The sequence below is a fragment of the Macaca mulatta genome, chromosome 12, assembly GCF_049350105.2.
Source record: "Macaca mulatta isolate MMU2019108-1 chromosome 12, T2T-MMU8v2.0, whole genome shotgun sequence".
NCBI classification, from domain to species: Eukaryota; Metazoa; Chordata; class Mammalia; order Primates; family Cercopithecidae; genus Macaca; species Macaca mulatta.
The window spans coordinates 122,834,533-122,978,711 of NC_133417.1; the positions used below are offsets into that span (position 1 = coordinate 122,834,533).

The window sequence follows — 144,179 nt, forward strand, 5'->3', positions numbered from 1 at the left end:
TCATTATCCTAAGTGAACTAACACAGGAACAGAAAACCAAATACCACATGTTATCACTTATAAGTGGAGACTGAAGATTGAGTACATTTGCACACAAAGAAGGAAACAACAAACACCAGGGCCTACTTGAGGGTGCGGGGAGGAAGGAGAGAGAATCAAAAAACTGCCCATTGGATACTATGATTACTATCTAGGTTACGAACTCACCTGTATACCAAATCCCTGTGACATGCAACTTACCCATATACTAAACCTGTACATTCACCCCACACCTAAAATAAAAGTTAAAAATACATAAATGAATAAACAAATGGGCAAATGACTTGAATAGGCATTTCTCCAAAGAAGATATACATATATAAATGGCCAATAAGCACATGAAATTATGCTTAACATCATTAATTATTAGGGAAATACAAATCAAATAACAATGAAATACCACCTATACCCATTCAGATGGCTACTATCAAAAAAAGAAAGAGAGAAAGAAGAAAAGAAGGGAGGGAGGGGGGAGGGGAGAAAGGAGGGGGGGGGAAGGAAGGAAGGAAATAAGGGAGAGAGAGAGGAAAGGAGAAGGAAGGGAAGGAAGAAGGAAAGGAGGAAGGAAGGAAGGAAGGAAGGAAGGAAGGAAGGAAGGAAGGAAGGAAGGAAGGAAGGAAAAAGGAAGAAAAAAGCAAAAGAGAAAATAAAAGAACAAGTATTGGCAATGATGTGGAGAAATTGGAACCCTTGTGCACTGTTGGGAATGCAGAATGGTGCAGCTGCTATAAAAAAACAGTAAAGTGATTTCTCAAAAAATTAAATACAGAATCACCATATGATCCAGCCATTCCATTTCTGGGTATATACCCCCCAAAATTAAAAGCAGGGTCTCGAACAGTTATTTGTACACCTATGTTCATAGCATCATTATTCACCATAGCCAGAAAGTGGAAGTAACCCAAGTGACCATCAATGGAGGAATGCATAAGCAGATTGTGGTACATACATTCAATGGAATATTAGCATTAAAAATGAAGGGAATTCTGACACATGCTACAACATGAATAAACCTTAAGAACAGTATGCTAAATGAAATAAGCAAAGAGACAAATCCTGTATGATTCCACTTACATATTCTGTCCAGGGTAGTCAAATTCATAGAGGCCTAAAGTAAAATGATGGTTACCAGGGGCTGGTGGGGAGGGGAATGGAAAGTTGTTTAATGAGTATAGAGTTTTCAGTTGGACAAGATGAAAAGAGTTCTGGAGATTGTACTGAATGCCACTAAATTGTATGCAAAAATAGTTAAGATGGTAAGTCTTATGTGTACTTTACAGTTAAAAATTCTTTAAAAAGAAAAAACTTGAAATGCCTTAAATCTTACAATTCAGATAAGAGAGAAAAGTGATCGAGATGTTCCCAAATGTAGGATTTGACAATCAAAAGTTCATGACACTGTCAATAACAAGTTACAAAACTGACAGGAAATATACTAAGCTATCAGTCATTTTTTTTTTAAAAAAAGCAAATTTCAATCAGCATAAAGGAAAGACTGAATTATCTTTGTTCTCACTATAGAAAATCTTAACAAATTATTAATATATGAAAAAGCGATAAAAAAGTATGCACCCAAAAATGTAGAGAAAAAGCATTATAGAAGTAGTCCATTAATTAATTAAAGCATAAATGTTACTTTCTGGATTCTGTGATGCTTATGGTATTTTGTCATTTTTGTTGTGATTTCTTTTTCCCTTCTAGTTTAAATGCTCCTTTTTGTATAAAATTCCATATTCTTTTTCTTAACAAAGGCTCCTAATTGTATGAGCATAAGGCCCCTAGAACCTGGGTGTGTACCTTCTTATGCCCAACTTTCCACACAGCAATGCTCTTGGGGACACTTGAGCTTTAATCTGAATCTATTCCCAACAGAAACTGAGGCCAAAGGAACCACATGGCTGTGTCACTGCTTGTATGGTCTTGAGCTTTTGCAGTCACAAGCTGGGCCTCAGTTTCTCGATCTTAAAATGGGGAACATTTTCTTGAAAATCCCTGCTTCCCATAGGTGACAATGGGATACACAGGAACACCATGCAACCTAAAGCAACCTAGAAATTCAAAGTCAGAAAAGAAAGAATAAACCAATTTTTTTTTTTTTCTTGAGACAGTCTCACTGTGTTGCCCAGGCTGGAGCGCAGTGACACAATCTTGGCTCACTGCAACCATGGTTTCCCGGATTCAAGCAATTCTCATGCCTCAGCCTCCTGAGTAGCTGGGATTACAGGTACCCCTCACCACGCCCAGCTAGTTTTTGTATTTTTAGTAGAGATGGGTTTCGCCATGTTGGCCAGACTGGTGGCAAACTCCTGAGCTCCAGCAATCTGCCTGCCTCGCCTCCCAAAGTGCTGGGATTACAGGCATGAGCAACCATGCCTGGTCTGAATAAACCAATTCTTATTGAAGAATTTACCTCACACATCCGAATTTTTTCAAGGTGCCGTATCCCACTGAACTACCCATGTATGCTTGGTAGTCGGAGCTGTCATGGCAAAGACCACAGGACAACAACTAAATATCAGGAAAACGTGAAGGGAGCCCAGGTTAACCTGGATCCATTGAACAAGAGACACCCATTTGGGATCTGTCAGACAGGGAGAACATGAGGGGGTTCTTGGGGGCTTATTGGTCTGGAGAATGGTCAGAAGAAATTTGAATCAGGAGTCATTAAGCTGATATCCCTCTCCTAGATCTTTCTCCTTGATAGAGCAAAGCAGTAGATTATAAACCCAACAGACTGTTGCAGAGCTTGAGTATAATATAAGACAATGACTCTCAGGAGATAAAAGGAAAGAGTAGAGAGAATTTCACTCATTTAAGACTGAAAGACTGGGTATGGAGATAAGTACAAAAGTTGAATCAAGAATTATTCCTAGATTTCGGGCTCAGGCAACTGGATGAAAGGAAATGCTATTTACTGAGATAAGGAGGGCTGAGGGAGAAACAGGGCAGAAGGCACAGGGAACATCAAGTTCCTTTTCAGACAAGTTCACAAGTCGAGAAACTTGTGAGACATCCAGATACAGATGTCAAGTAGACTGTTGGTTATATAAGCCTGGAGCTCAAACAAGAGGTCCGGTTTCAAGTTATAAAAGTGAGAGTCATCAGAAAAAAAATGGTGAAGTTAAGCCCATGAGAATAAATCAAATCACTCAGAGAGAAGGAAAAGAAGGGAAGGGGAAGAAAGGAGATTCGGGGACGTAGAGGGTAGAGGAAACTAGCTCTAGAGAACCCAAGCATTTAGTGAGTAAGTGAAAATGTTTGCAAAGCAGAAGTGGCCAAAGCAGGAGGAGGAGAACCAGGAGAGTGTTACCTTGGAATCTAGGGGAAGAAAATGACTTTAAAAAGGAAGAAAATGGTCCTCTACGCCAAGTGCTGCTGAGATATAAATCCAAGTTTTTGCCTCTATGTTATATCAGATGACTTATGTGGACAAAGATTCACTGGTCAGGGTCAAAGGGAGTTGCCCAAGAATCAGCAGGGAAATTGGTCAGAAAGGTTGTTCCAACCCCCACTGAAAAGGAGGCCACTGAGCTGTCCAGAGAGTGGACACGCACTCATGCATCTATCCTCAGGTAGACAAGAGGCCAGTAAAGCTGTAGCAAAGTCAAGGCAGATCTGCCCTAAAGCAGCTCTTATTATCAGTTCAGAGGGCTGGGAAACTTTGTCAGAGAATCCAACATCCATCATAAGCTGGCCTCAGGAAAAGTCCACTTGAATCACTGATTAGAGAAGTGAACAAGGATTCCCCAAACCAGGAATTTCCTATCATATTCCATTCTTGTTTCACTGTGGAGTTCAACACCAGTCATATCCATTGGCTTTTTTTCACTTCCTCATTGTCAGTAGAAAGAGGGTTATCGCATCAAAGAGCAGCATTCTCTCAATGGCGTTTCACAGTAGGGTGCTGAACCACCTCCAGCCAGCTAGCACCAGCTTCCCTCAGCTCACATCAGCTCAGAGATCTGACCATGTGCCTGTCTTCCCAACTTCATGCTCAGTGACTTCATGTTAATAGCTTAAAATTGACCATGGTGGGAGTATTTACACCATGGAAATCAGCAAACACTATGAATCAGGGCTCCCTACCTCCCAGAGAACCAGTTGTTAAATATTTCCAGCACACTACTGGATAGTGACCTGCAGAACATAGCATGTTAGGGCAAAAGAAGAAAAAAAAAAAGTTAAGATCAAATACTTTGGGGAAACATAACTTACCTCTCTTGGAAATTCCCTGTGCACATTAGTATATTAAAAACTCAGAGAAGTCTTTCTATCAAGAAATCTATTTATCTTTTGTTTATAATAAAGAGTTTCCCAAACTTACCTGGCCACAGAACCCTCTTTTGTGCAATATCTATCTATCATCTGAAGTTCATGTTGCTTTGGATTTTTCTTTTTTAAATAAAACTAAGCTGTTAGCATTGAAATAGAGATAGAAATTGGCCATAATAGTTCTGCTGTTCATTCCCATGGCTATTTCAAGAGGTGTATAGATGATGAATGTTTGCAGCCATTCTTGTGACTGCTAAAAGACCCTTATTATTTATGACTTGAGTTCTGGGTGGTGATTGCTGTCATTAATAATGACGGCTCAGCCCCAAGGCTGGGGAGATGGCGGATCTGGAGTCTCTCTCACTTAGCCTGACATTCCTGTGATACAGGAGTTGGGACCGTAAAGCTCAGAGCACTTAGTACCAGCACAGGGAGTGCTTGATTTCAAATTCTTTCCTCATTCAAGAGCAGGCGCTTGGGGGCCCAGGGCAGGGGTCTCACTCATGCTAACTGTGGAAACCACTGCTGGCTAATAGAGTGAATGGAGGAGTCCTGGGGACCTGGTGGAACAGAACAACTGTGTTCATTAAGAGAGCCAGGAAGCAGCAATGGAGGTCTTGTCCATCGACAACTTGGCAGGACACAAAGTATTTTACCAAAAGGAATCTCACAGCTGGAAGGAGCAGGTGCGGGCAGAGCAGAGGCTGTGCAAAACTGGAGAGAGATTAAGGCAGGAAGGAAATTGGATTTTCCCAAGTTCCAAAGGGGAGGGGTGCACTAGGAGGAGAAAGGGGGAAGAGAGAGAGAGAGGCTGAAATTGATTTAGGACTTGAAATAAATATCCTTACCCAGCAAAGGGGCTGTCGTTCTGCATTTTAACAATTTAACAGGCAAAAAGCCCCAGCATTAACTGAACCCATGCCTTCAACAGAGGGAGAGATTATCAGTTGCTGAACAGGAAAAACTAAACAGTTTTAACATCCTTCATTCCCCCAGAAGCAAGACTTGATGTCGGGAAAAAGGCTTCCTGCTGCTAACCCTCTACCTGCCCCTCTTCTCCCTGTTCTCTGGACAACAGGACAGGCTCCCAGCCCTGGCCCTGGTGGTGACCCCATCCTGCAGCTCTGGGATGATTCTCAGCAAATGGCAGGTTCCCTGAGGAGAAACAAGAAGGGCTGTACCAGAAACTCACAAACAGCAAGGCTTTCCTTCCAGAGCAGGGTAAAGTGAGAGGTGGCCATCACATCTCCAGAAAGCTATGGAATCTGCCCCTAATCTCAGCAGGTTCAACCTGGGCCCATGTTTCCTCACCCTCTATGTCTAATTTCAACCATTTGGAATTAGTGTTTTACTTTTCTAAGTGTGATTTTAAAAGAAAAAAATATGAGACGTTCGACTAGATATGCTAGTGCAGTACGTTACATTTTAAAAAACCAATACAGAGTCATGAAATCTGAAAACAGAACATACATACATCCCCAGAAAGGCAGGGTGCTTCATCCATATGCTCACGGATTTACGGGCTGAGAACACACCCCTCACTTGTAATTACTGGGAAGCTCAGGTCAACCTTTCTCTCCCAGGCATGAGTCCCTCCAGATGGAACACCACAGTGGATTTTGGAAAAGGGTTAATGTACTGGCATTCTAAGACAATGGAAATTACATTGGAAAAATTCTTGTTATTATTCATATTCAATCTTGAAACAGTGATTGACATTCTACAAAGTAATTCTCACATGCATTATTGTATTTAGTCCTTAAAATAATCCCATGAGTCAGGTGACATTATTATCCTCATTTTCCAGTTGAAGAAACTGAGGCTCAGAGAGCTTCAGGAGTGCAGGACCCGGGTCACACAGCTGGTAAGCAGATCTGTGTGACTCTAAATCTCTTGCTCCTTCCCCTACCCCTTGCCATAATCCTCTGGAAGGAGGGACCCTAGCAATGTACTCTGCAGGGCCCCAACACAGAGAACAAATGGGCAACTGTGTAATTAAAGATGGAGGAGGAGGGTCTCTTTTCCCACTGTCCCTAATGGAGACTCTTGGTGCTTACGCTCCAACAGATCACCACCATCTGCTCTATATTCTTGTCTCTCCATACACAATGTACCTTCCTCAACCCTAATGCCCAATCCCCAGGGAAGATTGCTGAATTTGCTGGGGTGGCTAGAAATGTGCAAATTGGGTAGTCCCAGTAGCCATCCCCAGCCCCTTCCTTTTCCTTTCTAACAGTCCTAGCAGAAAGCACAGGGCCCCTCTGGGTTGGAAGGTAGAAGAAAAATGATAGTGAAAATTAAGGAGCATGTACCCAGCAAATAGTCGTTGAACTGATTATTCTCCAGACAAGTCCACTGAACACATCACATCAAATATCTTGTTCTCTCAGGCTTTCAGGCAATCCTTAACTCCTTCTCATTTTTGTCTAATCCCTTTTCAGGTAAGGCCAGAAGCTGGTTCAGTACAACAAACGAAAAAAAGATACATTCAAATTCCTATGAAAAGACCATATCGAGCCTTTGCCCCTCAGATCTATCTGTAAGCTGCCTCACTCTCCCAGAATCACTTCCTGCATTTTGTTACCCCCTCAACCAAGAACCTTCAATGTTTCCTCACTAACTCTTGGATTAACTCCAAATTTTTCATCATGGTGTGTCACAATTCCATACCATTCAGGCACTAGGCATGCAGTGCATGCATGCATGGATGGATGAAAGGAAGGAAGGAAGGAAGGAAGGAAGGAAGGAAGGAAGGAAGGAAGGAAGGAAGGAAGGAAGGCAGGCAGGCAGGCAGGCAGGCAGGCAGGCAGGCAGGCAGGCAGGCAGGCTGGATGCATGCCTGGATGGATAGATGGATGGATGGATGGATGGATGGATGGATGGATGGATGGATGGATGGATGGATGGATGGATGGATGGATGGAGAGATAGATGGACAAATGAATAAATGAATAAAAGGCAAAATAGATCCAACAGGCAATTTCCCATTCGAATATTTTCTCTGTGTGCATGGAGGTGTGGCAGTCCTTTATTTGCCTCAGAAAAATGAAGGACCTCACCCCCTTTTCCTGCACATCCCCTTCCCCATCCCATACACACCCTTTATCATGATTGCCATATAGGTCTCTATTGTTTCTATGGCTCATAATAAAATACATCTGCCTAGAAGGGCCAGGGGAAGGGTTGTACCCTACAATGTGAATGATCCTGGAGCCCCAGCACTAAGACTTCTAGGATTAATGAACAATGTTGCTCAAGTGAGGGTACCTCCTTCTCAGGGCTCCATTTCCTGGTTTGTGAAATTAAGGCCTTCAGATATGGAACAGAGATGGGAGCCCAAAAACCCCTTCTTGTTTGGAAATAAGTAATAATCCCCAATTTCCTAGATACTCACCATCTAGAAAGTGCAGCTGCTGAAAGAGATTTGGAAAATCCTCCGAAGCATTTGTGAATGCAGCGTCTTTGCAGGTAGGCAAAGGATAATGACTCCCACCCAAATCTGCATGAAAGGCTGGGGGAGTCAAAACTGGGCAGCTAATGAGGGGGTCCCCATGTTGTCCAGGTAGACAGTCAAGGGCAACTCATGCCTGCGATTTCCTGCTGCTCCTACAACCGGGGCCGTGTAAAGGAATGATTTGAGCAACCCGAGAGACCTCTTTCCTTCCTCTCTCTGCATCCCTTAACCCTTTATGTCTCTGGGCCATAGACATATTCTCTTCCACGGTCAAATTAGCCTATTGTCTCTCTTGTATCATTCTGAATCTTTTTAGTCATCCTAATGCAGAGCCTTGGGGACTCTTTTCTGCTCCTCAGTGAGTAGGAGTTAGATTTTATCTATTGTGAATTGTGAACAAGAGTGCTATTTGTTATTTTTTATGAGTGTACCCTTCTTTCCTGATGATAGTTGTTTAATCATCCAGGATTAAGAAATAAATGATTCTACAGATGCTCCCTCGCTTGCTTCCCAAAATTACCCCTTACCTACCCTCTACCTTATGATACCTCCATCAGTGAAATAAGAGTGGCCCCTGTGTGACCTCTCAACCATCCCAAGGCCTGATCCAGTACTGCTCTAGTGGACACATGAGTGTTGAGCTGAAACAGAACATCACATTGTGGACCTAACGGAATCTGGCCAAGAATCTCCACGTGGCCAAGGGTAGAGCACAGGGGTTAGAAATCACAGCCCTGTATTCCGCTTAGAGCCTGCTCCATGATTCTGTGTGGTCTCAAAGAAGTCTCTCTCCCTCTCTGGGCCTCTACTTTCCCGTTGTAAAGAGGAAGAATTATCCTGTTTGCAACATCAACGAAACTTAGAAAGTGCCTGGGAAAAAAACTTACCAGGAAATAAAAAAGAACGTTATGAACAAGGGTATACAGAAATGCTAGCTGACTAAATGGGAAAGTATGTGTTCATGTAAAGGTAAATCCCAGATCAATGTATAAACGTATTGCAATCACAATTTTTAGGAAACTTGACAAGATGATTCTAAAATTGATATGGAAGAATAAATGCATAGAAAAAATCAAGAAAATATTAGGTGAATGAAAACAACAAGCAAAAGAGGAAGTTCACCCCACCAAACAAAATAACACCCTAGTAATTGTAGAAACATGGTATTGGCTCAAGGATAAATGAGTAGATCAAAGCAACAGAATAGAAATCCTACAAATCAACTGATGTGTCACAGGCAGAACAATAGCTTCCCAAAGATGGCGTTCCTGGAACCTGCGATTATGTTATGCTACAAGGTATATTAGCTTGCCAGGGCTGCCATAGCAAAATACCACAGACCAGGTAGCTTAAACAACAGCAATTTTGTCTCACAGTACTGGGGCTGAAAGTCCAAGGTCAAGGAACAAACAGGGCTGCTTTTTCTCTGAGGCCTCTCTTACTAGCTTGCAGATGGATGCCCTATTGCTGCTTTTTCACATGGTCTTTTCCTCTGTACATGCACATCCCTGGTGTCTCTTCATGTGTCCAAATTTCCTCTTCTTATACGGACATCAGTCAGATTGGATTAAGGCGCATCCATACGACCTCATTTTACCTTAATTACCTCTTTAAAAGCTCTATCCTTCCATACAGTCACATTCTGAGATATCAGAGATTAGGGCTTCAACATATGAACTGGAGGGGACAAGGGAATACAGTTCAGTCCATAACACATGGCAAGGAGGAATCAAGGTCAGCAGATTCAATCAATCTGCTGACCTTGATTAAGACAGGAAGATTGCTGTGGTTTGAATGCTTGTCCCCTCCAAATCGCATATTGGAATTTAAACTCCAATGTGGCAGTCAATTGAGAAGCAGAGTCTTTAAGAAGTGTTTGGGCCAGGCACGGTGGCTCATAACTGTAATCCCAGCACTTTCGGAGGCCGAGGCGGGTGGATCATGAGGTCAGGAGATTGAGACCATCCTGGCTAACACGGTGAAACTCCGTCTCTACTAAAAAATACAAAAAATTTGCCAGGCGTGGTGGTGGGCGCCTGTAACCCCAGCTACTCAGGAGGCTGAGGCGGAAGAATTGCTTGAACCCGGGAGGTGGAGCTTGCAGCGAGCCGAGATCGCGCCACTGCATTCCAGCCTGGGCGACAGAGTGAGACTCCATCTCAAAAAGGGAGAGGAGAGGAGGGGAGGAGAGGAGAGGAGAGGAGGGGAGGGGAGGGGAGGGGAGGGGAGGGGAGGGGAGGGGAGGGGAGGGGAGGGGAGGGGAGGGGAGGGGAGGGGAGGGGAGGGAAGGAGAAAGGAAAGGAAAGGAAAGGAAAGGAAAGGAAAGGAAAGGAAAGGAAAGGAAAGGAAAGGAAAGGAAGAGGGAAGGAAGGAAGGAAGGAAGGAAGGAAGGAAGGAAGGAAGGAAGGAAGGAAGGAAGGAAGGAAGGAAGGAAGGAAGGAAGGAAGGAAGGAAAGAGAGAGAGAAAGAAAGAAAGAAAGAAAGAAAGAAAGAAAGAAAGAAAGAAAGAAAGAAAGAGAAAGAAAGAAAGAAAGAAAGAAAGAAAGAAAGAAAGAAAGAAAGAAAGAAAGAAAGAAAGAAAGAAAGAAAGGAAGGAAGGAAGGAAGGAAGGAAGAAGGAAAGAGAGAGAGAGAGAAAGAAAGGAAGGAAGGAAGGAAGTGTTTGGGTAATTCCTTCACGGAATAATGAGGTATGGGTTACTAAGGAATCACAGGAGTGGGACGGGTGACGTTATAAGGACAGGAAGAGAGACCTGAGCTACCATGCTTAGCTCCCTCAACATGTGATGTCCTGTGCTGTCTCAGGACTCTGCAGAGAGTCCCCATCAGCAAGAAGGTCCTCACCAGATGTGGCTGCCCAACCTTGGACTTCATAGCCTCCATAACTGTAAGACATAAAGTTTCTTTCTTTATAAATTATCCAGTTTTAGGTATTCTCTCATAAGCCACAGAAAACAGACAGAGATTATCATGGATCATCCACATGGGCCCAGTGTAATCACAAAGGTTCATAATTGGAAGAGGTCATCATGAGAGTCAGCTTCAGAGTGATACAGCCTAAGACAGACAACCAACCACTGATGTATTGAAGGTGGAGGGGGCCCTAATCAAAGGAATGTGGCCAGCTGGAGACAGCAAAGACATGGATTCTCCCCTGGAGCCCCGACGGCTGCTTCCACACAGCCCTGCCAACACCTTGATTTTAGCCCGGTGAGACCATTTTAGACTCTGACCTCCATAACTGTAAATAATAAATTTGTGTTGTTTGAAGCTGCTAAGTTTGTGTAACTGTTTACAACAGCAATAGAAACTAATACATCATGCACATAAAGGAATTAAGATATGATAAAAGTAGCATTTCAAATAACTGGAAAAGGGTATAGTATTTGGTAACAGATAGACAATCAACTAGTTATCCGGCTAAAACACTAAACAAAATCAAATTTCTATGCCATGCCATTCACAAAAATAAAGTCCAGATGGATTAAAAATCTAAACAATATACATGCAAAAATACTGGAAGAAAATATGGGAGAATGTGTTTATGACCTTGGAATAGGGAAGGGGAAAGACATAACCAAAAAATGAATAAATTTTACAACAGTACAATATAAAACACTTCTATACAAAGACACCATAAGCAAAATCAAAAGGCAAGCAAAAATGGCAGAAATATGTTTTAATCATATGTATATTATTTGAATTTTGTTGTTTTATTTTTCTCGACAGTGAATGTGAATTAGTTCATTAATTAAAAACAAAAAAGGCAAAAAGAGTTGGAAAGAGTCTCCTCTACCACCCTCTTTTCTTCCCAGGAATGAACTGGAATGAAAGGAAAAACTTTTTAAAACCAAAATCACTATGAGAACACAAGCCCGTGTTTTATTGAAGCAAAGAACAAATTATGATTTTGGAGGGCATTTCCTCATGCAATCTTTCCCACATCCTCAAGCTCCTCTTTCTTGAAGACACCTGTGGAATGAGCTAAGGTCAGCCTGTGTTCATAGGAAAGTACTGCTGAAAAGCTAACCTATGTAGGGTCAGCTGAACATGTGGCAGAAGTGGCCAATTATCTCTCCCTTTCCCTCATCTTTCTGGGCACACAGCTAGACTACATTTCCCAGCATCCCTTTGCAGTTAGCTATGTGCACATGCCTGAGGTCTGGCCAATGGAATGTGGGCAAAGGTGCCACCTCTAGGCCTGACACATGAAAACCTCATGTACTTCATGGTCTGTTTTGCTGTCTTAATACAGATGAATATGCAAACTTGGAAGCTTTGAAGTTACAAAGCCATAAAATCGAAAGAACTTGGATCCTTGAATCACTGCCTCGAGAGTCACCCACTGATCAGAAACACCCCTATTGGGCTTTATAAAAGCTAGAAAAAATGTTGTATTCGAGCTCATATACATTTTTGAGCTTGCATCTGTTTTAGTAGCTAGTATTCCCTTAACTAACTCAGAAGCCAACCTGGCTTCTTTTGACAAATTCCTTGGTCTGACACCTCCCCCAGCAGCTCAACTGAGGTAATCATTAAGCTAATGACTTCAACTGCAAATCCATCCTTCTCTTCTTGACTTTATGAGTCCCCGAGCTGGGACCCAGCAAACCACATTTCTGCTGTGCCTACTTGTTTCCTGCTAAGGTCTGCCAATAGAGGGCAGTAGAGAGAAACTGCAAGGCTGGAAGAAGGAAGAAGGTGCCTGCTCCCTTCTGTCTGCTTCATGTTCCAGTTCCTTGCCTCTCATTTCTGGAGGTGTCACCGGGCCACGTCCACCCTGGCAGCTGCATTTCATTCCAGTAGCAGCCATTTTTTTTTCCATCACCCAAAGTACCACACTCATTATCTTCCTCTGGGAGACCAGCATCAACTGGTAATAATTCCAACCCATTTCTTTCTTTCCCTGGCCCTAAGGATGGGACTACTTCCTTGCAGTTGCTACTCTGTGATGTCTTTTTTTTCTTTTCTTTTCTTTTCTTTTCTCTTTTTGAGATGGAGTATCGGTCTTATCACCCAGGCTGAAGTGCAGTGACACTATCTTGGGTCACTGCAACCTCCACCTCCTGGGTTCAAGCGATTCTCCCACCTGAGCCTCCTAAGTAGCTGGGATTACAGGCATGCGCCACCATGCCTGGCTAGTTTTTTGCATTTTTGTAGAGGCAGGGTTTCACCATGTTGGCCAGGCTGGTCTCGAACTCCTGACCTCAAGTGATTCGCCCACCTCGGCCTCCCAAAGTGCTGGGATTACAGGCATGAGCCACCACACCTGGCCAACTCTGATGTCTTAGGGTTCCCTTTGCACATTCAATCCCTAGTTAACAAATCTTTCAGTTAAATTACCTCTGTTAGAAACCACACCAGATATTTTATCTCATAACTGGGTGCTGATTTATACACCAAAACCTCTGGAGCTAACTGGGGTTTCTCCATCATCCCAATGGTACTGATACCACAGTATGATTTCTGTCTTCCTCCGTCCAGCACCTGAGGCTTGCCTACCTTTTGCCACACTCAGACAAGAAGCAAATCACAAAACATGTCTTCCTGCCTCCTGCTGGCATTCAACAGACCTCACCTAGGGCTGCAAACGGGAGCTATGAAGATCCAGCAAAGTATGTTTTGTCCCCCATGCCCACAGTAGCATCACTGGGACAACCACACGTTGGAGTACCGCCTCCACTCCAAGGAAGAGCAGAGGAGCCACAGAAACAAATTATCCACTGCTGCCCTTTGAAACCCTGCTTCGAAATGGACACCCAATTTACCCCCTTTCTGATCTAAATTCTACACCAGAGTAGGGAACACACTAGAAGCCCTAGAAGGAAGGGCTGCTGCGAGATTGGAAGCTCCTTAAAGACCAGGTTATGTGTCCCCCAACCCAAGGCACAAATATGAACTTGCATCTGAAGCTGAATACCTCTTTAGACAACGCATGCTTGCATTTATTCTCTTTGCCTTTTGCATAGTAGATATTCAGTGAGCCTATCAGGACTGGTGTGGGATGGAATTAGATTGGGAGGAAGCTGCCAGTTGAAAAGTCGCTTTTTCTAAAAAGCCTTCCCCTATTCCCCTGGAGAGAGAGACAGATGCTTTTTATTACCTTCTCTGTGTTTCCACAGCCCTTGGTGCTTCTATTTCATCCCCTGCCATGCCGAGCTGCAATTTATTTGTTTCCTTTCTGCCTTCCCAATATACCAAGAACCTGCCATATACAAAGTCACCATGTCTTTTTCATTGTTGTATCTCCAGGCCTGGTATCTGTAGGTATTCAAAGGACAAGTAAATTAATAAACAAATCCCAGCCTAATGGAGCAACCTTTCAACCAGAATGAATTATAGCTCTAAGTACATTAACCTTTAGAGACAAATACATGAATAAGAAGTGTGGTATCTTAGCACTGTAAAGGGCATCAACTTCATCCTTCCAATGTAGGAAAAAACCTTCCAAAGGATTCCAGATTTGAATCCTTGATTTAAATACTCGCTGAATTCAGAAGTTTATTGCCTTAGTAAAACAGTCCATTTCACTGTTAGACAGCTTTAATTACTCAAATGTTTTTCCCTCTAGCCAGCTTAAACCTTCCTTCTAATAATCTCTTTGTGGGCTCTAGTTGCAGCCTCCAGAGAAGACATTGCTAAAATACTTCTAATCCATAGCAGAGATTCTAGAAGATGCCATGGTCCTCCACCCCGAACTATTTCTGATCTGTTGCTTATGGCAAGTATCTTGTACATCACACATCCAGGGCATTTTGCTGCCTTTAGCTAGGATTATCAAATATCTATTCTAGTCCATTCTGAAGAATATCCACAAAAAAGAAATCCAACCTATTTCTCTATTTTTGGTCCTAGTGCTGAAACATCTTAGATCTCAGTTCTAACTTAAAGTCTTTCCTTTATTTTTTTTTTTAAGTCTCTCTCTTCTTTCAGTGAAGAAAGAGAACTTTTTGGCTCCTATCCACTCTGTAAAGAATAACTAATTCCTCTCTTTTTCTCCTCCCCCAAAACATGCCCTTGGCAACCCAGCCTTCTCTTTTATGAGCTGACTCATAGGTTCTGAGTGAAAAAAGCCCTTCCTTAAACACCCTGTACTGCCACGTGTGGATGAGGCTGCAGTATCCCAGTGATCAATAAAGCCAGGAAGCTGTGGCTCTGTGCACTATGCCAGCATGACCCAGGACACTTCATAAGTCCCTTGTGCCCAAAACATCACCACTTGGACAACCACGTGTGGAAGCACCACCTCCACTAGGGGCTGGAAGGACGTGAGAACCAGCAGGTCTCTCCTGGCAGACTTATTGTGGGCTCCAACCCTCCCACGCTGGCCAGCCCTGAAGAGCACCAGCCCCCATGCCATGAACTTAATTACTTTGCAAGAGGACAGTTTGTAGCTGGACTTCCTCTTTGTTCTCACAGAAAGCTGAGAGTGGGCACCAGAACAAAGGCGGGTTTTTGCAAAACACAGGCAGGAGAGAACCCATGCTGCAAATCTGGGTCTGGGTCCGTGTGTGGAAGGGATTGGGGAAGCACAAGGATGGGGCTCAGAAGGAACTGAATCCCTACCTGAGTGCTCCTGCAGCACCCTACCTGAGCTCCCATTAGACTCAGGCATAGCTGAACTGATTTATGCAAGCTTAGAGAAAAAAGTTTCCTGAGGGCTTCTGTCTTCCATCCCCCTGATTTTAGAAGGTCATTTAAAAAATAAAAAATAAAAGTATCTTCTTTTCTATTTTTTGAAAATGTAGTAAGTTGAAAGGGGTGTGAAATTTGCATTGCTCACCCGATCAAGGGCTTTAACCCTCATTATTAGAATGTTCTTCATATCTAGCCTAAATTCCGCAAGCTACTTCATAAGTCTATGGAGACTCACAAATGGTTATTGGGACATCCTTTAATGTGACAGATCAGGATTGATGGTCTTCTCACTCCTTTGGCTCCGCCTCCTTACCTATCTGAGAAGAAATTCCTTTGGCATATGAACTCTATGAGGTAATGTTGAAAGGTCACCAGTATCAGCAAGGGAAAGGCTTACATGTGGAATCTGTGCGCCACACTGAGAAACCTGAACTAGCACTGCCTGCTTCTACAGAGGACTGGAGGGCTCCTCTGACTCACAGTGGCCAGGACAGGTGGGGAGAGGGTCAGAGAGAGGGCCCCAGAGTATGGAAGAGAAGAGAAAAGGAGACAAGTGCAAGGAGGGACTGCTCGGTGCCTATCCAAGCCTGGCAATCTCCGGACTGAAAGATAATTCTGCAGGTAATATAATCTTTGTCACTACCCTCCCACACCTTGGCTCTGTGTGTTTGCAGTTACATACAATTCTTTACTTCCTGTAATGGCCCCAGCTGCTCTCTCTTCTTCAGGGCATGATGTGCATACGTGTGGGTCATGTGTAGAACAATGACCTTTCCTGTATGTCAAGGTCACATCCAAATCATCCTTTGGTTTTCTTTCTCCAGAATGGTTCTCTATTCTTTGCCTTTCCTCCCAAAAGTTTTAAAGAAGGAGGAGAGGAAACTCATGAATTGAATGTCTAGCTTGAACTAGGAAATGAGAGAAAGCCTTACGTAAATGTTTTTGTTTTGTCCTCTTAGCTGCTCTCAAAAGTAGATGAAATTTTATCACCAGAGAGTTAACAACTTTTCTCAAATGAGGAAAGTGAGGAAAGTGAGGCTGGGAAAATAAAACGAATGGCCCAGGGCCACAGAGCTGGCAAGTGGTCATTGTCAGATTAATCCCCGGATCTGTCAGACTCCAAAGACACGGCCTTCCTGGTGCCTCCACTAGCTTTGAGTCTCCTCTACCAATCCTGACCTGCTCCTATGTCCCTCATAGTGCTTTAGCTCCACCATGGATCTCAGTACCTCACTTGGATCAGAGCATACAGAGAAAACAGCTTCATGTAGCCAACGTGGCTCAAGATAACCCCTAGCTCTGGGACCAGACTTATGCACGAGACTGAAGGAAGATGCCAGGAGAAGATAAGGCATCTCAATAGGAACTTTAGCCATAGCCCCTGAGGCTCAAGGATGAGGAAGGGGCAGCACCTCCTGTGATAGTTGATCTTCTCTGGAAATCACTGTGTGTGGTGCCCATGGCCCAACCTCCATGATTACCGTAGTGCATCAGGAAGATACATTTCCCAAATGTAGTGCATTCCCAAATCTCTGTTTTCCTCTTTAAAGCATAACTGTGACTCCTAGAGAAATCTCTGGCTATATGTAATGCTATGAAGACAATAACCAGGCCATAGAATCACAGACTATCAAAGCTGGACAGGATCTCAGAGTTCATCCGGCCAAACCTCCTTATTTCAGCCCTGAGAATTAATAACTCAGAGAGAAAAAGTCTCCCACAACTTAGACCGTGGCAGAAAGTGAGCTCAATCCCAAGCGTCCCAGATCAAGCGACCTAGTTAGGTTTCCTTCCAGCTCTTGGGTGCCTTGGTGGCAGTAGACACAGCGGTCACAGGAAAGCAGGACCAAACTCAAGCGCTTTCTACTATCTGGGAAAGAAGTCCTGGCTTTCTCCAAACATTGCCAGGCTTCCTCCCATGCCAGTGTCATCTCTCCCCTGGGACCCAGCCAGAGAAGATTTCTGCTCCCTTCCTGATCTCCAATGTCACAAAAACACAGCCTCAGCTTGTATTCTTCCCCACTGTTACTACACTGTGTGGGTCAAAAAAAAGCAGAAAGAAGACTGCACTGGGGTAAGGTACTCAAAATGGTAGGGTGGTGAGCTCAAGGACAGAGTTAGAGCTCACAGAGTGAGATGCAGGAGGCCAAGGTCTCTATGCAGAGCTTTGGGAAGTTTAATAACCATGGAGGGAACTCCACCAAACTACAGGGAGTCTATTCCTCTATTATCACAGAGTTCTTTGACCCCAATTCATGGGGCCCCTTTTTCAAGACACAGGACTCCCTTGACAGACTCTGACTTCAGATTGGTGTTTGTCTGTTGTTAGTATTAAGAAGAAAAGAACTGGAAGCTGAGCTGAAAAGACGGTTTTGTTTTTATTAAAAAAACCAAAAAAACAAAAAAACTCACCTGGGGAGGGCCCAGGCCACTTTATCAGGCCACAGTTTGCCTAGGAGACCCTCCTGGGATCCTGACACACAAGAGTCCCCTCCTAGCCCACAGAGCAGGCTGGTCCTCCGTGTCCTGGGGTGTGTGAGCTTCCTCCAAGTTTGCCTGCCGCCCACTGATTTCCATGTCAGGTTACAAAACAGCAGCCAGCTCACGGTTTCCCTAAACATGCTCAAATATTATCTTACCATGGAGGGGGTTATCTGACACAAAGATCTTGCCACATAGCTCAGAAAAATAGCCTGACAGCCACAAAAAGGTAAATAGAGACATCAAACTCACGCCAGCAGGGCCAGCAGCAACACAGCCCTTGGCCTGGAAGTTCTAGGATAGTTCTCAACAGTTCTCAAATGTAAACACTTCTCTTCCTCCTGTTTCCCCCTCTTCTCCCTCTCTGTTTTCTTTCCTAAGGATTGAGAGATTTCATTTTCATTGTTCCATAGATGCAAAGGGAGGTCTTTCTGAGCCAATGCCAAGTACTGCGTGTTCCTTACGGTTTGGAAATCACAAGAAACACTGTGTCCCCTCCCTGCCAACCATCCCACGCTGTACCCCAACCTTTGGAGTCCTCCTATCAGAGTCCCCTGAAGGCTGCTGCAGAAGCAGAGTCTTTTTCCAGCCCGCCGACCATCTGGAAGCCAGAGCAGGCCAGTGGATATGTTCCCTTTCTATTTGAGATAAGGGATGAGCGCTTATGAGTTGGGTGATAGAGGGAATGAACAGACAGGGTTTCCTCTAAGACCTCTTTCAAAGCCCCCATGTCTCCACATGCCCTTGAGGCAGGGTTGGGATCTTGACTACCTGAGTGGGGGCTAAGGGTGACCCCAGGCATTATGCAGCCTCTCTTCTCTCTTGGGCTGGCTGGCCCCTACTAAGGAAGCTTCTGGAGGAAGCAAAGGTAGATGTCAAGAGCTCGGGCATAGCCAGGAAGAGAGAGCAGGGTCTTACGGAGGTCTGGTTATTCTCCATTTGCCCCAGAGTTCGTTCCAGATACATTTTCTCCTCTGTTCTATGCCCTGGGAGGATGATCCCTGGAAACTACTTCTCCCATTGCCTTCTGGCTCCAGCTGGATTCAACCAATGGGACTCTCCAGGAGGTGACTGGAGAGCAGCAGAAGAGAGAAGCCCCTTCTTGTTGTGCTGCATTTTTGGCAGCAGCCATGTGTATCCACAGCACCGACTCCCCCAGACAGCCCATCCTCCACAAGCCCAGCTCTCGCCAAGCCCACAGAACACTGATTCCTCCACTTGCCTCTGCAGCCGTAGAGGCGATCACTGCTTCTTGCTGCTGCTAGTCTCTGGTGCCTCAACTTCCCCTGTGTGCTCTTTTAACATCCTGCCCACACATCTGTAGCAGCTCTTCATTTAAGTCTTTTTGTTTGAACCATCTTGGTGCACCCAGTATGTTCAATGCAAGTGTGGAGGTTAAAACAAGGGGCTGGGGGAGAGAATGTTAACCCCACAGAGGTCATACTGTCATCAGGACAGAGCAGAAAGTTTAGCCAGGTGGATACTTTCATCCCAGATGACTACTGGAGATGGTTCCTAGAACAGTGGTTCTCAAAGTGTGATAACCAAATTAGCAGCATCAGCATCACCTGGAAACTTGTTGGAACTGTAAACCATGGGGCAATACCCCAGACCTGCTGAATCAGTAAGTCTGGGAGTGGGGTCCAACAATCTTAGTTTTAACAAGATTTAGTTTTACACCTGTAATCCCAGCATTTTGGGGGGCCAAGGCGGAGGGATCACTTAAGCCCAGGAGTTCAAGATCAGCCTGGGAAACAGGCAGAAACCTCATCTCTACAAGAAATACAGAAAAAAAATAACTGGGCATAATGGAAAACACCTGTAGACCCAGCTACTCAGGAGGCTGAGGTGGGAGGATGGCTTGAGCCTAGGAGGCCGAGGTTGCAGTAAGCCGAGATTACACTGCTACACTCCAGCCTGGGTGACAGAGCAAGACCCTGTCAAAAAAAAATTAGTTTTAACAATCTATTTTAACAATTTAATTTTAACCATCACCTTCTGGTGATTCTGATACACAATAAAGTTTGAGAAACACTACTCTGGAACCTGAAGAGTGGTGGGCACTATTGGGAAGCACCTCTCTATCTCTGCTTTCCCTGCCTATTTTCTTTCCCATCCTGAAGGGAGGCAGATAAGAAAACAGAATAACCAGATTTTCCCCCAAAGAATCACAGAAATTGGGGTCCTGCCTTTGGTCATCCAAAGATGACCCTGCAGATGGCATTTACCACCTGGGTGGTAGCTTAGGCTGAAGAGGCCACTGTGAGTGGACAGCCCTTTGCCATACTGTAGAAAGGGAACAGATGCTTCCGACGTAGTCAGTAGCTAGTGCTCCCCATGTCTGCTGTTCTCTCAGATTTATGGCATATAAACACTTTAGATCAGTCCAGACTCTTTGTTCTCAAATGCATGAGTCAATAGCACCTTGGCTGCAGATTCTGCCTAACTACTGTCTTCCAGCTGTGCCCAGCTGTGTCCCACAGACTGAAATGCTGTGCTTTGTAATGGTTAGGAAAGTTTTGCACCCTCTCTCTGCTCACATGTGGCCTATTCTCACCATCCCTATACCAGCTGCTTGGGAGCCAGTTCACATTTGTAATGGAAACATTGGACTCTGAGGAAAAGACAGGCTGCAGTTTAAATCCATTGTACCAAATGTGTCCATAACCAGCAACTTTACTTTGCACCTGTTTCCTTCATTCATAAAATGGGGTAATATCTATCTTTCAGGGTAGGCTAAGAGTTAATTGAGGTGATATACATACAATGCCTTAGCACAGGAAGTGGCACATCCTAGGTGTCAATAAAAACTTTCCCTTTCTTTCCACTCCTGCTCCTTGCAGACCAGGACCTTGCATTTTCTATGACGAAGTGTGGAGTGTAGTAAATAGGGCAGAACCTGGAGTTAGAATGCTTGTGCTTGTCCCAGCACTGCCACTTACTATCTGTGACTCTGTGGGCAATTTATTTAACTTTTATCTGCCTCAATTTTCTCATCTATAAAATGGGGATGATAACAGTCCCGACCTTGTTGGAGGACTGTCATGTTTAAATCCTAACATATGTAGACCTAGTGTATCTAGTTAACACTCTGTAGCTGTCAGCTATTATTATTCATTATTAATAATTATTTATTATTAAGATGAATGTAATTATTCATCATCAATAATATTATTACTATATATTCCAAGTGAAAAACTGAGACACACCACCTACCAGTATGAGCCAACAAACAGTGACAGTGGGACAGAATATTTGAAACTGGGACTGCATGAATGTGCCTCTTTGTATCTTGCTCATCCCTGTGTTTGAAAAAAAAATTAATATGTATCCTGAGTGAGAGTTTAGGAAGATGGAGGGAAGAAGACCAGCAAAGGAGGCATGAAGAACGTGGATGGACCTGAAGGACATTATGCTAAGTAAAATAAGCCAGGCACAGAAAGACAAATACAGTATGATCTCACTCATGTGTGGTATCTAACAAATTCCATCTCATAGAAACAGAGACTAGGAAGGTGGTTATCAGAGGCTGAGGGGGAGGAGGAGGAATAGGAAAGAAGATGTTGGTCAATGGGTACAAAGTTTCACTTACACAGGAAAAATAAGATCTTCTAGTGATCCATTGCACTGCGTGATGACCACAGTTCCTAATGTATTGTATAGTTCAAAAATGCTAAAGGAATAGATGTTTAATGTCCTCACCATGAAAAACATTGCTAAGTTGCCAAGGTGATAGATATGTTAATTAGATTAACCCTTTTTATAATATATACATAGATCAAAACATCACATTGTACTCTCTTAAATAAACACAATTATTATTTGTTAATTAAAATAATTTTTAAATTTTAATTTTAAAAAAGAATCTGGAAATGAGGAAAAGAGCGCCCAGATTTGGCTGGTGGTTAGAGAAATGGTGAAGCCGAGTCAGATCCAAGAATGGGGACTTTGAAAAGTTTTTGCCAACAAGTATTTCTCAGCAGAGAGTTTTTTCACTGTCTGAAGAAGAACCGGTCTGTTTTCCATCCCTCAGTCTCTGCAGAGACATTGTCACCACCACCCACTTTGCTCATGTCCTTCTTTACCCTTAAAAGCCTTTCCTTCTTTCTTCTCCTTCCAAATCCTTCAGAATCCAGCTCTATTCCCACTTCCTCTGGGACACTCCCTGGTGGGCCTGTCCCTCTCCTGTACCCTCCTACATAGACCCTCTTGTGGCTTGTGGTCAACTCCACGCCACTTAGCACAAATTTGTCTTCATTCCTAGACAGTTTGTTGTGGTTTCACACATGCAAATCTTCTTCCCCAAACCAATCAGCTTCTTTCCAAGGGCAAAGACCATATCTTCTATTAGCTTCTGGGCCCAGTGGTCTGAAAGAAACCAGATTAAGCCCCAAAGGAAACAAAAAGAGTACATACAAAAGCTTTGAATGCCAGTTGGATCCTTTGCAGTAGGTCTTTCCATCAAGATCTGTGTCCTTAGCTACTGGATTCACTCTTCTTCTCAGATCTTGGATGCAAGGGAAAACAGAAAAGGAAAATGCAGCATCGTCTTCTTTTTCCATTTTAGGAACTCGCTTCTTGCATATTGGCCTGGATCCTAATCCTACCCCTTAAAAGCCTGGGATTCTCCACTCCCCAATATAGGACCAGTATTCTGCAGTTCTCCTTCCTCCTGCAGAAGAACACCATCAGACAAAGGTGTGGAGGAGAGGTCTTTCTCTTCAATGTTCCTCCCTATTTTCCCTTAGCCACAAATCAGTAGAGAGACATTAGATGACAGAGTCAAATTGTAATATGAGTTATAACTAACAAACAAAAGAATTAATATTCAATTCTGAATAAATAGGAATTGATTAAACTAAATTCTGAACTTCCAATTAAAAAAAAATCAAGTGCAGAAGCATAGCAGGGTGAAACATAATTTAAGTCAACTGTAGGTGTAAGACAAGACAATAATAAATAATTTCTCTTAAGAAAGTTAATGCAGCTGGGTTGCATCAACAAATACCTAATGTTCAAGAGTTTAGAGGTGATATTTCTACTTTATTAGTGCATTGGTCAGACTGGAAGTAGAACATTTGGGATTTTAAAAGGAGGGCATAGACCATAGCCAGGAGAAGACAAGGCCAAAAATGGGTCTATAAACCACATCACAAAAAGAATGCCAGAAGAAACTGAAAGTATTTTGCTTAGAAAAGAAAAATCTCATGGGGGAAATGATCCCAGTTTTCAAATATTTCAAAGGTTTTCCTGTAAGAAAGAGATAATTTATTCTGTTACTCTAGAATAAGAGGAAGCAGATCTCAATAGGAAAGGAACGTTACTTTAGTGCTGTAAAAATAAAATGGGTTACTTTGTGAGGTTCCCACCACTGCAAATATTAAGCAAACACAGTCCTTTCAGAAGCCTGCTACTTCCTTCAAGAGCTCAGTGTCTTTTTGCTGTTCTTGGGCTATTCAGGTTACTCCAGTGGCGGCGAAGGAGACCAGGCCACAGACAGATCAAGCCTGCTCCTGCTAAGCTTATGTATCAAGCTCTCCATCCCTTGGCCCAGTGAGGATGCAGTGTCCCTAGATAAATCAGACAGGCTGAGGCTTGCTGATTAAGCCTAATAGCTAGCTGACAGAAGACACACACAACCCGTCTGCCCTCAGAAAACAAAAGACCATAGGGCAAAATGTTTAATGGTGCCCCCCAAATACTTTGCTTCCTGGGGTAACTTGAGGCATCTAGGAAGGTATGGTAGAGACATTCAGAGATCTAAGATATCCACTTTGGTTTGCTAGAGCAACTTAGGAGTGATTTAGTGATTTGCATTAACTTTCTTAAGAGCAGTGATTTGGCTGGGCACGGTGGCTCATGCCTGTAATCCCAGCACTTTGGGAGGCCGAGGTTGTTGGATCACCTGAGATCAGGTGTTCGAGACCAGCCTGACCAACATGGTGAAACCCCGTCTCTACTATACACAAATCATTAGCCAGGAGGGGTGGCATGCACCTGTAATCCCGGCTACTTGGGAGGCTGAGGCAGGAGAATCGCTTGAACCCAGGAGGCGGAGGTTGCAGTGAGCCAAGATTGCACCATTGCACTCTAGCCTGGGCAACAAGAGTGAAACTCCGCCCCCAAAAAATAAATAAATAAAAAGGAGCAATGATTTATGATTGCCTTGCTTTGCAACTGCAGTTGACTCTCACCATGCTGTGCTTCTGCACTTGATTTTGTTTGAAGTTCATAGTTTAATATTAATCCTATTTATTCAGAATCACAGCAAGAGTGATTTACTATCTTCTTCCCTTTCCATGAGGCAGATAGTTATTAAAGGCCAAAGCTTAGGAAGGTCAGGCAGTGGCTCCATAAGCTGAAACCCCAGCTCTGCTGCCTACTAGCCATGTCACCTTGGGCACTTTACTCCACCTATCTGTGCCTCCCTTCCTCCTCTACAAAACAAGAAAGTTGTTCTTCAGAGTACCTATGATGATTGATTTCATGTGTCAACTTGACTGGGCCACACATTTGGGCAAACATTATTCTGAGTGTTTCTGTGACGGTGTTTGCATGAAGTCAACATTTAAATTAGTAGACTAAGTAAAGCAAGTTGCCTTCCGTAATGTGGGTGGGCCTTATCCAGTTGAAGGCCTGAATAGAACAGGAGCCTGACTCTCCCATGAGTAGGAAAAAATTCTCCCACCCAATAGTCTTCATAGAGCATTGGCTTTGCAGATCTTGCCAGTCTCCATCATCACTGGGGCCAAATCTGTCTTTATTTGTTCTGTTTCTCTGGAAAATTGACTCATATAGTAACTATCACAAGAATTTATGTTAAGATCCATTAAGACAATGCAACTGAAGCCCTTTTTCTATATATCAGGTCTAGAGTAAGTGCTCAATAAACACAAGCTTTTTTTTTTTTTTTTTTTTTTTTTTTTTTAGTAAGGTTATTGTTTAAGGAGGAAAATCATCTCATTGGTTTTATTTGGAGGGGAAGAGAAACACTTATAAACAGGGCTGGAATGATTGTGGCCAGATACGTTCACACCCCTAGGTGGGGAAGGACTGCAGCCTGGACATCAGCTGTGTCCTCAGAGGCTCTTAAAGTTTCCCATCCAAGTACTTTCCTCGATGACAGATGTACCTGCCAGATCTCTGAGTAGTTGCAACCACACACCCTGGACTCGAACAGGCCCCTCTTTGAGAAAGATAATGGCACAGCCCTGAGATAAGGAGGGGAAGAGAGGTCCCCTGCAATACAATTCCACTGAATTTCCCAAAAGGTTCCTTGCTATGCCCATCCTTCCTGAATCCAAGACCAAAGCCTTTGTCCAAATCCTGGATATCGCACAACTGCACCCCATGACCTCCTCCTCATTTGTCTCCCTGACTTTACAGACCTGAAGCCTTTCCCTGAATCTACCCTACCCAGTGACATCATACCCATTGTTCCAGGAAGGGCTCACATCCACCTCACCCCTTCCCTGAGGTTCTCTGTCCACCCTAGTCACTTCAATCACCAATCTGACACTTGCCAGGCCCTCTTGTATTGTTTGCACAGTCAATTCTCCTTGGATTTGCACCTGCTGCCTTTTCTGAACCACTTTATATGCTCTTTAAAAATTGTCACTCCATGTCTTGCACCTTTCCCATTACCTAACACGGTCCCACATCTGTTCGATTGTTTGACTGATGATCCATGCCCTTGCAACCCCTTAGCCATCAGCAACTCCTCAGTTAGTTTTCTCTATCTGAAGCACTGACAACCAAACCTGAATGAGTGTCAAAAATCACCTGGAGAACTTTTATAAATTAAAGATTCCTGGGCCTCACCCCAAACCCACACAATCAGACCCTCCAAGGATGGGACTTTGGAATCCAAATATTTTAAAAGGTGCTCAGGTGATTTTAATGAGCTGCTGGTTTGGGGGATCACTACTCTTAGAGATATAGAAGCACTTTCTTGTGCTTTTGAACTACACCCACCTCCAATGAAACTGAGTCAACTCATCCAAGACCATGTTTAAAACCCATCCTCCGGCCAGGCGCAGTGGCTCAAGCCTGTAATCCCAGCACTTTGGGAGGCCGAGGCGGGCAGATCACGAGGTCAGGAGATCAAGACCATCCTGGCTAACATGATGAAACCCCAGCTCTACTAAAAAATACAAAAAAAAAAAAAAAATTAGCCAGGCGTGGTGGTGGGTGCCTGTAATCCCAGCTACTCGTTGGGGGGCGGGGGGGTGGGGGAGGCTGAGGCAGGAGAATGGCGTGAACTCAGGAGGTGGAGCTTGCAGGGAACCATGATTGCGCCACTGCACTCCAAGCTGGGCGACAGAGCAAGACTCCGTCTAAAAAAAAAAAAAATACCATCTCCCACTCTTATCAGGCCAGCCTTCTTGTGGAACCCCACTCGGTCCTCCTGTCCCATGCCTTTCTCTAGACTTCACTGTCCGCCACACAACCTCTTTGTATTCCTCCTTCCTACTACCTCCTCCTCCCATGAATGTAAACAACCCTCCCCTCCTTAGCATCCCAGCTCCAGCCCCCTCCTGAGTGGACCCACATGTTGGCACTGTCTCTGCCTGAGTCTTTCCAACCAGCACACTTTGCCAACGATGACTTGGGTTGAACTAAAGAAAATTTCTTAGCATTTATGCTGACTATTTAAGGAGAATTTGTTGATGTACTCTTTCCAAGATAAACACTTAAGAATATGGTTGATTACTAGAATATGCCCAAAATTCTACTAGTGGTCTGCATTTTATCTTGCAACAAGTTCTCAAAGGGGGAAAAAATTCTTCATTTAAAGAACTTTAGTACCTTTGAGAGCATGGGAAGTTTCCAAAAAATGAGATCTTCCTGAATGAGGTCTCCAGTTCAAAGAGCCAGCAGCCTTTATCTTTGCCTGCTCATGACAGGTTCAGTGTGCACTGAATTCTAGAATACCAAGGTTGGAAGGAACCTTCAATATCATTTTCTCCAGGAGCTGACAGATTCACAAAAAGTTCTTAGGACACAAACCAAGTGTCTGGAACATTCTTAAAATTTCTTTTGTTGTTTTGTACCACTGTACTCAAAGGCCATACTCCCTGGCTTATCCACCAGGATATGAAAACAATGCCTTTCTAAGACTATGTTAACCCTTGACGTACTTGTGCCAGCAATTTGAGAAATTCAATCAAGAATTATTGATTCTCTACAGTAAACTGATGTCTTGGACCTGACAATTACTTGTTGTGGGCAGGGGGGTGGGTGGGTGTGTCCCATGCATTATAGACGGTTTAGTAGTATCTCTGAACTCTGCCTCCCAAATGTCATTAACAACACCACCACTCCTAGGGGGACAAACTAATCCCCAATGAGAATCACTGCCCTATAGTGTGCTATACAGCCCCCATCCTCCAGGAGTTCTCAGTACAGATAGGACATCGACATCTGTGCCAATCCTCACCGAACCTTGTGATAAACTCTGTATCAGGCACATGCAGAGGAAGAAGGGAGCCCCCAATTCTGCCTTGGAGAGTCAGAAAAGGCTTCACAGAAAGGGCAGCTTTTGGAACAAGTCTTAGAAAGAAGAAGGCATTCCCGGGAAAGAGTATTCCAGGCAAAGGGAGGAGCTTGTACCAAAAGTGTAGAATAATGTGGTGCCTTCAACAAATGGAAAACTGATGAGAGTAACTGGAATTTAGAGCCCATAGTGAGAAGTGACAAAGCCAGAAAGAATTAACCAAATCATTCCTCTTGACCCTTATGCCCACTCCTCACTTGACTGAATCTGAATTCATTTCGGAGCATGAGTTATAGGTATAGGAAGTGCAGGTAGATGGGTGCTGCATCATATACTATCAACCTCAGTCTTAAAGTTTTCATTAATTGGACCCCTAAACTGAAGACATTTGAGCCAGTACATTGCAGATTAGAATGCTGACCATAAACAAGATCACCATGAGCACCTGTCTCATGAAAGCCAGCACCACTCAAACACCTTTCTAGGATTGTCAGTTCCCAGAAGAGGGTAGTGGAAGTCTGGTACAGGCAGCCATTGCTGTTGCCTCATATAAACAAGGAGACCTAAGGAGGCAGCATGGCCTAGGAGGAAAGACGGTAATGTACAAAAGAAGCCCCTGAACTGAGGGCCAGGACAACAGCTTTAGCCTGGCTTTTCTGCTAACTTTCTGAGTCACCGAAATTCCCCAGACCAGTTTCATCATTTGTAAATGGAAAGCATTACAATAATCCTCTACAAGGCCTTAGTGCAGCCACATCACCTTGCTGGTCCTCAGTTTCCCCAGATATTCAATGTGGGGACTGAACTATTCCAGGGGTTTGAAGTCTTTTTTAATCCCAGTGTCCTCCAGGAATAGCCTACAGGAAAGCTATGCCTTCCCTTCATGCCCTTGGATGATGGGTACCTACGCAATTTCGTTGTTCATTTCAGGGCATTCTTAGAATTCTCTGGAGCTCCAGGTTAAAACTCTTGGACTAGGCGGTTTCTAAGGTCTCTGCCAACTCTGGAATTCTATGAACATGATAGCTATGGCTCTTACCCAAAGAGCTTGCATCCAGGTGTGCCTGGTGGGGAGATTTAGAGAAGGAAGTTACTTGACAACAAAAGAATGAATCTACCCTGTCAGAAGGGATACAGTTCTTGCCAAAAAAGAGAAGCTCTCTGACATTAGCCATTGCTTCTGGCCTTCCCAAACATTCCAGCACTCCCATCAAGCAAATTGCCTCTGCCTCCTTCATAGCTTCTTCTATCCAGCTTGCCAGCTGGTCTCTGTATCTCCTCACTCATCACCCATTCACTCCTGTGTCCCCCTGTACATGAACAGAATTACACTGAAATAACTACATCTCGGTATCTGTGCATGTTTTCATGTCTGACTTCTCCCCTTTTCTTTGCATCATCCCTAACAGTTCACTCAGACCCTGCCCAATTCAGACCCCTTGTCAATGTGGGGCTAGAGAGGATGACCTCTGGAAAACCCCAGCCAACTGACATTCATCTGATTCTATGTCACTGAGGAATCCAAAGGAAAGAAAATGTTTATTAAAGTCAGTGAAGTCTAACAAGAAGGTGGGGACAAAGGGAGCATCTAAATTCCAGCACTCTCCCTTGGAGAGAGGGTGGAAAACCCAGGCCTTCCTGCTGGACATCATCAGATCCCAGCCTCTCCAGTGCCAGAAATCAGTGGAAATGTATATATTTTTTAATATACTCACATTGCAAATAAAAACAGTTTTACATCAATACAGGGGTTGGTTGAAATGTGTTCCAACTCTGCTAAGCAAGGAATGAATTGAAACGCCTATAATAATATCAAGCAAGGCAGTCCCTCTGCCAAACTTGGACAGAGGGGAATTTGCACTGCCAGAGAAAATCTGTTCTTCATCAGTGTTTCAATATTCGAGGAAGCCGGGGACATTTTTCTGTGACGGAAGCAATATGCCAGCAGCCAATACTATGATTTAATTCCCTCTATTTTTCCCCTCTCATTGGAAATAATTGTCACAAGAATTTGGTGGGCCATAAAGGCCTTGTATATAAGAAAGATTATACTGAAATGGAGGGAAGAGAAATGTGGAGAGGGATAAGGAAGAGAAAGAAATGTAAAGTGGGAAAAAAGGAAGGTGGGAGTTAAAAAGAGGCGGACGAAGAGAGGAATGGGGTGAGAGGAGCAATAGTGGAGAAACAGAAGGAGAAAGTTCAAGAAAAGCAGAAAAATAACAGTGGAAAGGAGAGAGAAAAATGAGAAGAATGTGAGAATGAGAAGGGTGAGTAGAATAAAAATCACAAACAGAGGAGGGAAAATGCAAAAGTCAGAGATGAAAGAAATCTTAAAGAGTGGCGGGTCAGTCTTCCTCTTAAGTGTCAGGTAGGAGGCCAAAGGGTGAAGTTATTTGCCTGAGACCAGAAAGCATGCCCAAGGTCACTGAGCTCAGAACAGAGGACCAGGACCTCCTCACTGCTGTCTAACGCTCTTCACTCTTGAGCAGGTGGCAAGCAAAGCAAAGAGACAGGGGAATTAAGAAGAAAAAGATGAGAACTTGCATGTGTGTACACATGGATACATCACTTGGCTTCTTCAATCACCTGTATTGTGTAATCTAATCCAATCTAAAATCTAGCATAATCTAATAGTCAAAGTTGCTTGATTCTTAGACCCCATGAGTTTTTCATGAAACGTATCTAAGACCTGGAGAACACTATTTTCTCTGTCATCAAATTATAAATGGTGGAATCAGGGAGCTGAAGAGAATATCAGGATGTCACTGGGCTAATGTCAGGCCACTAAGTGGACATCTAAGGCCCCTTCTGGGTGGGGAGGGGCTTCTGGCTTCCCAGGATCATAGGTTTACAGACAAGAGTCACTTCTGTGTGCCTAGAAATCCCAAACTCCAGGACCCCAGTTCTAGCTGTGGAAGTCATCTCCTTCAAGATGAGGGCCTTTCTGGCTTAGGCGTTAGTTACTAATTTTCAATCTATCATTTATTTAATAGTATCATACTAGTGTTCATTTATTTCTATAATGGTACCATGACTGTATAAGATGTCAAAATTAGGGAAATCTGGGTAAAGGATACGCAAGACCTTTCTGTACTATTTTAGCATCTCCTCAAAAAAACAAAAAAAAACTTCACAGTGATCTCAAAGGCTAGATTTGAATTGAGAAATGTCTATCATTGCCCACATCCCCAGTCCCTGCCCCCTGGCCAATGATTTACCTCTCTTTTTCCCCCTTCCTTAGTTCCTTACACACATACACGTGATTACCATGGGCTGTTCACCCAAGCTCTGTCCACAACCCCCAGACCCCACAAATAGCCTCTTCTTGGCCATCTCTGGGGTCTAGGGATCTGTACACTGGCAGTGTAGTCCACCCTGAGAGGACAGACCCAGGGAAGGCTCAGGGCCATTTGAGCAAGGATTTCAAGAAGTTGGATACCAGAAACATGGTCTAGAAGCTGGTGCAAATCATAGGCTCCAGGGAGGCAAATCCCTTGATGTTGCCCCCTGAGAAGGATGTGAGAAGAAAACAGCCAGTGTAGGGCCTTCTTAAGTGTGAGACCTAGGGCAGGGGTGGCGTTCGCCCAGGTCTAAGGCTAGGACTGTCTCTACCTTACTACCCACCTGCTGGCTAGCCCAGGCTCAGTGGCAGTGTAGGCAAGAAGAAAGGGAAAATCCATTCTGGTCATACAGTTACTCTTATGTAATTTGGACAGAATCTTAATGATGGTGTTTGCCATATCTTGCTGAAGGGTGTCTTAGTTCATTCTGTACTGCTATAACAGAATACCTAAAACTGGGTTTTTAAAAAGAACAGAAATTTATTGGTTCATGGTTCTGAAAGCCAGGAAGTCCAAATGCATGGCACCAGCATCTGGTGGTGGCCTTCTTACTGTGTCATCTCAAGTGGAAGTCACAAGAGCAAGAGAGAGTAAGAGTAACGAGGTGGCTGAACTAATTTTTTTATGAGCTGCCTGCTTCCATAATAATGGCATTAATTTATTCATGAGGGCAGAGCCCTCATGACCTAATCAACCTCTTGATGGTACCACCCCTCAACACTGTAGCACTGGGGATCAAGTTTCCAACGCATCAACTTTAGAAGGAAATGTTCAAACCACAGCAAGGAGGAATCAATATTTTCTGTTCTACACTCTTAAAAGCCTCTTGGGTCATGATTCATTGACTTGGAATCACTGAAGCTAGCAAAGTGCTTGGCATGTAATTTATAGTGAATAAGTGAAGGAACACTGAACAGCTATTTTCACTGTAATGATATAAGTATCTTCATCAAGATAAACAGTAGATATGATTCTATAGAAGTACAAAGAATAGTAGGCACATAGCCTGGACTGGAGGGGTAAGGATGGTATTCTGAATCATCTTAAAGAATGGATTGGGATTAGTCATGAAGTGAAGAAGGGTATTCCAAGCAGAGGGAAGAATTGTCATGGTATATTGGAATAATTGTGGTAGAACAGAATGTAAGTGTCATGAAGGAAGCCAGTCACTGCACGTATCCCCAGAACCTTGCACAAGCAGGCATCGAGTAGATTGAATATATGTAGTAGGTAAATGATGAATATATGTATTAGGTAAATGATGAATATATGTATTCTGTAAATGATGAATATATGTATTAGGTAAATGATGAACATATGTATTAGGTAAATGAGAGAATGTGGGTCATCTCTTTTCAAAACCATAGAAAGCTTAACAATATCCTAGTCTAGGTATTGGCAAACATTTTCTGCAAAGCACTAGATAGTAAATATTTCAGCCTTTAAAGGCTATATAGTGTCTGTCACAACTACTCAACTCTGTTGTGTCCCCTGAAAGCCACCATGGATGACAGGTAAATGGCATGAGTGAGTTCTAATAAAACTATATTTCTAAAAATGGGCAATGGGCCAGGAACCATAGCTTGCTGACCACGGCTCTAGTCCAACACCTAGAGCACAGCTGGATGGTGGCAGCACTTAAACTAAATATTAATGTCCCAATATAAGTGTTTGGACAGACAGTAGCATAGATGTTTCAAGACAAGAGAGATAACTGTAGGCCTCAGAAACCAGGAACATATTCACAGAGGAAACAGGATTCCAATTAGACCTAGAACCTCAGTGCAGTCCAAAAAATGAGAAGACAAGATGTTGAAAAAAGAACACTCACCTGGTAAGTTGCCTGTCTTCTCACCAATGTATTTAGGTTCTAGCTGTGCTTCCCTGAACCTAAGGTAGAGGGGGAGAGGGAACAAGGATAAAAGCAAAACCACATTCTAGGACAGCATGTCAGGCCACAGAACAGACATGACATTGTGTCTCCTAAACGGGGATTTGGGGAGTTGAAAGGCCTTAGTCTCCGGGCGAACAACACAGCTACACAGAAGCAGCCAGTCTGGCAGATGGAAGAGCACAGCCTGATGTACTGCCCAAGAGGGGAACCAGTCCCTGGTCAGAATCTCCCTCTGCATTTCAACTCAGAGAGAATGCACAGTCTCTTAGGATCCCAGATGTGAAAAGCCATTGTAAGTTCATTCTGGCACAGTCATTTTACAAATTGAGAAACTAAGTTCTAGACAGAAGAAACATCTTTCCCAAGGTCACAAAACCAGTGAGTGGCCAGGGTGGTTTTGACTCTTAAACCTGGCCTCCCAATTCTCTGTAGATCCTTCTCCGATATCCTGCTGAAGCTCCCCACCCCCACCCCCACCCCCACCCCAGTGCAGGCATTCTAATTATCTTTTATGTATAGACATACAGGTGTCTAGGCTTTGGAGGTAAAAATCTGTAAGACATTTCATCAGCATTGACTCTATCTCCTATTTGATCACAGTCCCTTGAGGTGATGGGTGGCTTACCTGCTTTCTCTGGCTCTGTGAAGACAGGGTCTCTGCACTTACTGTAAGGAGGTAAGTCCTGCAGTTCTCAGACCTGCTCAGAGAACCCTGCTCTTCAGGAACCATCCCCAGGTTCACTCCATCCCTAAACATAGGAGACTAAGCCCTTCTCAATTCCACATCAACTACCTGAGCTCCTATTAATGCTCTGATTAGAATTATTTGTGTTCAAGAGTATCTGTCTTGCCCACTAGATTGAGAACTCCTCAAAGGCAAGAATTGTGTCTCAGTTATCTCTGTACTTCTGGCCATGAGTCTGACACATAGATAGGTGGTATTAACTGAGGGTTAAGTGGTTATAGCCTCCAGAGGGCCAGGAGAGCATAACCAAGAGATTAAGAGATTGTGTCAACTGGAAAAAAGGCAATCCTGAGTTCAAATTCTGACTCACATGCTATTTAATCTCTCTGAGACTTAGCTTTCTCATCGGAGTCATTGTCAGAGTTAAATGAGACAATGCTGCTGGTATTGGTGGCAATGAGGGCTGGTTCCCTTCTTGGACAGCAAATCAGGCTGTGCTCTTCCATCTGCCAGAATGGCTGCTACTGTGCCCTTGTGTTGTTCACCCAGAGACTAAGGTGGTATTAACAGATGGTTAAATGGTTATAGTCTCCAGAGAGCCAGAAGAGCATAGCCAAGAGATTAGGAGATTGTGTCGACTGAAAAAAAAAAAGGCAATCCTGAGTTCAAATTCTGACTCACATGCAGAAGGTACTTAATCTCTCAGAGACTTAGCTTCCTCACTAGAGTCATTGTCAGAATTAAATGAGACAATGCTGCTGAAGCCTTTGGCAGAACACCTGGCATTCAGTAAACACTCGATCAATGTGCTGGAAGACCAAGGTCAGGCTGCCAGTATCATGGGTTGGGCTGTGGATGAGCTGGTTAATTCACACTGGGCTGTCTCACAGTTATCTTTATTTAGGTACAGGGAGAGCCTGAGCAGAAGATGGATGAGGTAAATCTACCCATGTGACCAGAAAAACTAGAAAATCAGGCCCCACCCAACTCCTGAAGGAAATAACCCAGGGTCGCCCAGTCCCAACAACCAGGCCAGCGGCCTCGCTAAACCAGGCCAGCGCAATGCTGCAGGCCCTCCAAGCCTCCTGCTGATTGACAGAGCCCCACACACTTTCCAGAGAGCCGGCCCTCTATATTCTCCAGCTAAGGCCTTTATATCTCGGGTTGGCTGGTGACAATGGTGAGATACTTTGGGTAACTGACAAAGCAAAATAGACTTTTTCTTTAAGAAATCAACACATCAACACCTGTTAGTCAAAGCTAACTGAATTCCAGCAGCCTGTGAATGCCAAAAAAGGGGATAAAAAGGCATGAAGGATGGATTGTGGTAGGCAATGACAGAGACTGAGGTCTTGGAGCAGATGGCCATGTGTGGTCATGGAGTGAGTGGGAGGTAAAGGTAGCAGTTCACCTGGGGAGTCCAGTAACAAGGTCAAAGCAGAAGGTTGCGGCAGTTAAAAGTTGGACCAAATCTCTCCCAACTGCATTAAGATTACAAAAAGCAGAAGGAATAGGTAACTAAAGGATAAACTAAAATCAGATTCAAGCTCTCAAACAAAACAAGTGCAACAACAACAAAAAACCTTTTAAGAGAATAAAATCTAAGGAAATTAAATTTACATGCAAGAATTTAACTGGATAAAGCACACCTCTGAAATACAAAGTCAAAAGGCTAAATGTAACTAAGCATAGACCTTCAGGGTCTAGCTCTGTGGAAGTAAAGCAGTGGTGTGCTGGAAAAGTTGGTCTCACCCATCCTCTCCCCACCCAAAATGTCCTCCTGATTTGCAGTATTTGCTAATCTCCATGGTGTGAACATTCCCACCATAGCCAGTTTTAAGCCACAAACATGAATATCATTGAGCTCAGAGTTAGGAAGAAATTTAACATTCGGCTCTTGCAAAACCAGTACAAACTGCCCCCAGTATGCCAGTGGAAGTAAGCTGAATTTGGGAAGCATAAAGAGAAGCAAGAGCATAGTAGGTATGCAGCCCCCAAGGACTCAACAAGAAGCAAAGGAAGGAGTAATGAGATCAAAGACCTTTCAAGCTCTCCCCCAAAATAAACAGTCAAATCTAAGATCAGATCCAGACTCTGCTACCCACTGGCAACAAGACCTTGGAAAATTCCTTAATCTCCCTTAGCTTCAGTTTCCTCAAGCGCAAAATGAGGCAAATAACACTGAGGAAGGGATGTTGTCAGGATTGAGAGAGATCGTGACTATAAAGGACAGTGCTAGGCACTTGGGAGACGCTGAGCAATGATCACACATTCTATTCCAGCAATGCATCCCATCCTCCTTCTTCTGGAGCCCACTAGAGCTTTGTAAATGTGCTAGTCTACTGTGACAATATGTTTCCTGGAACAAGTTCTCATTTCAAATATTCTGTCCCTTTGTGCCCATTCATTTCATAGAGTCTTGATTTGAGAGTTCATAAAATATGTTCAATTCAACATAATATAAAATATATTCAACAAGAAGATGACACATTTATATATGAATCTGTCTTTTTCTACAGGCTGTGAGCCTCTTGTAGGCAAGTATATGTGTTACTTTTTTGTCTTTATCCTCAGTTATTAGCCCATCATCCAACATACAGCAGGTTCTTAGTAGATAACAATTGAGGGAGAAAGGAGGGAGGGAGGGAGGCAGGGAAGGAAGGAAGGAAGGAAGGAAGGAAGGAAGGAAGAAAGGAAGGAACGAACGAACGAACTAGTTTGTCTCTGTCACATGATACTAGTGCAAAGAGAAGACATTTTGCCATCAGCTAAACCTGGGTTTGAACCCTTGTTTTGTCTGATAATGGCCAAGTTAATAATACCTTGAATAAAATATCTATAAAATAAGATAATTTCTGACTCATAGCATTGCTGTGAAAATGACAGTTAAGAATGTTATGCATTCTACAGATTTTTTAAATTGCAATATAATTTACATAAAGTACACAAATCTTAAGTATGACTCTCAATAATTTTATATACAATTTATGTAGCCAAATCAAAATACGGAATATTTCCATCAGCCCCACAAAGTTCCTAGGGAAGTTTTAAAACATGGCTGCAAAGTCTTTGACACTCCTTTCATTGAGAGGTGGGTACTATGTCCCCTCTCTCTGAATCCGAGCAGGATCGTGACTACCTTGACCAATAGAATACAGCAGGAGTGACACTGTGTGACTGCCAAGGCTAAACCAGTAAAGGCCATGCAGGTTCTACCTTATTCTCTGGGACACTCCCTCTTGGTATCCTGAATACCAAGTAAGAAACCTGATCATCCAAGGTTGCCATGTTGAAGAGGCCTCATGTAGGCACTCCAGTCAAGAGTCCCAGTTGAACCCAGCCTTCCAACCAGTCTACCAAGATGTCAGCCATAAGGGAAGCCATAGTGGACCCTCAAGACCAGTCTATCTATCAGTGACACATTAAAAAAAAAAAAGAAGAAGACTTACTTAATCAAGCCGTGCCTCAACTCCTGACTCACAAAATTGAGGGTAGAATGTGCTGGTTGTTGTTTTAGCCACTAAATTTTAGGCTAGTTTGTCATATAACAATAGATAAATGGAACAGTTCATACTTTTCCTTTCTCAGTCAACAGTATCCCAACCCCTCCCCTGAAATTATCGTATTTCTAATGTTTACCACCATAGACTAATTTTGCCTGCTCTCAAACTTCATATAACAGAATCACCCAATATGAATTGTTGTGACTGCTGTCTTTCACACAAAATAGAGTGTTTTTGAGAGTCACTATGTTGTATCAGTAACTTTTTATTGCTGGATAGGATAGTATTCCATGTTATTAATATACTATAACTTATTTATCTGATCTCCTGTTGAGGGACATTTGGGATGTTTCCAGTTTGGAGCTTTTACTAATAAACCTGCTTTCCTGGAAGTCTTTTTTCTACATATATTTTCATGTCTCTTGGGTATATGTCTGGGAGTAAAATTGTTGCATCATAGACTAAGTATATTTGATATTAATTTGAAAATGTCAAACAGTTTTCCAAACTGGCTACAGTATTTTAGGCTCTGACAAGCAGCATATGAGAGTTCCAGACGCTCCACACCCCATCAACACTTCTTATTGTTAGTCATTTTAATTTTAGCCATTCTATTGTGTGTGCAATAATATCTCTATTAGTTTAATTTTCATTTCCCTGAGAGTTAATAATATTGAGCATCTTATTGGCCACTTAGATATCTTTGTGAATTTCCTATTCAGTCTTAGACAGATTTTTTTAAACTGAGTTTTAAAACCCAGTTGTTTGACTTGTTATAATTGAGTCATAAGAGTTATTTGTATATTCTTGATGCTAGTCCTTTGGCAAATATTTTCTCCCATACTGAAGCTTAGTTTTACTTTTCACTTTCTTAATTGTGTCTCACGATGAACAGAAACTAATTTGTGTTTAGTTTTTTATGAAATCCAACTTATCAATTTTTTGTAGTTAGTAACTTTGTGTTCTACCTAAGAATCCTTTGCCTACTCTGAGGTTTCAAGAGATTCTCCTATGTTTTCTATGAGTTTTCTTGTTTTAGCATCCACATTTAAGCTTAAAATTTATTTCAAATTAATTTATATGTATAATGCGGAGTAGAAACCAAGAGTTTATTTTTTTATCCCCCTTACAGATATTCAGTTGCTCCAGTACCATTCATTGAAAAGAGCCTTCTTTTTCCATTGAACTGCATTGGTGTCTTTGTTGAAAATCAAGTGACCATGTGTAGGTGGGTCTACATTCTACATCTTTCCAAAAGTGGCCTAGCTGTCCGGGTGCCTGAAATTTCATCATTAGAGACAACTGTCTTTATTATTTGTATGATTTTGGTCTTTAAAATCCCAAATATCTATCTACAATATAACAAATTAAGCCCTGTTCTCTATTTATACCTTTGGGTCTTAGAATTCATTGAGTCCCAGATAACAGAAATGACCTGTGCTGGAAGTCAGAGGACCTGAGTTACGGATCATTCTAATTCAACACACCATTCACTGAGGACCTTCTGTTTGCCAGGCATGATGCATGGGGTGGGTCAGCGGGAGGTGAGAGGCCAAGGAATGAGACACATTCCCTGCCCTTAAGGACTTCACAGTTGGGTTGCAGGTCTAATGACCTGAGAACACTTTTGCTGATCCTAGTCCCCACAAAGAAGCCTGGAATTCAGAGTGTAGAATTTGGAGAATGTTTTCTCCTCTAGTAGTTACAAGAATTTTAAGACATTCTAGTCAATTATCTAACAGGTGACCTACATCAATATGTGCCTTAAATTTCTCCATTGTTAAAGAATGGCCTCAATCCTTGGATAATTCATATAAAATACTTAACTCTGAACTTAATATCTAGTGAATGCTTAATATGTTACCTGTTATTATAACGATGATGATGATTCCTCCCAGGGCGGCGGTGAGGATAAAATCAAATCACAGGATCACAGAATCTCATGACTGGAAGTAAACTTCCAACTGGAGTTCAGCAGCTATCAGAATTGCCTGGAGACCTTGCTGAAAAATACGAATTCCCCAGTCGAGGATTCTGTTCCTTTTTTTCCAAGGTGAGGCCTGAGATTTTACAATTGGAACAAAAATCTCCAGGTATTCTATGATCAGCCAAGGTTAGAGACCACTAAATTCTGGCACAAACTGAAGAGGGGAGGGGTAGGAAGATGCCTAAAATTGTCCTAGAAATGCTATTACTATACAAATACAATTGGTTAATTAGATACAAGTATTGTCATTGACAAATACTTCCTAGGAGAAACAGCTAGCACAGGGCAAACCCAGAGAAGAAAGTGCATGAGATAGGAGGGAGCTGAAGAGGAAGGTCATTGGGTGCCAGAGACTCATTTCAACAATCCCACAGTTTCACCTGGCGCCAGACCCTGCTTAAGACCCAGAACCAGTTTCTATCAGGTTGATGATAGGTTAAACTAACACATCTGTTAGCCAATTCAAACTAATTTTTAAAAAATCAGCACCAAAAACTAATTGAGCTCAAGATAAGGCATGCAGATATGGCAAACTCCCAGAGAAATGAGTTTAAGGAACAGTAGCAAATTTCAAAATCTAACTGAGGCATGGTGACCCAGCAGGACTACAGAGGATCAGGGTACCTCCAAAGTTGTGAAAATCCTGCAGACAACAGGCTAAAGAAAGCTGATTTCAAGATTGCTAATGGAACCAAGCAGGGAGGGGTTGAGACTGCTTTTGTCTGCAATAAAATTTTCCACTGATCACACAGATTTCTTTTTTCTTTTCTGAGTTTCAGGGTGGGTGAGCAGATGGCTGGAGCATTGGCAAAGACTGAGTTCAGGAATCTCACTAAGAAGAGTAAAGTAAGATGAAAGCTTTCTGGGTCAGGATTGAGACCAGGAGCCAGAGTGACCCCAACCCCAAATCTCCAGAAAGGATACCTCAGAACGGCACAGCCTTGTAGTACAGGAGGAGAAGCCCTCAGCTGGGAAGCAGGAGGTCTTTCCTCAGCCACTAACAACCCGAGTGGCCTGGGTAAGCCACTTCCATCTTCAAGCCTCAGTGTACACATCACTGCTGTTCACTAGTTACCAGATCCTACCGTCATGACCTCTAAGGTCCCTCGCACACTGAGTGGCATTTTCTGGTCTTATGAAGAGATTAAGAAGCCCACTGGAGTCACTAAAAAAAATGCTTTGCCCACAAAGCTTCACCCACTTTTACTCATATCCAAATGTGCCTCTCAGAATGGAGGCTGGGGCAGGATTCTAAAGTGGGCTCAGTGGCACGGAACTGGCAAGAAGGGGGAAGAGGATGGAGCCCCCAACGTTCTCCCCACCAGCAGCAGACCCTTTCTATACCTGAGCAGCACAGACCTTTAGAAGAACCAGTGGGGTCCCTGCTAACCCCTCCTCTGCCCCAACCCTATCTCCACTTCCCATTGTCACCTCCTTATTTGGGCTGGGGAAATGGAAACTTGTTCACCAAGAGTCCCTCTGCTCTCAAAAGAGAGGAAGTCAAGAAAAGCCAAGGAAAGCACTGCCCAGCATGTCCAATAAGCCAGTAGTATAAAGTGAATTTCATCTTACAATCTGAAAATGCTCAGGTAGATTCTGGAATGGCCAGTCCACAGTTCAGGAAACCAGAATATTTGGAAGAGAGCCCCCAATCCCATTCTTCTGGGATTCACAATAAGAAGGATAGTTATCTTTAAGAGACAGACATGATATTAATGTTCTCTCTCTTGCTCTCTCATCTAAGTGCATTTATCCCTTTCTTAAAGATAAAGTCAGATTTTTCCTTGTTTCTAATTTAAATCTTCTGGCCATCATATAAGCCCAATTCCTCCTTTTGAGGGAGAGGGGAGGACTCCCTAGTAAACAAAACAGCCCACCAAACTTCCTGACATGAAAGCAATTCATAGCCTGTCTACAAAATTTCTCAGATTATATTGCCTACAACCTGAAAAATGTCTGTAGGCCCAATTTTCTAAGACTGCTTCTTTCTTTTCTCATATTTTGAGAGATGAGGCCCCTAATCCCTTTTAATGGTCACAGCTGTGTCCAATGTGTTTCTGAGGCCTCAACATCTCAAATCCACTATTGGTAATGATCCCAGAAGCTTGTTTTACCTCTACCATGAGAGGGGACAGAAAAATCAGTTCCACAAAATAGGCATTCTTGTTCAGGAAGGTTAGGATGCAATGCACACCAAGTGTGAGCACTGCGTGTTTAAAACCTTTACCCTTTTTCAGACAAGATTCAACCGGCTAATTTCATTCCGCAGCCAATTCTCTTTGTGCAATAACAGCCAAATGGCTATCTGGGAATCTAAATTGCTAGAGCTTGGTGCCAGATTCACCACCCATGTGGAACACATGTTAAATGACTTTTGAATTTGTGTGTGTGTGTGTGTGTGTGTGTGTGCATTCATGGTTGTGGGGGTGAGTGGGAAAATTCTGCCATCCATGACTTTCTGGAAATGCCAAGATCTGTTTTGTCCTCATCTTAAGTAAAAGATTTACAAGCTGTAAATATGTCAGTTCCTTAAAAAAGGAGGCATAAAAGGTACATTCCATCCCCAGATCAAATTAAACAATTTACTCCGAAGGTATCTACTGTCACTCAGACCAAGGCTCCTGTGAGCTTCTCTGCATTAACCAAGGACTTTGCTCCACGGCAACAGCCACCTTTTCCAAAGGCCCAGCCTCTGTTCTTACTCATGTTCGTGTTCCCAGATGATTTTGCTCATCTTTCCGATTGAGGGGTTCTTAAACTGACGTGTTCCTATATTTCTCTGTTTGCTTTAATTTTTCTTCCCCGCCACCTATTTTCTGAGCTGAAAGAAACAATGTTATTCCCAGAGGCCAAAGAAACTAGGCAGTCTGAGGAAAGTTCTTTGGATTTGGAAGGTATGTCAAGCCCAATGAGAGTTACAGAGAATTTTCACCAGGATAAGACTGACACATGGCTAGAACTAAGTGGCCAGATTTGCTTCACTTACCTTTTCTCCGAGTTTCCCACATCTGAGCCACTGAGCCACCACAGGAGAACAGGAGACCTCTCCCAGCCTCTTTGGAAACCAGTCCTCCTGAGAGCTGAGTGCCTTGTAGGAATGTTTTAGGGAGCTGAATGGGACATGCTGATTCCCTTGCCACGTTTGATTGGCTCCATCATTTTTGTTCCTTTGGTGGTTTTAAAATCTGCTTTCAAACATCTTTCCAATTTACTTGTTTCTAAAGTCATAAATTTCAAAACTGGAGATTTAATGACATTCAACAAATTGTGTATATATAATTTGATTGCCTAGAGAACCTGAGATCTTCTTCTCTGCTGGACTATGAACAGCCTAAAGACTGAGGGCCTAGCTTTTATGTCTGTATCTCCAGAGCTTAGCCTGGTGACTAGCACAGGCTAAGTGCTTAATAAAGATAGTTTGGTGAATGAAACGATGAATAAAAGCTCAACACAGACCCAGCACTAGCTGGGAAGACCTTGGGTGGATGCAAGAAAGGAAGGAAGAAAGAGGAAAAGAAGGAAGGATGGAAGAAAGGAAGACAGGGAGATGGGGGAAGTGGAAGGAAGGAAGGGAAAGAGGAAGAAAAGAAGAAAGGAAAAAGGAAGACAGAAAGGAAGGAAAGGAGGGAAGAAGAAAGGAAAAAAATGAAGAAAGAAAGCTGCAGCATAATATACAGTGCTGATCCCTCAGAAAGATAAGATATTCCTACATGAAACACATGGAGAACAATGAAAATCAATGTATACAGCTCCCTGAGCTGGAAGACAAATAAACGAGATGAGAAAGTAGAGTATTCACAGGCAGAAAGAGAATATGTGTGTGTATGCATGTGTATGTGTACACGTATGTGTGTTTGTGTGTGTGTGTTGCGTGTATGCGTGTGGGGGCTGGAGGGTAGAAGAGGGGTGGGCTGGGAAAGGAAGGTAAAGACCACATAGCATCCTGTTAAGTAAAAGGGTTGCAGGCCAGATTTTTCCAGGTCAGCTATCTCTATTCATCAGACTGAGTTAATTTCTATAGTTCCAACTCCCTTTGGCCTGAGTAAACGAAACCTAAGAGATGCTTAGCGTTTATGCCCTTGTTTTCTTAGCCCTTCTGAGTGTGCCGTCACCCAAGGCATTGACTACACCCCTCTCTTTCGACTCCTCCAGGGATTTGCTCTGTTTATCCAGCAAACTTGCATCAGACTGTCTCCAGCCTGGGGAGGCTGCTCCGTTGACTCACTAACCTGTTTGAGAAGCTGACAAAATCAACTTTCTCTGTAGGAATACACAAAAGCAAAAGAGTCTCCTCAAGACTCCCCACTCCTTGCCTTTTTGAATGAATCAATCCATCCCCACCCCGACACATCTAAGGAGAGACCCCTTTTTCCATTTATTTTGTTGGGTTCGGTGCCATTGCCTATATTGTCAATTTAATTCCATCACAAGATCCTGCATGTTTTGTCTACATGTTGACGGCAGCCCCATCCATTTGATTTGTATTTCTTACACTACATGCTGGGCATAAGGGCAATGCACTTAAACTTACAGAAACTCATCCTATGTCACATAAGTGTGCATGAACACACTAACACGCACATGAACACAACCTGCAAAATCCTATTCAGAGAGAATTCTAAAGTCCTACTTCCCCCAAGAAGCCCTTATATGCTGCACAGAGCTTATGTTTCTGTGCCAGAGAAACTGTCCAGAGAAGCTTCTTGGTTTGCTCAACTGAAGGGAGTTGAGACTATAGGAATTAACTCAGTCTGATCAACAGAGATAGCTGACCTGGAAAAATCTGGCCTGCAACCCTTTTACTTAACATTATGCTATGTGGTCTTTACCTTCTTTCCCAAACCCACCACTCCTCTACCGTCCAGCCACCCCCCCACCACACACACACACACACACACACACACACGCACACACACACTTATTCTTTGAAAATTGAGCAAACAAAGAAGATGACGGTGGGGAAAGGTGATGCTGAAAGAAAAGCCTTGTTTCAATTAAATATCTACATATTTAGTCACTGTCTAGAATGATGGTGACATTTCACTACACAAGTATATTTTTCTTCGAGTTCTACTCCATGTCTATATAAATCTTACAGATTTGTTCAACATTTACTGCCATAATTTATAACTGTCTGGGAATACTACAGGTATTATGTTGATGCTACCTGTTTTCCACCAAAAATATCTAGATGATAAGGACTTTACCACTGAGCAATGACCCCAGTCACAAAGGTTTTCCAACTCCAAATGCACATCAGATTCATCAGGAAATGTTGACTTCGGTCTCCACTCACAGATTTCCAAATCAAGATCTCAGGGGTTGGGGAGTTCTTGAAATCTTTGCTTTTAACCCCTTCCCAGGTGACCATCAGCAGCTAGCTCAGCCCTGGTGCAGGTGTTAGAGTTAGGACTCACAATCTAGCTTATGCAGCTGGGTTGTTAGCAAGGTCCCCTGGATGGAACAACATCTACCAACCTCCAGATCTTTGTGAAAGCAATATTTCCCATAATACATTTGAGAGCTAGAGGAAGGAAACCCCACATGTCTAGGGAGAGGAAAACATCTCAAAGAAGTCATTTCTTGAGTCAAGACTCCAAAAGATATTCATGCTGGAGATAAGCCCACCCTGTTCCTTTCAATAGTATCAACCTCTTCTCCCACCCACCCTTCCCAAACTGTCCACTGTGGGCTTCCTTAGGACACAAGGGGAAAAAAACGGAATCATGAAAGATCACTCAGGATTTCTCCAGTGACCCACACATGCATGTTCCAAAATTATACCTTCTAACATTTACACCAATTTGGCATTTACCTATACTCTGGTTTTCACCTATGCTCCATCCCTAAAGGAGATGTTTGTTAAGCTAGTGCCATAGCAATGAGGACAATCTCGAACTTAATATGAAACTCCTCTATATTTAATTCTCTGTCATAAAACCCAGGAAATGTGTGAAGGTCAAAATCACTCATCTTCACTCCTATTTCACTCTACTTGCGAACACTGAAAGGGTAGACAAGAGGGTCTCTGAGATGCCTTCTAATTCTCTCTTCTTTATCCTCTACTCCAGCAACTTAGTCTTTTCTTCTCCACCTTGTTTTTTTCCCTTAGTTTGCCCATTTTATGGTGAGCAGACCACCAGCATGTTCTAAATGATTATCGATTAAGATGCAGAAAGAGCTCAGCAGTGATGCTCAGTTGGTCTCAAGCTAGTCTTCAAACCCCCTTCTCTTTGAACCTTCTCCAGAATTTGTCACGCCAGGGACACAAACTCCTAAGTTTCTAATTTCTTTATAGCAATAATCTCATCAGTGTCTACAAGAAGGTCACTGACTGCCCTTCCCCATGACCTGCAGCTGTATTTGTTTGCAGTCCTAATATCACTGGCTGCTTCTTCTAAACAATCGCCTCCCTGCCCCATCTCCCTCCCACCCCTTATCCCATCAGCCAGCGGTAAGTTACAGGGCAAGTACAGAACAAATTTGCAACTCTCTCTTCTACCCCAGGTCTCTCTAAGTGCTAATTTTTTCCAGCTTTCACCCTACCGCTCAGATATTTGTACTTGGGATTCCTGTCTTACAGATGTATTTGTTTGTGTGATTCCAGGCTGGAATTAAGTTCCTGTCTCTTCCCACCACGAAGGGATCTCTAAATCTGGAACGTTCTGTCCCGGACATTTTGTTGCTGTCCACTAGCACATTCTATTCCGAATCCACAAATGGCTTGGAGAGGAGGTTGGGCAGGGTTGAAGCTTTACTTTTCAGTGGTCCAGGCTGCAAATATGCATCCAACTTACCCCCTAATACACACCAATTTTGGTGACCAACACTGGTCGTGCGTAAGTGCCTAAGACCACCAAATGGATAAATATATTTGGCACAAAGCCCCTGCATGGTGGTGAGCATGGAAACCTGGAGGTGCCATTAACTTTCAAGAATGTGGTAAAGATTTGGATCTCTAATCCAAACATGATCCTTTCTACTATAAGGGCCAGAGCACCCATGGAAAATAAAACTGGGATCACAAAGGGGAAAGTGCAAAGGCCTGGTGGGGGAGAAAGGCAGACCCAGCCAATAGACCAGTACTGCAGACAAACCAAAAAGAAAACCACATTGAAACTTAAATGGGGGAACAGAGGATGGGTTGGTATTCTTTTCCACTGTTCTTTTTCCATCCACAGAATTACTTAATATTGGGTGAAGGAGTTCCTTAGATGTTATGGATTTGGAATTTTAAGAAAAAATACGATAGGACTGCTTGTAAATTTCAACCAGAGACGTGCACAGATTATTTTGGAAAGCACCGCAGCCAAGTTCCCTGCTAGAGAACTGGCAGGAGGTCAGAGGGAGGGATGGTGGCAGCCTCCCATGTCAGAGAGTATTATGGGGTGCACTGGCAGGATATTTGCAGCCTGGACCCCTGAAGAGTAGAGCTCCCAGGCCCAAAGCTGCCTGAATTCAGTGACCTGGAACAGGCTGTTTTTGCTGAAGACCCAGGCCACTTGGTAACTTCCTGTAGGCCAGATCAAACTGCTGTTTTCAGAAACCTGCCGACAAAGAATACGCAATTGGGGGAAAAGATCTCCTTTCTTTGTTGTATAATCCCCAAGTTAAAAACTAGAAGCCATAGTTTTAATTATCTGGCCTCTTAACTGAGAAACACCACACACACACACACACACACACACACACTCAAGTTTTCCATTGTGAAATGTAGTGGGAAAAACAAAAACCTGGGAGTCTAGAAACCTGAGTGTCACTCTGGGCTCTGACACAGCCTTGCTGGGTGATCTTGGGAAAATTACTATGATTTTCACAGCACCACTCTGTCCCTGTGATTGCTAATTTTTTGTGTCAATTTAGAATGTGTTTGGGGATTAGATTAATACTGAAATATGTAGAGGTTGAGTAGAGCACATTTCCTTCCATATTGTGGGTGGGCCTCATACTATCAGTTGAAGGGCTGCATAGAACAAGAAGACTGGTCTCCCTGAGCAACGGGAGATTCTCTAGCAGCCTGCCTTCAGACTTCATCTGCACCATTGGCTCTCCTGGGTCTCTAGTCTGCTGGATCACATTGCTGATTTTGGACTCACCAGCCTCCATAACCACATGAGCCAATTCCTCATAATAAATCTCTTTCTATATACAGATGCTCCTCAACTTATGATGGGGTTACATCCTGATGAACTCATCATAAATTGAAAATATCATAAGTGGAAACTGCATTTTCAACTTATATCATTTTTAACTTATGATGGGTTTATCCAGATGTAACCCCTGTGTAAATCCAGGAGCATGCTGAAGGTGTATTACTTTCAAGCCATTGTAAACTTAAAAATTCATAAGTCAAACCATAAGTTGAGGACCATCTTATATATACATCCTATTGGTTCTTTTTTCTCTGGAGAACCCTGACTAATACGGCCCCCAAGAACTGAGTACCTGCCACATACTCAGCCCTGCAGGCGTCACTGGGACAAATGATTCTGCAAGCATGGAGCACAAAACCTAGTTGGAAAGACAAGGCTAACTTGGATGAAACACTGCAGAGCAACGTACACTAGTGACAAAGGGTGTGGGCCAGTGGCTGGTGCTACAGGAGTTCACAGGAGGGTTCAGAGGTGAATTTGAAGAGGATGTGGCACTTGTCCTGAGTCTTTATGGCAGCTAGAATTTCCCTAGGGGAAGAGAACAGGAGGGATGGCCCAAAGAAAGGTTGTACTTGGTGCCTTTACTCTCCCCAGCTTACCTGTCTCTGTGGATGGCATCATCCTTCACACAGGTGCCCAAGACAAAGGGGCTTCATCCCTATGCCCACCCACCATCACTAAGCATTCCCTGACCTTGACTCTTTTCTTATACTATCAATTACGTCTTCAGACTCCCATCCCCTAACTCTGAGGGTACCATTTCCCTGCTCTCCACCCCCACACCCACCTCCCCAGTCCAGGCCACCATGGTTGCTCTCCTGGACCACCACGGTAACCTCTTACATGGTTACCCTGCCTTTAGCCTTGCTCCTCTAAGTCCTTCCTCTCCACAAAGCAGAATGATCCTTTCAAAAATGAGCATCAGATCATGCCTCTCTCTACTTAAAACTCTTCAGCATCTCTGCATTTTCTACAGAATAAAATCCAAACCTAGTCTGGTTTTAGCATGCTGTGCTCTGGCCCCTGCTGTCTCTCTGTCTTCATCTATTGCTACTTGTCATCTTGTAGTCGACTAAACAGCTTTCAGAGATGCTCTCGTCTCTCCCACCTCCAGGCCTTTGCACATGCTATCCCCTCTGCCTAGAACTAGTTCTCTTTTTCTTTAGCTAATTTCTACTTGATTCAGATCACAGTTCTTAGATCTTCCAGGAGAAAACCTCCTCTGGCTTCTGCAGACCTGTTTAGAGTTCCCCTAACAGCACCCTGTTCTTCCTCTCTCAAAGCACTTATTATAAGTGCTAGTGAAAATTTTGCTGTTTTCCCAGCTAGATGTTAAGCTTTAAAAGGCTAGGTCTAACTCACATGCCCAGAAATTCCTAAAGTACTGAAGTACACGTGATAGGAACTCAAATATTTTAAGTTTGCTAGGTCTGTCCTATACTCTGAAAATACACCAAGTACACCAAGTACAAGGCAGGCCAGCCCTCACAGGGTTCACACTCTAAAGATAACAAACCAGTGAATCACTGTAGTTAAGAGTTATGAAGAGGGCCACAGAGGAAAGAAACAGAGGGCTGTCATAGAGCATTGATATTGTTTGGATGTTTTTCCCCTCCAAATCTCATGTTGAAATGTGATTCCTAACGTTGGAAGTAGGGCCTGGTGAGAGGTGACTGGATCATGGGGACGGATCCCTCATTAATGGCTTAGCACCATCCCCTTGGTGATAAGTGAGTTCTCACTCTGGTAGTTCATATGAAAGCTGGTTGTTTAAAAGGGTGTGGCACCTCACCCATCTCTTGCTTCCTCACTCACCATGTGACATGACTGCTGCTGCTTCGTCTTCCACCTTGAGTAAAAGCTTCCTGAGGCCTCAACAGAAGCCAAGCAGATTCTGGCACCAAGCTTCCTGTACAGCCTGCAGGACCAATAAAACCAATACAATCTTCTTTCTTTATAAATTATCCAGTCTCAGTATTGCTTTATAGCAATGCATTGGACTAACACAAGTATATTGGGGAGGTAGAGAGAGAACGCCTACTTTAGACATCCAGTGGTCAGGGAAGGCTTCTCTGAGAAGCTGACATTGAACAGGAATCTGAAGAATGAAAACCGGCCAGTCACGCATAGGCCAGGGAAGTGAAGGTTCTAGGTAGGAAAAAGCCTACTATATTCTAGGGATGTCAGGAGGTTAATGTGGCTGAGAAAAGAAGAGAAATAACATATTCTTCATTCTATCAAGCCCACATTGCCAGAAGCTTATACCACAATATCTTTATCAGCTGTGGGCTGAGTCACTCTAGTGCAGTGGTTTGTTCCCTCCAGTGGGAAGGGCACATGGTAACAGAGAAGCCCCCACACGGCATTGCCTTTTCTACAAAACATTTCAAAGCCCTAAGGCCCTGCCTTCCAAACCCAAATTCCAACGTAGTGAGGTGAGCCTATTCGTATTAAATATGTTTCATGTGCTAAAACTCATTAACAACCAGAAGAAGAATGAGAATGAGATTATTATCAGTCCCTTTTTGCCTGGATGGAAAAAGGATACGATGAGAAAACAGGACTTCTACTGTCTTTCCACCCATCAAACCAAGATGTATCTCTTTGAGAACACGGGCTCTGCAGATGTCCCTGGGATGAGTCGTGCCCTTTCCAAAGATTAAGCACTGAGGCCATCCTTGAAGTCATGGCATCCCGGCCCCAACCACTTTATCCCTAGGCCAAGTTTGCACCTCTGTACACTAGATCTGCAATGTGTCTTGTAATCTGCTCCTGGTTGGACTCCACCTTTTCCCTGCCCTAGAACAATACCCAAGATACATTGATTGGGAGTAACTATGGATAACAGCAGGAACGCTTGAGCCAAGGACTGTTTACATGTCCTTTGAACAACCAGTTCTCCTGCTCCACCATCAGAGCCAAAACTCCCTCCCTCCATTCCCCTCTTTCTCCAGCCCTCAGAGGCGGTCCACATTCCTAGTTTAGGCAATGCATTCTTGCTGCCCTGACACATACCACCAGAGTGGGCCAGGCAGGCTCTTGAGACAGCCAAGCTACCCACCCAACACTTGGCTTTGGCTGAGGGCATCAAGCCAGGCCATAGCGTCATAGCAGCTAAGGTCCCTTGATAAGCCACATCAGCTCAACTCTTTAAAATTGATCATGGCATTGCTGATGGAGCTGATGAGAGTTACATCAGACTATCCCTCCAAAGCCCAGATTGAATGACTATTAATTATGATAGGCCTGGCAGTTAACACGCCCCTCACTGTGGAGGCCGCTGCTAGATCCACATCTGGAATGGGTTTCAGGGAGGGAAGGGTTGCTGATTACAGGATGAGCCATAACATAATCAGAACTTCTGGGCATGAAAAGATCTCTAAGGCAGCGTTTGGGTTCAGTTTCATCACTACTAAGTCACCACTGATCCTAGACGATTTTTGAACCAATATCTAATGTCAATGCCTTCTATGAATAGGATTCATTTATTTATTCATCTATTTCTTTAAAAGGTATATTTAGCACCTTGTATGTCATATACTGTGCTAGACATGCAGGATAATGAGATGAATATGACATGTTTCTTGCCTTCAAAGAGCTCTGTAAAGGGTGATGCATAGGATTTTTTCTTGAGAAGACAGGGCTGAAAGACCACTATATGAACCTTCTAAAGTCAGTAACTACCAAAAATGTCATGACTAGCTAAGATAAGCATCCATCTGCAGGGACTGTGATGAGGATGTTGGTGGGTATATTGCTTTTATATTCTGGTTACTTATTATAATCTTAATAACCAAATTTGTGTACTCATGATATACCAGAAATAGTTCTAAATGCTCCACATGCATTATCTAATACTAACAAACCTGAGTGACATATGCTGTCATTCTCCTATTTTCACCCTGACTTTACAAATGCAGAAACTGAGGCTTAGATTGATTTATGTACCTTTTTCCTCAGAAAGACTTCCAGGGGCCCCAGGTGAAAATTGCAGAGCTAGTTTGAGCCTCTTGCTTTATGAAGTTTGTTCATTCATCTCTGTATCTCTTCCATCAGTGGCTACATTTCTCTGCCAAATGGTGAACACAAAACCACAGAACCTAAATTGTGAGGTCATTTATTCATTCAACAAATATCTATTTTTGAATTCCCATGTGGTAAGAATATAATGATGAAACAAACATAGGTTCTGCCCCCAGAATACTTTCAACCTGGTAGGGTAGATAAGAAATGAAAGGAAATAAGACAGAAAACAGATCACAGGTGCTGAACTTAATGGGCTGCAGGATGCCAGCCTGATTTCCAGGCTGACATTGGCCCTTTGGTGTCCCTGTCTGAAGCTCCTGAAGCTAGACCCCTGGGCTGCAGGCCCTTAGTATGACCCACACCTTGGAGGTGCACCCTCATGCAGCCCAACCTCATCCTCCAGTACCCATATCATCCACTTCATGGACAAGACAACACCAAAAATTTACTTGGTGTAGCTCAGTGGAACTAAAACTGTCGAGAAAAAACAGTCAAAGGGAGAGGCAAGGAAAAGTACAGGCACCTGAAGAACAACTGCTTGGAACTCAAAAACAATCACCGAGAAGAGAAACACAGGAAAGAACTTAACCTGGATGGCCACAAATTCAGCAATAAGGAATTGAAAAATAAATATGGTGCAAACATACAGGTCTCTCCAACATGAGAGCTTCAGAGCTCCTGGCTTGGGATCACCCTAATTTAGGTATCTCAAAGAAACATTAAAGATTGTCAAGTTTTGGTGCCAGTGTTCTTCATCCCTCTGTGGCATTCCTCTGCTGGGTTGCATTTAGCACTCAGTACTCTTGTGATAAGTCTGTGTCCCTAGACAATGTGTATGTGAGTTCTGTGCTTACTCTGGTTGCAGGGATCTTTGCTTATTACCAAGAGGTGAAAAACACCAATATCATGGCCACCTATAGTAAAATTATTCTTCAGCAAGCTCTTGTTGTCTGAGATGCAGAGAAGGATGCAACTTCTGCATAATAGTTGGTAATCAGGACATAGTGGAGATTAAAGGATAGGACTAAATTCCTACAGATATCAGGTTGCTGGCTTTTCAGGGAGGTAGGGTAGATAACTCATCTATCAATGGGATGTCCAAGCCCTAGTCCTGCTCGTGTGACTTGTCTCATGACAATCCCCTGGAAAAAAAAAAATACTGTCTTCTATTCCACAACCTGTTTAGAAGGCACAGCAACTGGCACAGTTGCCAACACAGGCAATGGCACCATCATTGGACAAATGGCCTCACTGATTTCAGAAGCTGGAAATGAGAAGACACCCATTGCCAGTGAGATCGAGCACCTTGCTTGCATTGTGGCAGGAATTCATAGGCATCCTTTTCTTTATCATCAGTGTCCACGAAGTATCATGCATTAAACCCCTCCATCTTCCTCACTGGCATCACGTGGCCAATGTACCTAAGGGCCTCCTTATCACTGTCACTGTCACTCTGTTACTGACAGAAAATGGATGGCCAAGTAGAAATGCTCGTGAAGAACCTGGAAGTGCTGAAGACCCTCAGTTTCACCTCATCATTTGCACTGACAAGACTGGCACCCTGACCCACAACAGGATCCATCCACGGTGTAACAGATTAATGTGGCTGACACACGTGAAGAACAGTCAACCCAAGTCTTTGTCCAAGGCCCTGGAATCTGGGACTCCTTATTCATGATAATAATATTGCATAACCATGTTGAGTTCAAACCAGGATAGGAAAGTCTTCTCAACATGGAGAAAGTTGTGGTTGAAGATGCCCCAGAAACTGCCTTTGGAAATTCTCAGCAGTCATTTTGGGTGATGTCATGGAAATTAGAAAATGAAACTGCAAAGTAGCCAGGCTGAAATCCCTTTTGACTCTACCAACAAATTTCAGCTCCTCATACACGAGCTGATGATCCCAATAATAAATGCTTTATCATGGTGATGAAGGTTCCCTGGAGACCTCAGAGAAGTGCAGCCGAAGGACTATGTCAGGAATAGCTGAGTGAGCTCTTAACGATCCTCTCAGAAGCCATCTTTGCTCAGACCTCTGCCCAACAGAAATTGGGTGAGCTGTCAGAGACAGGATGCTTTAACAGAGAATGGAGTCAATGCTTTAAAAAAGTAGATATCAGGATTGCCACGAGAAAAGTAGGTCTTGATGTAGCTAAAAATTCAGGATACACAGCCTTAATGAACAACAGTGTGACAACTCTGCATCTACAAGATGGAGGAAGGTTACCTAATCTTTGACAACATACAGATTACTGCTTACACTTCAAGAACCCATTGCTGGGTTTTCAAATCTACTTATTGTTGGCCTCACCCTGCCCAGTGACACCATTACCATCTTGGTTCATAACCTGGGCACGGACATAATTCCCTCATTGCCTCAGCTTATAAGAAAGCTGAAAGTGACCTTATGAACCAGTGTGCCACAAGAAGGACAGACTGGTGAACAAGCCACTTGCCACGTACTCCCCTTTCACATTGGCTTCACATGAGGCCTGGGAGCTTTTGTTGTATATCTTGCCATTTATGCCCAGGAAGAGTTTAGACCCAGTGCTCTCGTTAACCTCTGGGTCAAATGGGAAGAGAACAGCATGAATGACTAGGAAGACAGTATGGACAAGAATGGGCAAGATGCCAGAGGAGATACCAAAAAAGGACAGACTATCCAGCCACCCTCAGTGGCATTCTGATGCAGCAAATTGTCTAATTGGGCATCAGAAAAACTCAAGCAATCTTATCTTCCAGCAAGGTCTTTTCAGAAATAAAGCCATCGAGGTAGAGACTGACTTACAGGTTATCATAGCATTAATGCTCTCCCACTGGGAATGTGAAAGCCCTGAATTTCACTATGCTCACAATTGGTTTGTAGAAATGCCACACGACACTCTTATTTGGGTGTATAATGACATGAAAACTTTCCATCAGGCTTTACGGTGGAAGCTGTTGTGATAATGTATCACTAAGACCATCTTTTTTCCCAAGTCCCCCAAATTCACATTGGTAAAGATTTTCATCTTTTGGTTGCTAGCTACAAGATCTCTTGTGCAAAAAGGACATCATCAAAATTCATTCCAGGGGAAGACAAAAACTGTATGAAAGGTACTCAACTGATGTTTTGTACTTTACAGCTGAGGTTTGACTATTTACAACTTTTATGTCTATCTCCATCTCCTGTTTTAAAATATATGAATTTCAAGTGATGATGTCCATGCATTCATAAGAGTCCATGACACTAAATAGCCTAGCGTAACCCAGTTATCTTCTGGGGTCCTCCTACACCTGAAGGTCTAGATAGGATTACTTAAACCTCCATTCTACATGCTATTGAAGGTACAGTTCCCTCCCCAAGGTTTCTATGAATTCCTGGGGAAATTGTTCACTTTGCTAAAAAATTCAGCTCAAAGTTTGTAGGAAATTAAAGTGGGGGCAGAGTCACATCATAAGAACATGGACAACCGCCACTTTGACTCTCAGATATTGCCATGGCACAATTTCCCTGGCCACATCACCCCTCACCCTAACCTACTGCCATCTCACCAGTCTTTTCTTGCATTTCCTCCTTCCATCTTCTCTTTTCTTCTCCCTCCCATATTGCCCTTCACACCTACCAGTAGAACTCCAACTTGGCTTTCTCCAACTCTTGTTCCAAGACTGAGCTCCAAGTCTACTTTGAGTATCCTAACTAAAGGTGCTCTACTAAACAAAAGGATCTTTGATTTACCACGAAGTCACTGTGGTTTGAAATAGTAACATTTATTTCTTGTAAAATATTTGCAAAGCATTTTTCAGCACAGATTTTATACTGATCATGTTTCATGCTCTTAACTTAGGTTTATTCCTTTGTGGAACACACATCTATGTTGACAGACCCAGGAAAGCCTCATTTTAAAGTAAAAGACATTTTATAAAACAAACAAACAAACCCTAAAGACACAAAATGTTAAATGACATTTAAGGTCCCTTAAATGTCAGAGTTATGGTTAATGCTAAGGTTCAGGGATCAGAATATCTCTAAATGACTTCTAATGCATCTTCTCAATTCTAATTTCCCATCATTCTAGATCATGTACCATGATGCCCAATTAGGAGCACAGAAGAGACATGGAGCAGGTGCACCTAGACCAATCCATCTGAACTAGACTTGCAAAGATAAGGCAGACAAGATTTAAAGAAAAGTTTAATTGATTTCATTTTCCTTTGAATGAATCTGTAGATTACAAGAAATCAATGTTGGGACTTCGCTGTTTCTGAGGCATTCTCAATTACCTTTTATCCTTTATTACTTGCAAAATTAAAAGATTCTACTGCAAAGGTCTATCCTTCTGTCTTTCTTTCCTTTGAACAGTGTTGATTGAGGGCCTTCTCTGTTTTAGGCAGTATATTGCCACTGAAAATACATAAGACAAGTAAGATAGAGCCCCCCAAGGAAGGAGTTCAAGTTCAACAGGAGAAATAAACAAGGAAACAAGCATAACTCATGCTCAGACCTTCTCTTGCAGTTCCTGCAGCCCAGCCACAGGCTCTGGCCTCTCCTATTCTGATGCAGGTACAACACACAGCCCCTTCTCTGGCACGTCCACCCCAAGGCCATGCCCACAAACCATTCGGTTATTTTAATAACATATTAAGCCTTTCAGGAGTCAGGATCACCCCCCTCCCCAACCCTGCCAGTCTCTTCTACCTCTTGGCTGCCCCTCACTTCTTTTTTTCCTCTCCTTACTCCTCTTTCTCAGAAGCAACACAAATTTCCCTACTTATCCTACACATAGCAGTTCTGGGGGCATCTTTTATCACAGCCTTCAGCTGAGCATACCCTTGGGTGTCACCCTCCCCAACAGTGACTCAAAATCTTTTTTCAAAATAAATACAGGACCCTCCCTGAAAAGTTCTGGAGAGGAAGGGAAGTGGGCCTCCATCTGTGCTCAGACCACCGAGCTGCACTCAGAATGGGATGGGTCCTGTCCATTACAAGATAGAAGAGGCAGCCTGGGTGGGAAATAATAAAGAGAATTCTGGTGGCTGAAATGGATTTCTTGTTCTCAGCAAAACCATTCCAGAAATGTAGGGAGTTGGCCTGTGGGCTCGCCAATGTTTGGGTTATGTTTCAACCTTGCTTGAGCACCAGAACTGTGCACGGTTTGGTGCACAGTCCCATGTGCTTTGAGGAGGGCTGGGTACATTATGCTTCTCTGCTTTTGTTTTTGGGTTTTCCCCCCATGTGCCTGGGATGTTTCTTCCATTAAAACCAGGACTTTTCCTCCCTCTGGGCCTCCACACAGAATCCAGCCCAAGCCAATCAATACTCCTAGGACATGCTAAATCTATTTTAGTGCCAAAAATATAAATAATTTATTTGAAAAAATGCTGATAACTCCACAGAGAACTTTTTCATGGGCTGTGTCATTTCACTCCAAATTCCTTAATGAGAAGGGGGTCTCTTGCTCAGTGGTGACACGGCAATGCCAGGCTGTTTCTTTAGATACCTCTACCTAGAAAGAGAAGGCAGACCCCGAACATGAGGCAGGTTCTTCCTACAACGTGGTGTGGGAGTCTCCACTTCTCCCCCTCTGACATCCAGCTCTTCCTATGTCCTTCTTATACACAGGATCTGCATCTCAATTCAGAACTCCAGATGTGCTCTCGCCAACAGACAAGCATTCTTGCTAAGGTAACCTAAATAGAACATTCCAGAAAAACAGGATTATTTTCTTCAAAGAGGCCTATCATGTAAAAGACATATGAGATTTACCCAGTACTATGTCAGAAGAGAAGAATGAAAATAATAGAGGCTGCTAGAAGGCAAAAACATCGTCACTCTGTAAAAAAGGTTTTTAAACCAAAATTAGAATTGAGCTATTCTGAACACCTGAAGTTAGGTATTATCTCAGCTTTGGTCTCCTCAATATTGATTCATAGCATTGATTTGCATGGGGTGTTAGAATGTCCTGGAGAAATAACTTGATCCATGGCCAAACTTGGGGTTCAGACACAGAAACAAGCATGATTAATTTGAAGTGTGTAGGTAGAACATGCTAAAAGAAGCTCTATTTCAAGGGCAGCAGAAAAGGAGAATCTGCAGGAAAATACTGGAGTGCAGGACACAGCCCCAGACCTGGGCATCAAGGCTGAGAGCTGAAGTTCTGGGAGAAGCAAGGTGGTGGACTTGCTTTAATCTGCTCCAGTCCCAGGGACCCTAATGGCATGAGCATCCCATTGGAAGGAACAGACCTTGTGTATACATTAAAATAGCCATGATACCTACTCAAGCAATTCCTCAGAGAGGACCACAGAAGAGTAGCCTACCAGGAAAAGGAAACCATTTCTATCCTGGCTGGAAAAAATTGTCATCAAGTAGCTTGGAGCAGCAGGGAGTATGTCAGTTGTCTAGGGTGGAAAGGCCCTGGTACGAGATACAGAACAAGTGCAAGTTAATAGACAGAGCCTGGGACCCAGCCACTGGGACATCAGAACTACTGGCCCAGAAGACAACAGTGGCCCCAGCTCCAGCAGTGGCTTGGCAGATTCAGACATCCATGTGAGGTGGCCCTTACAGATTTTCACAGAGGAAGTGGGGATAGTCCTCTCATAACCATCATGACCATGAGGACCAAAATCCTGAAGCCACACAGAGGAAGGTCACTGATATGGTTTCACTATGTCCCCACTCAGATCTCACCTTGAATTGTAATTCCCATAATCCCCATATGTCAAGGGCAGGACCAGGTGGAGGCAACTGAATCACGAGGGTGGTTTCCCCCATGCTATTCTTGCGATAATGAGTGAGTATCACGAGATCTGATGGTTTTATAAGCTTCTAATATTTCCTCTGCTTACTCTCATTCTCTCTTCTGCCACCTGTGAAGAGGTGCCTTCCACCATGATTGTAACTTTCCTGAGGCCTCCCCAGCCATGCAGAACTGTGAGCCAATTTAACCTCTTTTCTTTATAAATTACCAAGTCTTGGGTGTTTCTTCATAGCAGGGTGAAAATGGACTAATACAGTCACCAAACTATCAAGTTTTGTGTCTGCCTATTTTTAATATTTTCTAAGGTCGTAATTACCACAGAATAATTTCATACAGTAAAATGTACCCTTTTAGATATACAATTTGCTAATTCTCACAAGCTTGTACAGTTGTAAAATAACTCCTACAATCAAGATATAGAACATTTCCATCACCCCAAAAACATCCATTCATACCTCCTTGTATTCAAAAGCTCCCTTCATTCCCAGCCCGTGGCTACCACTAAGCTTCTTTGTAAGTATATGTATATATTTACAAAAATGTATGTGTGTATACACACACACACACACATATATGCATACACATACACACACACACACACATTTTGTCACTTCTTCCAGAATGTCATATAAATTAAATCAAAACCTATGTAGCCTTTTGACCTGAGTCTGGTTTCTTTCACTTTGATAAGGCATGTGAGATTTATCCACACTACTGCACATGTCAGTAGCATGTTCTTTTTCTTGCTGTACTAGTAGTACACAGTATAGACATACCACCATTTGTCCATTCACCAGTTGATGGACGTTTGGATTGTTTCCAATTTTTAATGATTATAAAGGTATTTGTATACAGGTTTTAATATGGACATATGTTGTCACTGGGCAAATATCTAGGAGTGGGACTGCTGGACCATATGGTAAGTATATTTTTAACTTTATAAGAAACAGCCAAACTGTTTTCCAAAGTGGCTAAACCATTTGGCATTCCCACTGTGTCTATTACAGTGGCCTCACTGGCACTCACAGGATCTCCATCTGAGAGTGCTGAAGTTCTATTTCTGTTGCTCCAGCACCCAGGAAGTCAGAAATGTCCAGAGATGGAATTTGAAGCCACTGGGAATAGTGATTTTCCTGTCCCTGTGGTTGTCCTAGGAGGGGCTGGGCAACTGCTAGTCAGGGATGTGATCAAGGACCAGACAGTTTGGCCTTCCAGATCTCTTTCAGATCTGTTTTCTCTGATGCTGTGAACACGAACGTCACCTTAGCTGGCAGTGTAGACCCCACCCTCCCACATTTCTCACCACTTGGCTCACTAGACAAATGTGCATCTCCGTGTTTGACGTCTTTATCAGTTTGACTGAAGTGTTTCAGTAAGTTGATATTTTTCATGCAGTCCATTGGACCTCTTAACAGTTTTTGCAAAGAGGTAGTAAATTAATGACCCGCCCACATTCTGTTGACCTCTACAGGGCTATAAATATTTTGCTCTAATGCTCTCTGCTTTAGCTTCTCCATCTTGGGATAAGAGCACCCAGCCTCTAGAACACTGCAGAGTACCCCAAGAATAGAAATAACTGAGTAGTGAAGCAGGTGATCATGACCAGGAAGATGGCTTAGACTCTGTCCTCTTTGTGCTGAGTTCTGGAGGCCGACAGGTCTGAATTTGGATTCTAACTGTGTTACTAGCTGTGTGACTCTAAACAAGTCATTTAACCTCTTTGAATCTTGGTAAAGTGGGCATTCTCTGCAAAGGATTAGAATTCATAGAGGTAAAGTACCTTCTATACAGTGTACACCCTCTGGGAAGCATTATTTTTGCTTTTACTGTCCTCACTACTACTAGTACTACTACTACTGCTGCTGCTGCTGCTGCTCCTACTACTACAAGAGACTTTTATCATCTCTGAATAGTGCTGGGAAGTAGCACTAGACATAGAGCTGAGACCAGGACCCAGAGTCCAGGTTAGGGTAAGAAAAGTGACAGGCAGAGCCAGGTAGGGGAAGGTCTGCCATGGTGACCCAGAGGAAGTGACTCAGCAGCCAGTATGGAGAAGATTGGTACTTCATGGTGAAGCGAGTCTGAGATTCCAGACCTGGAACCGTTCCTGATGTTGTCTCTGAGCTCTGGGCCTAGAACACATTTCTAGCTAAAGGATTCACATGTCTGTCTCCCAGGGCATCTCAACTCCTCTCTGCTATTTTGGGACTCTGGGAAAAGACTTACCCTAAAGTCTTTAAGGACACTAGTACCAACAGCACTGAGTAGAAAGGTAACTGAGCAGTTCTGAGATGATTTACTCTTAAAACCCAGAGACAGTGGGCAGATAGGACTGATCCCTGTTAACCAGTCTTTGCCAGATAAATCAGTAACCGTTAATACCCATAGATTTTGTTTTTAAAGAGATTTCTCTAGACCAGGCCTTCATCATCTCTGAAAAAATGGAAAAAACAAACTGAGTATGCTCTCACCTTGAGAAGTGTCTATAAACAGTTCTCTAAACAAGCACAGCTAATTTCCCACCTCCCATTTTTGCCCCTGGGTCCTCCCATCTCATCTCTCTGTCCAGTCACTCTCACCTTTCCTAGGTTTGGGAGACAAAGCAATTCACTCACTCTCCCAACCATGTAGTAGACCAGGATCACGGCTTCCAGCCCAGAACCATGCCATGAAGGAGCCAAGAGCTGAGTGAGCAATGGATGTCTCTTCTCCCCAGCCCTGACCTGTTCAGGATCTGGGAATGGATGGGAGAGTGAGCATCTGCTCAGAGCGCCTGGAGGACAGCACACCTGACTTGGATCTCAGCCACATTGTGTCCTGGTCATGGAAACTTGGGCAAGTGGTAACTTCTCCTATACTCAGTGTACAGACCATTCATCTATGAAATGAAGGCAGTAACACTCCCTCAAAAGATTATTTTGGGAATTAGAGATTAGACATAAAAAGCACCTGGCACATACTAGGCACTTAATAAACCATAGCCACTTTTATTATTCTTGTCTTCCTTCTTTTCATAAGGACTAGATAAGAAAATCCACTTGAAATTCTAGCACCCATTTCACCAGATTCTCAGGTGTGTACAACTGGGAAGGAGGAGAAGGGTTGGGCTCATGAGCATGGACTCTCCTCTGTTCCTGTGGTCTGGATAGGGGAATAGACAGGTTCTTTGCTTTTCAACTCTATTCTCGGAGGGCAGCCTCGGAGTGATGGACAAGTTAGAATTGAAATCGTTCAAATGTCACTTTTCAGCAACTTAACTTTAAAAACGTCTTTTAAGGGGGAAGTTAAAGCAGGTGGCTGATTTTCCATAATCATTATTAACATTTGGTTATAGACATCATTTCTCTGGCACTCCCAATGTTCCCTCACCCTCCCACACCCACCCCACGCCATGGAGAACCAGGAGTTGGGCTTGAACACCATGTTCTGCCTCCACCTGCAGTTCACAGGTGATACCTGTTTGTGGGACAAACAGAGGAGTCCAGTTTCCAAGGCTGTCAATCTGGAAACCAATCCATTTTCTAAAAAGATTGGAAACGGCGTCTCAACAACTTGCAGTTAGGCATGAAGGCCTTGGCCTCCAGAGAGGCTCTCACATTACAAAACTTGATAGAAACCACTTGCGTGGGGGCTTAGAGAGACAAGGCCCAGGTCACTTTGTTCCTGCTACGGGAATCTGGATGGGAGGCAGAGCTGTCTCCAGATGCAACCTCAGATACCACCCCAGTCAGCAAGCTGGCCAAGCAGCATGGGCTGTTTCTCCCAAACCAGCCACCTCCCTCTGCCCTAACTCTCCACCCCATCTCTGTTTTCAATCACCACATTAAAAATCAAGCTCAGCTCTTTTGCTGGGTTATTTGGAGTTGATCCAGGTGGAATAGCACACTTTGCATGCAAAAGAAGAGAAGATGGTAGAAAGGAGTTAGGCAGAACTCAGGGGATACCATCTCTCTGTGTCTCAGGGTTCTGGGATCAGGTTCATTGAGACCCAGGTCCTCTGAGATCCTCTGATAGCCTCAAAATGGAAGAAAGGTGACAGCAGAAAGGAAAGTGTAGGAGAACACTTGAAAGAGGTCTCAGTCATGGGAGTCACATAAGTGGACAAGCTCTCAGACCATGCAGGAAGACCTTTTAGACCAAACCACCCAACCAAACAAAACTGAAAGAAGCAGGCTAATGGGAGAATTGAGCCCCTCAAATCAGGAATACCCAACGCATGCTCTGCGTCATTCCCGGACACGTGATCTGACAAATTCCTTTTGGTGCTAAGTTGCTTTGAGTTGGGATTCTGCCACTTAGAAACACAAAAGCTCCAGCTATACACTAAGTTATCTGCCCAAAGTTACACCGAGTAAGAAGCACATCAGGCCTGTTAACCAAGGCCTGTCTGATTCAAAGGCATGCTTTTCCCCTTCTCCATGTGGCCCTCCATGTGCCTCTTTCCAGTGCCAAGTTCATTGGCAACTTCATCAAAGCAGGAGGTAAAATAAAGAATTTTGTTCAATAATGAAATGTGCCAAGAGTTGTTCTATAGGCATTGGGATTAGTGATGAGAAAGACAGCAAAAGACGTGGCTGAGTGGGGAGCAGGTTTGTGAACAGACTGGACTGAAGGAGGAGAGGAAGAAGGTAGAAGAAAGCAGGGACTAAAGCCATGCTCTGTGGCATCAGTTATGGATGTCTCTCCTCCCTAGCACCAGGAGACTTGAGGGTACTACCCCCTGAGAGAGTGCGTCTATTTAATTTTTGCCAGGATAAATTTCCTCAGATTTCTAGCTTGGCAGATATAGTGTATGTATGCCCTTGGACTGACCATGTTGAAGTTCTGTAAGACAAAGGACAGAGCTTAAATTCAAGACTTGGCCTCTCACACTTAGTCCCACTATATAGATGAGGCCATTGGGGCTCAGAGAGGTTAATAGTAATGACTATTTCATGCCTACTTGCCCCTACATATTGAATGAGAGAGCAGACTACACAGAGGTCTATAAAGGTAAGAGCACGGCACAAATGTAAGATGGTATGATTCAAAAAGGCGGAAGCTAAGGTATCTCTTTGGTTGAATCACCTGTTTGCTACACTCTGGGCAGAACTCTGATTGACATACAGCAAATTTCTGTAAATTCCTGTTTGGTGAGGGGTCAGTAATAGTGACAAGTCAAGATGAGCTCATTTCCATTATATAAAGACTCTTTCTACCTCAAGGAAAAAAAAATGCAGGATTCTAAAATACTCATAACACTTAGCCTGTCTGAAGCCTACCTTAAAATTAGGAAAACAGGATATAATCAGAGCCTCCAATAACAGGTTCGCCCCAGAAGGATATCTAGAAGGATGGAGGCAAGCGGTTAAGATATAGTCTCATTTAGCAAGTCAAGTTTATGAACTTGAAAATATTAAGACCTTTGGGGGTGTATTAGTAAGGGTTTGGGGTGGCAAACAATGGAAATGAACTGAAGGTCATTCTGCTCATTTCTTGATCAAAAAAGGAATTTAGTGGAACAACATTGGGTAGCCTACAGAACCAACAGGAAGGATGAAGAATCCCACTCTTCAGGGAGAAGAGCCACAGTCATGCCCTAGAAACCTACTTAGGGTGCCATTCTTGCCACCACTTGACCTGAGACACTGCCTCTTCCAGCACTGCATCACTACCATTAGACCCTGGATTCTGGTTGTTGCCACTGGCAGAACTAGTCCTACAACATCCCTGATTCTTTTTGTCAAACCTCTTGAGACTGAAAGCCCTGTAGTGAAGGCATCTAGTACACTTGTTTTAAGTCACATGACTATGACTTTGCCTCCAAGATTATCAGAGAATAGGAGTCTGACCCTTGGAGCTTACTCTGTAGGGTGGAGTGACCTGCTTCCCACCTGGACTCACACAATGGTGAATTCTCCTAGCATAGAAGAGGTTAAGATAACAGGCAGACAACATGGCAACTAGTGTCCCTGCAATGTATCTGGAGGGGAGGGTAGAGGAGGGGAGGGGAGAGGAGAAGAGAGGAGGGGAGGAGAGGGGAGGGGAAGGGAGGGGAAAGGAGAGGAGGGGAGAGGAGAGGAAGGAAGGGAAAGGAAGGGAAGGGAAGGGAAGGGAAGAGAAGGGAAATATCTGGTTGAGAAAATTCCACTGGACACTGATTGCATAGTCTCATGACTTTTAGAGAAAGAGAGATTTCTTCTTGGCATCTTACTCTGTTCTCTTCAGCAGATGGATGCTGAAGGTTAGAAACCTCCCCACCACCAGCACCCTTTCACCAGGTCCTATTCAACCTTTGGCAGCTTGGAGAGACTCAGTCTGGTCCGCCCCGCCCCACCTCCAGTTTCATCTTATGCTATCCTGCTCACCTGCCCTAATCCCTTAAGTTCCTTGCCCCAATCTCTCAGGTTGCTGCCCCATCCTGTTTCTCCCCTCCAGCACACATCCAAAACCCAAATGAAATCTAGAATTTTAACAAGTGTCCAATAATGGAGTCACACAATATGAAGAGCAGGGTAGCGGGAGAGCAGGCTCCACTCTCCTTCCAGCATGGAAACTCCACACCAATACACCTTCCTGTTTTTAACTAGATATCTCTGCCTACTCTGGTTAACATGCCTAGTAGCCAGAAATCAAATGCCAAAATGCCCCATCCTGAGCCTTGTGCCTGGACCCACCAAAACAAGTCTTTCTGGGCTGACCAGAAGATTCCGGATCTTGGAACAAAAGAGCCTCACAGCTCCAGACTCTGCGTGGTGACTCATTCCTCATGGACAAGTTAAACCTCCCTTTGGGAGAAAGAGCTAAGCTACAGGTATCCCAAGCCCAATTCCAAAAGCCCTCCAGGAACAGAGCTCAGAGGGAGCCAAGGAAAGTGGAGACAGGGTGGCAGGGCTGGGAGGGTGCCAGAGGACAGGAAATGAGCTTCTGCCCTTCAGTTAGTTTCCAGGAGCGATTCCTTCCAGCCAGGCTGAATGGGATGCACACAGCTGCCTCCCTGATGGAGTTTCAATGTTTGTGTCCTCTCCAAAGCTGCAGCTGGAGAGGACAGTCATGCAAAAACGAAAACAGAAGAATCTTTCTTCAACTTTCTTTCAGCCCAGTTGAAATAGAAAATGCAGTCACAAGATAGAAAATAACATATTGGCAATATTTGTAATTCAGCACAGAATTAATCAATAATATTGCTTAAGAAATGTTTGTTTGGTTTTTTACATGTCTAGAATCCTGGGAAGAAAATCTAGTTTAAAGAGAGAGAAAGATAGAGACTTTGAGATTCTGATGGAAATGTCTTCCGGGTACTTTTAAAGTTTAAGTTAATGGTCTTGGTTCTATTTAAAATATGTGTGATTTCCTTATTAAAGAAGAAGTATCTGTTTATTGCAGGAAAAAATCAAAATTCAATTAATGGAAAATCTTTTTAAAAATTCCTCCTCCCATTAGATGTGCATACATTCCAGATTGTTTTCTATACATTAATGCTTTGTTTTCATAAAAATGGAATTCTACATATTTTGTAATCATTTTCCTTTTGATTACATCAATAACATCTAATTCAGGTTGTTATTCTAAATGGATATATAGTGTATCATTATATTGGCATTCCATCATCTAGTCAACAAATCTCTATTACTGAATATTTACTGTGTTTCCGATTTTTGGTATTATAAACAACATTCTAATAGGTGCTCTATCTTGCATATGAATTGCCTGGTCATTTCTTTAGGATATATTCCTCAATGTGAAATTACCATATAATATTTATTAAATATTGATATATATACCAAACTGCCTTCCAGTAGGGTCAGATCAAATTGCACTTCCCTAAACTAAGAATGCCTTTTCTCTGCTTCACTCACTATTATGGGTGTTGTCATTCTTTTCTGTATTTCCTAACTGTATCCAAGTTTACTTGATAACTGTTTGTATTTGCTTTAATAAAAATATCATGAGAATTCTTTTTCTTTTGATTGCATATGTGAGACAAGGTCAAACTTAATCATCATAAGTTAATGGAAAAAAGAGTAGAAAGAGTGGGAAGGAGATAAGGTAGAGTCCACTGAGGCAAGTAAACAAGAATTAGAAGTAACTGTCTAAAAATATCAACATGCCCCAACTCCAGGGAGAAAGGAGGCATTAGAAACTGACTTTGGGTCAATTTCCCATGCTATTGGACCAAGAACTCTTTCAGTGCTACTCCAAATAGTGCAAGGACCTGGGCCGCTGGCTTACACACCTATTTTTAAGTTGGAGGCTTCCAATTCAGGTGCTGTCAGATGACATGTGTATATAACATACAGATGGTATACATTTGAGCAGAATTGGATTTGGTTTGGTCTGCAGAAAACCACCCAAGAAAAATTTTGGAGATTCTCAGAGGGATGAGACTGAGCTTAGCCCTCACCTGGTGTGGGACCCCAAGCCTTTCCACTGATGAGCGACTGTTAACATAACTAGAACTCCCAACCCCAAATATTAGAGACTGGTTGGGGCCGAGGTGAAATAAATGATTACTCTTTTGAAGTGTTCTTCACATGCTGTTGGTTTCCTTTCTTTTATATTTACATGTGTAATCTCTTTTAATTATCACAGCAAACGTTTGAGGTAGATTTTATTATTTTTCCCACTCTACAGATGGATGAGCTAGAGCTGAGACCACTACTGCAAAGCCAGAACGTGAATCCATGTCCTCTAACTCATGCCCTTTACACTATTACCACCTGGCAGAGTTTGCAGTAACTCAAACTCACTTCTAGTACAGTTGGAGCAGAGGCTCCAACAAGAGCCCAGCGGTGGCCAGATTTCTTCCTGCTTTACCAGATAAGAAAGAAAACAGTAATAGGGTGATGACAATATCCAAATTCACTCTGGGGTTCTGGGCATAAGAGAAGAGTTACATGTGCCTTCCTTCATAGGGTAACAGACTCCAATGCTTACAGGACTTCTGAGAGATGTTAAGAAATCAATCCCCATTAGACAAATTAAATCTAAATAAGTAACACCCACTCTGCATCTTCCTGGAAAATCCCATCCCAGGCCCATATGGCTTCAGGCGAGTTGCTTAGAAATCATGAAGATCATGCAGGGACACAGGATGCAAATGCAAGACACCGATCATTTGGTCTCCTCCTTTCCATGGCAGCTTTCCACCAGGAGGCTATGGGAAGGTCATGGCCACCAGATGTGGCTGAGGACAAGAAAGCTGGTTCCTGGCTGGGCTTTGCCAGAAGCCTCCCTCCACCCTGCTGTACCCATGGTGTTCTGACAGCCCTGTGATGCTCACATCCACAGCGGCCTCTCCAGTGCTTCCAGTGGCCCATCTGCCTGGGCAGCAGGAATCAGAGGGGCGTGACATGGAGACACAGACCATCTAGTGCTAAATGTTTGTTAAGGCTGAGTAGAGTCTGGAATGTTGGTTTGAGGGCTGCTGTCTGAAACATCAAAGCAATGAAAAACTTAAACGAATATGCCATTTGAGATGTTCTCCAAGGTGGGTGAGCTCTTACAAGCAAAAACTGGAAGAACTACTCTGGTAGAGAAAATCCCTTTGGACACTGATTCAAGTTCTGGCTGTGCCACAGTGGTGTCATCTCACATACCTCCCCACTAACCCGCTCCCCCCATACTATGTTGAATTTTCTGTCTTTAGCCAAAGCCTCTTCAGCCTAAATGAGACCTTCTACTGGTGGAACTTCAAAGCACTCCATCTCCCAGCATCCCCCACTTTCTTGAATTTCATTTAAAAGACAGTAAAACACCACCTCTACTCCCACAAAGACAAATGCCATGCAATCCATTCTCCAGCCTAGCAGGCCCTTCTCAGGCCATCTCACACCACACACCCACCCTCCAGCTTCCTGCTGCCTAAGGTGCTTGAATCACTCCGGATCCCTGATTCCGGGGAAGCTTGTCAGATAGCTCCTTTTATCCCACACATTTACACCAACTGCCATCATCATCATGCATTCAAACTCACATTCCAGGACAGGCATGGACCACAGATGTCCCAAAGCCACATCTGCTAATCCACAGATTCACACATCACATTACAGGAACTCAATTACTTGGTGACTAAAGTCGAGCTCAGAAACCTCCTCTTCATCTTCAGTAGATTCACTCTTCCTCACTCAACTTCCTCATTCCAACAAATTCGGAGACCCTCTACTTTTCTAAGAACTTGTAGGTCCCCCTTAGACCTCCATAACACCTAGGAGAGTTAGATGTCCTTACTCCCATTTTATAGAACAATAAATCAAGGTTCAGAAAGATTGAATGATTTGGCCAAGTTCACACATTAGGCTGGAGACTGCCTGCTGGGATTCAAACTCAGATCTGTTGACAATCTATGCTCCATCTAGCAACTATAAGACAAAGGATTTACACAAGATTACACAATTGTTCAATAGGATTAGGAAAATAGAAACAAGAGGAAGGACAGGGCCAGAGGAAGAGAGTAGCAGAGATGAGCTAAGAAGGTAACCTTATTGTCAAGGTAAAGAGTTGAAGTTTTACCTTACAGGCATTTAACCACGCCAGTTTTGTAAGCAGAAAAGCAAAACTAGGGGGAGGAAGAAATAACCTAAGTAGAAAAAATTCTCTAAAAATCATGTGTCAAGGTCCCTGCCTCCAGCAAAGGCTTCCCTTAAGCCATCCAGACAGGGTGGAATGGTTTCTCAGAAATCTAAGCCACTCCATGCCTGTGTGATATGAAACCCCATGCAAATGCCAATAAGCCTTCGCCAGAGGCTCCCTGACATGGGCTGTCCCTGTATCCAGCTGCCCCAGGACAGCAGGGCTGCAGCAATGGCTTGGTGAGCAGCTCTGGTTTGCAGCACAAAGCTTTGCACTCCCCCTGGACTGTTAGCCCTGACAGTGCATAGCTGTGGTTTCTATGGGAAAGCCCCTGGCTACCCACGCCAGGCCTTAAATGTAGGATGGATCCCACAAAATCTCCCATCTGAACCTGCATTAGGACTCAAATCCTGGGCTGATCCTGGCAGGGCTGGGCCTCCGGGCACAGATTAGCACAGAAACCCCAAGAACTCAAAGCACCCACAGGCCAGGATCACTATGGCTGGGAAGCCAGCATTCCCAGGTCTCCCTGACCAAGTCAGATCTCTCTTCCCAGAAGCCTTTTTATGGTGAATAGGACACTATGACCAGGAGTCAGGAAACCTGGGTTCTTGTTCTAGGCCAGTCACCAACCAGCTCTGAGGCCTTGAGCAAATCACTAGCCTTTGCCAGGTCTCTATTTTCTCATCTCAGGAATACAGCACCAGCCCTTGCTACTCTGCAGAACTTCTTAGAAGAACATGTAAGAGCATGGATGTGGAAGTCATAGCCAACTTCCTTCTTGGTGGGATACCTGGAGAAGACACAGAGATGGCAGGTCGATAGATAGATAGATAGATAGATAGATAGATAGATAGATAGATAGATAGACAGACAGATAGATAGAGATAGATAAAACAGATCATCTCCCAGATTTCTGGGAACAGTTCAGAGAGCAGATGTTCTTCCTCAGTTTACTCATAAGCATAGTCATTCTTTTAAGGTGGTGTGTCCTAATTTCTTGTGAGATAATAGAGACGATAATACAACCCCAGGGAGATGGATAGAGCCTAGAGGAGGGACTGAGGGTGTGCACTTAGCCATCACTACTCTACCTCTGCTGAGCTGTTCCATCTTGGACTAGTTACACATTTTCTCTGGGCCTCAATGTCATCATCTGTAAAATGAGATTATTAAGAGTTGTACCCACTTGTGGGTACATAGTACCAAGCACATGCTCAGCCCTCTATGAATGGTGGTTGATGATGTCAGAAAGAATTCTGACTTTCAGGCTTTATCTATGTTGCTCTGTCCTTCCACTCCTCCCCATCCCACACATCCAAAGTATATCTTGTAAGTGTGACCCTGGGTGTGCCTTGAAGGGTTTGGTTCTTTCTTTTTCCTATGCCCTCCTCCTGGAAAGAGCAGATCTGCTGAGGCAACCAGCACTGAAACAGAGCTCGTGCTGACTCCCAACTGCTGGGGATACAAAGGGCTGCTAGGGAGACGGAACAGGAAGCACAGCCCTGAAGGAGTGCACTGTCTCCCCAGCATCTGACAATGAGCTTCTCAGTGTGGAGCTCTGTGGGGCACAGTTGCCAACTGTCACTCACATCCACTGACACCACTGTCTATGCCGTTTGTCAGCATGCAGGATGCCCTCATGTGGTTTGACCTGACTCTCTCAAGTCCTGGGGAACAAGGTTGCAGCCTTTACATGAAAACAACCAGCTGAATGCACAGTCTGGTCAGATTCACAGCTGGAGTTTGCATCAGTCACCTACCACCCTGCAAGGTTCTATTCTTCAATTTGACCAACTAACTTGTAACTGGGGACACAGCCCAAACATGGAACCAGGAAAGGTCAAGGTTACAAGCTACCTTCAAGATCATCTGATCCAATAACTTCATTGTCCTGGTGGGAAAAGCAAATCCCAGCAAGGGGACTTACCAGAGATCATGCAGTTGGCCAGGGAGTGGCTCAAGGATCTAGGAGTAGCAAAGGCATCTCCTCGCCTGGGAGAAAATAGAACCACAAAGAGCAGGAGGTGGGCTGGTGGCAGGGAGTGACACCGGTTGCATTTCAGGGGCTCCACAAGGGGTGGAATGAGCACTGGACTGAGGGTTAGAAGACCAGGGTCCCCCAGGTGTCTCTGCCTTGAATCAGCTGGGCCCCCGTGAGCGGTCACTTCCCCTCTCTTTGGGTCTCAATTCTCTCTTATAAAATGGAGCATCCCATCCACCTCTCAGAATGGGTTCAAGGAGCAGATGAAAATGTGTTTTGAAAATCCTAAGGCTCTACATATGTACAATCAAATTCTGCCCATCTACATAGCCACTTTTAGCGGTTGTCCCTGAGGCCTGGAAGCAGGCAAAGGGGAGAGTTAGGTAAGGTCTCTGAGCACATCCAAGGCTGGAGGGCTTCCCTCAGCAAAGGGGGCCCAAAGCACCAGGCTAAATCCATGTCATTCAAGCAGCGCTCAGGTTGTGTCTAAGCAGCTTTGATTTTAAAAGATTAGGAGGGCGGCAGGGTGGAAAGAAAAGTTGATGAGGCAGCAAAGTCCTGCCTGCAGTACCACACTGCCCTCTGCAGGGTGTCTGTGAGAAGGCACTTCAGCTGACCTAGGTCAGGTTAATTCCGACTGCCCAGGGTCACAGATCCATTCCTGTGCCTCCACGCACTGCAAGCCCTCTCCAGGTAGAAACAGTGATTTGCGGGGCGGGGCTGCAACCACCCTTGGCAATCTGCTCTGTCTTCAAACAGCGCAGGTCTTTCTCGGTGCCTGGCCCGAATCTTCCTCTTGTCCTGACACCCACAACCTTCCAACCTGCCCTCCGAGGAGCCTGCCTTAGCGTCTCTTGCTTCTGACTCCAAAGCCAAGATTTAGAAGGTTCTAGAAAACAGAACAGCCCTGGCTTCTGCTCACCTCATTGTACCCTCTCTTCTCCCGAATAAGGTGGTGTCTCCATACCCTGGACATATTTTGGTCCTTGGAGAAAGCCCCCACACTGAAGGAGACATGTCCTGCCTGAATCAATGGACAAGCCAGCGTCCTGCAGGTCTGAGTGATGAACTGAAAAGTCCGTGACTTTCACAAACATAAGACTCAGTCTCCACAAACGATCTGGGACTGGGGGGACATCCAGGGCCCAGAGCCTGCCCCCATAGCAACAAGGAATGTCCTCCAAGGCCCTCGTGGCACCAGACCTTCCCCCTTCTCCATCCTCTCCCTGGCTGTGCAGTTCAGAGTGGGGCACTCTGCAGCTGGCTGACCAGCCTCCAGGCGTGGGCTCAGGCTGTGCCCCCTATGTGCCCTGTGCAGACCCGAGGAGCTGCTGCAGCCGGCCTGGCCATGTGACACGGGTGATTCACACACGCAGACGTCCAGACCAGCTTCTCTTTTCTTCCTCTCCCAGGCCATTACAAAAGGCACAGTCTCAGCACAGTGCTGCATTGTTCTCAGGGTCAGCAGAGGCTGGAAGCTGAGGGGAATTAGGAAGACAGGGAGCCGAGCATAGGGTGGTTTTCCATGCAGCGTATGTGCCTCGTGCAGGCCAAGCCCACTTCCTGTCTTGGCTCCAGCTCTGGAGCTCAAGTTTACATCTCCCTCCTTTAGAACCAACTTTGGTTTGGGTTGTTGGCTTCTTTAATTTTCCACTCTCTGCACGTGTGCATTTCTTTGAAAAATATACACGTGCTGTTTCTTTTTTCTTCTCCAACACACATCATTCTTTAGAGACTATAATATAAATTCGGAGTCCAGCAGCCTTTGTCTTTCAGAGCTTGCTTTATCCTTTGTCTTCTGCTCTCTACCCTCAACAAGACACTAAGCACAGACAGGCAGGTGGATGTGATCAGAGGTACACGTGGGCAAGGCCAGGACTGGGGGGTGCAACATGGGTGAATGGAAGAGAGAGGAGGCTGGTCAGCAATGGTGGCAGGGGGTGGGGGATGAGGAAATTTGGCCAGGACTGGGGCAGTCAAGGATTTGGGAAATTATTCCAATTTTCCTATTCTCTAATTATGAAAATCTTCAACTCTGGGTAGGTGAAAATAATTTCCTGATAAATAAACACTTGGAATCAGAAGAGCTTTCGGCAGGCTGGTGGTCCCATTCTGATCACTTGAGAGGTAGCCCTTCCTCTACAGCAGACCCATGGCCAGCAAGACAATCTGTCCCATGGCTGAGCAGCTCAACTCATTAGAAAGAGCTTTAAGGCCGGGCGCAGTGGCTCACACCTGTAATCCCAGCACTTTGGGAGGCTGAGACAGGCGGATCATGAGGTCAGGAGATTGAGACCATCCTGGCTAACACAGTGAAACCCTGTCTCTACTAAAAGTACAAAAAAAAATTAGCCGGGCGTGGTGGTGGTCGCCTGTAGTCCCAGCTACACGGGAGGCTGAGGCAGGAGAAAGGCGTGAACCCATGGGGCGGAGCTTGCAGTGAGCCGAGATCGCACCACTGCACTCTAGCCTGGGCGACAGAGTGAGACTCCATCTCGAAAAAAAAAAAGAAAGAGCTTTGAATATCGGGTCAAAATCTGTCCCCCAAGTGGTAGGTTGTAAAAATGGCCACCCTTTTTTCACTCCATGCCCTTAACACGTGACTTTGCAGGACCGATCTATGACTTGCTTTGATCAAATGTAATTTCATGCCATTACTGAACTTAGACTTCAAGGGACCTCACATACTTCCGCTCTCTCACTCTGAACCCTGTCGCTGGCATGAGAACAAGATCAGTATAATGTGCTAGAGGATGAACTAACACATGGAGGAGAACTGTCATCCCAGCTTAGGCCTTCCTAAGCTTAGACCAGACAGCCCACAGCCAACGTGATAGCTGACTGCAGATGCATGTATGAACCCCAGCTGAGATCAACCAAGCCTGGCCCGGGTCAGCAGAACCACCCAGCTGAGCCCAGCCCAAATTGCTGGCTCTCAGAATTATAAGCTAAATAAATGTTGTTTTAAGTCAATAAGTTTTGTAGAGTTTTGTTATGCAGAAAACTAAACCAGTGCAGCCCATAATAGCCTTCTACAGCTATACAGAATAATCCCATGATTCCTTGTCCCTGAGGACAGCCCTTTAAATAGTGAAATACTTATCATTGCCTCTAAACACCAGAATGACTCTTGGGGAGGTCATGCTACTAGCTCCTGTTTTAGACGAAAATTACCCACCAAGACATCCTTTGCCATTTCTTTTTCACTTGCTGCCAAACTAGGAGCTGCAAACATCTTGCAGTTGCTGTCAGCATCCTTCTACAACATCTTACCCACTCATCAGGGCACTCTGACAGCCCCATACCCCAATAATCTGATCTTTCCAGCACATTTTATTGAAAATTAAGAGAAATTGTAAGATTGAGATGAGGAGGGCATTAAAGTACAATGAAAGTAGTTAAGTCAATTAGACTTCTTGAAGCCACTTCTGAGCCAAATCTGCCAAAACTGCCAAAAAGCCTCCAAAATAAATGTCCATGGAAGGCTTCACATGGAGCCCCAGCTCCATGGGTCACAGCAGTTGAGGGTGGTCAGGGGCTGCTGCTTCCAGCATTGGCCATGTGAAGCCAGAGGCAAATGCGTTGAACTTGGTCTTGGGGCTGATGGGGAAGGTCATCAACCCCACCACAGGAGACAGATCAGACCTATGGCAGCCTCCATTCAGAACCAGATGTGGAGGGAAGTGGTGTGGGAAATGGCTGCCATCTGTGGATTTTCTGGCTGAAGACGACTGCAAAGTTTGCCAGTTTCAAACAAGCCCTTGCAGCTTGGCTTCCTGTTTTTCGTTTGCGCTCCCCGTGTGTCACGGCACAATTATTCTGGGAGACGTGCTCAAAATGGACACGGTCTCCAATTTTCTTTCCCTAATAACAGTGCGGGAAATAGGGGTGAGGGAGGCAGTGAGAGAGGAAAAACCCCAAACCTCAGAAAAGGATGAAAACACTTCTAAACTCAATTTCAAAAATGAGAAAATCAAAATCACCAAATCGCAATACACAGCGCTTTACTCATTCAATCCAGTCCCCTTATGGCTGGGCGGGCTAGCGAAGAGAAGACACTTCATGGACATGAGGAGTGTGAGTTCTACTTTCATGGGATCAAGAATATTTTGAAATTTTCTTTCCCGAGAGCCTAAAAATCATCCACTTGGGATGACAACAAGGTCAAATGGCCGGTGGTAGGGTCCTGAAAAGATACCCTCCACCAGCAATTATTTTTCAACCACATACATGGCCTTGGCCATGGCTCAAAGCAGAACAAAGAAAGGGCAACTCTCTTCCAGCTCTTTTTTTGTCTTCTACTGGACAAATTAATCAGCCCCAGTGCCCAAATCCATTCTTATTCATGGCCATGAAAGAAGTTGGAAGTCTAGAGTATGCATGTTTTAAAGGTCTTTGGAACTGTCTTGCTTTTGAATTTTAGACAAAAAGATTAGGATGTGTGTGTGTGTGTGTGCCTATGTATATGAGCCTGGATTTATCCAGGCTTTTATCTATGTGCCTGGGTACACACATTTGTGTTTCTGAGAGTGCCAGCTAGTGTGCAAGCATGAGTTTACATAAATATGTCTATAACATGTACACTTGGTACAAATGCCTGTGTGAGCTCATGAATGTGCACACTTGCTGGCCAGCATGTGCATAAAGTTGTGTCTGTGTGTGCATGCACATGAGTGTGTGAATGCCCCACATGTGTTGCACTAACCTGTCTGCAGTCTGTGTTCAACGTGGGGTGGCATGAGTGTGCATGCAAGTGCACACCTGCCTGTGAGAAGGTGTGTCTGTGTGTGCATGTGTCTGTCCGTGCAAGCAGGGCTCCTGGTCTGTCCCCATCTCCATCTTCACCTCCCCCTCCATGAGCCCACAGCAGCCTTTGTTTGCCTCCCTTTGGGATCTGCCAGCTAATGGCAGGAGTTCTTCTCCCAGGGAAACAACACTCCTCCCTGCTCATTTGTGTCTCATCAGAGGGCTAACTGGCCTGGAGGGGCTCCAGGCTCCAACCCGTAAATGGCAGCCCACGATGGCAATGGACGACTTTCTTAATTGCCCGTGATGCTTGCGGGTGCAGTGCAAACACAACGGTAGCTATTAGGCTGCGAGGCCTGAAGCAGGGTTACATTTTGCGCCTGTGTGAATTTAGTGTTCCTGGGAGTTGAGAGGCCAGAGTGGGTTGGAGCCACCAAGAGGCTGTTATTATGGCCTGGCATGAGTCTGCTGTTAGCTTCTTGAGACCCTGAGGCCATTTCGCCACACTCCAGAATTGCAGCACCCCTTGAATTTCCAAACCAGGGACCCTGGGCAGCAATCCTCCACCCCACCACCACACACACACACACACACACACACACACACACAGAGTCATGCTTCTTTCTCTATTCTCTCTGTCTCTGATTTATTTTTCTGTCTCTTTCTCCCCACTCTGGTTTTTCTCTCTCTTCCACTCTTCCCCTCTATCCCTTTCTTGCTTCCTCCCTTCTCCTCTCTCTGCCGCTCTCCTAGTTTAAACTCACAGCAGCAGACCTAAAGCTGGACAGTGACCAGCATCACCTTCACCTGCCCAACCACCAGCAGCAGTCTTTCTTCTTCTGCAGCCCAACCCCAGCCCAGTCTTTCCCTTTGGTCTCCATCCAGCCCAGTCCTTCACAGTTCTGGGTCCTAACAGGAACATTTGTTATGTATACGTAACTCTAAGGCTCTAAGGAGGCTGGAGGGGTTTAGCAATGGGCTTTTTGTTTCTTTTTCCCCCTCTGTTTGCCCCTCATAAGTGCCCATGATAACCAGTGCTCAGTCTCTTGTTTTCTGCATTGGTGGCTTCAGCTTACATGGGGGAAACTGAAGATCCAAAGACAGAGGGAGTACTCTACATCAATACATCAAAGGAAAGGTGCCCAAACGCAGGACTCCTCTATAGCTTAAGGCACAAAACTTCTCCTCCGTAGGCCCAGATTGGAAGAACATGGGTTTGAAGGCTCCAGCTGTGGCACTTGAAGGAATTTGGAGCAATGACAGAAGACTGTGTGATTTCCTCTTGAGAGGAGAAGTGGGCCAGGAAACAGTGGTAAGACACTGCTTTATAAATGGCTTAAAATATCCTCATTCAAATAGTTCTTCATAACATGTTGCTTGGCTCAATGTTTATGGGTGAATAAATGATGAGTGAGTAAACAAATGAGTGAATAAATGAATGACTAGAAGGCAATTACGTTCCCCTCCCTAGAGATTCCTAGGAATGAAAATCATACTATATCTGGATGATCTCTCCTTAAAGTAAGGGAATGCATGAGGTGACATCAGCAGGGCTCTCCAACAGGAGGAAGTAGCAATCCTCCAGTAGGTCCCCTGCCCTGGCAGCACCCAAGTTCCTTTGTGTATTAAATGGTCTCCACTAATGATCTCAATTGATCTTCCCAACAATAAAGCATTGGAGATGAGGAAGCTGTGACATGATGAGGATGAAGGCATTTCCAACTCTTTCACAGTTTTCATCCAATGGCACAGCATCCTCTCTGGTCCTTCATCTCAGCCAGGACCATGAGAGGCTCCCAGGTGACCCCGCACAGCCTACTCAGGTATAGTTGGAAGAGCATGGAACAGTAATGCAGATACTTAATGCTTTTGTCCTTCTTATTTTGTCTACCTTGCCAGGTGTAGAGGCACTTTCTGACTGACTGGGGAGGAAATACGAAAGTTCAGCTCCTTTCCATCTAGTTGGGACAAACTCTGAGGCATAACTTGCATTCTATCACGCCTCTGCAGGATCAAGGTAAAGTTTATCCTCTATGAGTTTATAACAGAAATTTCATGCTTGCTTGCCTTCTTCCCCTTCTCTTTCCTGCATGCCCCACTCCCTTTCAAGTTCTCCTAGGATCACTTTGTTTAAAAAATTACTTGTACACTAATACTCATCTCAAGATCTACTTCTGGAAAACTGATTTTAAATAACAGAGTACTCAAACTAAAATGCCTAGTAGAGTCTGTTGTGAGGAGGTATAGAAACCTCACACTCTATCCGTCTTAGTTTGTTTCATGCTTCTATAGCAATACCATACACTGGGTAATTTTATAATGAACGGAAATGTATTTAGCTTGTGGCTAAGTCCAAGGTCAAAGAGCCACATCTGATGAGGGCCTCCTTGCTGCATGATAACATGATGCAAGGCATCACATGTGTGCGAGAGACAGAGAGAAGGGAGCCAAACTCATCCTTTTTTAAGAAACCCATTCCCAAGATAACAATCCATTCATGAGAGCCCTGCCTCTAATCACCTCTTAAAAGTCCCACCTATCAACACTGCTGCATTGGGGATTAGGTTTCCAGCACATGAACCCTGGTGAACACATTCAACTCACAGTGGCATCCAAAGACAGCAGCCGCTCCCAGTGGGAATGGCAGTCATACTGAAAGATAGCGTGATTTTTTAAAAATGTTTAACAGAATCCATGGTTTCACATATCTGTCCATTTTTAAGTGTGAAAAACATCTGAGATCTTTTTTAAAAAACTGTTCAAGCTGAGCAGAACACATCCACAGATGGGATTCATATTCTGACTACTAGATTTCAACCTCTGCATTGGTGGTTCAGATTCTAGTGAAGAAATGATTGGAGGTGACTTCAAACACCACCCAATCAAAAACTACCAAGCACTGAAAAGGGCAGAAACATGACCCATGGTGTCATGACAAATCAATTAACCAAAACCAACTTGAAACCTACACGGATATTAGAATTATCAGACAAAGAAATAGAAACAGTTATTATAATTGTATGCATGTATGTATATTCAAAAAGTTAAGTAGAAGATATTTTAAAAGATCCAAGTCAGACTTCTAAAGATGAAAACTAAAATGTCTGAGATGAAAAGTACACTGACTAGACCAAATGGGAGATCTGACACTGCAGGAGAAACTTGAAGACACAGCAATATGAACTAGCCATGAGGATACGTAAAGATACAAAGATATTATAGAAAAACTAACAGAGTATCACTGAGCTATAGGACAACTTCAAGCAACCAAATATATGTGTAATTGCAGTCATCAAATTTGAGATGCAAGGGAGAACAGAAAAATTATTTGAAGAAATACTGGCTAAATTTTTTTCCTAGTTCAGTGAAAACTATACACCCACAAATCCAGAAAACACAATGAATGCCAAGCAAAAGAATATGAGGAATATCACACCTCATAATCAAATTGCTCAAAACCAGTGATTAAGAGAAAATCTTAAAAACAGCAAAAGAAAGATTCATTATGAACAAAAGAGCCAAGGTAAAGACAGCAGATGTCTCATCTTAAAACAGTACGTGAGGGAAGGCTGTAGGGCAATATCTTTAATGTATTGAAAGAAAAAATATCAACTGGAATTCTATACCTAGTGAAAATATCTTCCCCCAAAAAAAAGTGAAATAAAGAAGTTTTCAGGCATAAAAAACTGTAAGAATCTATCACCAGCAGACTCACATTAGAAGAAATGTTAAATAAAGTCCTTTGGGGAAAAAAAATTAAACAAGATGGAAATATGAATGAATGTGCACTAGGAATGAAGAACACCAGAAATAGTAGCTTACATTATATAAAAAACTTACCTCAAAATGAATTGCAGATGTAAACGTAAAATATAAAACTATATACATAGAAAATATAGGAAAAAACCTTTGTGGTTTCTTAAGATTTCATACATACAATACCCAAAGTACAAGTGATAGTAGAACAAATTGATAAATTGGACTTCATCAAATGTAAAAATATCTACTCTTCAAAATCAGAATGAAAAGACAAGGCACAGACTAAGAGAAAATACTTATAAATCATATATCTGATAAAGGATTTGTATCCAGATTTATAAAGGGAACTCTCAAAATTCAATAAAGAAAATAAGCAACCCAACAAAGAAAACAGGAAAAATATTTAAACAGACACTTTCCCAAAGAAGACACATGGATAGCAAATAAGCACATGAAAAGATATTCAACCTCATCAGTCATTAGGGAAATGCAAATTAAAACCACAATGACATAGCACTAAATAATTATTAGCATAGCTAAAATGGAAAGGACTGACCACATCAAGTGGTGGTGAGGATGTGGAGGAACTGGAACACTGTTGGTGGGATTGTAAAATAGGACAAGCATTTTGGAAAGCAGTTTGGTAGTTATTTTAAAAGTCAAATATACACCTACCATATGATTCAGCCATTCCATTCCTGGATGTTTACCCAAAAGAAAGAAAAGCATATGTTCCATACAATGACTTGACATGAATTTTTATAACAGCTTTATCTGTAATAGCCAAACACTTGAAATAACTCAAATGTCCTTTAACAGGTGAATGGGTAAGCAAATTATACTCACATGATGGAATACTACTCAGCAATCGAAAGGAATAAACTACTAATACATACTACAATCTGGATGAATTCCATAATAAGTATGCTGAGTGAAAGAAGCCAGACTAAAGAACATACATCATATATTATTCCATTTGTATAAAATTCTAGGAAATTCAAACTAACCCATAGAGCGGTAAAGCAGTTCCATGGTTGCATGGGTGAAAGAAGCAAGAAAGAAAGGTTACAAAGTGCCACAGAGAAACTTTTTGGGATAATAAATATGTTCAACGTCTTGACTCCAGTGATGATTTCATGGGTATACACCTGTGTCAAAATTTATAAAACTGTACACTTTATATGTGTGCAGTTTGTTGTATACCAATTATGCCTCAATAAAGCCGTTTTAAAAACAGCCTTATTATACTTATTTATTGGTCTGGCAGTCAATAATGATGTATTTTAAAAAAAAAAAAAGAAAGAAAGAAAAAGAAATTGTCAAAAAAGGTGAAGTATTCTTAACCTGGACGTGGAAGCAGGGGAACCATAACCCACAGGTCAGCCCTACTGTGGCCCAGGGTTCATTCATTCCCTTTCCACATGCCTTCATAGGCCCTCCAGGTGACTGAACATTTACTGCAAGGTCATTTAATTAATATCCATGAGAAAATGAGAAGGTATGTGGATTTTCAGCAGCTTCATCAACTCTTTACTTTGTGTACTCTATATAAAAGTATGCCTTTTATCAAGGCATAATGCCTTACTTAAGCTTTTAAAAAAGTACCTATCCTTTACAATAGAAGCATAAGTGTACAATACATCAAATATGAGCCATAAGTAAGCCATTTGTTCTCACCTGCTGTGCATCATGATCTTACCAGTGTTTACTAATAACCCAACTATGAACGTGCAATATGCTTCTATTACACTGTCTTGGTCTCTGGGTAGAAACCCTCAAATGATGACTTCAGTGTCTAAATCATGACTCTGTATCCAATGGCTACCTCATTTATCTTCATTTATATTTTAAGCATTTTCCACTCATCGACATGTGTTTCTTATCTCCCAAGTATGTTCACAGCAGCCCTGTGGGAGTAAGTAGAGCAGACACATTGTCCCCTCCTTACAGACAAGAAAACCCAGGCAAAAAGCAGCGAATGGATCTGCCCGATATGACACAGCTAGTCCCCCAGATAAAATCACAGGCCTGATATGATACAGCTAGTCCCTCAGATGAAAATGCAGGCCCAATATAACAGAGCTAGCAGGCCCGATATGCCACAGATTGTCCCCCAGATGAAAACCCAGGCCCAGTATGACACAGCTAGCCCCCCAGATGAAAACCCGGGCCCAGTACTACACAGCTAGCCCCCCAGATGAAAACTCAGGCCCAATATTACATAGCTAGCCCCTCAGATGAAAACTCAGGCCCTATATTACATAGCTAGTCCCCCAGATGAAAACTCAGGCCCAATATAACAGAGCTAGCAGGCCCAATATGACACAGATTGTCCCCCAGATAAAAACCCAGGCCCAGTACGACACAGCTAGCCCCCCAGATGAAAACTCAGGCCCACTATGACACAGCTAGTCCCCCAGTGAAATCACAGGCCCAATATGACACAGTTTGTCCCCCAGATGAAATCATGGGCCCGATATGACACAACTTGTCCCACAGATGAAAACTCAGGCCCGATATGACATAGCTTGTCCCCCAGATGAAATCGCAAGTCCACAGACATCTGTTGGAGGTGCAAGCTGACGGCCCTGCTGCGACATGTCCGACCACACAGCCCCCAGCAAGGGGAATGGAAGGAATCATGGTCTCCAACCAGTGCCTCACAGAGGCCATGACCTTCTGCAAGGTCAGCCATGAAAGCCCTAAGGTCAGAGCATCTCCAGTTCTATCAGCCACAGGGAAGCCAACCCCCTGCCTATACTCACTCAGTTGGAAGGCACCCTGAACCTAATGGCCAAAGAGGCCAGAAGATTCCATGGATCTGGAAGCCAAGGTGAATGCCTTTGGTCCAACTGAGCTCTGTCCCTATGGTCAACAGGCAGTTTAAACAGGTCTCAGCCAGTGTCTGTGCCGGGAGCCCAAGGTCAGGAAACACTGCGTGCATTCTACGTGCCATCAACACAAGACCCACTGCATGGGAATGGGGCTCAGAGACGGAGGCAAAGAGGGAGAATGGTGAGGGGCTGATCTCAAGCATGAGCCCTAGAACCTCACCCCCAGCTTTGCATTCCAGCATCTTGTTCCTACTGCAGGAAGGCCACAAGCCCAAGGGGTCAGTTAAAATGCCAAAGACCATCACATTAAGTGCCAGACTCTTATCTCCAAACAGCTTGAAAATAAACCAGCCAGACACCAGCAGGGATCTACAGCTCCAGAACTTAACATGCAGAAGTCACTCAGGAAGCTGGTGGAGTGCGGTGGCTAGCATCACAAACTGTGGTGTCAAACAAACCTGCTTTCACAGCCAGCTCTTCAGCTTCCCAACTATGCGACCTCAGGCAAATTACTTTCCCTCTCTCAGCCTCAGTTTCCTCATTCAGTGCATGGAGATGATGCATACCTCATTGGGTTGCCATGAAGATTAAATGAGTTTGTGTATGTCAAGGGCTTAGTAAAATGCAGGGTACACAGTAAGTGCTCATTAAATACAAGTTGTTATTGTTGTAGTTCTGATTGGAGAGAAAGGAAAGGGGAGAGTCTGGCCTGAGGGGGGTTTCCCTGTGCAGGAAGGGGATGCAATGAGTCCCCAGATGCCCTGAGGCAAAGAGAGTCAAGAAAGAGCAGGTAGATGCCAAAAGCAGACATAGGAGGCCACCAAGCCCTCTACATCCTTCTTCTATTTTCCAATTATTGCTCTCATTTGACAGATGACAAAATTGGGACTCAGCTGGTCACGTGGCAGGACCCCACAGCAGCTCTGGTTTCATCACAGCCCCTGTTGCTATGGTCTCCACTCCACCCTTTGTCGGGATTGGATCCCTTCCCATCTGGAGATTCACTGGGGACAGGATGTGCCTTTCGACAACCCTCTTCCAGCTCAGCAAACAGCTGACCTGCTTGAGACCATTCCTGACCTCCGCTGCATGGCATCTGTGGTCATGTACTGGTGCCTGCACCACAAGACCCTGCGAAATGAAGCCCTGTCATACAGAGAGCCCTACAAAGCCCATCAGCCCGCCCTGCTGCCTGAGGCAGAAGCTCAGGGCACAGACCTTCGAGCCTTCATTCCACAACTGTGTGTTGCAATACCTGCCCAGACAGCTCTATGCTAAATAAGCACAAGGGGTGTGAGTGGAGAAAGGTGAGTGGAGATAAATCACCAGGCCCTACTTACCAGCAGAAAACAAGCCATCCAAGTCACAAGGTTGGCTGCAACAAATGTCTTAGAGGCAGAAGCACACATAAAAGGTTCTAGGAGTTCCAAGAAGGGAACGGAGCCTTCCAGCTGGAGAGCAGGGAGCAGGCATTTGACCCAGGTGACATTTCTGTGCCCCAGACAGCCAAATCCACATGGATTTAGTTCCTGACTTTCCCCGGTGAGATGCACGAACAGGTGATGGAGCAGCTAGGAGCTCCCTCCCTGAAGGCCTGGGAGGGGAGTCAGCTGAAAAGTGTGCCATCCTCCTTAAACCTCCTGCATCGTCAGGCTCTGAGACTCCCCACTCCACCCTCCCCCACACCTGAGAGCTCCCAACATAGTCTGGCTGGATTTCCCTGCAGAAAGGAGTCTCACTGAAGACCCACTGGTGACTTTGGAGCCAGTCTGACTAGGAGAGGGCTTTGACCCCATGCAAGGTGCATGGAGGATCTGAGATCTCACCTCCTCTGCCCTCAAGTCTCCATGAGTCCTTGGACTCTGGGGGGCCTCTCTTATACCTCAGTCATTAAACAAGCATGAACTTGGCCCTCTACTCCCCAGCCCTGGCATAGGTGCTGCATATAGAGCATAGACCTGAATAGGAAGCTAAAATTACACCACTTCTTAAAACCTCTCCCTGAAGACCTCAGGCTTCTCGAGTCTTCTTTCTTTCTTTCACTCCATTTATTGAACAGTTATTGAGACCTACTCTCTGCTAGGCCTGTGGTCTCTCCCTCCTTTCAAAATTCACTTTCTTTGTAGTAGGGCTTCTCAAACCGAGGTGGGTTGACCCTCTGCTGCAGAAACATGAGGGGTTACAGAAGGGTTTCCGAGGCTACCTCACTCTCACTCCAAAGTGAATCAGAGCCCCACCAGTAAATATGGATTCTTAGCCAATGCTTCAGGAACCTGATGAACATTTAAATCTGAGGACCACTGACTTAGAGCTGTTTTCTCTAGTTTTGTCCTGTGTTGTTGCTTCTCATTTCTGAACAACATACTTTTGACAATGCAACAGAATTTGATGTTTCTGCATGGCAGGGCTAGGTCACATTCATCTTCTCTCCTAGGACACCCTTCTTAGTCTGTTCAAGCTGCTATAATAAATATCATAGACTGGGCAGCCCATAAGCAACAGAAATTTATTATTCACAGTGCTGCAGGCTGCGAAGTCCAAGATCAAGGAATCAGCAGTCTTAATACCATCACCTTGGGGGATTAGGATTTCCATATATGAATGGGGGATGCTCGGGAGAGCACTGTCAATGACTAATCAGAATGGATCCCATACATAAACAGTGGTATTCCCAAATCCAGCTTCCTGGGTGTGGCCTCTGCAGTCACTTGGGGCCCTGAATTTACGAGTGTCTATATTTGGTTTGATACTATGCTATGACCATCCTGAAATTTGTACTAATTTTATCTCTGTGTTTGGAACTGGAATATAATGGGACATGGGAATGCACGTGATCAGAGTAGATAAGGGACCCCGTGTGCCTACCATTTCTTGCCAACCCATTGACATATAGCATTTGCAGTGCCCCATGAGTACAGAAATCTGGCGGACTCAGGATCCCGGGCAGTTCAGAAACATTCAAAGCAAGTATAAGGTAAGTGTATAATGTCTATGGCTGAGTAATATTGGAGTCGTAGCTCTAAAAGTCTACATTTCCCATTCAAACCAACCCGCTTTGAAATGACTTTTAGAAACATAAACAATCAAGAGTCCCTATCATACCCTTTTCTTTCCTGTCTTGATTCCCTATATGAGCCAACCATTTATTTATGCTGAAAATGATAACATCGATGGAAAAACAAGATGGGACAATCCATAAATCTTTTTCCTTTCAGTCCTTTCTTACTCATCAGTAAACTGAAGGGAGAGAGAGTTGATAGGATGTGTGCATATCAAGAAGTGAAGGCCAGGCACAGTGGCTCACTCCTGCAATCCAGGCACTTTGGGAATCTGAGGCAGGTGGATCACTTGAGGTCACGAGTTCAAGACCAGCCTGGCCAATGTGGTGAAACCCTGTCTACAAAAAATACAAAAATTAACTGGGGATGGTGGTGCACGCCTGTAATCCCAGCTACTCCAGAGGCTGAGGCAGAAGAACCGCTTGAACTCGGGAGGCGGAGGCTGCAGTAAGCCGAGATTGTGCCCCTGTACTCCAGCCTGGGCAAGACAGTGAGACTCTGTCTCAAAAGAAAAAAAAAGAAATGGAATGACTAATCAGAATGGACTCCATACATAAACAGTGGTACTCCCAAATCCAGCTTCCCGGGTGAGACCTCCACAGTCACTTGGGGCCCTGAACTTACAAGGGTCTTATATTTGGTTTGATACTCTGCTCTGACCATCCTGAAATTTGTACTAATTTTAACTCTGTGTTTGGAACTGGAATCTAATGGGATATGGGAATGTACATGAGCAGGGGAGTAAGGGACCACGCGTGCCTATCATTATGGTGAACAGTAGAGTTAGTTTTGTGAGTTTCCAGTCATGTAGTCATGAATGAGCTATGAAATATAATTGTGTCATTTCAGTGATTCCACCAATTAAATACTATATTTGCAACAAAAACTGGCATTTTACAATATAAAGAATAGTAAAATTGAGGGTAATAATTTCATTTTTAAGTGTTTATTCACTTAGAACTACATTAAATAGCAACTTTAAAACACCATGAGGAACCATGAAAGAAAGGAAAGAACTTTATATTTTAAAACCTTTAATGGCATTTTTTTTCCTGCTGTTTGAAGAAGGGGGCTACATTTTTATTTTGTACTAGGGCCAGCAAATAATATAGCCAGCTCTGGTTATACCCATATAGGTACAGATAAATATCTATCTATGTAATATAGATGCTGTATTGCATCTGTAATATAGCAGATGAATACTGGATGACATTTATCTGGATAATAGTGGAAGAAATTTGCAGATGTCAGAGTTAGAAGCAGTAATATGCTGGAGCTGGCTCCTCCCATTCATACCAGCTCTCAGCAGCCAAGGTGGTGCATCTCACCCAAGTCTGCATTTAATGACATCACATTGTAGCTTGAAAATGGCCATAATGAAAGCATTCACATTGCAGAAATCAGTAGACGCCACTTTTTTTTTTTTTTTAAGATGGAGTCTCACTCTTGTCACTCAGGATGGAGTGCAGTGGCGTGATCTTGGCTCACTGCAACCTCCACCTGCCAGGTTCAAGCAATTCTCCTGCCTCAGCCTCCCAGGTAGCTGGGATTACAGGCACCTGCCACCACACCCAGTTAATTTTTTTTTATTTTTTTATTTTTAGTAGAGATGGGGTTTCACCTTATTAGCCAGGCTGGTCTCGATCTCCTGATTTCAGGTTATCTGTCTGCCTCGGCCTCCCAAAGTGCTGGGATTATAGGTGTGAGCCACTGCACCCAGTCAGAGCTTTTTTATTCCAAAGAGCTGGTGTTAAACCTTTACCAGCATACAATTAATTGGTCAGAGGTTATCTAGTTCAACTTCCTCACGATGACAGAAACAGAGAGGAGAAACAATTATCCAAGGTCCCACCACTTCAAACAAGGAGCTCATCATATTGTTTCTGAGGTCCTAGCATGGAAAAGAGTGATCCCAGGGAGTCCACTGTAAACCAAAACCCAAAATAACTGGCATCCAGAATCCTGGCAGATATCCCAGTGCCAGTCTGGCCTGCTCCTCCCGGCATGATGCATGCCCCCTAGGATACTATTGGGGGTTAACTGGGACTGATTATGTCCTCCTTGGGCTGTCCTGTCACCAGGCAGGAAGGTCAACCTTTGCTTAGATATGCTGGGTCTCACTCCAGAACATGCTTCCTGGCCCATAATTACTTTCAGAGCATGCTGTTTCCACTTAGGGAAACCTGAGCTTCCTTCCAAATGGCACCGGACATGACCCGAAATTATATGTTTGCCTGCCGAAATGGACACACTAGTCAAGCCTGCTGCCTTCAAGTCACAACGGATTAAGTTGTAGGAGGGGGCCATGCTGCTGGGTGAAGCTGAGCTGGAAATAGGGAGCCTCTCATGGGTCTAGAAGTCTGAGTTGTGTTTTCTCCACCCATGCCTGGACCAGCTCCAGGCACAGCTCTGCAGCCTGGGCCGCAGATCAGGGCCATTCTCTGCCTAAAGTCTTTGTTAGTTAATGTGAAACACATTTTCTAATCACCCGTGATGTGGCAGGCATTAGAGATTCAACCCTGAGTGAAACGTTTATCCTGTCTTTATGAGGCTCACAGTCTGACAGCAAATAATTACAATTTAAAGGAGACTGTGATGTAATCCTTGAGAGAAGGAAACATAATGTGTTTAATTCTGGCTCAACGGAGTGGTGTGACAAGAGATGATATTCAACCTTGATACTGAAGGACAGGTAAGACTGAACGCTTTACTGTTTCTTTCTTTCTGGTTTTTTTTTTTTGTTTGTTTGTTTGTTTTTCTGAGACGGACTCTCATGTCTCACTCTGTCACCCAGGCTAGAGTGCACTGGCGTGATCTCAGCTCACTGTAACCTCTGCCTCCTGGAGTCAAGCGATTCTCCTGCCTCAGACTCCCAAGGTGGGACTACAGGGACGCACCACCAAGCTGATGGCTAATTTTTGTATTTTTGGTAGAGACAGGGTTTTACTATGTTGGCAAGGCTGGTCTCAAACTCCTGACCTCAGGTGATCCACACGCCTTGGCCTCCCAAAGTGATGGGATTATAGGTGTGAGCCACCGCGCCCAGCCTCTTTACGGTTTCTAAGCGCTTGCATGAATATCAGTGAATTTGATGCTAATAAGCATGCTATCAAATGAAATAAGAAAGATAGTACTGGAAATAAGGTTCAAGGTGATTTTTCCCATGAATGTGATTTGTAACTGTGTCCCCACCCAAATCTCATGTTGAATTATAATCCCCAGTGTTGGAGGTGGGGCCTGGTGGGAGTTGATTGGATCATGGGGATGGATTTCTTATGAATGGTTTACACCATCCCCTTAGTGCTGTCCTCAAAAATAGTGAGTGACCTCTCGAAAGCTGGTTGTTTAAAAGTGTGTGGCACCTCCCCCTCGCTCTCCTGCTGCTGCTTTCACCATGTGATGTACCTGCCCCCCTTCCCCTTCCGCCATGATCGTAAACTTCCTGAGGCCCTCCAGAAGCTAAGCAACATCAGCACAACACCACCTATAAAGCTTATAGAACCGTGAGCCAATGAAACCTCTTTTCTTTATAAATGACCCACTCTCAGGTATTTCTTTATAGTAATAAAAGAACAGCCTAATACACCCATGGTCATATATGTAGGCAAGGAAGAAAGGGGCTGAAAACACAATAGCTGGGAGAAGACAGCAGATGTTAGTTGCCGTCTAACTAGAAAAGGAGTTTGTCTTGGAAATGAAAGTGAGGAAGGGGTGATTCTTAAGTCCCAGGATCCTGGTACAAGGGCATCCCCCACGCTCTTCTCACTGGAAGTTATTGCCTCAGCCCTCTCTCCCACTCTGGCTTCTTTCTGCAGCCCCTGGTTCCCTCAATGCTGGAGACTCAAAGTCTATAATCAATGGTTGGCAGGATTGGTTCCTTCTGAGGGACATGGGAGAAGAATCTGCTCCAGGCCTCTCTCCTTGGCTTGTGGACGACCATCTTCATGTCATCTTCATTCTACATGTGTCACTGGGCACAGATTTCTCCTTTTTTTTTTTTTTTTTTTTTTTTTTTTCGAGACGGAGTCTCGCTCTGTCACCCAGGCTGGAGTGCGGTGGCCGGATCTCAGCTCACTGCAAGCTCCGCCTCCCGGGTTCACGCCATTCTCCTGCCTCAGCCTCCCGAGTAGCTGGGACTATAGGCGCCCGCCACCTCGCCCGGCTAGTTTTTTGTATTTCTTAGTAGAGACGGGGTTTCACCGTGTTAGCCAGGATGGTCTCGATCTCCTGACGTCGTGATCCGCCCGTCTCGGCCTCCCAAAGTGCTGGGATTACAGGCGTGAGCCACCGCGCCCGGCCAGATTTCTCCTTTTTATAAGGACACTAATCATATTGGACTAGGGCCCACTCCTAATGACCTCACTTTAACTTGATTACCTCTGTAAGAACCCTATTTCCAAATAAGTCCCATTCTGGGGTGCTGGGGGTTAGGACTTCAACGTATGAATTCGAGGGGACTATTCAACCTGTAACACAAAGCAAAAATTTCTTCTATTCTCACAATATCCAGTGACTCCAGTCTTCCACCTGTTTCACAGAAAGGTAGAACTAAGCCCAGGCATAACAAGCTGCCTGTCCACTGGCGCTACAGTGAATCCTCAGCAGGAGCCAGAAGCTGACCCAGCACATGGACTCCCAGCCCAGAGTGGTCACCACAGGCTCCTGTAAAGCCAGAAAGCAGAGGCTTCGGAACAGGAGTCTAAGCCCATCCAATACCATGTGGTTTGCTCAGGGAACCATTTATTTACTTTAAAATACAGACATATAGAGAGCTGCATGCTCTCCAACATATGTGAAACAACCTCGGTTCAGATGATCTGCAAAACCCCAAATTGTCCCCATTAGGTTCCCAGGAACTTCTTTGCTGAGCACTACTGGACCTCAAACCCCACGGCCTGGATGGTCTCCAGTGAGTCATTCCGGTCACTCCACAGTCTGAAAATCCATCACATGACCCCCATTCCTGCCCCTCCTTGGCCACATCAGCAGAGCTTTCTAAGTCCATGCTCAGTTCAAATTCAAAAATAATGCTCTTTCCTTTTTTCAAAAGCCTGCATGATCTTCTGGATAATCCTATCCTAGGTCTCCCAAGGGTGACCTGACAATACAGGGGAAGGAATTTAGATTGGAGGCTAGGGAGAACTCCGAATGCACCAGCATAGCTTAGCAAGCTTAGTACCTCTGTGGTGGCCACTGAGCAGCTCTGATCAGCCGCTGGGTTGAAATTCAGGAGATTTCCTGCAGCCATGCTGGCAGGAGACTACTGGCTATGGAAATTCTGAAGCTACACCTGGTTCTCTCTGTGGCTCAACTCAATCTCTAAGCAATGAACTCAACTTCCTGTGTATACCCTATGGAGGAGTAAAGGCTTTAAAATATGCACTGGGGAATCCATTCATACCTCCAAAGGAGCAGGACTTCTTAGGGACCATCACCATAATAACTATCATCACCAGAACTTTGTGATGAACTTGTGAGCTATGACACAGGGTCGAGCTGCAGACAGAGCTTCAGACTGAGTCTTGGCTCTCTGGTTCGCAGTTAAAAGCAGGCACTGTGGAATAAACTGACTCTTAGACTACCAGTGTGTTGGTCATTTGCCTGTTTGGTCTGCTTGCTAGTTCACTTCTGCCCTGTTCCGCATTGCAGAATACTATATTTCTTAGACTTTCCTGCCTGCTGACTTCAGGATAGCTTTGACCAATGGGAGGCATGACAGAAGGCTGGAGGAAGAGGGAGGCCACACTGTTTCTGCCACCCTCTTTCTGCTCTGGGCAGCATCTCAGGGAGTGTCAGCCTCACTCTATGGCCCTAGCTCCCACCACACGGGCCAGCCATGGTCTTCGCTTCTGCAGGTGGCCCCATCGTGGCTGACAGTAAAACCACCTCCCCCTTATTCCTCAGCCCTAGGGAGGAGTGTTGGAAGCTTCCATGTCGTTAATTCCCATTTGGTTTCTCAGCTCTCCCATCTCTGCATAATCAATTCCTTGCGTTCAACTCTCGCTATGTAACACACTCAGAGTGGTTTCTGTTTCCTGCCTGGACCCTGACTAATACAGCAAATGACAGAAATTCAATCAAACTAGCCAGGAAGGAGAAAGAATTTGTTCTTCACAGAAGGAAACCGTGGGAAGGGCAGGGCGCAGCTGGGTCTCAGAGCAATTGGATCCAGAACTATCTGTGTTGCTCATCTCTGCTCCTCTCTACAAGCCAGCTTCCTTCCCCCAGATAGGCTTCCTCCACATTCCTTGGGAAATGGCCCTGAGCAGCTCTTAGACTCGTATCTTCAGGCTCAGTGCCAGAAGCGAAAAACTGTTTTTCCTTCTAATCCAATTTAAAAGATACAAGGTAAGGGCTTCTATCGGTCTAGCTTGGGTCAGTGTCCGCCTCCATGGCCAAGGGACCAGGGAACTGGCTGACAGAACCTACTAGAGTCACAAGGCTGGGGAGTGTCCAAGAAAATGGTGCCAGAGTCCCTTAATAGAGATAAGGCTAGGAGGCACAATCTCAAGGCAAAGACTTCTCACTCTCTCAAGAGAGAAAGGAAAGGGGTGAATGCATTTCCAAGCTATCCACAGCTCCACAAAGGGATACGGCCAGTTTCTGATTCACAGGGGATGTCTTCACACATCCAAGGCATAATCACTGTCCCTGAGAACCTTCCATCCCATAGAAGAAAAGAGAAAAAATTGTCTGCTGGATCCCTCTCATCTGTCTTTCATAGGTCAAAGTTTTCTACATGGGGCACTATCTCCCCATGCTGCTGGGCTGTAGCCTTGCTTGGCATCTTGGGGGCAATCCCTACCAAAGGCATTAAAGAAGCAAGGCAAGCAGTGTGGCGCTTTAACAGAGACTAGAATGGGGAGGCCTCTGAGGATCAGGTTGGCCACAGCAGAAGCAGTAAAGGTGATGTTGGAGCTCAGAATTCACCCCACAGGAGGGAACCCATGGGCAGCAACATGACTGTGGCAACAGACACAGAGGATCAGTCTCCATGAGCAAGCAGTGGGGTCCTAAGAGAGAGGAAAGGTTCAGCAAATCCAAGATGATGCAGACATTAAAGCAATGGGGTGGGAGAGGCAGGTCCCAAAAGAAGGACAGTGCTGTTTTTAGCAGGAAGAGGTCATATAGGGACAAAACAATAGGTTCAGGAATAGGAGCCTGCCAGGTTGAACAACGAAAGGTTCAACCAAAACAAGGTATTTATAGAATGTACACATCAAGGGCAAACAAACAGGTACATGCAATGCAGACAGAGCCTCAGAGGTGGACTTGCCAGAGCTGTGTGAGTGTTTTCCACTTCTCTCCCTCTCTTAACTTTGACCATAGCTCTCCACTCTCATCTTTCCCTCTTCTGAGCACCTTTTCTGGGCAAGAGCCCATCTTAGGCAAATAATGCATGGTCTGTGCCCGCACTCGTATACCTGACTTAAGTACGTCTCACCTCCTCCTCAACCAAGCCATCATCTCCCACCAGTCTCCACGATCCTCTCCTAACTCAGCAGTCCCCAACTGTATTAGTCCTTTCTCATGCTGCTACAAGGACATACCGAAGACTGGGTAATTTATAAAGAAAAGAGATTTAATTGACTCCCAGTTCTGCAGAGCTGAGGAGGCCTCAGTAAACTTACAATTATGGCAGAAGGGGAAGCAAACACATCTTTCTTCACAAGGCAGCAGGAGAGAGAAGAATGAGAGCTGAGCAAAGGGGGAAGCCCCTTATAAAACCATCAGATCTCAAGAGAACTTACTATCACAAAGATAGCATGGGGGAACCTCCTCCATGATTCAATTACCTCCCACCGTGTCCCTCCGATGACACATGGGGATTATGGGAACTACAATTCAAGATGATATTTGGGTGGGGACACAGCCAAACCATATCACCAATCTTTTTGGCACCAGGGACCAGTTTCATGGTGAACCAGGTGTGGGGGGTAGGGGAAGAAACTGTTCCATCTCACGTCATCAGGCATTAGGTTCTCATAAGGAGCACACAATCTAGATCCCTTACATGCACAGTTCACAGTAGGGTTTGTGTTCCTATGAGAATCTAATGACACCACTGATCTGACAGGAGGCAGAGCTCAGGTGGTAATGTTTGCTCACTCCCCCAGTCACCTCCTGCTCTGTGGCCCGGTTCCTGACAGGCCATGGACTGGTGTCTCTATGGCCTGGGAATTGGGGACCCCTGTCCTAACTGGTCCTGCTTTTCTACCTTTGTTTCACTTCAGTGTCTTCTATACAGAGCAACCAGGTGATCCTTTTAAAACCCAAATCAGATCATATTTGTTCCCTTCCTCAAACCCTCCAAAGACTTCCCATCACACCTCAAACAAAATCCATGATCATTGTTCCCCAGTGTGATCTGACCTCCAGCCTCCTGCCTGCCATTCTCCCCTTCACGGCCCCCAGTTTCAACTGCACTGGCCATCTTGCTGTTCTAGAACCCAGGCAACATGCTTCCACCTCAGGGCCTTTGCTCCTGCTCTTTTCCCTCCTTAAACCACTCTTCCTCCAGAAAGCAGTGTGGCTCATGCCCTTGTTTCTTTCAGAGCTATGTCCAAAGTCAGCTCCTCAAAAAGGCGTCCCTGATCACCCAAGCCAAAACAGCACTCTCCTTCACGCTCTTTCCCTTACTCTGTTCCTCTAGTCCTTATAATACCACTTTACCACTCATGACATCAAATTATGGGTGGGGGGTGGGGTGGGGGTGCAGGTTTATTTCTCCCTCTTCTCCCTCCCTTTTAGAATGCAAGCTGCAGGCAGAAAGGGGCTTTGTTATATTCCCCACTGTAGCTAGAACAATGCCTGGCACCACCGGGCTCTCAATAAATATTGGTGCAATAAACGGATTAATCTGGTGGGGGAACAGATTGGTCACCACGGTATGACAAGGGCTGGCATAGACACAAGAACAAGAGCCTTGGGTTACATTCTCCAGCCAGAGGGGTCTGGGAAGTCCCAGAGGGCATAAGCAGCTGGGACTCATCCTGCTTGCAGTTTCCAAACCAGTTCAAAAACAATAGGAGCTTCTGATCAGACAGAGTTGGCCGACAGGGAAGAGCCAAACTGCTTCTGGTGCAGGGCAGTTCAAGGTGAGCTCGATGAAGTCACTTAGGGCCTGTTTTTAAAATACAGTTTATTTTCTATTTTTAAAAATGTTTGTCATCGAAATGTCATGGTGGAAGGGGAGTTTGGGAATCATCTAGGTCAGCTATCCTGCTGCACGGGTCAGGAAACTGCATCTCAGAGACAGAAAATGACTTTTTCCAAGTGACACGGTGAGTTGGTGGCCAAGTCTGCTTCCCTGTCTGGGATGCACAGACACTCTTGGCTTCTCAAGTGCCTAAAGGGTTTGGTCCCAGGGACACTTATCCTTTCAGACAGCAGCTTCTGAGAACCTTTCATGCCAGTATATTGCTAAGGTGAAACCTGGCTACTAGAGAAAGCTTCTCTGTGTTTAAATTCAAATAGTGTGGTTTGTCAGAAGAGTGAGGATTTTACTGCTCTTATTTAAAAAAGGGTTTTGTCAACATCATGAGGGCAAGGACACCTGCCTTATTCACTACGGCATTCTAAGTACTGGCCAGCTGCTGGACACATGGTAGGTACCCAGTCATTATGGTTGAATTAACTGGTTAAGGAAACTAGAAAGTAATTCCTCCAGAAGAAAAAAGTTGAGCATGAAACTTGGTATTCTCTCCATTTTGCATCCATATGGGGGGAAGACACAGGGAGGCTTAGGTTTTAGAATGATGATGGGAGTGTTAGAATGACAAACTAAGGGATTTTCCTGGTTCCAGTAACTCAGTATGGATTAAAAAGCAACAACTTTCATCACTCAGCACTCATGGTGTTTCCTCGATTTACAAAGTAATAAGAGTTGGGGTGAAACTTGAGAGTTATTCATACCCTTGTAGGGTTTGACTTAAGTGGTCATGTCACAAGAAATGTCCTAATAAAGCTTTGATTATGAAGTTACCAATTTTCCATCTGCCATCAATATTAGGGAAAAGGCTACCTTATTGTTCTTAGGAGTTTGCCTCTTTTTCAACTTGCTTTTTACAACTTCACTCATCAATGGTTTTAATAATGTGTTCTATTCCATTCCAGGATGTGGGAGTCAATCATGTGTAACAAAAGGTCACCACTGCCACATGCCCTAAGACATGAACAAACCCCTCATAAGCTGAGTCAGGAGATCTAAATTGATAGCCAGACAGCAGAGGCTGAGGACAGCACCTCCCTCAAAGCCAAGCAACAGGGGTTCCTGGCCTGGGCCATTCTTTAGAGGCCCCACTCCGGCTTTCCTCTGGCCTTGGGGCTCTTCATAGGGCAAGGATTTCACAGGCCCAAGAGAATATACCAGACCAAAGCTCAGGGCTTCCTTCTGAACCATACTCTAGGTTCCTGTCTGGGCCTCTGCCCAGGGTTCCTCCCTACAAGACTAGAGCCAACCACCCATCTAGTGCACACAGACACACACATGCCCCCAGACTGAAGGGGCATCAAGGCTGGGCTGCAAGAGCTGGCACCACCATCACTCCTACCCTTGTGTGCACATAGACACTCTAGATTTGAATTGGGGGCTTGGGTAGGAGAAGCAGAGGGGTAGGTGGGAGCGAGGGACAGTCCTCCCTGCTCCAGTATATTCTAGCTCAGGGCTCTGCAGAGTCTGAAGTTCTAAATTTAGAAGCTGATTGTCTACGTTGTCATAAAAGGTATTGTGTATCCCAAATTATAATTCCTAACACCACCCACAAATAAATGCCAATATCTTACTTCCTACCTGGCTTCATTTCAGTTTGGTTAACAGTATTTTGTCAAGGAAGAAAGAAAGAACATACAAGTTTGCAGCTTTGCTTATAACTCTTGAATACTTAGCCATATACTATGGAGGAACGAAGTAATGAAGCCCTCCATTCCCACTCCCACCCTGGGCCCCTCTGAAGTCAAGGTTGAGCTGAGAAGGCACTCCTCCCTATGGAGGCCCTGGGAGCCCACTGCTGCAGGGTACAAAGCCTTTGGGGAGGGAGCGGGCAGCACTAATCCCAGAGCAGCCTCCAACCTTTCTCTGAGAGAAGGAATGAGGGGCTTTCCTGGGAAGTGGGTTGCCCTGGTCATTGCAGTTCCTAAAAGTCAGCTGTTTCAAAAAGGGGAAGAGAAGGAGATGAAATCAAAGAGCTTGTGCTGGGGAGGAAGAGGGGGCCTAAATGGACTTTAAAAGGGCCTAGAGGGGTTACTTTCTTTTGCTGATTGTCTACAAGGCTTGGAAGGATTTTGAGGGAAGGTGGAAGAGGTGGAGTAAGAGGGCAGAGGCGCACCTGGTTTTCCCATACCTTGGGGCTGCTTGGCTGAAGGAGTGGCTTGGGCTCTAGGTCAGGTGGCAGCAGAGGTTGCTGGGTCCAGAGGAGTTCCCAGGACAAGACTCTTAGGACTGCCCATCACTTCCAGCACACAGGGCATGCTTCTGAATGAGGCACAGTGCAGTGCCTAGAAGCCACGATATTTCTAGGGGCCCTCAAAAATGTTTTTATTTTAGTTGTCTTTCAAAAATCAAAAGAAAAAAATGAATAGAATACAAATGAGTATACAATCATGAATCCAGCCGGAATTACATTTGTTTTTACACCAATGTAGTCATAAAGTATAAATTTTAATATTCCTCTACAGGGAGAGGACCCATGAGGGCAAAGTGCCCACAGAAGTCATGCTGTGGCCCTGGGCAGCAAGAGGCCTTCTGGGGGCTGCAACCCCATGGGGAAGATGCAGCTCAGATCTGAGGACCAACTCCACCAAAGCTGTGAGTGTAACAGCGGCCAGTTGAATGTAGGAATCCAAGCAAAGCACTTAGCACCAGTTCAGGCACACAGCAATAAGTATAGGGTATCCTGGTAATTGCTCATGACCATTGGCCGCCAATAAATGGTTGAGTATGCTGGGTAAAAGCACAGGCTTTGAAGCCAGACAAATCTAGGTTTCCATCCCTGCTTTGCATCTCACCAAAGCTGTGACTTCAGGCAAGAATCTCAGTTTCTCCAGCTGTAAAATGTGAATAATATCCTCAGAGGACAGTACAGAGCCCCACACACACTAGCTGCTCAATAAATGTTAACAATGAATACTGACAGTTTCAGGACCAGCCAAAAGGCAGGTACCCACAGGGTAAATGAGAAGCATCTCCCATCCCAAAACATCTCTCCTCCCCAGCCTGTCCCTCATTGCTTCAAATCTGCTATGTGAACTGATGTGTGTTAAAATGTAGACAAGATTCCCAAGATCAAAGTAAGACAGTGAACTTGCGGGAAGGGGTGTGAAGGCAGAAGCTTGCCAGAGCCTCACCATGCCTGTCAGCTCAGCATCCAGGAGGCATAAGTAGCACTGGGCAGGGGCTCTGGAATAATCTGAGTGACAGATTCTTGATCCAGGACTAGAAAAAAAGAAGAGAGAGAGAGAGTGAAGGAAAGAGATGGGCTACCACCCAGGGAGAGGCAACATGCAAATGTTTCCACTCTTGCAGGTGATCTTACTACTCAGCCAGATGGGTTGTTCATCTTCCCATTTGCATTAATATGATTAATATGCCCTCCAGAGGTCATTTCATCCTTCCCTCTGCCTCCAGACAGGATGACTAAGAAACCCCAGGGATACCGGAGGACCTACTTGCTTTTAAGGTCTCTAAGGAAGGGGAGTTTCACAGCCCCTTCCTCCTCTGTCCCCGCACATCTTAGGCAGTTTCCAGTTATGCCCCAGAAATGGCATGGAAGCCACAAAACTTCCTAGTGATGTAAAAATCCTACATCAGCCTCTGTCTCCCCTTCTTCTCCTGCCACTTTCTGTTCATCTTAGTTGCACCTCAGAGCTCCCACCTACAGAAGACCCACTTAGGAGGAACCAATTCACAGAGGGCATTTCGCAAATTTTTTTTGTAATTGCTGGATTTTTAAAAATCTTTTTATGCTAGGATAGAAAAAAAACCAGCTGAATCCAGACCAATAATCTGTCTTCCTAAAAAAATTACATTATTGGACTAAAATCAACCAAATATTTTATTTTTAATTTCCCAAACCAAACAACATGTGCAGATCTAGGCTCTAAGTTTCGTCCCCTTCTCCCAAGCAACTCATCCCTGACGCAGAACAAGAGTAAAACCAAACAAACAGGAGAGGAAGGGCGGGCAGAGCAAAGCTCATTCCTTCTGGGACAGCTGCCTGATTTCCATCAGGCCAAGCCTGAGACTTTTGTGGCCCAGCCACAAGGTCGATTATGATTTGGAGGCTGACAGCGCCTCACAGGCATCTACAGAAGCTAGAACCTTCTGATGGCTGCCCACACACAGAGAAAAGCAGGGCTTGTTTCAAATAAAAATCATATCATGAGATTAAGGCATCAATCAGCAAACATCAGGGCTATGCATAAACAACCTTAGAAATAATTTCTTCAAAAGATTTGGCTTTGAAAATTAGCAAATAGGTCCTGGAGAGATAGAGCAACTTGACCAGCAGGGCTAGGAGGCAGGACCTACCTTGTCAGGACTAGGATCCAAGGGGTCCCAATCCCAGCCCTAAGCTGTCTTCATGACCCCACTTGCCTCCCTAACCCCAACTGAAACCCCAGCAGCCAAGGCGAAATTTCTGGGTCTCACTGCACTTGCATTTGAAGCATCAAAACTAAGCCGAACCCAAACCGTCTCCTCCCCCACCCACCTTCTTTCACTCAACAATAGCTAAGTGAACTCAGCTGAAAGTTTCCAAAGAATTTCACTTTGAGGCCAAGCCCAGAGATGGAAACTTTTAGCCTGGGAAGGGAATTTAGCAGGACGCAGGGGAAGGGAATTTAGCAGGACGCAGAGCAAGTGAAAACAGAAGGGTGGAATTAGGCAAGAGAAGGGCATCACAGCTTCTGCACAGCTGTCTCGCCGAGGCCCAACACCATGCCTGGTCCAACCTGCAATTTCCCCCCAACAGCTGCTGCAGTACCTGGCATGTACACAGCCCTGGCAGGAGGGCACTGGTCTTCTACCCCTAGGGTCTCAGTAATGGGGTCTCTGTCCTTTTCGCTCTGTGACTAGACACGCATCACTTCTTTCAGAGATATCACTGATGGCTCTGAGCTGGGCTTTCCCAGGGGTCTGACTATGCCTGGCCTGCTATGGGCGCCACTGGGGGCTGCAGGAAGAGGTACCAAGGCACCTACGGGGTCCCTTGCTAGCCCCAGAGGAGGCCCTCAAATGACTCAGTCTTTAAAGCGAGTGGGACAGATAGAGACTGGAGAGAAATCTCTTCTTACTGGGACAGCCAGACCTCCCATTCGCATCTCCAAATGGACCTAGGCATTTCCCATAGAAAGAATGCTGCTCCAAAAAAGGCTGAGAGTCCGACGGCACCTGCTAGGCGGTTGTCAGAGTGAAATGAAATAATGGCTCAGGGCCTGGTGCTCAAAATGGACCATTGGCCACTAGAACAAAAGCTCCTTGAAGCAGGGCACCAGCTGGCTCTCTATCCCCAGAGCCTGGCACTCTACCTGGCACACAGTGGTGCCTAATTAATCCTAGATGAATGCGCACTCATGCATTGAGAGCAAGTGAAGTGCTGGGGGACCCAGAGGGCCACACACCCATGACCAGCAGCCAGTCCCCAGCTCCAGGACGGTGTAGGAGATAAGGTATCTCTGTAATGTGGAGGCTGCTTCCTGTCAAGGCTGTGACCCTATGAACTTGAGGATCCCCCAGGGAGGATGCCCAGGAAAGAGCTTCCCTCAAGGGTTGAAAGCAATAAGGGGGGCCAATTAGGAGTTCACTGGCAACCCAATCCCTGGGAGACTGATTCACCCTCATGCCCCCTACTGGGCATGAATACTTTACTATGAGTGCCCCTCTCGGAGTGTCTCAAGAGGCAAATTGGATTTTTTTTTTATTATTGATATATTTTTATTTACTTGTGCCTTTTATATTCTGGTAAATATATGTAACATTAAATTTCCCATGATAGCCATTTTTAAGTGTACAATTCTGTGGCATTAAGGACACTGACACTGTTGTACAACCATCACCATCCTCCTTCTCCAGAAATGTTCTAATTATCTCAAAATGAAACTTTCTACCCATTAGATAACAGCCTCCCATCCTCCCCCTCCTCCTAGGCCCCAGCAGTCACTGTTCTATTTTCTGCGTCTGAATTTGACGACTCTGGATACCTCCTACATGTGGAATCATATAATATTTGTCCTTTTGTGTCTGGCTTACTTCATTCAGCATAATGTCTTCAGGGTCCATCCATGTTGGAGCAGATGTCAGAATTTCCTTCTTTTTTGAGGCTGGATAATATTCTATTTGCATGGAAATGCCACATTTTGTTAAGTCATTCATCCATTGATTAACAGTTGGGCTGCTTCCACCTTTTGGCTCTGGTGAATTATGCTGCTATGAACATGGGTGAGCAAACAGAAAGGCGATTTTTGGAAGGGAGGGAAGGGAGTTCTGGGTTAGGGGCCAAGCCAAGGAAAAGAGCACTGAGATCCCTCAACTTGGGGGAAGGTGATAAGGAGAAGCCACACTGACACCATCCTGTCTCTACCTGCCTTTGCACCTTACTGGGAATGGGCTGTAACCAAGGCTAAAACTAAAATGAGTACTATCAGGGAGAAGCACATGCATAGGAACAAAAGCAAACATGATATGAGACTTATTCCATGCCAGGCAATATCCTAACTGCCTTACACATATTAACTCTCTTAACCCTCCCAATGGCCTTCTGCACAAATACTGTCAATGGCCATGTTTTACAGGAGAGGAAAATGGCACAAAGAGATGAAGTCGACTGCTCATGTCACCAGCCAGCAATAGGCAGAGCCAGGATTCGAACTCAGAACTTCAAGTCTGAGTTCTTCAAGTATGTTTGAAGTTCTTCAAGTCTGAGTTCTTCAAGTCTGAGAACTTCAAGTATGTTTAAATCCAGCCCCGGAGGGTGGAGGAGGGGAAATGTTCTCATGCCCTGACCCATCACAACGTCTTCCACCAGCAGAGAGAATGAGGAATTAAAAGTAAAGATTCAGGAAGAATTGGTCTTCCTGAGAGATGTCAGGCCCACTGTGGCTGAAGTCTTGTGGGGTTTAAGAAGCTGTGGACCCAAAAGGGGCTGGAGGGGGTGACTGGTGCTGAGAGGAGAAAGGGTGTAATTCTGAAGCCAGGAGGAGTCCCAGATGGGGAGCCCTCTTGGCAGCCTAGGTTTCTGCGGGTCCACTTGCTTTGGGAACCACAAAGCCAAAATGTAAAGGAATCTATTTTCTAAGGAAAACACATACTTATACATTCTGAGTAATTTCCCGTGGAACAAGGAAAAAATAAACACAACACCCCAAATGGTTTTTCGCTTACAAATGGGTTCAAGTAAAGAGAAGTAGGAGAATAAAATATAGGGTCAGGGGAAAACTCTACTGATTCCAAACCTCAGAAACAGCCTGGAGGCTTGAGAGGGTGGGAGGGACAGGGAGGGTTGGGGACCGAGGTGCCCAGAGTCAGGGGCTTCCTGTCTCTTCTTCTAAGAGCTCCTTGCCCACCCTCAGAGGACCAGAGGAGGAGAAACTGTGGACACACAGCCGTAAGCCCAGACCAGGCTCTACAGCCAAGGGATTGTGTAAATGAGCCACCAGAGGTGGTGCAGGTAGGTAAAGATGAGAGCAGTAGTCCCATTGTCATCAGCTGGGTAGTCAGGGAAGAGCAGGTGGATGAGGGGCCAGGGCCCAAAAAAGGACAATTAAGTAGAAAGCTGCAGACCACAGGCATCATTCAAAGGAACTCATCAAAGAGAAAATGATAAATGACAGCATAATCGTGAACAAATCACGTCACTTTCCTGGGTCCCGCTGAGTCTCCCCTATAAATAATGGGGCGTACACTATTTGATTTCTACCACTGATAATTCCAAATTAGATGAGGGGATAAGTGGGGGGACAGAGTTACAGAATGGGGGACGGGACTGGAGGATGAGTACTGGGGCCTGAGGATGGGCACTCGAGAGCCAAGAGAATTTGGAACAGCTAAGAGTCAATTTGCACTGCAAATCAGACCCAGGGAGAACATCCTGACTGGCAGGGGTCCCAGGTTATTGAAAGTTTGGCAGCACCAACATTCAGAGCAGCTGGCCTGGATTTGCTGTAGCAAAAGATTCACACCATGTGGGGACTGCCAGGTCTCCAGGGCCCCAAGGGCCCCACTCTGCCCAAGGCAGCCTGAAGAGGTTGAGATCCCCTGGCCAGCAGTGACCTACCTGTTCCAACTACACTGCACTTCACTGGTGAAAAGCCCTCTGGCCTCCAGGACCTCATTTGGCCCTCACAACAGTCTGGTAAAGAAGGATGAATCCTCATTCCCATTTTACAGATAAGGAAACTGAGGCTCAGAGAAGACCAGTCTTGGCAAGCCACATGCCTAGCAGAGCCAGGAATGAGCTCATGTCCTGCCTCATTCGAGGAGGAGGCGCCATACGGGGCATGGAGGGGTGTCATTGTTCCCCAGTGTGTGCCTGGTTGCGGGGACAGAATGTCAAAGGCAGGAACCCCATCTTGTCCTCTGCACAGGCCCTAATTCTCTTCCCCCAGGCCCACGGAAAGGTGCTGGAGGCAAGGAGGCCCAATGGGAAGAACACTAGACCCAGTAGACCTGTGTCCAAAGCTGCCTGCCCTTGGGCAAGTCAGTTTCCTCATTTGTAAAAGTAGTGGTTGCACTAGACTAGTAATTTCCAATATTTCAGCATCAGATCTTTGCTTTTCCCCAGTGAATCTCACTAGACCCCTTGCTAAAAGGCCACTCCAGAAGAATCAGAGTAGAAACCTGGCAGGGCTAGATGCTCACCAAATTTCCATCCAGCCCCTGAGGCCCCTCCATAGGACGAAAGTCAATGTGGAATCCAACTTGCAAACCATCCGATTTCCCAGTCGCCTTCAGGGCCTTCATCCCTCTCCACAGAGCCACTTAAGGACACAACTTCTCAAAGCCCGATGTGGCCCTCCACTCTCTTCTCCTACATGCTCAGCCACCACTGAAATGCTGTCAACTTCCAAATCATAATTCCAAGTCACAACAAATGCCTACCCAACACCTACCCTTGGTTGTCTGTATTAGTTGTCTACTGCTGTATAAAAATTTACAACCAAATTTAGCAGCAAACACTTAACATCTCACACAATTTCTGAGGATTGGTAATCTAGGAGCAGCTTAAGTTACTGCTCAAGTTCTCTCATGGGTGGCAGTCATGGGTTCTGTCTCAAGTTCTCTCATGGGTGGCAGTCAAGATGTTAGCTGGGGCTGTATCATCTGAAGGCTTGACTGAGGCTGGAGGATCTGCTTCCAAGATGGCTCACCCTATTCACATACTGGCAAGTTGGTGCTGGCTATTAGCAGGAGGCCTCAGGTCCTTGCAACATGGCCCTCTCACAACATGGCAGCTGATTTCCCCTACAGTGAGTGCTCCAAGGGAGAGCAACCAAGATAGAAGTCACAGTGCCTCTTATTACCTGTCTTGAAAACCAGACGTGATCACTATCACCATAATTCTTTTATTAGAAGCAAGTTACTGAATACAGCCCACAATGAAGGGGAGAGGAATCAAGCTCCACCCTCTTGAATGGAGAAGCATCAAAGAATATGTGGACTTATTTTAAAACCACTACACTGTCCAAGGGCAGACTTATAAACTCCTCCCCCAAACCCAGTCTCTTTCAGCTGGTGCCTATTAAACTGTACCCACTCAAGGTAGCCAGGAGCCTGGGCCATCTCTTCTCTCATGCTCACATCCCTCATGTCTAATCAAACACCAAGTCCTCTCATTCTCATCTCCTAACATCCTAACTACAAGGTAGCAAAGGTGATGGTTAAGAGTATGGGCTTCCTGGCCAGGTGCTGTGACTCACACCTGTAATCTCAGTACTTTGGGAGGTCAAGGCAGGAGGATTGCTTGAGACCAGGAGTTCAAGACCAGCCCGAGAAACATAATGAGACCCCATTTCTACTAAAAGAAATTTATAAATAAATTTTAAAAAGAGTATGGGCTCCCAGACTGAACCCTGGCTCAACCAATTACTAAACTTCCACTTGCCTGTTTCCTCATCTTTAAATGAGGAGAATAGTATCTACCATATTGTGAGGATTAAATACTCCATGTAAAACCCACAGGACAATGCCCGGCATATAGTGAATACTAAATAAATACTTGCTGTCGTATTTCTCAAATTTGCATCTCTGTCCATCTGCACAGGTCTAAGCAATTGTAATCCTTCACCCAGATGATTTACACAGCCTCCTATTTGGTCTCCTTAAATCCACTCTGTTCTCAAATATGTTCTCCACAGAGCATCCAAAGGGAGCTTTGCAAAGTGCATATTCAATCATGTTAAACATCCACCCTCCACCACCATTGCTTTAAAACCCTCAAAGATTTTTAGTGCTTCTTAGGATGAAGATGAAGCCTTCCTCTCACTCTGCACAATCTGGGCCCTTGCCCAAGTATCCAGTCACCTCCTGATAAGTCTCCCTGCTCTTCAGATTTTCATCAAACCCACCATGCTTCTATCTGCCACCAGGCCTTAGCCCATGCTCCCCCAGAGGAAAACTCATGTCTTCCCTCACACCACCTTACTTCACCTAGAAAAAATCTAATCGCCTTTCCTATCTCAACACAGGTGTTATTGTCCAAAGAAACCCTCCCTGACTTCAAAATCTCCTTAGAACACACATCCCAGTCTGTGATTTTTTGATTAACCCCCTCTCTCCCACTGTACACGAAGCTCCACGTGAGCAGAGACCACACCTGCCATTGCTCACCATTCTTTGCTCAGCTCCTAGCCCATGTGTGGCACAAGGTCAGTTTCCAGGAAGTGTTTGTGGAATGAATAATTAAATGCTCTCGCTCTCTCAGATATTGCAGGGAGAGTTCCAAGTGTCAGGGACTGGCCAACAGAAAAGGACCCACCCTCCAAGCTGGCCTCCTCCCACCTCACCCACCCTGGAGATGCTGAATCATCAAGTCACTCCTAGCTGGACCATGTCTCACATAAACAAATATCAGACCCCTCCGGAAGTGCCATGAAGTGGGGCTTCCTGCCTCACTCTGGTGCTGCCAGAGCTCTCCATACCACTGAGAAAGTGATTGATGGCTTTATCCATGGCTTCCTCGGATGCTGGGGAAAGGCTCAGATTTGCCTGGCTTCTGGAGGCTGCAGTTCCTGAGTACAAACCCCTGGCCTTCTCCCCAGCTGCCCTCCCTGAAATCGGGGTCAGGAAACACATTCCCTCTCCATTAATTTATTTATTCACTGACTTCAGCCACCTTTCAGGGACTCTTTTTCTCCAAATATCTACCTGGGCCCCTGGGGGGCAGTGTGGGGTGGCAGAGAGCACATCCCATCTAAGTCTTGACCAGCTGTGCCATCAACATGCTTGTGGCTTTGGAAATTCACTTTCTTTTCCTAGTATACCATGACACCTGCCTGCTTCCTCCTGCAAGTGTTCAATACTCCATGTCTGCAATTATCTCCAAGTCACCTCTTTCTTTCATCTCTATCCCCAGCCACTCCCTGATGCTGGTGGCACTCTCTGTCACACAGAAAGGACTATTCATCCCTGGAAAGATTGTGCACTGGTTCTGCGCTGAGCACAGAAATCCAAGTCTGTCCCACAGAGAAAAGAGAGCCTGCTTCTCACATCACACAAAGGCCTCTGTTTTGCCCGTGACCTCCACAGTCACCCTCCTCGGCCTTTCTTGTCCACTCAGCTAACTTCTTTATTTTGTGTCTGTCCATGCCATGCCTGCTGCTGATGTGCCCAGTGTGAGAATCCTGTCTGCTTCCCAATGTCTGAGGCTCTCCTGTTCCAACCATAGAGTCACAGGACTCCCAGACCCCAATCTGCAGCTCACCAGGTCACAAATCCCAGCGTGAATCCTTACAGGAAGCCAAAGAAAGGAGTTTCATCCCCCACCTTGGGACGCAGCTCCCTTTGGCCTTGCAGCCCTGAGGCCCCGAGGCCTATGTGCATGGTCACTGGCCTCCTCCTGTCTTGGGCCCATCCTGAGGTCCTGTCTTGGTTACCCGCTTTGAGAACCAACTCCAAATGCCCAGCCCCCTTGTCTTGCTGTTGTTCTTGATTTGCTCGGAGGCCCTGCTGCTGGGGTACAGACATCCCTGGGCCCCCTAAACTCCTGAAGATCACCTTCTCCAGAGCCCCAGAAGGTAGGCTAAGCCCACCTGGTGTGACACCTGACTCCATACCCTGTTTCTCTATCCACTCACCTTAGCCATGGACCTCCTATCCCTTGTCTTCTGGTCTGGATCACCCCCAGCACAGTCTACCTTGCCTGCCTCTCGCCCAGTTAAAAGTCTCCCTTAGTTTGCTCCCTGCAGTGGGATGACCCTAAATCTTCCCCAAACTACTCCTTGTCAAGCATTTCTAGGGCCCCAGAGTAGATCTGAAAGAGACTTAGCTCTTGCCCTAAGACACAATGTTCCTTTTCTTATATCCCTGTGTTCAAATTACGTATCATCCAACAAACTGCTTTTTAAAAATCTGATCCGTGCTGGCTTCTATTTTATGCACTGGGGTCGAAGCAATGAAAAAAACAGAGAGGAACCTCTGCCCTCAGGCGTTTGCACTTCAGTGAAAGCCCACCAGACATGGAGTCAAACTCCAAAACGAGAACTTCCTCTGCCTGTCCTGAGGCCTCTCCACTTACCAAGTGGAGTCAACCTTTCTGGTATTGTCATCTTGAATCTCGAAGCATCGAGCTCCATTAGTGTCTCCCTCCAAGCTCCACTCCTGTTCCAGCTGTTGCTCCCCATGGTTTCCCCTTCAGGGGAGGAACAGTTGTGCCCCCTTTGGCGCCTCCAATATCTCCATTGCTTTTCCTTCCCCCTCCCTGTTGCCTCCTCCTCTTCCTGGGTCAGATTTACTAGTCAGCCCTTTTACCCCTGAGGAACGTCCTCTGTCCCCTCTCCAGTAACCCACCCCTCTTTTGTTCTGTCTCATCAGCAAGGCGAGCCTGCACTGCTCTCCATGCAGATTTTCTCCTCCCCAGAGGCTGCCACTGGAGTCCACAATGACAGGGGAGCCGAACATTTCCCAGTCAGTCGCCAGCCCTCAGCAGAGCTTGGCCTGGGGCCCATGCAAGCATCTCAGGAGAGGAAAATCAACTTTCCTGGACCCAGCCCTGGCTTTCCAGTGAGATCCCACAGCCTCCGCAGGCTGCTGGCATCCACTCTGGAAAGGACATATGGGTGGTAAACAGACTGTGTGTGCCCTGCAGCCTCCACAGGGCAAAGGCCTGGCCCTTGCCATAGGAGCAGATCTGATGCATGCATAGTGGTTCTGGTGCATAACCACCCAGAACATGGTGCAGAGGAGCCTGGGCCTTCGGGACCTCTGAGTCACAGAGCAGCCAAAGAACTCCCAAGGGCTGTGAAGGTGGGACAGGGACGGGGAGCTGCAGTGCCATGGTACCACTGCCTCTTCCCTCCCATACAAGGAGCTCTTCTGTATGGCCTGGCGCCTCAGGTTCCTATGGCCCTGGCATAGACAATAAGAAATAGCCTGCCTCGCTTCTTTTGCCCCCAGTAAGCACTCAAAATGAGAGTCGTCCATTCTCCTAGGCCAAGCAACTAGGCAGATACCAGCTCACAGGTGAGTGGAGGCTTGTACCAGCCTGCCCTGCCTGCCAGCTTCACCAGAGTCTGGGCATTCTTAGGCCCCTCCATTATGCCAGGGGTCTCCAGACCTAATTTTGGACTATCACTAGCACCCAGCCACCCTCTCCAGCGGGCTAAGACCCCATGTGAGTGAGGACAGGCTGTGATGAGAAGGGAGTGGCACTCCCAGTCAGGCAGAGAGCACCCTGCAAGTGAGCACATTTGGTCAAGACAAGGAAGGGCTGCTACAGAAATCTAAGTGGATATCTGACACTGGGGCAGTGGAACTCCACCCCTTTGGAAGATGGACTGTAGGATGATTGAATCCTCCCTCACCAGGTTTCTTCTTCCCGGATTAGAAGAGTTTTAAAGTCAACAACAGAGGCTAGTTCTGGAGCAAACCAGCCCTAAGCTACAGTGACCCCGAAACAGAAGCTACGAAGGCAAGAGCTCATACCTGTAATCCCAGCAATTTGGGAGGTCGAGGTAGGAGGATCATTAGAGGCCAGGAGTTTGAGGCTGCAGTGAGCTATGATCATGCCATTGCACTCCAGCCTGGGCAACAGGACAAGACTCTGTCAAGAAGAAAGAAGAAATAAGGAAGAAGGAGGAGAAGGAGGAGAAAGAGGAGGAGGAGGAAGAGGAGGAGGAAGAGGAGGAGGAGGAGGAGGAAGAGGAGGAGGGGGAGGAGGAGAAAGAAGAAGAGGAGGAGGAGGAGGGGGAGGAACAGCAGCAGCAGCAGCAGCAAAGAAGAGAACAGCATCTTTAGAAAACCAGCTATTCCAGGAGAAGAAAAGCAGCAAAAAATGATGATAACCTCATTATCCTTGGAACCTAATAAGACTCTAACCAGATCATAGCTGCCAAGAGAGGGGGTTAATGGTATTCAGAAGTTACAATTGAGGTGATGGCAGCTGGAATATTAGCAGGACCTTCCAAAGAAGGCAGAAGAGAAATTTAAGAGGCGGTGGTGAGCAGGCATCATCTTTTCTAGAGATCAACACCAAAAAGATTACGATACAGACCTAGGAGGGAGAGAGTCCAGCTTCCAGATTCCAGACTGGAGGCCGGGAGGGTACATAATTCTGAGAGCCCTATCAGTCCTTCCTTGAAAGAGAGAGAATTCACCTACAGAAACACAAGGAAGGGAGGGTCTAGCCACCCCTCCCCCCAATACCATTCTCACGGTCTGCTGGCAACCCATCTTTGTGGACGCAAGCTCCGGCATCCATGGCAGGGTCATTTTTACAAGGTGCTTACACCCCATGCCTCCCGGTGCTTTTGACACTCCCTGGAGGGACACTGCCAAGGCTCCTGGGAGCACAACAGGAGGCCCTTGGGCGCAATCCTGGAGCCAAGTTCAGCTGTTCCCCCAGCTGGAGCCCAGCCTCCTGACTGTGCACCCCAGCTGGCTCTAGGGACTTGGGGAGGGAGCCTTCCACTTCTCTTTGGAATAAGGGGCCTGGATTAGCAATATTTCCCAACTATGATTTGAGGAATTCTGACCCCACTAGATGCTCCATGGCAAGAGGTTTCACTGGACAAATCATCCTGGGAAATGCTGCAACTCTGCCAACCCTCTCAGAGCTCTCTGTTCTCCTTAGCATAGTAGAGGCTTTGAGCAGCCTACAGTGAGGAGGAGAGGGAAAGCAGCTTAACTTTGGTGATGTTTCGTACTGGCCTCCACACATGAATTCTGTTCTATATGCTTTATCTCAAACCCTCTAGGAAGGCACTATTGTAACCCCATTTCATAGAGCCATCCTCTGGGTGGTTCTGTGCTGCTCCTCTTGGCCCAGAGTGTCTCCAATGTCCCATTCAAGCCTGGGACACTTGTCGTGAGCACGGCTTTAGAAATTCTGGACAGGAGGACCTCTATGACTAATTAGACGCTTTCCTTACACTGAGACGAGTCCCATTAAATTAGTGGGGGGAGGGGGAGGGGAAGAGACTGAGAGACCGAGAGAGAAAGAGAGCAAGAGAGACACACATCAAGACAGACACACACAGCTGTAGAGAGACACAGAGGGAGATGTGGAAAGACACTGAGACACATACAGAGATACTGAGAGAGAGACTGAGACAGAGAGAGACACTGAGAGACAGAGACACAGACACAGAGACACTGAGAGACAGAGAGAACATGAGAGAGACAGAGAGACAGAGACACTGAGAGACAGAGACACTGAGGACAGAGAGAACATGAGACACTGAGAGACAGAGACACTGAGAGACAGAGACACTGAGGACAGAGAGAACATGAGAGAGACACTGAGAGACAGAGACACAGACACAGAGACACTGAGAGACAGAGAGAACATGAGAGAGACACTGAGAGACAGAGACACTGAGACACAGAGACACTGAGGACAGAGAGAACATGAGAGAGACACTGAGAGACAGAGACACTGAGGACAGAGAGAACATGAGAGAGACACTGAGAGACAGAGACACAGACACAGAGACACTGAGGACAGAGAGAACATGAGAGAGACACTGAGAGACAGAGACAGACATACACACAGAGAGAAGGTAGTAGGGAGAGGGGAGCGCAGCCACGGTTGTGAGGAGAACCGGCCGAGACAAGCTTTGTGAGTGAGCTGGTGCTTTGGAGGGGAGATGAAGGCGGCTTGAGTGGGGGATCTCAAACCCACCTGGGCCAAGCCAGATCCCCCTTGGAATGTGCTTCCATTCACAGGCTGAGGAGGGCAGTGGCCGTGCCTGTGAGAGAGGAACTCTCACGGAGGAAACAGGCATATCCTCATCACCCTCTGGCTCCTTATGGGCAGCTTGGCCTGGGTGAGGAGGACCCCCGAGTCCACCTGGGAAATCTCAGCTGCCTGCTAGAGAGGGCAGCCTCAGGGCTAGGGAAGTAGGAGAACTAGGGCCAGAATTGTAGGGGCAAGGGAGCGCGTGCTCAGTGACAGACCCAGGCTGAGTGTGAACGACCCATTCCCCTCCACCCCGCCCTTTCCTCCAAACGACTCACATGCCTGCCCCCCTCAGCCCTGAACACCTAGCCCCAGCCTGCACAGAAGACCTGCAGTCTGGGAGCAGGCAGGCTCAGAGCCCTGCAGGTGGCAGGTGGGGGGTTGGTTCTGTCCATCTTTGGATCCCCACCCCCAGCCCTGTCCGGGACATTTGTCCTCAAAGGAGCTTTATTTGGTCTTCTCTCCATTTCTGTGCAAGCCTAGTGAGAAGCCACGGCCAGCAAGAGGAAGCAACGGCCATCTGCTTGGACCTCATTTGAGAAGGGCTGAAATGGGCTACCTGTCCCCAGACTTCCCTCCCACGCAGTATGTCAGAGTCTGGCCACTAGGAGAAGGTCTGAGAATGTTAAGGTTTGAAGAGACCCAAAAGCCTAGCCTTCCAGCAGAAGCCTCCGTCCCTACAGGCTGGGGCAAAGAGGGCGGACCCCAGGTGGCAGCATGCGGGTCACATTTGTCTCACACGATTTGGCAACTGGTAAGTCTAAGCACTGTGGCCCAAGGGCTGGGAGTTCCTACTCAGAAGTAAGACTGCCGGGATCTAAATCCCGGTTCTGCCACTTCCTATCTGAAAAACACATGCCTCCGTTTCGTTCTCTATAAAACACAGCCCCATCACCAGGCTGAAGGCAGACTCTTTGGGGCAGATCCTTCACCAGCCCATTTTGCAGATGAGAAAACTGGGGTGAATGAGCCGGCACTGGGACCCCAGGTGCTTCACTCCAAGCCCAGAGATCTTGCCGCTTCAGCAGGCCAACTTCCCTCCCCAGGGAAGGCTGGGAAACAGTAACCGGAGAAGCGGGCAGGAGGGACTCAGAACCCTGCCCGGCCCCCAGGAGGGTCTCTGCCCGGGTGCCAGGCTCAGAGCTGGCCAGTCCTGCCATTCCTCTTGCCTCTGGTTTTTCCGAATTCTGCCTCTCCCCCTGGAAAGCCATTGCAGGCAGGGCTCTCCCAAGCCTCGTTTACAAAATTATAAGCTTCCTTTGTCCCCAGTCTCCTCTGGTTACAATAACACTCATCGGCTCTCCAGAGCTTTCAGGGGCATGGAAAATGTGACTTCACTCCTCAAGGATTTCTGATTTAACAAAATGGCATTGGGGAAAGAAAATGAAAAAGAATGTCTCTGTCCATCCCTGATAGAAAAGGCAATAGGGCTCCAGCCTCCCAGCCCAGAGTCAGGGCCAAGAGCTCCCAGAGGGCCCAGAAGGCACAGACAGAGGACCCTCACTCCCTCTTGCACTCCACAGACTGGAAATCAGCCTCTCTGGGTGGTGTCTAAGGGGAACAGGGAGGGAAAGGGTCACTGAAGACAGGTGTCAAAGCAGGAAATAAATACATTCTGTCTTGCCATTCCCCAGTTTGGCAACTTTATTATTCCTTACCTTCTTTACTCAGTCAGTCCATCAGTCACTTGTCCTAAGTGCTTAAAATGAGTGACTTTGGTGTCCAACCACCGGGGACAGTATTCTGGCTCTGCCATCTTTCCAAGCCTCAGTTTTCTCATCTGCAAAATAGAGACAATATAGTCTGGATCTTACAGGGCTGCTGTGAAAGCTAATGAGATAACCTGTGCCAAGGACTTCGCACCAGGCCAGCAGATCAGAAGCTCTCGAGACAGGGTAGCTCTTGGTGCTGTCATTCATCCCCGCAAACCTCTGTCAAGCAGAGCAAGGTGTCTGAGGCTGCACTGTTGGGAGTACCCATCTCATGGCACCTGCAGTCTAGATACCCAGCCCTGGAGACTCCTAGCTGGCCCATTACTTTAAGTCCTGAACACCAGGACTAGTCCAATAGGTAGACTCACAGGGTAAGGAGAAGGGCTTAGTGAGTGCTTGCTGCATACAAGACGCTGTGCAGGTGCTAGGGAAAATTCTGAAATAGCAACTATAAATCAAACTCCACGATTTCAGGTATATGAGAAATATAATTTTTAAAAAATTTCTTTAAATCAAGTTAAATCCATCTCTGAGCCCCCATCCCACCTGAGACAGGAAATTCGGTCCTGGTCATTAACAGAACCTACCCATCCTCTCTCTCACCAGCATCATTGGAAGGGGTGCATGCGTGGTCACTGGCCATTTGTCCCCAGTAGGGACAAATGAGATACCTGATGCAAGGCCACACAGTACCCAGGAGCCCAGGGGCTCAGCTGCTTCTGTGCCAACCACTGCCAGAGAAAGCTGGTCACAGACACATCACAGTCAGCCCTCTGAGGTCCTGCCCACCCTGGGCATTGCCAGGGAAAAGGGTGCTGTGCTTCCTGGACTCTTCCCTCAAAGGCACTCACATCTCAAGTAACTCAGGCTCCCCGAAAGGAAGAAAAAAGAAAAGAAAGCAATTCCTACTCCCTGGCCTGCAGCAGCAGACTCCCAAAGCAGGGCTCCCAAAGCAGGGCTCCCAAAGGAGCAGGCTGTTTACATGGGAGTTGGGGGCAGTGGAGACAAAAATATAGGGATAACAGAAAATGAATCGTTGTATCTCAGAGATGGCCCCTCTAAAGAGGTGACTTCCAGGGGCTCCTAACAAGACACTTGTACCTCCTCCACCTTCTACTCCTACCCTATCACCCACAGGCAGAGGAAGCAGCAAACCACGTGGTGACATTTCAGGTCTAACAAAAAGCCCTCCAGGAAGTAAATCAATCTCCCCAAAGCTTCCTGAACACCTACACTCTCCTTCCTCTAAGGCAGATGTCCTGGAGAGGTCTCTGTCAAAAGGGATCTGTTGACTTACCACTGTCACCTTGCTGAGGCCAGGGCAACAGGGAAGATTAAGTGTTAACTGGGAAGCAATACTTATCCAATAAGGGAAATAGGTATTTATTTAGCATCTACTAGGTACCACCAGGTCATTTCACAAACATCCTACCTGCTCATCACAACCATGCAAAATGAGTACTTCATTCCGTTATTGATAAGGAAACAAAGGTCCTGGGAAAGAGGCCAAGGTCACAGAGCTGTATTATGACAAAGCTGAGAACACTCAACCAATATTTAATAATAATACTATCACTTAGGGGACTACTATCATTCCCATTTTATAGAAGAGACTCTGAGGCACAGCAATTAAATGATCTGTAAGGGCCAAGAAGGCTGCCCCTGAGGCCTGAGCTATTTACCCCCTCATTTTTCTGCCTCTGCATGAGAAGCAACTGGTTGGAAAGTCCCACCAGTTCCGGGAATTCATGTTCTGCCCAGATTCCTGCAAATGAGTAGGGAAGCACTACCAAGGATTCTGGTGGCTTTGCATAGGACTTAAAGATTCACATTATTTTGAAATAAAGTTTTGCAAAGAATACAATTGCAAATATTTAGAAAGTAATTACAGAGCATTGCTTTGGGCAGCAAAAGACAAAAACCCCTACGTGCCTCACTGCCTTCTCCTACTCACCCCCCGCATCAATTCAAAGGCCTGGAATCCCTGGCTCTGTTCAACAAGCAGAGATGGCTCTAAAGAGAGGACCCAACGTGCTCAGCAGTCGTGGATAAAGGAACACCAACAGCCAGAGACGGAAAGATCCCTTCGTCGGACAGATGAGAAAACTGAGGTCCGCGTGACGGAACAACTTGCCCAGGGTCAGGCACCTGCGTAGGCACCTGGACACATGTGCGTGTACACGCACGCACGGCCACGCACGCTGGGGCTCTGGCCGGCACGGCCCTCACGTGTCCTCACGCACGTATTCCCCGCATCGGTTCCCCCAGCGAGCCCCTGCCCGGGCCTCCGGAGCTGCTCACACGCAGGTGAAGACTGCCCCCTGGTGGGCGGGAGCCCTCTGGGGGTTTGCAGGGCCAACGTCCTGCGCCTGTAATCCCTGAAAGGGGCTCCTCTGGAATCATCCCCAGGCCCTGGGGCCAGGATCGAGGCTGCTCTGGGAACTGGGCTTACATGGGTATGGGTTGGGACCTCTGGGGTCTTAGAACCAGGGAAATAATAAAGCAGGGGCTTGATGTTGCAAGTTTAGTCCCTGAAAGCTGATTGAAAATGGAGATGAGCAACAGGAAATTTTTGGGGGGTGCTTTCTAGAGATCAACACCTCTTCCAAGGAAGGGACACAAGCAGGGCTGGGCAGAGAGAGAACGTGGGCTGTAGCACAGTCACCTGAAGGCCGGGAGCACAGAAGTTAGGATGGCCCTCTGGGACTAACAGGTTTAGCAAATAAAAATACAGGATGCCCAGTTAAATTTGAATTTCAGATACATGTGAAAGTTTTTTGTATAAATATGTTCCATGGAAGGAGAGGAGGGTGTCTGTGCAAAAGCAGTGGGAGTTGGGGGTTGCAGTGGTGATGCAGACTGCTTACATATAGAGAGATGGAACAAACAGGTAGAACAGTCACCCACCACATTCGTGGTTTCTGTGGATTAAACAAACTGTGGATTGAAAATATTGGGGGGAAAATGGCTGGTTACGACTGCACCAAACATGTACAGGCTTTTTTTTCTTGTCATTATTTCCTAAACACGATAGTATGACGATTATTTACGTAGCATTTACACTGTATTATGTATTACAAGTAATCTACAGGTTACAGGAGGATATGTGTAAGTTACATGCAAATACTACACCGTTTTACAGAAGGCATTTGAGCATCCATGGATTTTGGTATCTGAGGGAGTTCTGAAAAAAATCCCCCATGGATACTGGGGGACAATTATACTAGGGATAATAGGAGCCATGTTTCTCACTACTGGAAATGAGAGTAGGAAATATGGAAAAAAGAAAACAAGAATAAACCCAGTGGAATTCGAGATATTGGTGTGAGCTCAGTTTGCAATATATAGAGGTATAAAATACAGATATAAATGCATGAAGGACTATTATGGACTGCATGTTTGTATGTAGAACTACTGTGGACTGCATATTTGTATCCCTCTCCCAAATTCATACATTTAAACCCTAACCCCCAATGGGATAATATTAGGAAGTTGAGCATTTGGAAGGCAGTTAGGTTTAGATGAGGTATGAGGGTAGAGAACCCCATGATTGGACTGTATCTTTTAAGAAGAGAGAGAGACTAGAGCTTGCTCTCTCCACCATGTGGGGATACAGTGAGAAGATAGTCATCTGCAAACCAGGAAGTGGACTTCACCAGACATGGATTCTGCACCCTGATCTTGGACTTCCCAGCCTCCAGAATTATAAGAAATGCATTTCTGTTGTTTAAGCCACCTAGTCTATGGTATCTTGTTATAGAAGCCCAGAGTAAGAAAATGACTCTAGATATAAAGTTGGAATGTGTGTGTGTATAGTTTGTTTGCTTGTATGTATATCTATATCTACATATGTAGATATATGAGGATATATGTAGCGATACATATATTCTCTATCTCTACTGAGAAGGTGTGGGGATAGCAACACCCTAATAACAATAACTACATTCCTTGGTTTCTAAATACCATTCTGTGCTAAAAGAAACCAGAGCTCCTTGCAGAAATAGCCACTTCTAAGACCAGAGCTGAAAAAGTACTGTCAATTACTAAGTGACAGTGACAGTTATTACAACATCCAACTATGATTGTTGATTTCTCCCTTTAGTTGTTTTTTTGTTTCATGTATCTTGAAGTGCTATTATTAAATACACACACATTTAGAATTGATATCTCTTCTCAAGGAATTGACCCCTTTATCATCTGCATTAGTCACCTTGGCCTGCCTAACAAAATGCCATAGACCAAGTGGCTTACACAACAGAAGTTTACTTTATTACTGTTCTGAAGGCTGGAAAGTCCATGATCAAGGTGGCAACAGGGTTGGTTCTGGTGAAGCCTGTCTTCTCTCCTTGGCTTATAGATGGCTACCTTGTTGTGTCTTCATGTATTAGTCTGTTCTCACATTGCTAATAAAGACATATCTGAGACTGGGTAATTTATAAAGGAAAGAGATTTAATGGACTCACAGTTTCACATGGCTTGGGAGGCCTCACAATCACACAATCATGGTGGAAGATGAATGAGGAGCAGAGTCACATCTTACATGGTGGCAGACAAGAGAGCTTGTGCAGGGGATCTCCAATTTATAAAACCATCAGATCTCATAAGACTTATTCACTACCATGAGAACAATATGGGGGAACCACCCCCATGATTCAATTATCTCCACCTGGCCCCACCTTTGACACGTTACAATTCAACTTGAGATTTGGGTGGGGACACAGCCAGACCATATCACTTCACATGGTATTTCTTCCATGTATGCAAAGAAAGTTCTCTCGTGTCTCTTCCTCTTCTTATATGGATACCAGTCCTATTGGCCCCACCCTTATGGCCTCCTTTAACTTTAATTTTGTAAAGGCTCTCTCTCCGAATACAGATACTTTGATGGTTAGGACTTCAACATATTAATTTTGAGAAAACACAATTCAGTTCAAAAAATAATCTGTACCATTATGACCCATGATCATCTTTATCTTCTCCTCTATTTTGTCAGATATTAATATAGCTATACCAGCTTTTTTATGTTTGATGCTTGCATAAATAGCTTTTTCCATTCTCTTACCTTTGTCAGTGTGTTAATACTTAACACACATCTCTTCTAAACAGTGTTTTTCTGTGTCTTGCTTTTTAATTGTCTGACAAACTCTGCATTTCAATTTCAGTGCTTAGTTTTTTATTAATTAAATTATTGATGTGGTTTGCTTTAATTCTACCATCTTGCTACTTGTTTTATCTGTTCCTTCTATTCTTCATTCTTTTGTTTCTCCTTTCCTGTCTTAATTGAGTACTTTTTTAGTGTTCTGTTTTCTCTATTGGCTTTTTAATCATACCTCTTTGTGGTTTTTTTGTTTTTTGTTTGTTTGTTTGTTTGTTTTTTGCAGAGACGAGTGAACATTTATTTTTGTACCTTTCTTCCTATGTGTATTTCAGGACTTTTTCAAAACAAGGTCCCAGGAATCTCCAGATTCAATTACATCCCTGGGCTTGACTGACTGCTGCAGGAGTCTTAGTGAGCCTTGTACAAATGCTAGAGTTATTCATTTACCAACATTAAACCCTAGGATAGAAGATGCAACAAAAGCAGGTTTCCTTCGTCCATGGAATATGCTGATTTCAGATGAGGCAACAGCCAATGTAGAAAATGCTGTAATTTTTCCTTGGAACTGGACTGTGATGAGAGGTGCTTGCCATGAACATAGCTAGTCTTTTCTTTGACCCTTCCTTTCCAGTTTTTGAAGATAAAGCAGGAAATAATCTTCTCTGAAGATACTTGATAAAAATTCCCCCCCAAAAAACAAAAACACATGCTTCCACTTCACTGATAAAGATTTACTGCAGTTTGACACCTGGGTCTAGTTCAGCTGGCGGATGAGCTGATTGATGTGTTCACCCCATAGCCAGGTGTGCCCATCTCCTTGAGGAAGCCCACTCTATTTTTGGTAGCATGACAGGCCACTGAGAGGTGGAAAGGGCACAAGAACCATGAGATCTCCTGGAAGTGCTTCCCTGGGAAGGCAATTTCATGAATGAGGTCTTCCAAGCAAATGACACCAAACTTCAAACTTCCCTAGGTGCTCCTCAATCAGTGTTGTCTGTCAGAGGGATGGTCTTATTCTTGACCTTGGCTTGTCCAGTTTGAAAATGAGTTCCCGGACAGACTTCAGATTTGGAAATCCCTAGGTCACATAAGGTTCCACTATATGCAGCATTTTTAGGTTCTTGGGGGTGACTTTTACAAGACACCACTAAAAATTTTCTTTGGGCAAAGTCTTGCAATGGTTCTCTGCACCAGTAAACATGCCATCAATCCTTTCGATGTGTACAACAAAGGCCAAGGAATGTTTATCTGGTGATTCCAAGGCATGAAGTTTCACTTCTAGTCGTCTGAGACACACCTGGTCACGTTTCTGCCTCCAGGAATCATGTAGAAATGATTCCAGTCACTTAAACCTGAGCCCTTTTCCTTTCCTCTGCCCCTTCTTTGCCAAAAGTGCCTGCTTTGCCTGGGTGGCTTCGAGGGCTTGATAAGCCTTCCTGTTTTCCAGGAGATTTTCTGGGACCAAAGGGATTTTTCTTTGCTCTTGCTCCACCATCTTTCTAGTGTTACAACTACCTGTACTTTTTATTTTAGTAATTGCTTTAGAGGTTACAATAGGCATTCTTATCAGACTTTATCTTGAAATAATATACCATACACATAATCTGAGATACTTAGCATAGTATAACCTCATTTACCTGCAATCCATCTTTTGTGTTATTATTGCCATATACATATTTCTGCATGAATTATAAACTCCCCAATACAATGTTATTATTTTTAAATGAAAATGTTAACTTTTGAATAATTCAAGAAAATAAAAATATAGGGTTATATTTATTCATGTTTCCCATATGCCATATTCTTCAATCCTTCCTGTAGATCCAGATTCTCTCTAGTAGCATCTCTCTTCAGCTTAAAGAATTTCCTTTAGCATTTAGTGTAGTACAAGTATGCTGTTGGAAAATTCTCTCTGCTTTTATGTTTAACTTAATATACCTTTATTTGTCTTCATTTCTGAAAGCTATCTTCACTGAATATTTAATCCAACATTGATACTATATTTCTTTCTGCAATTTAAAGATGTTATTCCATTGTCTTCTGGCTTTCAATTTTTATGATGAGAAGCCAGCTATAATTCTTATCATTGTTCTCCCGTATATAATGTGCATTTTTATTTGGTTACTTTTAAGAACTTTTTTTTCCAGTTTTTTTTTTTTTTTTTTTTACTTTAAGTTCTAGGGTACATGTGCACAACATGCAGATTTGTAACATATGTATACTTGTGCCATGTTGGTGTGCTGCACCCATCAACTCGTCAGCACCCATCAACTCGTCATTTACATCAGGTATAACTCCCAGTGCAATCCCTCCCCACTCCCCACTCCCCATAATAGGCCCCAGTGTGTGATGTTCCCCTTCCCGAGTCCAAGTGATCTCATTGTTCAGTTCCCACCTATGAGTGAGAACATGCGGTGTTTGGTTTTCTGTTCTTGTGATAATTTGCTGAGAATGATGGTTTCCAGCTGCATCCATGTCCCTACAAAGGACACAAACTCATCCTTTTTGATGGCTGCATAGTGTTCCATGGTGTATATGTGCCACATTTTCTTAATCCAGTCTGTCACTGATGGACATCTGGGTTGATTCCAAGTCTTTGCTATTATGAATAGTGCCACAATGAACATACGTGTGCATGTATCTTTATAGCAGCATGATTTATAATCCTTTATATACCCAGTAATGGGATGGCTGGGTCATATGGTACTTCTAGTTCTAGATCCTTGAGGAATCGCCATACTGTTTTCCGTAATGGTTGAACTAGTTTACAATCCCACCAACAGTGTAAAAGTGTTCCTATTTCTCCACATCCTCTCCAGCACCTGTTGTTTCCTGACTTTTTAATGATCGCCATTCTAACTGGTGTGAGATGGTATCTCATTGTGGTTTTGATTTGCATTTCTCTGATGGCCAGTGATGACTAGCATTTTTTCATGTGTCTGTTGGCTGTATGCATGTCTTCTTTTGAGAAATGTCTGTTCATATCCTTTGCCCACTTTTTGATGGGGTAGTTTGTTTTTTTCTTGTAAATTTGTTTGAGTTCTTTGTAGATTCTGGATATTAGCCCTTTGTCAGATGAGTAGATTGCAAAAATTTTCTCCCATTCTGTAGGTTGTCTGTTCACTCTGATGGTAGTTTCTTTTGCTGTGCAGAAGCTCTTTAGTTTAATTAGATCCCATTTGTCAATTTTGGCTTTTGTTGTCATTGCTTTTGGTGTTTTAGACATGAAGTCCTTGCCCATGCCTATGTCCTGAATGGTATTACCTAGGATTTCTTCTAGGGTTTTTATGGTTTTAGGTCTAACATTTAAGTCTCTAATCCATCTTGAATTAATTTTCATATAAGGAGTAAGGAAAGGATCCAGTTTCAGCTTTCTACTTATGGCTAGCCAATTTTCCCAGCACCATTTATTAAATAGGGAATCCTTTCCCCATTTCTTGTTTTTGTCAGGTTTGTCAAAGATCAGATGGCTGTAGATGTGTGGTATTATTTCTAAAGACTCTGTTCTGTTCCATTGTTCTATATCTCTGTTTTGGTACCAGTACCATGCTGTTTTGGTTACTGTAGCCTTGTAGCATAGTTTGAAGTCAGGTAGCCTAATGCCTCCACCTTTGTTCTTTTGACTTAGGATTATCTTGGCAATGCGGGCTCTTTTTTGGTTCCATATGAACTTTAAAGTAGTTTTTTCCAATTCTGTGTAGAAACTCATTGGTAGCTTGATGGGGATGGCATTGAATCTATAAATTACCTTGGGCAGTATGGGCATTTTCACGATATTGATTCTTCCTATCCATGAGCATGGTATGTTCTTCCATTTGTTTGTGTCCTCTTTGATTTCACTGAGCAGTGGTTTGTAGTTCTCCTTGAAGAGGTCCTTTACATCCCTTGTAAGTTGGATTCCTAGGTATTTTATTCTCTTTGAAGCTATTGTGAATGGAAGTTCATTCATGATTTGGCTCTCTGTTTGTCTGTTACTGGTGTATAAGAATGCTTGTAATTTTTGCACATTAATTTTGTATCCTGAGACTTTGCTGAAGTTACTTATCAGCTTAAGGAGATTTTGAGCTGAGATGATGGGGTTTTCTAAATATACATACAATCATGTCATCTGGAAACAGGGACAATTTGACTTCTTCTTTTCCTAATTAAATATCTTTTATTTCTTTCTCTTGCCTGACTGCCCTGGCCAGAACTTCCAATACTATGTTGAATAGGAGTGGTGAGAGAGGGCATCCCTGTTTTGTGCCAGTTTTCAAAGGGAATGCTTCCAGTTTTTGCCCATTCAGTATGATATTGGCTGTGGGTTTGTCATAAATAGCTCTAATTATTTTGAGATACGTTCCATCAATATCTAGTTTATTGAGAGTTTTTAGCATGAAGGGCTGTTGAATTTTGTCAAAGGCCTTTTCTGCATCTATTGAGATAATCATGTGGTTTTTGTCTTTGTTTCTGTTTATATGCTGGATTACGTTTATTGATTTGCATATGTTGAACCTATCCAGTTTTAACTTTCAGAAGTTGGACTATCAAAATGCCTGGGTGTGATGTTCCCTGTATTTATCTTGATTGAGATTCACTGAGCTTTCTATATGTGCGACTTACTGATTTTGACCAATTTTGGAAAATTGGTAGGAAGAGCCATTATTAAAATTTTTAAAATCCTTATTTGAAAATCTTAATCCCTAGGTCAGCAGTCCTCAACCTTTTTGGCAGCAGGGACTGGTTTCGTGGAAGACAAGTTTTCCCCAGATGAGGGTGGGGGTGGGGAACGGTTTCAGGACGAAACTGTTTCACTTCAGATCATCAGGTATTAGATTCTCATAAGGGGCACGCAGCCTACACCTCTCGCATGTGCAGTTCACAATAGGTTTACACTCCTGTGAGAATCTAATGCTGCCACTGATCTGACAGGAGGCGGTGCTCAGGCAGTAATGCTCACTCACCTGTTGCTCACCTGCTGCTGTGCAGCTCAGTTCCTAACAGGTGATGGGCTGGTACTAGTCTTCAGTCCTGGGGTTGAGGACCCCTGCCCTAGGTTGTCCATGGACTTGTTTCTAATTGAGGTCTTTCCTGTTTCTTCATCTGCATTTTTTTTTAGTTTGGAAAAAATCTCAAATTTTCAAGAAAGTTGCCCAAATGAAGCAAATCTTTTTTTCTCTAAATTATTTGAGAGGCAATTTCCAACAAGATGCCCTTGCTCACTGAACACTTTTGTATGTATGTATTGCCTATAACAAGGATATTCTGCAATATAACCTAATCAGATCATCAAGGTCAGGAAATTAATGCTACCATTATTACTATTATCTCATCTTCAGATCTCATCCATGGTTAGTTGTCTTAATAATGTTCTTTACTGTAAAATATTATAGTCCAGAAACTCACGATGGATTTAGATGTCATGTCTCTTTAGTCTCCTTTAGTCCATAACAATTTCTTTCTTTCCGTGCATTTCATGATCATGACTTTTTTGAAGATTATAGGACAGTTATTTCATAATATGTCCCTTAACATAGATTTGTCTTAAGTTTCTCCATGGTGTATTTTAGCTTTTGCATCATTGGCGGAAATATCACCAAAGTGAGCTGTACAACTTGAGGTGGGACATCATTGTTATTTATCTCACTAATGGAACAAGTTATGCACAGAAAATTTACCAAGAGAGACCATATTTTTTATGAGGCTTTACTTTTGTGAGACCCTATAAAGTCTCAATAAATTTAATAGTGTTAGAGAAATACCAAGTTTTTTTATCTGACCACAATAGAATCAGATTAGAAATCAAAAATAGAAAAATAACTAGAAAATCTCTATTTAGAAACCGAATACTGTAGGTTTAAATAATCCGTAGGTCAAAGAATAAATCAAAAGAAATTGTAAAGCATTTTTCACTGAATGAAAATGAAAACACAACAGAGCAAAATCTATAGAATGTTACTGAAGCATAAATTAAGGGGAAATATATGGCACTAAATGCCTATATTAGTAAAGAGGACAAGTCTCAAGTCAATGGCCTCATCTTTCACCTTAAGAAACTAGAAAAGAAGATTAAATCCAACCCAAAGTAACAGGAATAAAGAAAATAACAAAGAATCAAGCGGAATTCAATGAAATAGAAATCAGAAAAATACAGAAAATTATGAAACCAAAAGTTGGCTCTTTGATAATATCAGTAAAATTGACAAATTTCTAGCTAGACTAATACAGAAAAAAGAAAAACAGAGATGACACAAATTACCAATATCAGGAATGAGAAAAGTGGCATGACCATGGCTTCTAAAGATATTAAGAGGAAAAAAGAGGATACTGTGGACAATTTTAGGCCAATAAATTGAACAACATAGATATAATGGACAAATTATTTGAAAAACATGAACTACCAAATCTCACTCATGGGAAATAAATAATATTTATACTGATAACCCTATATTTATTAAGCTAATTGAATTTGAGTTAAAATTCTTCTCATACACACACACTCTCACACAAACCATGTGCAGGTCCAGAAAATGACAAATGTGAAAGAACTTCATAAGTAATTTTTTTAAAATTTCAATAGCTTTAGGGGTACAAGTGGGTTTTGGTCATGTGGATGAATCATATAGCGGTAAAGTCTGAGCTTTTAGTGTACTCATCACTCAAATAGTGTACTTTGCACTCAATAGGTAATTTTTCATCCCTTACCCCCTCCCAACCTCCCCACTTCTGAGTCTCCAATGTCCATTATACCACTCTGTATGCCACTGGGTACCCATAGCTTAGCTCCCACTTAGAACATGCAGTATTTGGTTTTTAGTTCCTGAGTTATTTCACTTAGGATGACAGCCTTCAATTCCATCCAAGTTGCTGCAAAAGACATTATTTCACTCTTTATGGCTGAATAGCATTCCATGGTGTGTGTATGGAGGGTGGGGGATGGAGGTCTATGTGTGTGTGTATATATATATACACTTCAGATATATATACAGATGGTACCACTGCAGTCCAGCCTGGGCGACAGAGGGAGACTCCATGTCAAAAAAAAAAAAAAGGTGGAATGCTGCCTTTGTTTTTGTCCTTTTATGGCTTCTTCTGGTCATTGTCATAGTGACTGTCAACCATCATGGCCCTGGGAGGAGTATTGTTTAGCATGGAAATGTGATTATAATAAAGCCTGAGGTACTTTTGAAGTCACTCCTCATCTATCTTGGTTCTAACCTTCTCAGTTGGTGTGGTTACAAAGGGAACATTTTTATCACAGGTGTCCTGTTTCTTAAAGATAAGCAGAGTTAGGACAGATAGAAAGTCAGCTGTGTTATGTAGGCATTACACCAGTGGGAATAGATCAAATGGTAGATCTAGTTTTAGTTCTTTGAGAAATCTCCATACTGTTTTCCATAATGGTTGTAGTAATTTACATTCCCACCAGCAGTGTATAAGTGTTCCTTTTCACCACATCCACACCAACATCTCTCGAGTTTTAACTTTTTAAGAATGACCATTATGCTGGGGTAAGATGGTATCTCATTGTGGTTTTAATTTCCATTTCCCCAATGATTAGTGATGTTGAGCATTTTTTCATATGTTTCTTGGCCATTTGTATATCTTCTTTTGAGAAATGTATGTTCATGTCATTTGCCCATTTTGAATGGAATTATTTGATCTTCAACAAAGACAAAAACGTACATTAAGGAAAGGACACCCTATTCAATAAATAGTGCTGGGAAAATTGTTTAGCCACATATAGAAGCGTGAAACTGGATCACCATCTCTCACCATATACAAAAATTATCTCAAGATGGATTAAAGACTTAAATCTAAGACCTGAAAACATAAAAATTATAGAAGAAACCCTAGGAAAAACTCTTCTGGACACTGGCCTAAAGAATTTATGACAAAGATCCCAGCAGCAAATGCAACAAAAAACAAAAATAAATAAATGAACCTAATTAAACTAAAAAGCTTTTGCACAGCAAAAGAAATAATCAACAGAATAAACAGACAACCTAAAGAATGGGAGAAAATATTTGCAAACTATACCTCTGATAAAGGATTAATGTCCAGATTCTACAGAGAACTCAAACACATCAGCAAGAAAAACATTCATAAACAACTATTAATATAAGGAGTTATTTGTAAAACTCAAGCAGATTTCAAACCTAGAAGAAATGAATATTTTTTTAAAAATTCATAACTTGCTACAATTAACCTCAGAAGTGATAGAAAGTCAAAATAAACAAATTTCCAGAAAGGAAATGAAGTAGTAAAATAGCTCCCCACTAAAAATTCACAACCTACATAGTGTTACAGAGACATTATATCCAAGTTTGTTGTTGTTATTGTTGTTGTTGTTTTTTGAGATGGAGTCTCACTCTGTCCCGCAGGCTGGAGTGCAGCGATGCAATCTCTGCTCACTGCAAGGGCCGCCTCCCAGGTTCACACCATTCTCTTGCCTCAGTCTCCCAAGTAGCTGGGACTACAGGCGCCTGCCACCACGCCTGGCTAATTTTTTGTATTTTTAGTAGAGACAGGGTTTCATTGTGTTAGCCAGGATGGTCTCGATCTCCTGACCTCATGATCCTCTCACCTCGGCCTCCCAAAGTGCTGGGATTACAGGCATGAGCCACCGCGCCCAGCCTATATCCAAGTTTTAAAGAGCAGATGATTACAATACTGTTTATTCCAGAGCATTGGAAAAAGAAGGAAAACCTTAAATGAAGTAATAAAAGTTTCCCCCTAAAATTTCACAGCCTACATAGTGTTACAGAGACATTATATCCAAGTTTTAAAGAGCAGATGATTACAATGCTGTTTAAACTATTCCAGAGCATTGGAAAAGAAGGAAAATCTTCAAATTCTTTTTATGATGTATGTATAATATTAATATCAAAACTTGAGAAAGAGGCCAGGTGTGGTGGCCCATGCCTGTAATCCCAGCACTTTGGGAGGCCAGGGCAGACAGATCGCTTGAACCTAGGAGTTCTAGACAAGCCTGGGAAACATGGCAAAACCCCATCTCTACAAAAAATAGAAAACTTAGCCACACATGGTGGTGCACAACTGTAGTCCCAGCTACTCAGGGGGTTGAGATGGGAGGATTAACTGAGCCCAGGGAGATTGAGGCTGCAGTGAGCTGTGATCATACCACTGCACTCCAGCCTGGGCAACAGAGTAAGACTGTCTCAAAAGAAAAAAAATGAAAGAAAAAAATAACTTGAGAAGGACTGCACATGAACACACACACAAAAGGAAATTCTGTATCAATTTCATTTAGGGAGATACATGTCAAAATATGAATGAAAAATTAGCAAAAATCATGAGCACATTAAGAATAAAACATCACTATTTCTACCTCCGATATGAAGGAGTAAAACACCTAACAAATCAACCTTTCCATAAATGACAACTACAATCTCTGGGGAAAAAAGTTAAAAGTAAAAAATAAGCCAACTACCCTGTCATTGAAAAGCGATCAATGAGAGGAGGCAGTAGCAGATGTGGGATGAAATTCATGTTTTGTGGCTTGACTCTGGGAATAGCAGCAGCTGTTCTGGTGGTACTCAGCAACAGAAACTCCAATAGAAAAGCATATCATCATTCTTCCTGAAGGAACTAAAAAAAGGATACTGGGGAAACCAGAGCTGCCAAAGACAGAGGATACCCTAGAAAAGAGAAAACCAAAGAGGAAGTCTCCCAAAATCTGTGTATAAACTCTGCCCAGTCTGATTCCCCTGAAACACGTATGTACAGGGCAGACTAGAGGCGGTCTGAACTGAGATCTGAATTTCCACACACTACAGGCAAGAGAGACTTTGAAGTATGACTCTCCCAAGTTAGTTCCTTCATAAAACAACACATCAATACTATTTGGAACAATATAACAAACTCCAGAGCCTCCACAACATAACATTCAAAAGATCTAGAATACAATTTAAAACAATTAACATACAAAGAACCAGAAAAGTGTGACCCATTCTCAAGGAAAAGAGCAACTAACTGGGGTTCAGTCCTGAGAAGAATCAGGTGTTGGAATGATCAGATAAAGACTTTAAAGCAGCCATTATACCTATGCTCAATGGGGTAAATGGAACCTTCTCAAAATAAATGAAAAGATCAGAAATCTCAACAGAGAAAAAATAAAATAAAATAACAAAAAGAGATTTTATCTGAAAAATTTAATAACTAAAATAAAATTCACTGGATGGGCCTATTTGCAAAATGGCGATGACAGAGGAAAGAATCAGTGAACTTAAGGAAATCAACCAATCTGAAGAAGAGGGGAAAAGAGCACCTCAAGGACATGTGGAATAATTTCAATAGTAGAAGAAGAGAATGGAGCAGAAAAAACATTTAGAGAAAAAGGCCTGAAAACTCTCTACATTTGGTATAAGATGTGAATGTGCAAAACTAAGAAGCTCAGCAAGCATCAAACAGAAAATATTTAAATAAAAACTTTCTTGGTAACATCATGGTCAACCCACTGGACCCAAGGAAAAAGAGAAAATCTTGAAGGCAGACAGACAAAAATGAAATGTTACATTTTTATCTGGACAGCAACAGTTTAAATGGCCATAGACTTCTCAGATGTCAGAGGTCAGAAGACTGGAGAACAACATCATTAAAGTGCCAAAATAAGAAAACTATCAACATAGAATTTTATATCTAGTTAAACTTGAAAAGTAAAAGCAAAATGCATTTTCAGATAAAAGAAAAGTAAATGAATTTCTTCTAGTCATTAATTCTGGCTTATGAGAGATGATACCAGAGGTAAACTCAGATCTTTAGGAATAAACAGAGACCAACAGAAACAGTGAGTATCTGAGTAAATCTGAGTAAATATAAAAGTCTATTTTTCCAATAATTTCTTTCAAATAAATATGAATAAGGAAAAATTGTGAAATTCTCGTGCAGTTTATAATGTATACAATATAACTGTAACATAAATGCAGGTGAGGTCATAAATTAATCTATAGAGTCACAAGGTGCCTATATTTTATGTAAAGTAGTACGATAGTAATCTTAAATAGACTGAGAAAAGTTAATGATATGTTGTAATGCTTAGAACAATGACAAAAATAAAATTTTAAAAAACAAAGAGGTATAGATTAAAAATTAATAAATACATAAAATGAATTAAAAATGCTTGAGCAGTCCAGAAGAAAGTAGAAAAACAGGAAAATAGAAACAAAAAATAAGTGAGACAAACATAAAACAAATTACAAAATGGCAGAACTAAGTTCAAGCATATCAATAATTATATTAATTATGAATGGCCTCAACATCCAAATAGAAAGACAGAGGTTAGAGAAATGCATTTAAAAATAAACAATAAAAAACATAACCTAACATGCTTTAAATATAAAGATAGGAATAAGTTGAAATTAAATGAATGCGAAAAGATATATTATGCAAACCATAAGAGAGCTACATTAGTTATATAAATATCTGATAAAATAGAATTCAAGATAGAACAATACCAAAAATGAAGAGGGAAATTTTATAGTGACAAAGGGATCAATTCACCAATGAGACGTAATAACCATAAATGAGTATATATCTATCAACAGAGCCTCAAAATACATGAAACAAAAATTGACAGAATTAAAAGGAGAAATAGACAATTCTATCATCACAATAGGTTTTTAACACCTCTCTCTCAGCAAGCAATAGAGCAACTAACAAGAAACATCAGAAAAGATCTGTAAAACTAATGGTATTATTCAAGAATCTGAATAATAATATTCACCATGTTGACCTAACAGTTACAAAACACTACCCAACAACTTCAGAATGTATTTATTTCAAGTGTGCACTATGTGTTTGCTGAGATTTACCATAGTCTGGGCATAAAACAAGTCTCAAATTTAAAAGAATTGAAATCATACAGAATATTTCTCTAACCACAACCAAATTAAATTAGAAACAAATAAAAGTAAGATACGCAGAAAAACCCAAAAGCTTGTGATAAGATTCTTAACACACTCATTAGAATGTTTAAAATTAAAAAGACTGACAATACCAAATGTTGGTGAGGATGTGGAGCAACTGAAACCTTCATGCCTTGTTGGTGGAAATGAGAAATGATGCAACCACTTCCAAGAAGTGACAGGTTGTTTTTGTTTTTTTAAGTTAAACGGCATACTCTGATTTTTCTTCAGATTGCATAAATCTTTCGCCTTTTACTAAAATTTTAACATACACCTACCATATGACCCCACCAGCCCATTTCTAGGTATTTACCCACAAGAAATCCAAGCATTTGTCCACAATAAGATCTGTATGTAAATGTTCACAGAAGCTTTATTCTTAATAGCCAAAACACTGGAACCAACTTAAATATCCATCATTTAACTAAATGAATAAGCAAAAAATATAGTATATTTATACAAAGGAATACTACTCAGCAATAAAACAGAACAAACTACTGATAAACACAAAAACATGGAAGAATCTCAAAATCAGGCAAAGGAAAAGAAGGCAGAAATATATAGATAGATAGATAGATAGATAGATAGATAGATAGATAGATAGATAGACACACACACACACACACAGAGACATATATCTAGTATTACTCAATTTATATAAAATCTTAAAAAAATCAAGCATGTAAAGGAATAGAATCAGTGGTTGCCTGGGACTCGGAGTAGAGGGAAGGGTGTACTGTAATGGGACATAAGGAATCTTTTGGGGTGGATGGAAAAGTTTTGCCTCTTGATTATGGTCGCAGTTTCGTGGCTATATACAACTGACAAAATAGTGTGCCCTTTAAGTGAATTCAACTTATTGGGTGTTATTTACACCTCAAAGATGATATTTTTAAATTTCAGCACAAAAAAATTAAAAATGGGATCAACTGGGATTATTCTAGGAATACCAGGATAACTCCTTAAAATCCATTAATATAGTTTATTATGTCAAGAGACAATAAATAACATGTGATTATCTCCGTACATTCTGGGGGAGCATTTGATCAGATTCTGCACTCATTCTTGATATTTAAATTTAAAATCAAATAAAATAGAAATGTGTGGATATTTCCTTGACATGATAAAATGTTTTGAATAGAGAACTACAGAAGCTATTCATGCTAAAGTCAGAAATAAGACAATGATTACTATATTCACTTCCTATTGCTGCCACAACAAATTTCCACAAATTTAATAGCCTAAAACAACACAAATGTATTCTCTTACAGTTCTGGAAGTCAGAAGTCTAAATGGTCGCACTGAGTTAAAATCAAGGTGCCAGCAGGGCTGCATTTCTTTCTGGAGGCTCTAGGAGAAAATTTATATACTTACCTTTTTCAGCTTACTAGAGGCTATCTGCATTCCTTGGTTCATGGCTCTCTTCCATCTTCAAAGCCAGCATTTGCATCATTCTGACCTTGGCTTCTAACATTGCATCTCCTTCTCTGACTCTTACTCTCCTGCCTGCCTCTTACAAGGACTCTTGTGATAATCTTCCTATCTCAGGGTCCTTAACTCAATCACATCTGCAAAGTTCCTTTGCCATGTAAGTCAACACATTCACAGGTCCAAAGATTAGGACATGGACGTCTTTGGGGTGGCCATTATTCTGCCTATCACACTTACCAAGTGCAAATGAGGCTAATAATCAGATAGACAAGATGGCTTATTCAATGGATCTCTATTGGCCTCTTTACCCAGACACCCCAGTATTTGCTCAATGGGCTCACTAACAACGTGGCCACAATAGCAGGGATGGAGGTTATACAAGGGCTTGGATTTCCCTTCAAGCTTGATCTAGCTTCCACTATTGCTGAGTACACAACTGCAGAGACCAATCCTGAGTGCCCAGTACAGTATGTAACTACCCTATTAGACACCTTCCATCATGGAGGAGGAAGCAATTTACCCTTGCTGGAATAGGCATTTCCTGGAATATGGATTTGTCTTCTCTGCCTGTTGTAGTTTGACTAACAGCAGCATCCATGGACTTTCTGAATACTTGAATTACCCTCGCTATCCCTTGCAACACTGTTTCTGTCCAGGAAAAATAATTTTAAAGCAACGGATGATAGGCTTATTTATACAGCATACACTTTTCTTATCATGGTACCTCATCATCCCAAAGCAGTTGGAGTAATAGAACAGTGAACAAACCTGTTGAAGGCTTAATCACAGCTCAATTTTGGACTCAGCACCTTATGAGAGTTGGGTGTCATTTGCATGATGCAGTATATACTCAGAACTGGAGACTAACATATGGTTCTTTTGCTCTCACAGCCAAAAATGTGTGTATTCAGTAACTAAGGGGCAGAAATAGGAGAGGTGCCCCTCACTATTAAACCTAATGGTCCCTTACAAACTTTTTTTTTCCCTTTCATTGGGCTCAGCTGACATCAAGACATAAGTGCCCAAATGAGAAATTCTTCCCCTAGGTAACTAAAAATGGTTCCACTAAACGAAGAACTAGGAACCTGTTTCTTTTTGTGCCACTAATGAACAGACAAAGGCAAAGGGGAACTAAGGTTGCTATATCTTGTGTGGCAGCAGGGAAAAGTGTGTCAAGAACCCGAGGGATCCTTTGGAGCATCTTCAGATGTTGGCAAAATTAATAGAACATACAGTGACCCAATAGAGACAGTATTCAAAGCCCTCAGGAATAAAATTTTTGGTCGCTTCACCAGATAAATACCCAAATGATTACTACAATCTTGTGACCAGTTAGAGAAGTGAGGACGATAATAGCCACCTATACTCTCTTGCGTTATTTAAAATGTATATATATATCTCTCTTTCCATTTGTTTTTTGTTTTTTTCCATTTCCCCACCATTTTCACAGAATGTGTTTTGGTGGATAACTTTATAACATAACCCATGAGCTACAAAATATAAAGATGGAATTATACAGAAACTAGAGAGGGAAGGCTCACCACCAAGTGATAGTTGTAATTACTGATGGGACTTTAGGTGTCTCATCTGTTTTGGGGAAGATAATGAGTTTGTTTGCTTTCTATCAGAGACTATTGTATTATATTAAAAGGGAAAATGTTTTTGCTGCTATCAATGTTGTTTGTCAGTTTAAGCATGGATAAAAGAATATGGTTAGTCCAAGGAACGAGTTTAATCATTATGGTGGGTTGACACTCAGTCTCCATCCCATCTTCTCTCCAGTATGCTTTTCTGAATGGAAGAACCTAGAAAACTAAGAAATACATTTGCCAGATTCCATTGTAGCTAGAATTTTAGATGTAATTTATAACCTGCCAACTAGATTCATTCAAGGTTTGTGAAGTCTAAGGTGAGGCAAAGGTGGAGATCAGGTTTCTACTGCTTGTGCTGTTTCCTGCTGGCATCCTGTGGAATTGCTGGTTTTTCTGTGGCAACATTAACGGAGGTCCAAGTATCTAACCGCAAGCTTCAGGACTGCTGAGGCAGGGATTGGAGCACCCATTCTGCTGGTCAGTTCAGAGCAGCTCTGCATGATTCCAGAGACAGCAGCGGTGGTGACTTCCTCATAAAAACAACTCCCTGTTCACAGAATTGGCAGTGTGATTTTGGAGCTAGCAGCTCCCTGACTGCAGAAGAGTCACAGGGACTGTTTCTCAAATGGTTTCTAAACTCTCAACCTAGAGTCTCTTTGTCCAGTCTTCCCGATAATGTTGAAATCCACTCAATAAATTCCTGTGTCCTGGTCATTTGGGTATGCTATAATGAAATACCATAGACCAGGTAGCTTATAACAACAGAAATGTATTTCTCACAGCTCTAGAGGCTAGGAAGCTCAATATCAAGGCACCAGTAGATTCAGTGTCTGGGGAGGGCCTACTTCTTGGTTCACAGACAGTGCCTTCTCCCTGGGTCCTCACATGGTGAAAGGGGCAAGGCAGCTCTCTGGGGCCTCTTTTTATAAGGGTGCTAAACCCATTAATGAGGGCTCTACCCTCATGACCTAGTCACCACCCGATATGGTTTGGGTTGTATTCCCACCCAAATCTCATGTCAAATTATAGTCCCCAGTGTTGAAGGAGGCACCTCGTGAGAGTTGATTGGATCATGGGGGCGAATTTCCCCCTTGCTATTCTCATGATAGTGAGTCAGTTCTCATGAGATTTGTTTTTTTAAAGTGCATAGCACCTCCCCCTTTGCTGTCTTCCTCCTGCTCCAGCCACATAAGACATGCCTGCTTCCCGTTCACCTTCCGCCATGATTGTAAGTTTCCTGAGGCCTCCCCTGCCATGCTTCCTGTACAGCCTGTGGAACTGAGCCAATTAAGCCTCTTTTCATTATAAATTATCTAGTTTCAGGTATTTCTTTATAGCAGTGAAAGAACTGACTAATACACCACTCAAAGGCCTCTCCTCCTAATATCATCACACTGGGGATTAGATTTCAACCTAGGTATATTGGGAAGATACATTTGGACCATAACATCTTTCCACTCAAACTAGCGAGAGTGGGTTTTGCTCTGTACCAAAATCTGGACCATGCAGTTTTGTTCATGTGAACCTGGATATTGATTTTCAGCTTTTAGAATCAACGTATAAATAAATCATCAAAGAGAATATAAAGGCTACTAATTTGACAGTATAAGAGTGATAAAGACTGCTAGTTTTTAACCAAAATTGTTTTCCTCTTTTTCCTGGGCACTTGAGTAGACTATATTTCCCAAACTCCCTTGCAGTAAAGTATATCCATGTAACTCAGTTCCAGCCAATGAAATGAGAGTAAATTGACAAGTACCACTTCCAGGCCTGGTCCATAAACCTCTCCCACGTACCCTTTTCCATGCTCTTTGCCCTTTCCAGCTGGCCGAAAGGCAGATGCTTACCATGGAAACTGCATTGATTTATGGTTGTATTCATAAAGCTTCCATCAGACTAAATCAATGAATGACTTGCCAGTGCTGTTTTGTGAGCAATCAGTAAAGTTTTATTGTGTTTGAGACTTGTTTCAGCACCTATTAATAGCCTAATGAATACAGTTTAAGTAAAAGCACACATAAAAAGCATGAATATGAACAGAGAGAATAGGTAAAGGAAATGAACCTGAATAGCCTCAATGTACAAAATGGGGACTCAAGATATATTTTTATAATTTGTGTTGCAAGAAATAAAAATATGTTTATATAAAGTTCCAAAAGTGGAAGGTGAAAGGAGGAGCTTAAGTGAGTTAATTCTCATCTGTCATAGCAGGACATGGCTGGGTAATCTCTAAAACTGATCATTAAGAAACAGAAATATATCATTGAAAAGAGAATCAAAAGCAAACTAGACTTTAAAATAGAAAGTTAAAATTCCATCTGAATAATGGGCCTGGGATAAGGAAGCTCCAGATCAGCTTAGTGGTCATGAGACCTGTGCTGCTGCATAGGGCCCTGAACTCAAAGGGCTCCATGCTTGGTTTAATGTTCTGCTATCAACGTCATGAAATTCTTAATGACTTTGTCTTTGAACTTGTGTTTTCTAAATGAAATCCAGTGGACCAATAGAGCCTGCTTGTGAGCAGATATGCTGAATAAGCTTATTGGCTAATCCTTGCTGCTTTATGCACATGGAGCTGTTGGCAATGTCACATGAGCACATAATCCAGTGGATGCACAATACATGAGAATCAAAGGGAATACAGGTAAGTGTATAATATCTATGACTAGGCAAACAGGACACTGTTGTACAGGGTACAACTAGCCCTTGTAGGCCAGGCTTTCTATTTGAACCAGAACTTGCTATGAACTCAGAAAAGGGGAAATGGTGTTCTAAATGACAAAAACAACCAAGGAATCCTATCCTATTCTTTTTTATTCATGTTATTTTCCTGTATGAGCCAACCATTTGGGCTAAAAATGATGGCTTAAAAGGAAAGGGAGAAGAGTGGGTTCCAAGACGGCTGAATAGAAACAGCTCCAGTCTACAGTTCCCAGCATGAGCAATGCAGAAGATGGGTGATTTCTGCACATCCAACTGAGGTACCTGGTTCATCTCACTGGGGCTTTTTGGACACTGGGTCCTGCCCATGGAGTGTAAGTTGAAGCAGGGCAGGGCATCACCTTACCCAGGATGCACAAGGGGTTGGGGAATTCCCTTTCCTAGCCAAGGGAAGCTGTGACAGATGGTACCTGGAAAATTGGGACACTCCCACCCTAATACTGTGCTTTTCCAAAGATCTTAGCAAATGGCACACCAGGAGATTATATCCCAAGCCTGGCTTGGAGGGTCCCACACCCACAGAGCCTCGCTGACTGCTAGCACAGCAGTCTAAGATAAAACTGCAAGGCTGCAGTGAGGCTGGGGGAGGGGCGTCTGCCATTGCTGAGGCTTGAGTAGGTAAACAAAGTGTCCCAGAAGCTCGTAGTGGGTGGAGCCCACCATAGCTCAAGGAGGCCTGCCTGCCTCTGTAGACTCCATCTCTGGGGGCAGGGCATAGCTGAACAAAAGGCAGCAGAAACTTCTGCAGACTTAAATGTCCCTGTCTGACAGCTTTGAAGAGAGTAGTGGTTCTCCCAGCACAGAGTTTGAGATCTGAGACTGGACAGACTGCCTCCTCAAGTGGTCCCTGACCCCCAAGTAGCCTAACTGGGAGACACCTCCCAGTAGGGGCCAACTGACACCTCCTACAGCCAGGTGCCCCTCTGAGATGAAGCTTCCAGAGGAAGGATCAGGCAGCAACATTTACTGTTCTGCAATATTTGCTGTTCTGCAGCCTCTGCTGGTGATACCCAGGCAAACAGGGTCTGGAGTACACCTCCAGCAAACTCCAACAGACCTGCAGCTGAAAGTCCTGACTGCTAGAAGGAAAACTAACAAACAGGAAGGACATCCACACCAAAACCCCATCTGTACGTCACCATCATCAAAGACCAAAGGTAGATAAAACCACAAAGATGGGGAGAAACCAGAGCAGAAAAGCTGAAAATTCTAAAAATCAGAGCGCTGCTTCTCCTCCAAAGGAATGCAGCTCCTTGCCAGCAACAGAACAAAGCTGGATGGAAAATGACTTTGATGAGTTGATAGAAGTAGGCTTCAGATGATTGGTAATAACAAACTTCTCTGAGCTAAAGGAGGATGTTTGAACCCATCGCAAAGAAGCTAAAACCTTGAAAAAAGATTAGATTAATGGCTAACTAGAATAAACAGTGTAGAAAAGACCTTAAATGACCTGATGGAGCTGAAAACCATGGCACAAGAACTACGTGATGCATGCATAAGCTTCAGTAGCTGATTCAATCAAGTGGAAGAAAGGGTATCAGTGATTAAAGATCAAATGAATGAAATGAAGTGAGAAGAGAAGTTTAGAGAAAAAAGAGTAAAAAGAAACGAACAAAGCCTCCAAGAAATATGGGACTATGTGAAAAGTCCAAATCTACGTCTGATTGGTGTACCTGAAAGTGACAGGGAGAATGGAACCAAGTTGGAAAACACTCTTCAGGATATACTATCCAGGAGAACTTCCCCAACCTGGCAAGGCAGGCCAACATTCAAATTCAGGAAATACAGAGAATGCCACAAAGATACTCCTCAAGAAAAGCAACTCCAAGACACATAATTGTCAGATTCACCAAAGTTGAAATGAAGGAAAAAATGTTAAGGGCAGCCAGAGAGAAAGATCGGGTTACCCACAAAGTGAAGTCCATCAGACTAACAGTGGATCTCTCAGCAGAAACTCTACAAGCCAGAAGAGAGTGGGGGCCAATATTCAACATTCTTAAAGAAAAGAAATTTCAACCCAGAATTTCACATCCAGCCAAACTAAGTTTCATAAGTGAAGGAGAAATAAAATCCTTTACAGAAAAACCAATGCTGAGAGACTTTGTCACCACCAGGCCTGCCTTACAAGATTTCCCAAAGGAAGCACTAAACATGGAAAGGAACAACTGGTACCAGCCACTACAAAAACATGCCAAATTGTAAAGACCAATGATGCTAGGGAAGAAACTGCATCAACTAATGAGCAAAATAACCAGCTAACATCATAATGACAGGATCAAATTCACACATAACAATATTAACCTTAAATGTAAATGAGCTAAATGCTCCAATTAAAAGACACAGACTGCCAAATTGGATAAGGAGTCAAGACCCATCAGTGTGCTATATTCAGGAGACCCATCTCACATACAGAGACACATATAGGCTCAAAACAAAGGGATGGAGGAAGATCTACCAAGCAAATGGAAAACAAAAAAATAGCAGGGGTTGCAATCCAAGTCTCTGTTAAAACAGACTTTAAACTAACAAAGATCAAAAGAGACAAAGAAGGCCATTAAATAATGGTAAAGGGATCAATTCAACAAGAAGAGCTAACTATCCTAAATATATATGCACCCAATACAGGAGCACCCAGATTAATAAAGCAAGTCCTTAGAGACCTACAAAAAGACTTAGACTCCCACACAATAACAATGGGAGGCTTTAACACCCCACTGTCAACATTAGACAGATCCACAAGACAGAAAGTTAACAAGGATATCCAGGACTTGAACTCAGCTCTGCACCAAGCAGACCTAATAGACATCTACAGAACTCTCCACCCCAAAACAACAGAATATAGATTCTTCTCAGCACCACATTGCACTTATTCCAAAATTGACCACCAAGTTGGAAGTAAAGCACTCCTCAGCAAATGTAAAGTGCAATCAAATTAGAATTCAGGATTAAGAAACTCACTCAAAACCACTCAACTACATGGAAATGGAACAACTTGCTCCTGAATGACTACTGCGTACATAACAAAATGAAGGCAGGAATAAAGATGTGCTTTGAAACCAATGAGAACAAAGACACAACATACAAGAATCTCTGGGACACATTTAAAGCAGTGTGTAGAGGGAAATTTATAGCACTAAGTGCCCACAAGAGAAAGCAGGAAAGATCTAAAATTGACACCCTAACGTCACAATTAAAAGAACTAGAGAAGCAAGAGCAAACACATTTAAAAGCTAGCAGAAGGCAAGAAATAACTAAGATCAGAGCAGAACTGAAGGAGAGAGAGACACAAAAAACCCTTCAAGAAATCAACGAATCCAGGAGCTGGTTTTTTGAAATGATCAACAAAATTGATAACACCGCTAGCAAGACTAATAAAGAAGAAAAATAGAGAAGAATCAAATAGATGCAATTAAAAATGATAAAGGGGATATCACCACGATCCCACAGAAATACAAACTACCATCAGAGAATACTATAAAAACCTCTATGCAAATCAGCTGGAAAATCTAGAAGAAATGGATAAATTATTGGACATGTACACCCTCCCAAGACTAAACCAGGAAGAAGTTGAATGCCTGAATAGACCAATAACAGGCTCTGAAATTGAGGCAATAATTAATAGCCTACTAACCAAAAAAAGTACAGAACCAGACAGATTCACAGCCGAATTCTATCAGAAGTACAAAGAGGAGCTGGTACCATTCCTTCTGAAACTATTCCAATCAATAGAAAAAGAGGGAATCCTTCCTAACTCATTTTATGAAGCCAGCATCATCCTGATACCAAAGCCTGGCAGAGACGACAAAAAAAGAGAATTTTAGACCAATATCCCTGATGAACATCAATGCAAAAATCCTCAATAAAATACTGGCAAACTGAATCCAGCAGCACATCAAAAAGCTTATCCACCACGATCAAGTTGGCTTCATCCCTGGGATGCAAGGCTGGCTCAACATATGCAGATCAATACACATAATCCAGCATATAAACAGAACAAAAGACAAAAACCACATGATTATCTCAATAGATGCAGAAAAGGCCTTTGACAAAATTTAACAGCCCTTCATGCTAAAAACTCACAATAAATTCGGTATTGATGGAATGTATCTCAAAATAATAAGAGCTATTTATGACAAACCCACAGCCAATATCATACTGAATGGGCAAAAACTGGAAGCATTCCCTTTGAAAACTGGCACAAAACAGGGATGCCCTCTCTCACCACTCCTATTCAACATGGTATTGGAAGTTCTGGCCAGGGCAGTCAGGCAAGAGAAAAAAATAAAAGGTATTTAATTAGGAAAAGAAGAAGTCAAATTGTCCCTGTTTCCAGATGATATGATTGTATATTTAGAAAACCCCATTGTCTCAGCCCAAAATCTCCTTAAGCTGATAAGCAACTTCAGCAAAGTCTCAGGATACAGAATCAATGTGCAAAAATCACGAGCATTCCTATACACCAATAACAGACAGAGAGCCAAATCATTAGTGAACTCCCATTCACAATTATTTGAAAGAGAATAAAATACCTAAGAATCCAACTTACAAGGGATGTGAAGGACTTCTTCAAGGAGAACTACAAACCACCGCTCAATGAAATAAAAGAGGACACAAACAAATGGAAGAACATTCCAAGCTCATGGATAGGAAGAATCAATATTGTGAAAATGGCCATACTGCCCAAGGTAATTTATAGATTCAATGCCATCCCCATCAAGCTACCAATGACTTTCTTCACAGAATTGGAAAAAACTGCTTTAAAGTTCATATGGAACCAAAAAAGAGCCCGCATTGCTAAGACAATCCTAAGTCAAAAGAACAAACCTGGAGGCATCAGGCTACCTGACTTCAAACTACGCTACAAGGCTACAGTAACCAAAACAGCATGGTACTGGTACCAAAACAGAAATATAGACCAATGGAACAGAACAGAGACCTCAGAAATAAGACCACACACCTACAACCATCTGATCTTTGACAAACCTGACAAAAACAAGAAATGGGGAAAGGATTCCCTATTTAATAAATGGTGCTGGGAAAATTGGCTAGCCATAAGTAGAAAGCTGAAACCGGATCCTTTCCTTACGCCTTATATGAAAATTAATTCAAGATGGATTAGAGACTTAAATGTTAGACCTAATACCATAAAAACCCTAGAAGAAAACCCAGGCAATACCATCAGGACATAGGCATGGGCAAGGATTTCATGACTAAAACACCAAAAGCAATGGCAACAAAAGACAAAATAGACAAATGGGATCTAATTAAACTAAAGAGCTTCTGCACAGCAAAAGAAACTACCATCAGAGTGAACAGACAACCTACAGAATGGGAGAAAATTTTTGCAATCTACCCATCTGACAAAGGGCTAATATCCAGAATCTACAAAGAACTCAAACAAATTTATGAGAAAAAACCCCATCAAAAAGTGGGCAAAGGACATGAACAGACACTTCTCAAAAGAAGACATTTATGCAGCCAGCTGACACATGAAAAAATGCTCATTATCACTGACCATCAGAGAAATGCAAATCAAAACCACAATGAGATACCATCTAACACCAGTTAGAATGGCGATCATTAAAAAGTCAGGAAACAACAGGTGCTGGAGAGGATATGGAGAAATAGGAACACTTTTATACTATTGGTGGGACTGTAAACTAGTTCAACCATTGTGGAAGACAGTGTGGCGATTCCTCAAGGATCTAGAACTAGAAATACCATTTGATCCAGCCATCCCACTACTAGGTACATACCCAAAGGATTATAAATCATACTGCTATGAAGACACATGCACATGTATGTTTATTGTGGCACTATTCACAATAGCAAAGACCTGGAACCAACCCAAATGTCCATCAATGATAGACTGGATTAAGAAAATGTGGCACATACACACCATGGAATACTATGCAGCCATAAAAAAGGATGAGTTCATGTCCTTTGTAGGGACATGGATGAAGCTGGAAACCATTATTCTGAGCAAACTATTGCAAGAACAGGAAACTATGTTCTCACTCATAGGTGGGAATTGAACAATGAGAACAATTGGACATAGGGTGGGGAACATCACACACCGGGGTCTGTCATGGGGTGGGGGTAGTGGGGAGGGATAGCATTAGGAGATATACCTAATGTAAATGATGAGTTAATGGGTGCAGCACACCAACATGGCACATGTATACATATGTAACAAACTTGTATGTTGTGCATATGCACCCTAGAACTTAAAGTATAAGGAAAATTTTTAAAAAATTTAAAAAAGAAGGAAAGGGAGAAATAGGAAAATCCATTGTTCTTTTTCCTTTCAGTTCTTCCTTACTCATTAGTAAGCTTAAGATAGACAATGTTGGTAGAATGCGTGCATATCAAGAACTAAAATAATACCACTATCACTAGAAAAATGCAAACCAAAACCACAATAACATATCATCTCACTCCAGTTAGAATGACTATTACCAAAAAGACAAGAAATAACAAACGTAGGCAAAAATGCAGGGAAAATGCAACTCATCCCTTTTGGTGGGTCAGGATGTAAATTAGTACAGCCACTATGGAAAACAGTTTGAAGGTTTTTCAAAAAACGGAAAATAGAACAATGATACAATACAGCAATCCCACTACTGGGTATTTATCCAAAGAAGAGGAAATCGGTATATCAAAGGGATACGTGGACCCCCATGTTTATTGCAGCACTATTCAAAGAGCCAAGATATGCAATCATCCTAAGTATTCTTCAAAGGATGAACTGATAAAGAAAATGTGATGTCTGTGTACACAATGGAATACTATTCAGCCATTAAAAAGAATGAAATAATGTCATTTTCAGCAACATGGATAGAATGGAGGTCATTATGTTAAGTGAAAAAAGCCAGACACAGAAAGACAAATATTACACGTTCTTACTCATATGTAGGAGCTAAAACATTGATCTCATGGAAATAGGGAGTAGAATGATAGTTACCAGAGGGTGGGAAATGTGGGAATAGAATAAGAAAATATGTAATTTAATGGGCATAAACATATCATTACATGGAAGAAATAAGTTATAATTTGATGGCACAGACAACTAACTATAGTTAATAATAATTTATTGTATATTTCAAAACAGCTAGAAGAGAAGATTTGAAATATTCCCAACAAAAGAATAAGTGTTTGGGGTGTTGGATATCCTAAATACCCTGACTTAATCATTACACATTGTATGCAGGTATCAAAATATCACATGTACCCCATAAATACAATGTGACTCCAAAAAGTTTATGAGAAAAAAATGGAATTAAAAGATAAAAATAAAGTATAAATTTTATTTGTCAACATAAACTTTACCAAAGTCAAGATACTTTTGTAAGCTATGATACCAGCCATTTAATACATTTCTAAAGAACTGAGGGTCCTGGAAATTTAACCATGTCAATGCAGTCTTTTTACATTATTAAACAGAGAAAAATGGATGCCCGCTACAGATTTTTAAGATTAGGAAACAAAAAGAAGTCAGAAGAGACCAAATCAGGACTGTAATGTGGATGCCTAATGATTTCTCATCAAAACACTTGCAAAATTGTACTTGTGTAATGAGGAAAATGTCATGGTGGAGAAGAACTCTCTAGCGAAGCCTTCCCAGGGGTTTTCTGCTAAAACTTTGGCTAACTTTCTCAAAACATTCTCATAATAAGCAGATGTTATCACTCTTTGGCCCTCTAGAACGTCAACAAGCAAAATGCCTTGAGCATTCCCAAAACTGTTATCATTACCTTTGCTCTCCACTAGTCTGGTTTTGCTTTGACTGGACCACTCCACCTCTTGATAGCCATTGCTTTGATTGTGCTTTGTCTTCAGGATCATACTGGTAAAGCCATCTACCAGGATCATACTGGTATGGCCGTGTTTCATCTCCTATTACAATTCTTCAAAGAAATGCTTCAGGATCATGATCCCACTTGTTTAAAATTTCCACTGAATGTTGTGTTCTTATCTGCAGATGATCTGGGCACAAAAGTTTTGGCACCCATCAAGTGGAAAGTTTGCTCAACTTTAATTTTTTAGTCAGAATTATGTAAGCTGAACCAATTGAGATGGCAATGGTGTTGGCTATTGTTTGTGCTGTTAATCATCAGTCCTCTTCAATTAGGGCACAAACAAGATGAATTTTTTCCTCACAAATTGATGTGAATGGTCTGCCTCTGCAGGCTTCATCTTCAATATTGTCTTATCCCTTCTTAAAACAAGTTACCCATTTGTAAAGTGCCAATTTCTTTGAGGCATTTTCCCCATACACTTTTTGTAAAGCATCAGTGACTTCACCATTCTTTCACCAAAGCTTCACCATAAACATATGCTTGTTCTTGCTTTAATTGCAGCAGAATTCATGTTGCTCTGATAGGACCTCTTGTCAAACTGAGGCCTTATCCTTCTTAGTGCCTCAAGCAAGATCCTGTTTAGACATGCTATGATGAATTAGTATGAGTTTATTTTGGTACAAAAAGAGTTGGAAATTCATGCATCATTTTTTCATAATACACATTTTCCATGAACTTTTTGAAGTCCCCCTAATAGGTACAATTACTTTGTACCAGTTAAAAATAAAAATTAAAATTAAATGAAATGAAATAACAACAGTTGAATTTGTTTGGGTTAGCATTTCCACTGAATGTATGAGCTATAAATAATTGTGTAATTTAAGTGATTTTACTTGTGAGTTAAATATTCTTATATTTACATTTAAAACTGGCATTGCACAATGTAAAGATGAATGTTATCATACTAATAATGTTTTTAATTTGTACTTAGAATGAAATTGAATACCAATTTTAAAATGCCATGACAACTAGGAAAGAAAGAAAAATGCTTTATATTTTAGTACCTTTAATGGCACTTTTTCTCCTGGTATTTTACACAAGGGGCCCTGCCTATTCATTTTGCCTGGGACCTGCAAATTAGGTAACCTGCTCTTCAGGGCTTTTTGACTTTCATTACAGCACTTTTACTCAGCATGTGCTCATATCACTTTAATAATTTTTCAAAATTTATGTGCATGTTTTTAAAAATAAAAATAAAGCTAGACTTTTCTGCTTCTGAGAAAATAGAGCAGATGCACTTTTCCCTATTTCCCCTATAAATTATGACTAAAACTCTGGAATGAATATATACACACACCAAATAAGAAACTCTGAAAAGTGAGGAGAAGAGGGCAGACCCGGTAGGGACTTTAGACCATAGGAATGACACAGTGGTGACATCCCTAGATTTTCTTTTTGCCTCATATTCCCAGACTTGGAGCTTAAGAAGCCGGCAACCCCAGAAATGCCAACTGTTGTCAACACAAATAAAAGTCCCAACAAACCTCTGCTTTCTTTAGCCAAATGATTAATAAATGGGCAGTCTAGAAAAAACAAATCCTCGATGATAACTGCTTTACTGCAGCCAAACACCACAGAAAAATCTATGGCTCCACTCTCCCACACACCAGCAAGGACTGAATGGGGAGCCTCACCACCCCAAACCACTCCCCCTAGGGTTTAGTCAGAGAAGGACAAATAGGGAGATGGAACTTTCATCCCCACCTTAACAAACTCCACCCCCACAGTATCAGAGGAGGCCTTGCGAGTAGTAATAAAACACCCCTACCTCTCGCAGGAGGTGTGCACAGAGGCCCAGTGGTGAGGCAGAATTCCCAATGCCACCCAG

The 144,179-nt window shown here is 43.6% G+C and overlaps 2 long non-coding RNA genes across 2 annotated transcripts; one reads left to right on the forward strand and one right to left on the reverse strand.

The window, feature by feature from the left end:
- Window positions 1-54,699: 54,699 nt before the first annotated feature.
- On the reverse strand, window positions 54,700-114,020 carry LOC114671418 (uncharacterized). The gene is made up of 4 exons (XR_013402149.1): window positions 113,699-114,020; window positions 111,691-111,812; window positions 96,990-97,077; window positions 54,700-56,638 (listed from the first exon to the last, which is right to left on the reverse strand). It is a non-coding gene; the product is annotated as an uncharacterized LOC114671418 (long non-coding RNA).
- On the forward strand, window positions 83,993-100,531 carry LOC144333478 (uncharacterized). The gene is made up of 3 exons (XR_013402150.1): window positions 83,993-87,336; window positions 96,321-96,450; window positions 100,434-100,531. It is a non-coding gene; the product is annotated as an uncharacterized LOC144333478 (long non-coding RNA).
- Window positions 114,021-144,179: the final 30,159 nt, after the last annotated feature.